The 121,896-nt window shown below is 45.6% G+C and overlaps 2 protein-coding genes across 8 annotated transcripts in view; one reads left to right on the top strand and one right to left on the bottom strand.

The window, feature by feature from the left end:
- Positions 1-1,677: 1,677 nt before the first annotated feature.
- On the bottom strand, positions 1,678-68,726 carry DENND6A (DENN domain containing 6A). Its single transcript, XM_069736673.1, has 20 exons — positions 68,527-68,726; positions 63,024-63,062; positions 62,249-62,291; positions 47,129-47,241; positions 44,149-44,229; positions 42,111-42,216; positions 40,573-40,652; positions 40,398-40,460; positions 39,749-39,804; positions 38,570-38,692; positions 37,770-37,865; positions 32,473-32,567; positions 26,908-26,973; positions 26,764-26,828; positions 9,195-9,284; positions 8,444-8,497; positions 8,246-8,355; positions 7,316-7,418; positions 5,603-5,677; positions 1,678-3,034 (listed from the first exon to the last, which is right to left on the bottom strand). Exons 1-20 carry the CDS (start codon positions 68,653-68,655, stop codon positions 2,903-2,905), a joined length of 1,719 nt encoding a protein of 572 aa, XP_069592774.1. The 5' UTR covers positions 68,656-68,726; the 3' UTR covers positions 1,678-2,902.
- Positions 68,727-117,143: 48,417 nt separating this feature from the next.
- SLMAP (sarcolemma associated protein) overlaps positions 117,144-121,896 on the top strand; it is a 105,810-nt gene continuing 101,057 nt past the window's right edge. For 3 of the 7 annotated variants that reach the window (XM_069736670.1, XM_069736669.1, XM_069736665.1), the window contains exon 1: positions 117,261-118,100. In XM_069736670.1, coding sequence (XP_069592771.1) covers positions 117,903-118,100 — 198 coding nt within the window. In that variant the 5' untranslated portion in view covers positions 117,261-117,902. Of the gene's footprint in view, positions 118,101-121,896 lie in introns of all 7 variants that reach the window. The other 4 variants (XM_069736671.1, XM_069736667.1, XM_069736668.1 and 1 more) reach the window with 3 other exon arrangements.

The raw sequence follows: 121,896 nt of genomic DNA, 5'->3' as shown, positions 1-121,896 counted from the left end.
GAAAACTGGATCTCGCTGTAAACTGCTTATCAAAGGGTCTGGAAATGAATGAAAGAATGGAAACTTAGAGGTATTTTATTAACCAAATGATATCCACTATGGCCATAGCATTTAAGAAGCAGATCCCCACTTAGTAAACTATGGTTCAGTACAATTGCTTGAGGTCCAGGTACCGCGACCATAATAAAACCCACATTACTGCTGTCTGAAAACAGCCATAAATTAGTTCCCAAATTTAAAAGAAGTCACAAAATTCTATGGTGGTAATATTTTATTTCACCTGTGGGGTAAAGCAATAGTTTTTCCCATATTAGAAATTAGGAAACTGTGAATATTGCTCCTATTAAGTGTTTCAATGCTAAATATATTGTACTGTCTGTGTAATTTGGGCCACAAGGTCCCCTGTACAGTCAGAGTAACTAAACTTTTTCTTCAATTATCTTCTAAGAACTGCAAAACTAAGATTGTTGGTACTGTACTTCATTACCTTATTCTGCTTCCTTCTTTCCCAAACACTATGCTGCTGTGCTGTCCCAAAGATCAGTTCATGCTCCTTTACAAACTGCATTCAACTGCTGCTCAGAAAAGATCGATGCACTATATTCAAACAATCCAAGAACAGGAATACCCTGTCTAAGTCTAGAGGTTTGAAAAAGAAAAAAAGACTCAAGACAGGGGAATTACCATACACATACTATATGAAGATATTTGCTGAGCAGCAGTTAGAAGCAGCTTCTAAAAGGCATATGAAACCGCATCAAAGCATAGTTTTTGAGAGAGACCAATGTAAAATAAGGCAATTAACCATCTAGTTGCTCTTTAGAAGTTGTTTCACAAAAGTTTTAGAAGTTTTGATCGATGAGGTACAGGAGCAGAGAGAGCCTCAACATAAAAAGGAAAAGGCGGAAGCGTTCGACTGGGCACTGTGTATGCTCGCAATTGATCAGCTTGTGAACGGTATGGGCTCATAAAAAGTCTACATGTTTGTACATCACTTACTCAGTACGCTTCTGCTGCCCATTGATTTTAGCAATCAGTGGGGTCAGTTCTCTAAAAAAGGAGGTAGCTATTAGTGATGAGCGAATGTGCTGGGATAAGGTGTTATCTGAGCATGCTCGGGTCCTAAAAGAGTGAATTCGTCGTGCTCGAAAAATATGTTCGAGTCCCCGCGGCTGCATGTCTGTGTTTTCCCCAAGTATGTTTTACCTCTCTGTATCACAAGTGTCCAAAGCGACAAGTTAAAAATAATTTATTGCTGCAAACCATTATGGGGAGAGGGTACAATGTACATATAAAACAGCATAAATTAAGTCAACGGAAATGTAAAATACTGAAGATAATCAATATTAATTGAAAATTACAAAGAGAAAAGGTTTCAACTTGTAACAGTCAAAGTTTTGGGGGAAAAAACATTAATTCCACATGGTTGATGATCCAATGGAACGGTGTTAAAGTGTACTTAATATTAATCTGCCAATCAGTGGGGGCGAGGCTCCTGATTGGTCAATAATTGCTCTAAATGGCGATACTCACGATGCTGAGCGGTGCACGGACACATAGGACCAGAATTGTTTTTTTCTAGCTTTAGTTGTTTTGCGCCCAATTTTCATTTGTGCTCATTCTTTTAATTTATGCCCTTTTATGTTCTATTTTTGTCTGTTTTTTTGTTGTTTTTTTAACCCATGATCATCATCGTGGTCGTGGTCTGGAGGTTTTTGGTCGATTCATCAATTGCATCATTTAAAAAAAATGGCAAAATGTTTATTGCAAACGTACTCCACAGTGATGTGATGGACGACTGGAAATTCTGTACAAATTGTGCGATATTTTAGTGGAACGGTCACAAATGAATATTTTTGCCCCCTCCCCCCCCCCCCCCCCCCCCAAAAAAAAAAAAAAACATTTTTATTGTTTTGCGACAAATTGTGAACTATATGCGCCATTGTTTAACAATTTGGTGCAGAAACCATCAGCAATTATTACAAGTAAAACCCGCACATCGCTCTGTGCACACACGGCATGCAGGAGCGGGCAATTTCAGCCTCCGGAGCAGCGCTCTTCAGAGCTGTTTTTTTTTTTTTTTCTGGAGGTCTTATTACCCGGACCCCATCAAACCAGCAGCAACGCATTAGAAGGCATATGGGTCGTCTAAGAGTCCAGGCTGCCCTTATGGCTGGGGGGTCTGACCACTGAGACTTCTGAATAAATGAATGAATGAACCACAGCTGCCGTAAGTGGGGTTCTACTCACATAGGGGGTCCTTTTGACCCCTATTCTCAGGAACAGTGGGGTTCCTATGGTCCGACCCTCAGTAACCGTGAATATAACCAGTGGATATGAAAAAAAAAAAAAAAAAAAAGACTCCGACAGGGGAATTAGCATACACATAATATTTGAAGATCTTTGCTGAGCAGCAGTTAGAAGCAGCTTCTACAAGGCGCATAGTGACGGTATTTAAGGGGAAAATTCAATTATATGATTTCCAAAAAAAGCTAGTATGGCTTCTCCCTTCCCCATCCGCTCACTGTGCATGATTATTAAGAGCATAAAAAGGGTAACAAATCTCTTAGAAAGTAAGGAATACAATCAGACGTCATGATCCAGATCCGGTTACTTCTAAAATCCATCATGGTTTTGCTTTCCTCCTATCGATGTCCGTATGTTACTGCGCCCATAGCACAATATTATATAAAAATATACCAGATATGGATTCTCCTCTGGGTACAGTAGTAAGGAGGCCTTCAGCCTCGCACCAGGGGGACTCAAAAAGCCCTGACCCGTGGCTGAGCCACCGACAATCACTATAGGAGAAGTGAAGGGTGCGCGGCCGTGCGGTGCTGCGCGGCCGTGCGGTGCTGCGCTCATACCACGGTCAGTGTCTTATTGCCTGGACCCACGCGTTTCACGAGCTGGAGGTTTTCAGTAAGATCTCCTGCAGGTCTTCGGGCACTTCCTGAATGATGATGTCCACCTGTCCCTGCAGCCTCTGTAGTGTTCCTGCGCTCACAGGTAGTTGCTCTCTTTGTGCCAAAGCCTGTAAATCGCCAAACAGATCAGTAAAGAAACCATCCATACAATAAATGTAGGCGCTTTCCCAAAATTACAAACACCTCTTGGCTCCGCTGACATGTCCGTTTTATTAAATACCTGTATTCTTCATTAAAAGGATTATTCCCGTCTTCATAGACGGACATTGTCAGATAGGAGTCGTAAAAACAAGCAATTTTACAATTTACTATTAAAAAATGTTGCCGTTTCTGAGATATTAACATTTTCCTTTTGTTTACAGCTCGTTGCCTTGGAGACCGACCACCGCTGGTGTCTCTTGTAAGTAGTCTCTGAAGCTCGCTAGGATTAGAAGGTGGCAACGCATTCCAGCTTCAAAACAGTGCTTATAAGCGCAACGGAAAAGAGCTTGTAAGCACTGGGCAGGTTCTGAAGTCTAGAAGTGGTGGTCGGTCTCCAAGACAACAAGCTGTAAACAGACAGTAAAACCTGCGCAGTGCTTGCAAGCCCTTTTCTGTTAAGCTTGTAAGCACTGTTTTTAAAGTTATCCAGGATCGATGATACCTCCTAATCACGACCAAATACAATGCCGTGCTTACAAGCTAGAGCACAGGTGGTCGGTCTCCTTGGCAACGAGATATAAACTAAAATGTTAATATCTGAAGAACCAATGCAAATTTTAGTAAGCAGTAAATTACATGGGTGATTCTTCTTGTAAGCACAGTCCGGGAATATCCATTTATGAAGATGGAACTAATCATTGCAGTAGCAATTCCAGAGCATCTGGTCTTATAACACTATATTGTGCCGTTCCTCTTTTATTCCTCCTGGAAATATAGGAATACAATGAGAACTCCATTTCTCATCCTCAGGGCGTGTCACAACATTGCTAACACTGATTGGACAGGAGGAGACTGTATAGTGACACCCCCGAGGGACCAGGAGAAGGGAAGGTCCTACCCCTGTGCCTCCAGGAGGAATAACAGAGGAAAGACAAAATGCAGAGATCTATGGAAAGCTGAAGAATTGTTGTTCTATGGGAATACAAGAATATGAATTCAGAACAGATAAGGGAGATGAAAGGATCTGATTAAGGCTGGTGTAATGTGGCCACAAGCCCCGGGCTCCCTGCAGATCTACTGAATGGAGGGTATGTCAGCAACGACGTCATGCACTATGGCAGGCACGCCGATGTCAGCTGCCTGCTCCTCCACATGATGGGGGCAATATACCTGAAAGGGGCCCAGGATGGGGGGGGGGGGGGGGGGCATTATACCTGAAAAGGGCCCAGGATTGGTGGGAGGGGGGGGGGGGGGGGGGGGGGGAGGATACATTATACCTGAAAGGGGCCCAGGGTTGGCATTATACCTAGAAGGGGGATATTTTACCTAGAAAAGACCCAGGATGGGAGAAATTTTACCAGGAAGAGACCCAGGATGGGGGACATTGTACCAGGAAGGGGGATATTATACCTAGAAGGGACCCAGGATGGGGGACATTGTACCAGGAAGGGGGATATTATACCTAGAAGGGGCCCAGGATGGGGGACATTGTACCAAGAAGGGGGATATTATACCTAGAAGGGGCCCAGGATGGGGGACATTGTACCAGGAAGGGGGATATTATACCTAGAAGGGACCCAGGACGGGGGACATTGTACCAGGAAGGGGGATATTATACCTAGAAGGGGCCCAGGATGGGGGACATTGTACCAGGAAGGGGGATATTATACCTAGAAGGGGCTCAGGACAGGAGACATTGTACCAGAAAGGGAGATATTATACCTAGAAGGGGCCCAGGACAGAGGACATTGTACCAGGAAGGGGGATATTATACCTAGAAGGGGCCCAGGACGGGGGACATTGTACCAGGAAGGGGAATATTATACCCAGAAGGGGCTCAGGACAGGAGACATTGTACCAGGAAAGAGGATATCATACCTATAAGTGGCCCAGGATGGGGGACATTGTACCAGGAAGGGGGATATTATACCTAGAAGGGGCTCAGGACAGGGGACATTGTACCAGGAAGGGGGATATTATACCTAGAAGGGGCTCAGGACAGGAGACATTGTACCAGGAAGGAGGATATCATACCTATAAGTGGCCCAGGATGGGGGACATTGTACCAGGAAGGGGGATATTATACCTAGAAGGGGCTCAGGACAGGGGACATTGTACCAGGAAGGGGGATATTATACCTAGAAGGGTCCAAGGATGGGGGACATTGTTATATGGGGAACAAATATATGTCTTTACAGGATCTAGAAAGCTCTAAATTTTGTACTGGCACCCATAGGACTCTAGTTACGCCATCTGTTAAAGGGGTTGTCCACTACTGGCTGGCTGGTGGCAGGGCTCATGTTACACCGCCAGATGTTGATGCCAGTGCACCAATAGACGGGCAGTGTACTGAAAGCAGATGAGTGGTGCGGTCATTTTTTTTTTTTTCACCATTTCTCCAGTCCAATTAAGAAGGGAATGTCTAGTAGTGGACAGCCCCTTTAAGGAGTTGGTCATCATCTGGTTCAAATAAAGAACACATTTAGGATTTTAGTTGCACAAAGCCCATAAATAAATCAGTTGCTGATACTCACCAGTTTATTTTTAAGTTTCAACACCAAATCCACAGACTCCACCTCAGTGTGTTCCTGAACCCAGATGAGCAAATCCTAAACTCAAGACACAAAGAAAGGACGACTCAGTCCACTCCATCAATAACGGATATCCACTTCAGATTTGTGCTTGACACAATGTGACCTGTATTGTGTGTTAAGGGGGCTGGCTGAGTGTTCATTTCCATAGCCAATCCAGACCCCTAATTTATGTGTGATAGACAAGGGGGCTGTCTCAGCTACGAAAATGTATGGGAACCAGACCCCTTACCCTTACTTATCATGTCTGTGAAAGATAAGGGGGCTGGCTCAGCTATGGATACAAACAATATCCATCTCTCTGATCTGTCCTATATAACAAATAATGGGGTCTGGCTGACAGGCTAATTTCAATAGCTAACTGAGCCCCCTTATTTAACATATGTGACAGATAGGAGGGTTATTGTAATGAACATTCAGCCAGCCCCCTTCACACACAGGAAAAGTTTTATGAGTCAACCCCAAGCTAGAACCAGTGATAATATCTGTGGATCAGGGCACCTTAATTACAATGTAATACCAAGTTGTATATCTTTCTTTTATACTCCCTTTATAGGGTTTCACACATCTGACATTCCCAGAGCGTGATGTCCGAACCACTCGCAGCTCACTTGACCTGACCAAACTCAACAACCCGGCCCCTTCCAGATATAATATCCCCCCCCCCCCCCATCCTGGGCCACTTCCAGGTAAAATGTTTTTTCACCCCCCTTTCCCGGGCCCCTTCCAAGTATAATTCCCCCCCCCCCCATGCTGGGCCCCTTCCAGGTATATCCCCCCATCCTAGGCCCCTTCCAGGTATAATGTCCCCTCACCACCCTTGCTGGGCCCCTTCCAAGTATAATGCCCCCAATGCTGGGCGTCTTCCAGGTATAATGTCCCCACATCCTAGGCCCCTTCCAAGTATAATGTCCCCTCACCTTCCCCCTTGCTGGGTCCCTTCCAGGTATAATACCCCCCCTCCATCGTGGGCACCTTCAGGGTATAATGTTCCCCGCCTACCGGTCCCCATTCAGGTATAATGTCCCCTCATCAACCTGGGCCCCTTCCAAGTGTAATACCCCCCCCCCCCACCCTGGGCCCCTTCCAGGTATAATGTCCCACTTTCCCAATGCTGGTCCCCTTCCAGGTATAATATCCCCCCATCCTGGGCCCCTTCCAGGTATAACGTCCACTCACCCGCTTGCTGGGCCCCTTCCAGGTATAATGCCCACCCATCGTTGGCCCCTTCTGGGTATAATGCCCCCCCCCCCCATCGTTGGCCCCTTCTGGGGCTACTGGGCCCTATTCAGGTATCATGTCCATTCATCATCCTGGGCCCCTTCCAGGTGTAATACCCCCCATTCTGGGCCCCTGCCAGTTATATTGTGTCCCCACCCTCAACCTGGGCCCCATCCAGGTATAATGGGTATAGGAGTATATAGCGCCAAGAGTGTAGAGTTCAAGTTAGAACACAGGGGGGAAGTTTGGTCCTCACGACCTGCACCCTTAGGCCGGGGTCACACTTGCGAGTGCAATGTAAGTCTCTCGCCTCAATCCCCGGCACTGCCGCCGGCACTTGGGACTGTGCAGCTGCATGGATTTCTATGTACACTCCTGTCCCGAGTGCCGGCGGCAGTGCCGGGTGAAGTCAAGTGTGAATATTGGACCAATTACCTCATTACAAAGTGCCTCGAGCTGAAGAGCCTCCAACTTCTGCATCATTTCTTTTCTGCGAGCTCTGAACCAGCCGTCAAAGTTTGGGGACTTCAAGAAATGTCTTCATTCATTAAAGAAAAAAAAAATTGGTATAAGAATTGGGCTTTTCTGGCATACGCTTATAAAAGGGGTTCAGTACAAGTCCCATGTAAAGTTACAATGATTGAGACGTTACCAGTAGGACTGCACATGTTCCAGTCTCAGGGTCCGTGTACAGACCGCGATTTCCGGACCGGCCGCAGATCCCGACAACCTCATACATGCCTATGAGATAGCTGAGTTTGAGCCAGGAGAGCCACGTAAAGTCCACAAATCGTGGACCGTACATGTATGGTGGCCGTGTGCCATCACTGTATGGCGTGGGCTCAGCCGGCTCCGTACGGCACAAGGGAGACAGCGGCAGTAATTTTATCACTATGGGAGATTATTCTCCCGGGTTCAGAGCTCTATATATCTTTGTAAGCCAGGGAAATAGAAGATTAAATTAAGTGCTGTCTGAGCTTGCAGCATTAACTCTTTACATGCAGAAATTGTTATTGAAATGTACAGAGTGTGACAGAAGAAGATTGCTCCCTCTGTCACTGTATCAGCTCCCTGCAGCATGATCGTGGGGAGCCAATGGTCGCCATGGCCTCCGATGTGTCATAGAAAACTAAAAGATTGTTTTGAAAAATCTATTAGACAGTATAACAACGACAGGATAGATAATGCTACAGAAACTTGCTGCAGTAAATCCAATCTGCCACAAATCACGCAGTTTTTGGTGCATTTTTTCCCGATGTGAGACTCCCCTCTCCCCGCCGGTCTCTACATCACGATGATTTAAATGTCTAATAAAGAAGAGCTGTGAATTAAGATCCCATTATAAAAGCCAAGAACAATACTGACCTGTACAGGCCAATCCAGTCTCCTTTTAACCGAGACGTGAGCTGAGGTCCCGTCTTCTCCAACGTCTTCATGAACTCCTCCTGACTGAAGGGCTTAAGCTGCGGAGGACTCTGCACGAAGAATACATGGAGGCGATATAAAAACATCCAACCAAAAACAACAAACATTAAACCTTTACAGAAGTCCGCGTCTACTAACCTTCCACGGAGAGATGCTCTTCAGCAGAGGCATCAGGCTGGCAACATATCGTTCCTACAGGCAGATAAGTAAGGGTTAAAGGGACTGAAAACGAGTATTGATCCGTGGGGGTCCATATTGCAGAGACCCGCACTTTTAGGTACAACGTGGAACTTTTAACCCCACGGTGAGAAGACAGAATCCATTCTGAGTATGTAGCATGTGTCTTGTCTTATAAATTCTATATAATGGTGATCAAAAGACACTTATGGGCGGGAAGTTTCACATTTCTATTCACGTCCCTAAAAATTCCTATTGGCTCTATTCTATTCCCTTGTCTGTGACACTATTTAAAGTGCCTACATGTGCCAATTAACTAGAAATCCTGGGTACACCATACAAGGCTGTGCTGTGTTGGTTTCCTGAACACTCATAAAAGAAAGCTTATTAATTTGGAGTTCAAAAGGCATAGAAGAGAGAGCCATTCTTTATGGCTGCGGGAAAAAACTGTCAGCAGCCCCAAAGAGAAGAAATATAGTAAAAAGGTGGACCATGCACACTGTCGATCCATTCTAAGAGGTGTAAAGTCTCCTGTTCTGCCCGATTGGTATTATTCCCAGCTGTCGGACCCCTACCGATCAATGAGTTATCCCTTGGATAGGTGATGACTTGTTTTCACAAGAGAACCCCTTTAAATATGAAAGTGTATATATAGGATTTTAGGACTTATCCCAAGAAGAGAAGCTGGATGTCAGGAATTATAGACACTTACCAGAGGAATGATGAAGCTCTGAGTCAGCTCCAAGAAATGACGTCTGAGAATCGCGTTCTGCGCCTCCGATGGGCGCTTCTGCTGAATTCCCTAAAACAAAGAGTCGAAAGAAAAAGAGAAGAAGGTCAGCATCCATGTGATACACGTTACATAATGTAATATATAATAATAGGATCAGCTCGTTAACCGCAGCTAAAAACGGCCTTAATTATTCAATCAGCTAACTGGAAGCGTATGACCATAGAAAACCAAACAATTAGATACTAAAATATTCGGGAAAGGACGGATAAGTAGCTAGATGACATCTTTTGCACTGCTGAGATCTGCGGGGACATTCTGCATAATGGAAGGCACTTTACGAGATTTTGTTTCAATTTGTGCCAAGTTATTCCAGATGGGGCAATTTCCACCATACACTCAGTATGTTCAACCTCAACAGGAAAAATCGTGGAGTTATGGAAATCACAGGATGGATAGACTTATGCAAATCATTAAAAATGTTGAAAAAAACAAATGTACATAGTTACCATAACATTGTAAATATATTCAGCTTACAGCATTGGCTGCGATCAGTGAAGTTATTAATTGCTGTCTGAGGAATGTTCTGTCGCGCTAAATACAGTTGGGCAAATCATCAAGATCCACAGCTGGCAGCACCTTTTGTAACTGTCAACCAATGTCACCAATGATGGGGAGACAAGTCTGGAGAAACTGGTAGCACGTTTAGGCCATGCAAGCTGCTCATAGTACTACAATCAGCACACTGACCATGCTACTGTAAGCAGTTTGTATGGTCTAAACATACTTCCATGGCCTGCAGCGTCTCCAACTTGTCTACCATGAAGAACATCTGGGACGTCATTGGTAATTGCAAAGGGAGCTGCCAGCAGAGGATCTTGATGATTTTCCCAAGTGCATCCAGCACAACATTACATTTCTCAGATGACCATTAATAACCTCACTGATAGCAGCCAAGGCTGTAAGAGCGGGGGGATTTCTGCATGTGGCACTCATACTCCATACTGAAAAATTCAAAAGGTTTTTGAAAATGTTGTTTTAATTTTTCCCTCATTTACAGATCAGTAACAAATCCACCCACCCTGTGATATCTATAATTCCACGGCTTTTCCTGCTGTTGTATTTTTAATGTTGCATAATGTGTATTATCCACAAGTGATTTGAGAATTTCCTTCTGGACAATGTGGTGCAAACCGCAAAAGAGAAAAATACACGTGCACCATTCTCACGGTATTAAAGGGATAATGCAATGGCTGGCTGTTAAATCTTTGGGTGACTTAGTTTCCACTGGTGGGATTCCCACCCAACCCTAAAATAAGGTAGTTGAGGCTCCCGTTCTCTCTTATCCACAGCCAGGAGTTGATAGACGCGTTTGGTTACACAGGTGCCGAAAGTAAAAGTGAAGTGCCGCTCCACCTGCTGCACCATACATACAACCCGGCTGCCTCCTTGAGACTTTATTTTAGGTGGAAACAGGGCTGCCACTAGGAATTTCAGGGCCCCATACTGGCAACATTTTCGGGGCCCCCTTGAGACTCCAACCCAGCCCCGCCTCCACCCCACGATCTGTCCACAGTCCCACCACGTTCTCTTGGAAAAACTCCATTTCTGCACCACATCCTCACCAATCACACATTAACAGTTCCCATCACCAGATCACACACATAGCCAGCAGCTATTGATTTGGCCAAAAGATTTTTTAATCCGCCACCACAACAAGGTAGACTCTTTTGGCCGAGCTCTACTCTACTCTACTCTACTCTATCCCGTTAATCATTTGTTAAAATATCCAATACAATTTAGGTATATTTTTATTTATTTCTCAATTTTTAAAATGACCAATAATACCACATACAAGGGACAAATACCACCACATCATGACCAAATCACATATTACCACCACATAGTGACCTATACCGCATATAAGGAACAAATACCGCCACAACATGATCAGATCACATATTACCACCAGTGACCGAATAATACTACATACAAGGAATAAATACCGCCACATTATGACCAGACAATATATTACCACCACAGTGACCAATTAATACAACATACAAGGAAAAAATAGCACCACGCCATGACCAGACAACATATTACCACAACATATTACCACCACATAGTGACGTATAATACCACATACAAGGAACAAATACAGCCACACCATGGCCGGACCACATATTACCACCACATAGTGACCGAATACTACAATACTGATCATTAACAAAAAACACTATACTAATATCACCATAAGTGCCATTATACATGGGAGATCTGTACTTAGTATGCACTGTCTGTGTACAGGTAATACAGTGATCACCAGTGACATTGTACACAGGAGATCTGTATATAGTGTCAGTGTAAAGGTAATCCAGTGATCACTGGTGACATTGTACACAGAAGCTCTGTATATAGTATACAGTGTATTGTGTCAGTGTACAGGTAACACACTGATTCACCAGTGATGTCTCTAGGTGATGTCCCGTCTGTCTACATCCTGCCCCATGATTCTCCATCGTGCCCCATCTGTCTCCATCCTGCCCCATCATCCTGAACCATGTCTCCATCCTGCCCATGATTCTCCATCCTGCACCATGTGTCTCCATCCTGCACCATAATCCTGCCCCATGTGTCTCAATCCTGCCCCATGTCTCCATCCTGCCCCATGTGTCTCCATCCTGCCCCATGATCCTGAACCATCTGTCTCCATCCTGCCCCATGTCTCCATCCTGCCCATGATTCTTCATCCTGCACCATGTGTCTCCATCCTGCACCATCATCCTGAACCATGTGTCTCCATCCTGCCCCATAATCCTGCCCCATGTGTCTACATCCTGCCCATGATTCTGCCCCATATCTACATCCTGCCTCATGATCCTGAACCATGTGTCTCCATCCTGCCCCATGTCTACATCCTGCCCATGATTCTCCATCCTGCCCCATAATCCTGCCCCATGTGTCTCCATCCTGCCCCATGTCTACATCCTGCCCCATGATCCTGAACCATGTGTCTCTATCCTGCCCCATGATCCTGAACCATGTGTCTCCATCCTGCACCATGTATCCATCCTGCCCATGATTCTCCATCCTGCCCCATAATCCTGCCCCATGTGTCTCCATCCTGCCCCATGATCCTGAACCATGTGTCTCTATCCTGCCCCATGATCCTGAACCATGTGTCTCCATCCTGCACCATGTATCCATCCTGCCCATAATTCTCCATCCTGCCCCATGATCCTGCACCATGTGTCTCCATCCTGCCCCATAATCCTGCACCATGTGTCTCCATCCTGCCCCATAATCCTGCCCCGTGTATCTCCATCCTGCCCCATGTCTACATCCTGCCCATGATTCTGCCCCATGTCTACATCCTGCCCCATGATCCTGAACCATGAGTCTCTATCCTGCCCCATGATCCTGAACCATGTCTCCATCCTGCCCCAAGATCCTGAACCATGTCTCCATCCTGCCCATGATTCTCCATCCTGCCCCATGATCCTGCACCATGTGTCTCCATCCTGCCCCATGATCCTGCACCATGTGTCTCCATCCTGCCCCATGATCCTGCACCATGTGTCTCCATCCTGCCCCATGATCCTGCACCATGTGTCTCCATCCTGCCCCATGATCCTGCACCATGTGTCTCCATCCTGCCCCATGATCCTGCACCATGTGTCTCCATCCTGCCCCATGATCCTGCACCATGTGTCTCCATCCTGCCCCATGATCCTGCACCATGTGTCTCCATCCTGCCCCATGATCCTGCACCATGTGTCTCCATCCTGCCCCATGATCCTGCACCATGTGTCTCCATCCTGCCCCATGATCCTGCACCATGTGTCTCCATCCTGCCCCATGATCCTGCACCATGTGTCTCCATCCTGCCCCATGATCCTGCACCATGTGTCTCCATCCTGCCCCATGATCCTGCACCATGTGTCTCCATCCTGCCCCATCATCCTGAACCATGTGTCTCCATCCTGCACCATGTCACATGGTGCAGGATCATGAGGCAGGAAGGAGACAGATGGGGCAGGATGGAGACACATGGTCCATAGTATTTGCGCCTAAAAATCTGTGCAGGGAATTACAACACATCTCCATGTGCTTACATGGTGTCAAAGGGGAGTTACATATAGTCAAATACACTAGAGTGCAATAATACCGTCATGTCCCTATAAATTATCAGTGACTTCGGTCACCATGGCAATAAACAACCAATAGGATTGCTAGATTTGAATTTGAAAAAAAAAAAAAAACACAAACGTCAGTTATTCTCAGTCTGTTCTATCTCAGCGGAGAGTGAAGACAGAAACCTGCGGCCACCGCGACATGTCAGGTATAAACCTGTAAGGCTAAGTTCACACTGCGTTAGTGCAGTCCGTTCAACACATCCGTTAAACGGACTGCACTAACGCAAGTGCCGACGTTTGCACAGCGCTAGCAGTGACGGACCCGGAAACGCTGCAGCCCGCGTCTCGGGTCCGTCACTCAATGACGGCACATTGCTAGCGCACGCCCATTGTGGGCGTGCGCTAGCGATGCGTCCGCCATTGAAAGTAATGGCGGCGTTAACGGACTACATTACACCGCGTTATGCCGCGGTGTAACGTAGTCCGTTAAACGGGTCACACTAACGCAGTGTGAACCCAGCCTAATATTATATATGTTATAAAGGCACAGATGATTGGCCTCGGGGAGACCAAAACATCCAACACCGCGGAGACACCATCACGTGTTTCTCAACGCAGTGATTCCAGAACACTGCCCCCATCCCTTATGGGAAATATGCAGATGCAAGTAAAGAAGCTGCAGAGACACCATCACGTGTTTCTCGACGCAAGCAGTGAATAGCCAGATATTTCCCCGGGAAGGAACAACCATAATATTATATATGTGACGGCTGATTTATCTCATCACATATTCATACAGAATAACCCGAGATGTTCTGTTACTAATTGTTCATATTTACCCCAATACGTCACGTAGAGGCATGTACATGATGAGGAGACGGAGGCTGATACTCCGCGGTCACATCTTATTGGATGGGTCCAATATATAACATCAGCTCCATCCTCCATAAACAACGGAGAATGGACCTAAGTCAATTATTCTGAATATTCCTCCATATACAGCACAGAATAATGGGGGAGGGCAGATATTGGATGTATAACCGTTATATCCTGCACATTGCCCAATGTTGCCTTTGCCCCGGCAATGCCTCCTAAACACACAAACGGCGTTTCTCAAAGTTTCCAGTAACGGTATACCCTGGTCAATGGCATCTGCCCAAAACGAAACAGTACACCCTGGTCAATGGCATCTGCCCAAAACGTAACAGTACACCCTGGTCTATGGCATCTGCCCAAAACGTAACAGAACACCCTGGTCAATGGCATCTGCCCAAAACGTAACCGTACACTCTGGTCAATGGCATCTGCCCAAAACGTAACCGTACACTCTGGTCAATGGCATCTGCCCAAAACGTAACCGTACACTCTGGTCAATGGCATCTGCCCAAAACGTAACCGTACACCCTGGTCTATGGCATCTGCCCAAAACGTAACAGAACACCCTGGTCAATGGCATCTGCCCAAAACGTAACCGTACACTCTGGTCAATGGCATCTGCCCAAAACGTAACCGTACACTCTGGTCAATGGCATCTGCCCAAAACGTAACCGTACACTCTGGTCAATGGCATCTGCCCAAAACGTAACCGTACACTCTGGTCAATGGCATCTGCCCAAAACGTAACCGTACACTCTGGTCAATGGCATCTGCCCAAAACGTAACAGTACACCCTGGTCAATGGCATCTGCCCAAAACGTAACCGTACACCCTGGTCTATGGCATCTGCCCAAAACGTAACAGAACACCCTGGTCAATGGCATCTGCCCAAAACGTAACCGTACACTCTGGTCAATGGCATCTGCCCAAAACGTAACCGTACACTCTGGTCAATGGCATCTGCCCAAAACGTAACCGTACACCCTGGTCTATGGCATCTGCCCACAACGTAACAGAACACCCTGGTCAATGGCATCTGCCCAAAACGTAACCGTACACTCTGGTCAATGGCATCTGCCCAAAACGTAACCGTACACTCTGGTCAATGGCATCTGCCCAAAACGTAACCGTACACTCTGGTCAATGGCATCTGCCCAAAACGTAACCGTACACTCTGGTCAATGGCATCTGCCCAAAACGTAACCGTACACTCTGGTCAATGGCATCTGCCCAAAACGTAACAGTACACCCTGGTCAATGGCATCTGCCCAAAACGTAACCGTACACTCTGGTCAATGGCATCTGCCCAAAACGTAACCGTACACTCTGGTCAATGGCATCTGCCCAAAACGTAACAGTACACCCTGGTCAATGGCATCTGCCCAAAACGTAACCGTACACCCTGGTCTATGGCATCTGCCCAAAACGTAACCGTACACTCTGGTCAATGGCATCTGCCCAAAACGTAACCGTACACTCTGGTCAATGGCATCTGCCCAAAACGTAACAGTACACCCTGGTCAATGGCATCTGCCCAAAACGTAACCGTACACCCTGGTCAATGGCATCTGCCCAAGTGCCAAAAACTCAGTCTGACTGTTCTGCTATTTTAAAGGATTTTGATAGATTTCGACACGAGTGAAGACCACAGCGAGACCATGTGGACCGGACCTTCATCCTGCGTTGGATCAGGTGAGATACGACCATTCTCTGTCCTGTGGTCAGACGGCTCCCAAAGGCTTCAACTTTCTTTATCTTTGGGATGTGTTAGGTTTCCAGTAATTTTCCCCAACAGAGGTTGGCATCGCCGGTCTGAGCAGAACATGAGCTTCATAGGTAGAGAGGGGAATCCTATCACTGGCCATGAAGGCTACAGTAGGATTCCATCTTCCATGTACAAAACACATTTTTCAAGCTTCTTCTTACTGATATTTCTGTTCCTAGAATTTAGCGGGATGGTTAGCAATATGGCGGTCAGTAGTGCCGCCCTGTCACATCCTCTCTGTATGATTATGAATGATCTTTATATTTGGTTCTTTTCTCTTCAGTTGACATCACACCGGAGGAGGCATTCAGAAGACTGGCCTTCTGTATGAAGCTTCTGCCGTCACCCCTCTACAAGATGGAGGTTAGCGAGAAGACGACTATATCGTTGCCTTTAATTTTACAAGGGTGTATAGGTATGTCTTATTACAAGAGTAACTTAATCTGCTGTCTTCTTAGTGCCTCATGCCGACCAGCCCAGAAGCCCAGAAGAAATATACATCAAGGCATGAATATGAAGAGCAGCCTGCACCATCCATGAAGACCACCCAGATCACAGAACAAGAAGCAAGGGCAATGCGGGCTAAAGTACTGTGCATGGACCTGGATGAAGAGCAGGGAACCCAAAACGAAGAAAGGAAGAAGAAAAAGGTCAAAATCACAATTAAGATCGGCGCCAGAAGAAAGACCACAAAAAGGCAAAAAGAAGCAGCAGGACAGAGGCCAGAAGAAGCAGCAGGACAGAGGCCAGAAGAAGCAGCAGGACAGAGGCCAGAAGAAGCAGCAGGACAGAGGCCAGAAGAAGCAGCAGGACAGAGGCCAGAAGAAGCAGCAGGACAGAGGCCAGAAGAAGCAGCAGGACAGAGGCCAGAAGAAGCAGCAGGACAGAGGCCAGAAGAAGCAGCAGGACAGAGGCCAGAAGAAGCAGCAGCACAGAGGCCAGAAGAAGCAGCAGGACCACGCGGTGCCACATTCTCCAATATATTAACCAGTATTTGAGAGGAAAGAAGAACATCATCTGGACGATCCTGCTAGGACCTCTCAGCCGGTAACATCATAAACGGCAAATACTGGGAGGTAAGTATTAAAAAAGAATAGTAATAAGAGCGGTAAAATATTAAAGCAGCAATATATTAATATTAGTAGGGAAAACTGTAATAAGTAGTAATTATAGTAAAAAAATAGTAGGAATAAAAATGTAAAAGTAATAGTATTAGTAGTTATAACAGCAAGTTTAATTAACATAGGGACCTTATGATTGTTAGGGTGTAGCATTAATAATAATTAATAACAACATAAACAATTAGTTACAGTAGTATAAATAGGACATGGAGAAATAGTTGTCATAACAAGGTAGTCAGCTAGTATTAACAGCTATTCTATTAATATAACACTATATACGCATTTTATTAGCATTAGGCGGCTTGATCCAGGGTTCTAGGACTGATCGCCTTTTCCCGGGGTCAAGAAGGAATTTTTTCCCTGAGTCACTAATTGGCTGAGTGTGTCCAGGGTTTTTTGCCTTCTTCTGGATCAACAACTTTAGACATAGGGGCTTTATTTATACCGGTTAGTGTAGTGTTAGTGTAGGTCCCATCTGAAGAGGTCGCCTTGTCGTTGGCAGATGGGCTCGCACAATTTGATCAAAATGTGCGCTAAGAACCTCACATTTCTAGGAGCTGTGTAATAAATATGGCCGTTTACATATCTGCGTTGGCAGAATTTTCTTTCTTTTGCATTGCGGCTACAGCAGCTGCTCCTGCACATTTATTTCAGTTTGTTTGTGTTAGTTTACTTACTTTCTGGATTAACACCTTTAAACATTATAACCTTACAACCAGTTAATAATAATTTAAGTACGGATGTAGGGTAAAATTGGTGATAATTGTAGATACTGAGAGAAATTATTACTACAATTCGTGTTATTTTATTTTTTAAGTAAACCATATTCACACGTTTTCTTTCTGCTTCCAAGTTTGATATCAAAGGCACCATATGAACATTTCTATTCATTTTCAGCTTTTTATTCTTACCTAGGTCTGTCTGATCCCTACAGACAGGGCTGCCACTAGGAATTTCGGGACCCTATACTGGCAAAATTTTCGGGCCACCTTGAGACTCCGCCCAGGCTCCACCCCAGCTCCTCCTCCACCATCCTACCGCTCGCTCTTGGAAAAACTCAACTTCTCCACCACGTCCTCATCAATCGGATATTAACGGTTCCCATCAAACACCAGATCACATACATAGCCAGCAGCTTTTGTTCTGGCCAAAAGAATTTTTAAGCTGCCACCACAACACGGTAGACTCTTTTGGCCGGACCCTACTCTACATCCTGTGCAGTTCCCCTTTAACTCCCCTCTCCACATTATAATGTGCAGTCCCCCTTTAAACCCCCACATCATCTTTTGCGGTCCCCCTTTAACCCCCCTCCCCACATCATTTGCGGTCCCCCTTTATCCCCTCCCCGCATCATCATGTGCCATCCCCCTTACATCATGTGCAGTCCCCCTTTTCCCCCCATCATCATGCGCAGTCCTCCTTTATCCCCCCCATCATGTGCCGTCCCTTTTATTCCCCCCATATCATCATGCGCAGTCCCCTTTATCCCCCCACAACATGTGCTGTCCCTTTTTAACCCCCCACCCCACATCATCATGTGCAGTCCCCCTTTTTCCCCCATCATCATGTGCAGTCTTCTTTAACCCCCCTCCCCACATCATCATGTGCAGTCCTCCTTTATCCTCCCCACATAATGTGCCGTCCCTTTTATCGCCCCCACATCATCATGTGCAGTCGCCCTTTATCCCCCTTACATAATGTGCCGTCCCCTTTTAACCTCCTCCCCACATCATCATGTGCAGTCCCCCTTACTCCTTCCCCTGTCATCATGTGCAATTCCTCCTCCTCTCCTCACCCATTTAATTCATTTTGTACAGAAAACAAAAAAGTTTTGTATACTTACCTCACAGTCGCTCTGCAGGAGCGCGGCTCTGCAGCAGCGCGGCTCTGCATCCAGGGTAAATGCTAGACTGTATGGGCTCCCTGCAGGTATGAGGTCATTTCCCGGGGCATGTCATACCGGGGGGCATGTTCTGACTTGGCACAGGCAGGAAGAGAAGCTGCCATCTTAGTGAGCCGGCTAGACTGTACGGGCTGCAGTCAGGACCTGGAAGGAGCCCATACAGTCTAGGCTCAACCGAAGATGGAGGGAGCAGGAGCTGCGCAGCCGTCAAGGTAAGATGGCCGTGCACAGCTCTGGGAAAGCTCCCGGGTCCCAGCATCGACCTGTGCACTGTAGCTGCACGATGGGGCCCAATGAACAGTAGCACATAAGCGGGGCCCAGACCTGTGGGCCACTCTGCGTACTGCTGTTCACCGGGCCCCATACAGCAGTAAGGGCAGTAATGCCCTGATGGCGGCCCCGGGTGGAAATCCTCTTTAAAGGAACACAAATGAAATTCCAATGTGTTAATAAGAACGATGCTCTGCGTCCTCCGCAGCCATCACAGATTTCTATCCTCATGACGGGGGCAGACTGTATTCTGCCTTGAAATAACATAACACGCCTGGCAGGACCATGACAGTCAGTGATCACCGGGGTCCGTCTCCGCGTCTATGGGATGTGACAGAGCTCTTCTGCTTCGTTAAACAACCAGTCACCTTTACATAGAAACCTCTCACTTATTAGCAACGGGTGGCAATGATATGATTGGGAAAGATCCTTCTTGTGCGTCTCGGCTTTATGGGCAGTGGTTTTTCTATTACAGGAAGCAGTGACTGCATTATACTAACACACAAAAAGTAGAATCCATTTACAATATATATTTAGGGAGGTATATACTACCCCACTATTAGAAAGCAAATGTAAAAAGTATATCTGCCCGTAGAGGACAGGGTATGACCTTGTATTACACAACGACCTGCTGAAATAGGGATTTTTGTGTACTCACCGTAAAATCTCTGAGCCAATCATTGGCGGACACAGACCGTGGGTGTATGCTGCTGCCACCAGTAGGCTGACACAAAGTATTACAAAGAAAGTTAGCTCCTCCTCTGCAGTATACACCACTCACTGGCTCTCAGAGAACCAGTTAAGTGCAAAAGCAGTAGGAGATCAATAATAACATAGAAGAATACAACCTGTCACATCACAGCGCAGGTACGAAACTCACAAAACAGGCACAAAGCCATTAACAGGGTGGGTGCGGTGTCCCCCAATGATTGGCTCGAAGAAAAGGATTTTAGGGTGAGTACACAAAAATCCCTATTTCTTCTTTAGCTAATCGGGGGACACAGACCATGGAACGTCCCAAAGAAGTCCCTGGGTGGGGACAACATAACAGATCAGGCCCTGCGTAACTGCTGCCTAAAAGTGTGCTACCACGACCTGCAGAGTCCGCTTGCCGAGACTCACATCTGCAGAAAGACTGGATGTGAATATGATAGTGTTTAAAGAATATGTGCGGACTAGAAGAACCGCAGCATTGCAGGTCTGCCCTGCCGACGCCTGATGCCTCATGGCCCAAGAAACCTCAATCGACCGAGTGGAGAGTGTCCTGATCCCTGCTGGGATAGGATGACCTCTGCGAGGAAGAACTCCTGGATGGAGTAACGAATCCACCTGGCTATCCTAGCCGAAAAAGTGGCAAAACCCGTTTTTGTGACCATCAGGAAGCCCAAAGAAAGCGACCTACCTTGAGAATTACGTCGCCCTCGATACATGCCTTGTGAGAACTCGTAACTCGTGCAGAGTACGGAGAACTCTTTCCGCTTTGTGTACTGGCGCCGAATAGGACGAGGGAAGAACGATGTCCTCGTAACGGAGGAAGTACGATATCATCTTATGAACAAGGAACGGGAAACAGCCCGAGGACAACCTTGCCACAATGGAAATAAGGAAAGGCGTCAGGAAGGACAGAGCTACTAGCTCCAAAACTCACCTGCATGACGTGACCACAGAAAAAGACGAACATCCATGACAGTAACGTCAATTCTGATTAAAAACAAAAAAAGAAGTCTTCTGTACGAATTCCAGGACCAATTAAGGTTCCAAAGATACAGTGGTACGACAGAGAAGTACCACATGTGAAAAACTCTTAGCATTTATGTCCTTACGTGCAGTTTTGTTGGAAAATGACCGATAAGGCCAAAATCTGGATTTTTTTAACGAACTGAGCGCCAGGTCTGAATTTAGGTTGATTTAAGGAAAACAAAATGGAGATGCATCCGTGATCCCTGCCCAAAAGAAAATGCATACCAAGGCAGGCGTACAGCACTATTCACTCAACTTGTTGTGACAGTCCAGCCTGAATTAGAAGTCGAGTACTTCGGCGTTCAATCTGGACGCCATCTGTTCTACCTCCGGAGTTCCCTAGCGAAGGCAGATCTGTTGGAAGACTTCTGGATGAAGTTCCCACTCGCCTGAGGTGAGACCTTGACAGTTGAGGAAGTCTGCTGCCCAGATTCCTACTCCTGGGATGTAAGCTACCCTGACCATGGCTGCCCGGCTGCGGTACCCCCCTGATGATTGACATACGCCGCAGTTGCGGCATTAACTGATAGAAACTCGTATGGGGTGACCCGCTAGAAAGACAGTGGAACTGCCGTAGAGCTAGACGAATAGCTCGGTTTTCCAGAACATTGATCGGGAGCCTGGGTTCCCGAGTTGACCGGCGGCCTTGAGCAGTATGGTGACGTTCCTCCGCCCAGGAGACTGGCATCGGTAGACACTACCAACCATAAAACCGGGAGAAAAGGTCTCCCCTGGTTAAAGGAGGGGCTCAAAATCCACCATCTGAGAGCCTGTGAGACCCGCAGAGACAAGCAGAGCGAAGGGGACTGCTTCCATTGCCGCCATAATTTTTTGTGAGAACCATCATCGCAAATTGGCTGGAATGAGGGGACGAGTGACAAAGCGTGCAAGGTCCCTGTTGGGGGACCAATGGTCATGTCTCGAGGGAGAAGCACCCTCCCTCCAAGATCATCCTCAAAAAGGATATCCACTGGACTGGAAATGGGAAGACCTGCTCAAGTTTGTCAGCAAGCTTAAGAGAGAAAGTGTATCGCAAGCGACATAGCCAGAATCAGCGTAGTCTTGGAAGTACAGTCCCTTGACTAGAAAGTCTTCCAGATAGGACAGGACGGCCATGCCCCAAGAGTGGAAGATGGACCTGACAGCCGCCATGACCCTTGAACGGTAAAAATGCCAAAGGGTAAAGCCGCGAACAGAAAACGCCGTTCGCTAATGTCAAAACGCAGAAATCTTTGTTAAAGGGGAAGAAATCGGAATGTGGAGGTAAGCATCCTGAATGATGATGGATGCTAGAAGCTCCACCTGATACCCCTTCAGGTAATGACCGAACAGAAGAACTCCATCCGGAAAAGGTGGACCTTAGCAAACCTGTTAGAAATTTGAAGTCCAGGATCGGCCTTACTTTTCCATCCATTTGGGTCCTCGGTCCCTTGGATCTGGACTGTCTTGGACAACCCTTCCACTGCTGGTTGGGTCCATAGGAACCCCGCGATCCCTTCTTCCTGTGAGGGAAATGCCCTGACTGGGAAGAAGTAGTGGCCAGCCTGGATTGGTTCCAACTTCTCATTGAAACACCCGACCACTCTGCGACCACTCTGGTAAGGGAGTGATGTCAGAGACTTGATTGGATGTGGGATCCGCTTTCCGTTGTTTGAGCCGTAATGCCCTTGATTGTAATGGTATTTGCTGTTGACCACGCAGCGCAAGTAGTCGCAACTAAAGAGGCGTGAACCACACAGTCTCCCGCTTGAGAGATTTGATTGGCGAACTGTACTGCCTCCGGGAGAAGGTTACTGTTGCCAGTCAGATAATGGTGGGTCTACTACAGGAGAGTTGACCCTGTCGCTGCTGTCCTGAGACAGTGCAGAGTGATGTATCTGCAATCCAGCATCCCCTTAACAGAGAAGTGGAGAGGGACCATCCATCTCCCTGCATCATCCGCTAAACAGTGGTGATGCAGTGGGGCTGCCGGGGCCCCCACAAAAAAGGGGTGCCTCTGTACATTCACGGAGCTCCGGTCTGGTATGAAACCTGGCTTAAAAAGAGGGTACAAGGAGGCGACACTCCACGTGCTTGCCTGTTGATGGTGTGGGGAGATCGGTGTCCTTTAGAGGACCTGTCGCCTGTGAAAATCAGCCCAAGCTTGGCATCCTTCGTCGCAGGAGAGGATACCTGGAGGAGACACTTCATGTGGTCGCCTGTTGTTGGTTTGGGGATATCGGAACCTTGAAAGGATCCGTTGCCCCTGTCATTCCACGCTTCAAGAGAATCAGCAAATGTTCTATGAAGGGGTTTAGTCCTTTTTTAAGGACACTGCACGATTCGGAGCAGAACCCGTGAGGCATTTACCCGATTGTTGCCTGTGCCGGTAACTGTGGCACGAACCTCTGGAGGGCGTCTGGTCCTCTTAAAGGACACCGCGTGATCCAGAACAGAACCAGAATTCTCGTCAACCTTCAGAGTCTGGTTGACGGGTTGAATAAGCAAATTTGCCATTTCCTGGAACTCTGTGATTCCAGAAAGAAAACATTGATTCAGACTCAGAGAGAGTGAGAAAACATAGTTTACGGACGCCAAGTTACGCGATTGTTCTGGTAACGTACTACAGATCCTTTTTCTAGACGTCGTATATTTCTGGGATACATGCGGCCCCTGCTAGCCGATGACTCCCATGCAGGAAAGGATCCCTTTGTATCAGTCCTGCTAATGCTCAGATCCATGGAGGAATAACGGAGGGATTCAATGACTTAGGCCAGAGAAGCCATGGATTGCTACAGTGACGAAGCCCACTCAGGGGAACTAGGTACACTGGGATTGATAGCGGCGGAGGGCTCCTGAGCATTTAGGGTCACAGGCTTGGTAGGTAAAGAAGGCTGCAATGGTCTAATTAGACCTTTTTGGAGCTTGGCCATAAATATCTATATTTATCCATAACAGTGGGAAGGCTGCGTGACAGGAATGCAGGAGTTAATGGACTGTCACAAGGTGGTCATGCAATTGATAGGACAAACTGTGCATTAATTAAGGCAGATCATCACATACCCCCCACAGAGGGGATTGTGATTTCCAACCCGGAGAGTTAATGGCAATTAGTCTTACCAGGACATCCATGGAGTTCTCTATGCCTCGGAGGATGCAGCTCCGGACGGGGGGAGGGGGGGTGAATACCTGGATCAGGACGAGGTGGGAAGGGATAGCCGGGGACTCTATGTGCATGGTAATGGCTGCCGAGACTTCCTGTGAGAGGAAATCTCGTGCTGCGAAAAGCGCGAAGAGAAAAAGGCGGAATCACTGGGAATGCGCACAAAGGGGCAGAGTCTCTGGTTTGCGGCCTAGCAGAGGCTGAGGCCGAAGCCGGGCGCTAAATTTTAGCACCGGCTCCTGGAACGCAACTCGCTCTCAGGAGCCCCTGCTGTATCTGGCCTGGGTACTCACCACTGGGAACCGGAAGGGCCGTGGAGCAAAATGTAGAGCTCGACTGATCTGTCAGAAGGCTAGCTGCCAAAGTTGAAGCAAAATGCAGAGTTCAACTGCTCTGCCTGCAGGTTAGCTGCTGGAACCGCCGGCCTTGATGTACGCCGCAGGTCGCCCGCAGAGCTGCCAGTCTTGGGGCAAATTGCAGAGCTCGGCTGCTTGCTGGAGCCGCCTTAGTGCGACATAGTGCGGGCGGCAGATGCCGGATGGCAGAGTACACAGCTCTATACAGCAGGTCAGAGTGCTGTTGCTGTAGTTTGGACGGTGCAGGGATAAAGAAGGAACCCTCAATCCCTTAATAGGGAGGTGGAGAGGGACCGTCCGCCACCTTGTATCATCCGCTTTAACAATGGTTGTGCAGTGGGGGCTGCTCAGACGCCAAACGGGGGGTGCCTCTGTACATCCATGGAGTTCAAACCCCCGGGTGGACAGGTCCAGTTGTCCGGCATTAGGCCTGGCTGCAGAAGAAGATACATGGAGGCAACACTCCAAGTGCTCGTCTGTTGAAGGTGTGGGGAGATCGGTGCCCTTTAGGCTTCTTTCACACTTCCGTTGGTACGGGGCCGTCGCGACGTACCGACGGACGTTGTGAAAATTCGGCACAACGTGGGCAGTGGATGCTGTTTTTCAACGCATCCGCTGCCCATTCTAAAGTCCCGGGTAGGAGGGGGCAGAGTTCCGGCAGCGAATGCGCGGTAGGAAATGCAGGACCCGACGTACGAAAAAAACGTTCCCTTGAACGTTTTTTCGTGACGACGGTCAGCCAAAACACGACGCATCCAGTGCACGACGGACGCGACGTATGGCCATGCGTCGCGATCCGTTGGCAATACAAGTCTATGGGGAAAAAACGCATCCTGCGGGAACATTTGCTGGATGCGTTTTTTCCCAAAACGACGCATTGCGACGGAGGCCAAACGACGGAAGTGTGAAAGAAGCCTTAAGGGACCATTCACCCCTATAAATCAGCTCAAGCATGGCGTTTCTCGTCGCAGGAGAGGATACTTGGAGGCGACACTCTCCGTGCTCGCCTGTTGGTTTGGGGAGATCGGAGCCTTGAAAGGATCAGTCCCCTCTCGTCCAAGGATAAAGTACAAATTGAAAATTAAAATAAAAAATAATTTTTGGTCTAAAGACCAGACCCGTGTGCCTCCTTGAGACACTAAGCAAGAACTGGTTCTCTGGGAGCCAGCAGGAGGGTGTATACTGCAGGGGAGGAGCGAACGTTCTTTGCATTACTTAGTGTCGCCTCCAGGTGGCAGCAGCATACACCCACGGTCTGTGTCCCCCAATAAGGTGAAGAAGAAATATGTAATACTACATTGTGGCAGGAATCAAAGTTTAAGCATCTTTTGGGGACTTCTCCTTGAAGTTTATCCAGCCTTTATTGAGGATCTGTCAGTTGCTGTAAATATATGATTTTTTTTTAGACTGGTGTAAATGCCGCCATTTTCCTGAATCCGGTGTGGTTTTTCTTTTGTTTTTATGCCTCTCCGTTCCCGAGATATGGCCCCTTTTTTCCTGTACATAAATTTAGTGCCAACTGGGTGTGGTCTCTGAGAAGGCGTCCACTGAGGATCGGTGAGGACCACGCCCACTTTAAAAAAAAGAAAGACTAGATTTACTTACAAGAAATAGAGGGCCATATCTCAGGAAAGGAGAGGTACAGAAACAAAAGAAAAACAGCGCCGGATTCAGGAGAACAGCGGCATTTACACCAGGTAAAACAAAATGCATATTTATAGCAAGTGACAGGTCACCTTTAAGGGTTAGTCACAAGATTTAAAGGTATCAGCTGTCTAAAAAAATAGGAAATAGCTTAAGACTAGTGGAGGGGGTCAAACAGTGGGGAGTCTTACTGATCCCGAGATCAGAATTGAGCCAAGGCTGCCCATGCGAGCCACCATCCCATTCATTCTCTATGGAACTAAGCCGAGTACAGCGCTCCACAGGCCTAAGACAATGCACCTCCAACACAACCCCATTTTCAATAATGGAGGGGAACCCAGCAGTCAGATCCTCTCTGATCTGCAATTTATTACCAATCTTATCAAAAGGTGTTAACTTTTAAATGCTGGAAATAACCCTTTAAAATAAAGTTTAAATACTTTTCATTGACTGATCAGATTGAAGCAAGATGAGGAGGATGTAGCAGAAGACGTATCTGCCTGCTTGCGTTCTCCCAGCACATGTCTGATACCCACAGATCCACTACACAGCGTCAGTATGGAGGCAGCGGATCCACAAGACTTCCCATCGTTACCTTCTGCAGCTGCTTGATGATGTCCTCGTCTTTGTTCAGATATGGCTTATACGAGCTGTAGACGCCTGCGGAGAGAATACAACCACAATGACAAACAACAGCCCCATAGAAATCGGTGTGACGCCATCACGCGGCAGCACTCACCGGGCTTTGAATCCAGCGTCTTTAGTGTCTTCAGTTTCTTCACTTTCACCTGTTTGGGTACATCTCCTGCAATGTAAGGAATAATGTACAGTCTCATTACTAACGGATGGCAGACATCACTGCTGTCGCGCAAATGGCACACACCGTCTATTATTTTCACATTCCAGAATTCATTATTTGCCCTTTTTTCCCCCTTTAAATAAAATTTATTCAAAAGTACGAGACGCAAAAATGCTATTGTGTATTAACTTCTATAATGCAATGTTTCTGTATCAATGATATACTGACAAGCAGCTTATTAGCCTAGCAGAGGAGGCTGGTCATGGGCAGCGCTTACAAGCTTTATCCAACAGAGCATGTAAGCGCTGCTCTGATGATGGCCTGATAGAGGGAGCGCACTGTTAGCACCTGATCCTCGCCGGCTTCAGTTTTATTGGGCTCCTTCAGTCTTGTTATATGAGGCAGTTTAACCTTCGCAGTATAGGAAAGATCAACATTTGGACCCGCAGCTCAATGATGCCACTGGTCCAAAACGGTCAATCAAGCAGATTTCCATCATTCTTCAGCAAGTAGGAAAACTGGATGCGGAGTAGCGCTGCACTCTCGAACAGAAATGATGAGGCCAGAAAACCCAAGTATATAAATGTTAAAATTCTGGCTGGCTGCAGTCACCACAAGATGCGATCCGGATCTTAATGCGTAATAATTGCTGCTTTAATATTAAATTAATTGTGCAAACTCTGCAGGACGGAAATGGATCATTTAATGGGACCAAAAAAATAAATAAACAAATAAAACAAACAGAACCACCAACAAAAAAAACAATATACATATACACACTAGCTGAAGAGCCCGGCGTTGCCTGGGCATAGTAAATATCTGTGGTTAGTTATAGCACCTCACTTCTCTTATTTTCCCATCTCACCTCTCACTTTCCCGTTGACATCTCTCATTTTCACCCTCCCTCCTCTCATTCCCCCTAAGGCTATGTGCACACGTTGCAGATTATTTGCGGTTTTTAAGCGTTTTTGCGCTATAAAACCGCAAATAATCCGCATACATTAAGCATCCCATCATTTATAATGGAATCCGCAATTTCTGTGCACATGATGTGCGTTTTTCCGCATGAAAAACGCATTGCGGAAAAATAATGAACCTGTTCATTAATTTTGCGTTTTTGTCGCGGATTTCCCACTGTCTAATACATTGGGAAATGTCTGGGAAAAAACGCGCAAAAACGCATGCGGATTTCATGCGGAAATCTGGCAGAAATGTCCGGATTTTCACAGGAATTTTCTGCATGAATTCCTGAACGTGTGCACATAGCCTAACACTTGTCATTTCGACCTCACATCTGTCATTTTCTGATCACTCCACTATTTTCCCTCACTCCTCTCATTTTGCACTCACACCTTTTCATTTTAACTTCACACCTCTCATTTTACCCTCAGTATATACATGGTTGTTATCTCCCTTATATACAGTATACACCTGTATGTCATCTCCTGTATATAGTATATACCTGTATGTTATCTCCCTTGTAAATAGTATATACCTGTATGTCATCTCCCCTCTAAATAGTATATACCTGTGTGTCATCTCGCCTGTATATAGTATATACCTGTGTCATCTCCTCCTGTATATAGCTGTATGTCATCTCCTCCTGTATATAGTATATACCTGTGTGTCATCTCCTCTTATATATAGTATATACCTGTATGTCATCTCCTCATGTATATAGCATATACATGTATGTCATCTCCTCCTGTATATAGTATATGCCTGTAAGTCATCTCCTCCTGTATATAGTATATACCTGTGCGTCATCTCCTCTTATATATAGTATATACCTGTATGTCATCTCCTCCTATATATAGTATATACCTGTAAGTCATCTCCTCCTGTATATAGTATATACCTGTGCGTCATCTCCTCTTATATATAGTATATACCTGTATGTCATCTCCTCCTATATATAGTATATACCTGTAAGTCATCTCCTCCTGTATATAGTATATACCTGTGTGTCATATGCCCCTGTATATAGTACATACCTGTGTGTCATCTCCCCTTTATATAGTATATACCTGTATGTCATCTCCTCCTGTATATAGTATATACCTGTGTGTCATCCCCTCCTGTATATAGTATATACCTGTGTGTTATCTCCTCCTGTATATAGTATATACCTGTGTGTCATCTCCCCTGTATATAGTATATACCTGTATGTCATCTCCTCCTGTATATAGTGCATACCTGTGTGTCATCTCCCCTGTATATAGTATATACCTGTATGTCATCTCCTCCTGTATATAGTATATACCGGTGTGTCATCTCCTCCTGTATATAGTATATACCTGTGTCATCTCCCCTGTATATAATATGTACCTGTATGTCATCTCCTCCTGTATATAGTATATACTTGTGTGTCATCTCCTCCTGTATGTAGTATATACCTGTGTGTCATCTCCTCCTGTATATAGTATATACCTGTGTGTCATCTTCTCCTGTATATAGTATATACCTGTGTGTCATCTCCTCCTGTAAACAGTATATACCTGTATGTCATCTCCTCCTGTATATAGTATATTCCTATGTGTCATCTCCTCCTGTATATAGTATATACCTGTGTGTCATCTTCTCCTGTATATAGTATATACCTGTATGTCATCTCCTCCTGTATACAGTATATACCTGTATGTCATCTCCTCCTGTACATAGTATATTCCTATGTGTCATCTCCTCCTGTATATAGTATATACCGGTGTGTCATCTTCCCTGTATATAGTATATACCTGTATGTCATCTCCTCCTGTATATAGTATATACCTGTATGTCATCTCCTCCTGTATATAGTATATGCCTGTAAGTCATCTCCTCCTGTATATACTATATACCTGTGTGTCATCTCCTCCTGCATATAGTATGTACCTGTGTATCATCTCCTCCTGTATATAGTATATGCCTGTAAGTCATCTCCTCCTGTAAATAGTATATACCTGTGTATCATCTCCTCCTGTATATAGTATTTATGTGTGTGTGTCATCTCCTCCTGTATATAGTATATATCTGTGTGTCATCTCCCCTGTATATAGTATATACCTGTGTGTCATCTCCTCCTGTATATAGTATATATCTGTGTGTCATCTCCTCCTGTATTAGTCCTCGCTCACACGTTATTTGCTCAGTATTTTTACCTCAGTATTTGTAAGCTAAATTGGCAGCCTGATAAATCCCCAGCCAACAGGAAGCCCTCCCCCCTGGCAGTATATATTAGCTCACACATACACATAATAGACAGGTCATGTGACTGACAGCTGGCGTATTTCCTATATGGTATATTTGTTGCTCTTGTAGTTTGTCTGCTTATTAATCAGATTTTTATTTTTGAAGGATAATATTAGACTTGTGTGTGTTTTAGGGCGAGTTTCATGTGTCAAGTTGTGTGTGTTGAGTTGCATGTGGCGACATGCATGTAGCGACTTTTGTGAGATGAGTTTTGTGTGGTGACATGCGTGTAGCAACTTTTTGTGTGTCGAAATGCATGTGACAGGTTAGTGTAGCATGTTGAGTGCAGCAAGTTTTGCGCATGGCGAGTTTTGCGCATGGCGAGTTTTATGTGTGGTGCGTTTTGAGTATGTGCAAGTTTTGTGTGAGGCAACTTTTGCATGTGTTGCAACTTTTGTGCATGTGGCAATTTTTCCGCGTGTGCAAGTTTTGCGTGTGGCAAGTTTTCCATAAGGTGAGTTTTGCACGTGTGGCGAGTTTTGCGTGAGCCTAATTTTGCATGTGGCGAGTTTTGCGCGTGGCGAATTTTGAGCTGTGACTTTTGTGTTTCGACTTTTATGTGGCGAGGTTGGTGTATGTGTGGTGAAATGTGTGCTGAGGGTGGTATACGTGTTCAAACACGTGGTAGTGTGTGGCGAATTTTGTGTGTGTGTTCATATCCCCATGTGTGGTGAGTATCCCATGTCGGGGCCCCACCTTAGCAACTGTACGGTTTATACTCTTTGGCGCCATCAAAGTATGTGCACACGTTCAGGTTTTCGCGTTTTTTTCGCGCTAAAAACGCTATAAAAACTCATTAAAAACACATACATTATGCATTCTATCATTTAGAATGCATTCTGCATGTTTTGTGCACATGGATGCGTTCTTTTCCGCGAAAAAAACGCATCGCGGTAAAAAAATGAGCATGTTCATTATTTTTGCGGATTTTCTGCGTTTTTCCCACAATCCTATGCATTTGGGAAAAAACGCACCAAAAACGCGTCAAGAAAGAGGTAAAATCGCGGTAAAAACGCATGCGGATTTCTGGCAGAAATGTCCGTTTTTTTGTCAGGAAAATTTCTGCAAGAAATCCTGACGTGTGCACATACCCTCACTCTCACTCTTTAAGTCCCCCTCGTTCACATCTGGCAGCTGTCAATTTGCCTCCAACACTTTTCCTTTCACTTTTTCCCCATTATGTAGATAGGGGCAAAATTGTTTGGTGAATTGGAAAGCGCGGGGTTAAAATTTCGCCTCACAACATAGCCTATGACGCTCTCGGGGTCCAGACGCGTGACTGTGCAAAATTTTGTGGCTGTAGCTGCGACGGTGCAGATGCCAATCCCGGACATACACACACACACACATTCAGTTATATAAAATCAAATCAATGATCCATAATCAATATGTGCTAATGATACTAAACAATTCCGTCAGTGCCACTGGTCGCTAGAAACTGCAGTGAGACTGAAAAAGCACAAAAAACTCATAATATAAAAATTATATCTTTTATTAAACCCATAAAGAATAAAAACACATACAAATAACAAAAAAACAAATTATCTCAGTTTAAGAGGGACCATAAGGGTTACTATTCACCTTAAGCGTATAATTCTAGCATAATAAGCAAAAACCTGGCTAAATTAATTACATAGGTTTCAGTCCCTCAATGCACATAACATAACGTCACGCCCCCTGATGAAGTGAGGACGAAACGCGCGTCGGGGTCGAGGGACCGGGACTCTTCTCTTAGTCATGTAAGCATAGCTATGCAATTTTTGTATGTCTGGCTTTATTTAGGCTATGGCTCGCAGTAAACCCCTACATATCTTTTGTAGATGTATTGGTAAGGGGAATTTGGGCTGCCACAGAGCCAGATAGGTATTGGGCTTCAGATTCCTAATCTCTCCTTTTGATTGTTATGTGCATTGAGGGACTGAAACCTATGTAATTAATTTAGCCAGGTTTTTGCTTATTATGCTAGAATTATACGCTTAAGGTGAATAGTAACCCTTATGGTCCCTCTTAAACTGAGATAATTTGGTTTTTTGTTATTTGTATGTGTTTTTATTCTTTATGGGTTTAATAAAAGATATAATTTTTATATTATGAGTTTTTTGTGCTTTTTCAGTCTCACTGCAGTTTCTAGCGACCAGTGACATTCAGTTATATGTATATATTTTCAACCTATTAATGGTCTAACATACATACAAGTTACTCAAACTCCCCCCCCCAATGTAAAGTGATAATATAAAGCCCCCCTACATGTGTATTTGGGATGAGAGTCGTCGTTACCTGCCAGCTTTACATCTCCTATACGGATTATATGTGGCCAGTGCTGCAGAGTTTTAGCAAAGAAGGGATTGGTGACTCCGAAGATAACGGAAGGTCTACGGAGAAGAACACAAGACGTCTCATTACTGAACATTTTTTATTTTACTCAGTGGTCGGCGCTCATAGCAAGTGAGCATATCTGCTACATAGAGGAGGGCTGCAGCCTGCTGTACGAGGCACAAGAGATCGCATGATTGCAGCTTCTAGTCTCCCATGAAGACTATTGAAGCAAGTGTAAAGTAAAAAAAAAAAAAAAATCTTTTTAAAAAATATTACATAAAATATAAAAGTTCAAATCACCCTATCAAGATATAAAATAATTAATCCAACCAGTAAACGGTGTAGCAAAACAAAAAGGTAAAGATTCCAGAAATACTTTTTTTTTGGTCGCCGCAACACTGCATTAAAATACAATAAGGGGCGTAAAAAGATCGTATCTGCACCAAAATGGCCTAAATAAAAACATCAGCTCGGCACAGAAAAAATAAGCCCCACTCGACCCCAGATCCCGAAAAATGGGGCCGCTATGGGTCTGGGAAAATAACGCTTTGCTTTGTTTTTGTTTTTTTTAACAAAAATTTGGGATTTTTTCTTCACCACTTAATAAAAACCTATACAAGCTTGGTATCTACGAACTCGCAATGACCTGGAGAATCATAATGGCAGATCAGTTTTAGCATTTGGTGAGCATGGTAAAAAAAGAAAAGAAAAAAAAAAAACTGGCCTTGCACTTTTTTTTTTTAACCCCTTTACCCCCAAGGGTGGTTTGCACGTTAATGACCAGGCCAATTTTTACAATTCTGACCACTGTCCCTTTATGAGGTTATAACTCCGAAACGCTTCAACGGATCCTGGTGATTCTGACATTGTTTTCTCGTGACATATTGTACTTCATGATAGTGGTAAAATTTCTTTGATAGTACCTGCGTTTATTTGTGAAAAAAACGGAAATTTGGCGAAAATTTTGAAAATTTCGCAATTTTCAAACTTTGAATTTTTATGCAATTAAATCACAGAGATATGTCACACAAAATACTTAATAAGTAACATTTCCCACATGTCTCCTTTACATCAGCATAATTTTGGAACCAATTTTTTTTTTTGTTAGGGAGTTATAAGGGTTAAAAGTTGACCAGCAATTTCTCATTTTTACAACACCATTTTTTTTTAGGGACCACGTCTCATTTGAAGTCATTTTGAGGGGTCTATATGATAGAAAATGCCCAAGTGTGACACCATTCTAAAAACTGCACCCCTCAAGGTGCTCAAAACCACATTCAAGAAGTTTATTAACCCTTCAGGTGTTTAATAGGAATTTTTGGAATGTTTAAATAAAAATGAACATTTAACTTTTTTACACAAAAAATTTACTTCAGCTCCAATTTGTTTTATTTTACCAAGGGTAACAGGAGAAATTGGACCCAAAAAGTTGTTGTCCAATTTGTCCTGAGTACGCTGATACCCCATATGTGGCAGTAAACCACTGTTTGGGCGCATGGGAGAGCTCGGAAGGGAAGGAGCGCTATTTGACTTTTCAATGCAAAATTGACAGGAATTGAGATGGGACGCCATGTTGCGTTTGGAGAGCCACTGATGTGCCTAAACATTGAAACCCCCCACAAGTGACACCATTTTGGAAAGTAGACCCCCTAAGGAACTTATCTGGATGTGTGGTGAGCACTTTGACCCACCAAGTGCTTCACAGAAGTTTATAATGCAGAACTGTAAAAATAAAAAATCATATTTTTTCACAAAAATTATATTTTTGCCCCCAATTTTTTATTTTTCCAAGGGTAAGAGAAGAAATTGGACCTCAAAAGTTGTTGTCCAATTTGTCCTGAGTACGCTGATACCCCATATGTGGCAGTAAACCACTGTTTGGGCGCATGGGAGAGCTCGGAAGGGAAGGAGCGCTATTTGACTTTTCAATGCAAAATTGACAGGAATTGAGATGGGACGCCATGTTGCGTTTGGAGAGCCACTGATGTGCCTAAACATTGAAACCCCCCACAAGTGACACCATTTTGGAAAGTAGACCCCCTAAGGAACTTATCTGGATGTGTGGTGAGCACTTTGACCCACCAAGTGCTTCACAGAAGTTTATAATGCAGAACTGTAAAAATAAAAAATCATATTTTTTCACAAAAATTATATTTTTGCCCCCAATTTTTTATTTTTCCAAGGGTAAGAGAAGAAATTGGACCTCAAAAGTTGTTGTCCAATTTGTCCTGAGTACGCTGATACCCCATATGTGGGGGGGAACCACCGTTTGGGCGCATGGGAGGGCTCGGAAGGGAAGGAGCGCCATTTGGAATGCAGACTTAGATGGAATGGTCTGCAGGCGTCACATTGCGTTTGCAGAGCCCCTAATGTACCTAAACAGTAGAAACCCCCCACAAGTGACACCATTTTGGAAAGTAGACCCCCTAAGGAACTCATCTTGATGTGTTGTGAGAGCTTTGAACCCCCAAGTATTTCACTACAGTTTATAACGCAGAGCCATGCAAATAAAAAATATTTTTTTTTCCACAAAAATTATATTTTAGCCCCCAGTTTTGTATTTTTCCAAGGTTAGCAGGAGAAATTGGACCCTAAATGTTGTTGTCCAATTTGTCCTGAGTACGCTGATACCCGATATGTGGGGGGGAACCACCGTTTGGGCGCATGGGAGGGCTCGGAAGGGAAGGAGCATCATTTGGAATGCAGACAGATGGATTGGTCTGCAGGCGTCACATTGCGTTTGCAGAGCCCCTAATGTACCTAAACAGTAGAAACCCCCCACAAGTGACCCCATATTGGAAACTAGACCCCTCAATGAACTTATCTAGATGTGTTGTGAGAACTTTGAACCCCCAAGTGTTTCACTACAGTTTATAACGCAGAGCCGTGAAAATAAAAAATCTTTTTGTTTTCCCACAAAAATTATTTTTTAGCCCCCAGTTTTGTATTTTCCCAAGGGTAACAGGAGAAATTGGTCCACAAAAGTTGTTGTCCAATTTGTCCTGAGTACGCTGATACCCCATATGTTGGGGTAAACCCCTGTTTGGGCACACAGGAGAGCTCGGAAGGGAAGGAGCACTGTTTTACTTTTTCAACGCAGAATTGGCTGGAATTGAGATCGGACGCCATGTCGTGTTTGGAGAGCCCCTGATGTGCCGAAACAGTGGAAACCCCCCAATTATAACTGAAACCCTAATCTAAACACACCCCTAACCCTAATTCCAACGGTAACCCTAACCACACCTCTAACCCTGACACACCACTAACCCTAATCCCAACCCTATTCCCAACTGTAAATGTAATCTAAACCCTAACCCTAACTTTAGCCCCAACCCTAACTGTAGCCCCAACCCTAACCCTAACCCTAGCCCTCACCCTAGCCCTCACCCTAGCCCTAACCCTAGCCCTAACCCTAACCCTAGCCCTAACCCTAGCCCTAACCCTAACCCTAGCCCTAACCCTAACCCTAGCCCTAACCCTAGCCCTAACCCTAGCCCTAGCCCTAACCCTAGCCCTAACCCTAGCCCTAGCCCTAACCCTAGCCCTAACCCTAGCCCTAACCCTAGCCCTAATCCTAGCCCTAACCCTAGCCCTAATGGGAAAATGGAAATAAATACATTTTTTTTTATTTTTCCCTAACTAAGGGGGTGATGAAGGGGGGTTTGATTTACTTTTATAGCGGGTTTTTTAGCGGATTTTTATGATTGGCAGCCGTCACACACTGAAAGACCCTTTTTATTGCAAAAAATATTTTTTGCAATACCACATTTTGAGAGCTATAATTTTTCCATATTTTGGTCCACAGAGTCATGTGAGGTCTTGTTTTTTGCGGGACGAGTTGACGTTTTTATTGAAAACATTTTTGGGCACGTGACATTTTTTTATCGCTTTTTATTCCGATTTTTGTGAGGAAGAATGACCAAAAGCCAGCTATTCATGAATTTCTATTGGGGGAGGCGTTTATACCGTTCCGCGTTTGGTAAAATTAATAAATCAGTTTTATTCTTCGGGTCAGTACGATTACCGCGATACCTCATTTATATCATTTTTTTATGGTTTGGTGCTTTTATACGATAAAAACTATTTTACAGAAAAAATAATTATTTTTGCATCGCTTTATTCTCAGGACTATAACTTTTTTATTTTTTTGCTGCTGATGCTGTATGGCGGCTCTTTTTTTGCGGGACAATATGACGCTTTCAGCGGTACCATGGTTATTTATATCTGTCCTTTTGATCGCGTGTTATTCCACTTTTTGTTCGGCGGTATGATAATAAAGCATTGTTTTTTGCCTCGTTTTTTTTTTTTTTTTCTTACGGTGTTTACTGAAGGGGTTAACTAGTGGGACAGTTTTATAGGTCGGGTCGTTACGGACGCGGCGATACTAAATATGTGTACTTTTATTGGTTTTTTTTTTTTATTTAGATGAAGAAATGTATTTATGGGAATAATATTTTTTTTTTTTTTTCATTATTTTGGAATATTTTTTTTAATTTTTTTTACACATTTGGAAAAATTTTTTTTTACTTTTTTACTTTGTCCCAGGGGGGGACATCACAGATCAGTGATCTGACAGTTTGCACAGCACTCTGTCAGATCACTGATCTGATAGGAGTGCAGGCTGCTTCACAGTGCCTGCTCTGAGCAGGCTCTGTGAAGCCACCTCCCTCCCTGCAGGACCCGGATCCGCGGCCATCTTGGATCCGGGGCTCGAGCAGGGAGGGAGGTGAGGAGACCCTCGCAGCAACGCGATCACATCGCGTTGCTGCGGGGGGCTCAGGGAAGCCCGCAGGGAGCCCCCTCCCTGCGCGGTGCTTCCCTGCACCGCCGGCACATCGCGATCATCTTTGATCGCGGTGTGCCAGGGGTTAATGTGCCGGGGGCGGTCCGTGACCGCTCCTGGCACATAGTGCCGGATGTCAGCTGCGATAAGCAGCTGACACCCGGCCGCGATCGGCCGCGCTCCCCCCGTGAGCGCGGCCGATCGGCTATGACGTACTATCCCGTCCAGGGTCAGATAAGCCCAGGGCACCTCGACGGGATAGTACGTCTAAGGTCACAGAGGGGTTAAATTTCACCACACTTGGATTTTTTTTCCAGTACACGATATGATAAAACCAATGATGTCATTCAAAAGTACAAGACATCCTGCAAAAAACAAGTCCTCAATCTCAGGACCCAAAAACAGTGCTAGCATTGGATCAAGAAACATGGAACTGCAAGCCTTAAAGGAAAAAAAGTTAAAAAATTATACATACGGCGCCTGGGTGCGGGTCGTATACTCCTTGAATTCTGCATCGTGAATGGTGAAATACGGTCTGAAGTCGCTACAATATTTTAGTGGAGAAATGCACCTGAATATAAAAACATAGAAACAATTAAATGCTTTGGGTTATGTAATCAGCTCAACCTTTAAAAGGACCTTTCTAATCAAAAAGGTATTGTCCAGATTGGACAGCAAGACAAAAACAGACACAAGTTATTTTTTATGTTTGATTTTATGACCGTTTGCTCAAAACATGCAATATAGTTTACTGTATTGACAGCCTGCCTACAGTGTAGCACGGCGGCAGAGGTGTGGGCTTGGTGATACCTACAGTGAGACTCAGGGATGCCTACAGTGAAGTGCTGAGGGTAAGAGATGCCTACAGTGAAGCATGGTGGCAGGAACAGACGGTTATTCCTCAGAAACAAAGGCAGAAGCTGGTGTTTGGTTGGCATCACGTTGGCAGCAGGTTATAACAACCAGAGAGGCTCTATTAAGCACTAAAGACGCTTGTTATGAAGAGGCGAATAATTCTAAGACTGCAGTAGCCAGGAAAAGTGCCTTTTGTTATGAATTTGGAGAAACCAATTGTTATATTACCTTATTTCTGCATTTGGCCAACAATAAAGGGATACTGTGGCAGAAGCAAACCTTATTTGTATGGCCGGCTTCAGCCCTACCGTAAGTACATCCACACTTCTCAACCTCTGAGACTGATGGATAGATAAGAGGACAGACAGACAGATGTGGGTGGAGAAAATCTGCTTCTCATCGGAACGTATGAATACTTACCCAACAAGAGCCAGCACGGTCTCTGAAGACTGAGATGGAGACGGAGCCATGACTACAAGTGGTTCCCCCAATAACACAAGTTCCCAAAGCAACTGAATATGGAAGAAGACTGGTGAGAAGCACCTGAAAAACGCAAAGATCAATATTATGACTTCTACTAAACCTAACCATTTCAAAGAGGTTGTTCTAGAATGATGGGACACAGGCCACAAAATACAATGGTAAAAAGAGGTCAACTTTTGGTATAACGGAACCAGTCTTGGACAAACTCTTCAAAGCTACAACCACATATTGCAATGTACCTGAACTGTTCTAGATCATTACCAAGCTACAATTGTGACAATAACGTACTAAAACCCCAGGGTGCCAAGTACCAAAGACCACAGGATACCAAGTCCCCAAGATACCAAGTACCCAGGATGCCAAGTACCAAAGACCACAGGATACCAAGTCCCCAAGATACCAAGTACCCAGGATGCCAAGTACCAAAGACCCCAGGATACCAAGTCCCCAAGATACCAAGTACCAAGATCCCAGGATACCAAGTTCCCAAGATACCGAGTACCAAGACCCAAGGATACCAAGTCCCCAAGATACCGAGTACCAAGACCCAAGGATACCAAGTCCCCAAGATACCGAGTACCAAGATCCAAGGATACCAAGTCCCCAAGATACCGAGTACCAAGACCCAAGGATACCAAGTCCCCAAGATACCAAGTACCCAGGATGCCAACTACCAAAGACCCCAGGATACCAAGTCCACAAGATACAGAGTACCAAGACCCCAGGATGCCAAGTACCAAGATCCCAGGATACCAAGTTCCCAAGATACCGAGTACCAAGACCCAAGGATACCAAGTTCCCAAGATACCGAGTACCAAGACCCCAGAATGCCAAGTACCAAGACCCCAGGATGCCAAGTTGCCAAGTACCAAAGACCCCAGGATAACAAGTCCCCAAGATACCGAGTACCAATACCCCAGGATAACAAGTACCAAGACCCCAAGATGCCAAGTACCAAACACCCCAGGATACCAAGTACCAAGACCCCAGGATGCCAAGTTGTCAAGTACCAAAGTCTTCAGGATACCAAGCACCAAGACCACAGGATAAAGTTTGACGAAACCCAAAACAGCAGAACACAAGTGTATGGTAAATAGTGAAGAATTTCAGCATTACCTGAACAAATCCACTTCATGGATGGTCGGTAAAGACACTGAGATCTGGGCGTCACTCTGAAAGCGAATTGAAAAACAAAAAAAGGAGAACAAAATTATTAGATCCAAGATGAAATCACTGCTGTAAATTAGCAGAAAGCATTTTAGGGCGGCTTGCGGATAATTATTGTAAACCAAGCTGTCGGGACCTGCTGGGAGTTGTAGTATAACAACAGCTGGAGACTTCCTCAACAGAAGTATGTTAAAGGAGTTTTCCATTTTCAAAACAAAATGGTGCCCAAAATGACTGGATATTAGTAAAAAATGAAAAAACACAGATAAAAGCACTCACCCTCGACGCATCTTACCCTGGTTCTGCCACTGCAGCGATGTCTCAGCTACAGAGCACATCACTGCTGCCGCCAATCACTGAGCTCAGCGGTTCAGGAGATCCACCTCAGTAGAGCGGCTACGCTCAGTGACTGGCTTTAGTGTTACTGTGTTTTGAAGTAGTGACATTGCCACTGTAGATAATGGTCCAGTGGAGGAGAGCTGGTACTGGACCCGGGCATGACGAGCACTTTTTCTTTTATAGCCTCTTGGGAACAACTTTTTTTTTTTTTGTAAGTGGAAAACCCATTTAAGAGTTACAGAGATGAGACTTGTAGTACCTGCTGCGTCATCTCCACTATTTGTGTCGTTCCCGGTTTGTCATGACGAGTCGGAAGCCGCACCTCGAAAAAGATCAGAAGAGATCACACAGGCGGAACTTTGATTTGCTATAGGAACACGCATCGTATTTTATGGCGTAAGTGAGAACGTAAAATGATGAAAATTCTATGGTACCTTTATTACAAGCCCCATAATTGGCAAATGCAGAGTCGTTCCCGGCCCAGGCGGAGGCCATCGGTCAATTTCACTGCAAGCTATAAGCAAGAGACAGGGAGTACAGGAATAACTGCAGAGAACGTCCCCAGGGGTCTAATGCAGAGTCCGCCATTTATTAATTAGCTCGACGTGTGCACGTGAAAGACGGCGAGCGTCATTAATTAACTACGCAGTGTGTAAGATTAGAAAATACAAAAACACAAGTAATCAAGACCTTTCCATCGCTTCTGATAACTGTTAAATATTTTTTCCTCCTCTTTCATGATGGATTTTTTAAAAAAAAAATTCTATTAAAAATGTGAAGTTTTAATATGTTTTTCCATTTTTGATTGCTGGATTTTTTTTCTTCCCTTTTCTAATGTTAAGTGTCGGCTCATTTATAGCAGGTGAGGTCAGGTGCAAAACATGAACTGAAGACTGACTGCTAATCAATATAGTGGAAGGAGCGCGCGTCGTGGTACGTCAAAGGTCGAGAATGTGAGACGTGGGAAATACAACAGCAGTGAGGATGGTTAGCGCCCCCTAATGGTGAGCGAAGCATCAAGGGTGTCCCTCGAGCAAGTTCAGTATCACAATATCCATGGGGCTATTAGGTGGAATAAGGGCTAGTGTTTCACCTTGTGGATTGCACCAAGCCGGCACAGAGAGACTTTTAGCCCACGGGGTATTTATATATGGATATCATCTCTTCAGAGAGAGAAAAAGAACGGGCTTCTACTACCACCACTTGGGGGTAGCAATACTAAAAGTCAATATTGACTCTTTCAAAGGGCCTTTCCACATGACTTGGTGTAAAAAGCCAAAACAGAACCTCTATTTGCTCCATTGTATGGCCTATAAGTCTCCTTACGCTGATTCATTCATTACCTCTTAAAATCCCATTAAAGGCTTCTCACCCAATCAGATCTCCTGCTTTGCACTGATGAGGGAGAAAAACCCCAGAACATGTATGAAAATGGAGTTTCTGGTTTGGCTTCCTACCCCAAATCATGTAACAAAGCTTTTTAAAGGGTCTATATTGATTATTCGGAATCTTAGGTGGCATTTTAGTTTATTTTTTGTCTTCTCTAAAAAGGCGGTTTGTAACTGGGGCTATTAGCGCATGCAGTGAAAGCAGGGTTGTTGGTTTTTTTAATGGGAGATTACAGTACTTCTTTTAGCATCAAGGTCCAGGGTAGATTATAATGGGACACTACATCCGTATACACTAAGGTTGGTCTCAGACGAATGAGTGTTCTCTGACTATTTGCTTGGCTAAACATGCCGGCAATCACCTGATGGAAGAGGAAAATGCTTGTTCATCGAGCGATTGGGTGGTTCATGCTGGTATCAAGGTCATCATTCTCAGCAGCACATTGCCCCATTTAAACAAGATAAGTGCTGCCGATAACGATGATCTGATTAATGATCGTTTTGTGCACATAGAAAGGGAATCTGATCAGCGGTAGGTTATTAAGACGGTTAAGAATGGATTTAGGAAGATCAGGACTTCTTACCTGCTTCCAAGCATGGATCACTCCTCTCAAAATACTCGGGGGCGATCTGCTTCACCACGGTGTGAAAGAAGTTGATGTATGGCAGCTTACTTATCAAAACTAAGGACTGAAAAAAAAGAGAAAGGAACAGCGGTTAGAGCTTTTAAAAAATTAAATAAATTACAATCACCCCCCTCCCCTTTCCATCCCTAAAAAAAAATAATAATAATAAATGAAGAAACCACTGCAATTCTTCTGTAAAGCTCATACTTTTCTGAGCCAATTTTGTCTAATGTTAAAATTAAGCCTGAGAAATATATAAAGAAATTTTCACTTAGTCTCCAGAGCTCAGTCATCTCCTTACAACCAGATGCAGCAGGAGCCTCCCACCACTTTTGCAGGATAAAAGATCACTAATGGCGATGTGTAGAAAGAAGCGGCAACACTCACCGGTCCTATGTGGTCTGAATCCTTTATTAGAAAATTGCAAACAACGGCATCTTCACGGCTACGGGATAACAAGCAAGGAAGGAGGTGAGCAGGATGTGACGACGGCCGTTTCGCCCCGTGGAAGCGCTATTGTCGGCGCGAAACGGCCGTCGTCACATCCTGCTCACCTCCTTCCTTGCTTGTTATCCCGTAGCCGTGAAGATGCCGTTGTTTGCAATTTTCTAATAAAGGATTCAGACCACATAGGACCGGTGAGTGTTGCCGCTTCTTTCTACACATCGCCATTGGTATTTACTTGTCTTCATGCGAGCACCTCTACCTGGTTGTCCGACTCCTGGGATTTGATCATGCACTGAACACACCGCGGTTGATCTTGGAACAGCTGTGCGGCGTCTTTTGTCCTAGATTCATATAAAAGATCACTAACCCCCACCCTTTCACTAAGGAGAAGGTGTGGCTTTATGTTGGCCACCAAATGATTAACCCCTTTATGCTTGGCAGTTTTTCTATAAGACTGACCAATTCTGCATCATATAGAAAACTATGGGACGACTAGATTTCATGTTCATTTCAATTCATTGTCCCTTTAATAAGATAAGTAACATGACTGTATAATTAAATGACACTGAAGTCTACTCAAACTTTTATGATATTTCCATGTAGAATTAGATAACCAAAAGTTAATAAAGAGTTTAAGCGTTATGTCCAACTGGGCAATCTAAAGGAAAGGTAACAACTTGCTGATCAAAGGGGGTCCTCACTACTGAGATTCTGAGAACAGGGCTCTGAAATACCCCCATTACGGTACCCATATACCTTCAATTGTTGTCAGCCAAACACTAATTCGCCCAACAGATGTATAAGGGGAACATGGAAGGGATACAGCAGAACAGCTTAGGTTGGCTGATCGAGCGCATAAATTCATACTAACTGATCCTCATCTTCCCCAACATCTCCTGTCGAGGAAGATTCAGGAGACCTCCATATGTTGCTTGGTTGACTAGGCTACCAGCCACCTTGACCGAGCAAGCAAAGTGCCTACTGTACAGTAAACAAAGATCTAAAGCTGGCCGGATGGCTGGAGCACACAATCCGACCAGCTCTGCTGTCCCCGTAGTCAAAGAATGGGAGAGGGCATAGTTCAACCCAAAGGGGCAACCATGTAATTGGTCCGACCTGTTAGGCTTCAGGAGCACAGAAGTCGAGAGGCAGAAGAGCAGTGAGCTCCTGAAGATGACAAGTCAGAACAACCCAGTATCAAGAAAAAAAAAAAAAACTCTGCTATCTGTCTTTTTCTGAGCTCCCCTTAGCTGATTTAGGACCACAGACCACATCAAAGTTGAATGTGCAGGAAACACATAGCCTGGAAAAGCCAAAAAGGGCAAAATGTTTCATCGATTTCAATAGCATAAACGATCTTTAGCCCAAAATACATGCAATTAAGAAAAAAAAAAATGACGATAAAAACTTTACAACAGACAAAAATGGCATACAGAAACGCAAATTACCGCGCAATTATTTCTATACATCTTGACTCCACAGTCACCCTCAGCTCCTGAGAAGAAACGGACCAGCGCCTCCTCGGCACAGCTGATGGGTAAATAATTACCTTTTGAAAATAGCCTCTCTTCAATGTCTTATCTCGGACTTGTCGGAAATAGACATAACCATAGAAACAAGACGGATCTTTCTGCAAAAGTTACAAATGAGTAGTAAGAAAAACATCCGCACTCTTATCTTACATACCCAATTGTGGATAATTGGACATTTTATAAAGAGGCACAGAAGAGAAAGACGAAAAAAGGGAAAGGAGGAAAAGCGACAAAAAGGGAAAGGTGGAAAAGAGACAAAAAAAGGAAAGGGTGAAAGACAAAAAAGGGAAAGGGGAAAGGGATAAAAAAAGCAAAGGGGAAAGGGACAAAAAAGCAAAGGGGAAAGGGGATCAAAGGAGGGAAAGACAAAAAAGCAAAGGAGGAAAAGAGACAAAAAAGGAAAGGGTGAAAGACAAAAAAGGGAAAGGGGAAAGAGACAAAAAAGGGAAAGGGAGAAAAAGCAAAAGAGGGAAAGACAAAAGGAGGGAAAGACAAAAAAGAAAAGGAGGTTAAAGACAAAAAAGCAAAGGAGGGAAAGGCAAAAAAGCAAAGGAGGGAAAGACAAAAAGCAAAGGATGGAAAGACAAAAAAAGGGAAAGGGAAAAGAGACAAAACAAGGGAAAGGGTGAAAGACAAAAAGGAAAGGGGTTAAGAGACAAAAAAGATGAAGGGGGAGATAAAAAAGGGAAAGGGACAAAAAAGCAAAGGAGGGAAAGACACAAAAGCAAAAGAGGGAAAGCGACAAAAGCAAAGGAGGGAAAGCGAGAAAAGCAAAGGAGGGAAAGCGGGAAAAGCAAAGGAGGGAAAGCGAGAAAAGCAAAGGAGGGAAAGAGACAAAAAAGCAAAGGTGGGAAAGAGACAAAAAAGCAAAGGAGGGAAAGAGACAAAAGCAAAGGAGGGAAAGAGACAAAAGCAAAGGGGGTAAAGAGACAAAAACGCAAGGAGGGAAAGAGACAAAAAAGGGAAAGGGGAAAAGAGACAAAAAAGAGAAATGAGGGATACAAAAAAGGAAAGGGACAAAAAAAGCAAAAGAGGGAAAGAGACAAAAAAGGAAGGAGGACAAAGAGGAAAAATATTGATTCTGACACCAACTGGTTCTCTACTGGTCTGTACCTCCTATTGCAGCGGGTGGTTGGGTGAGGGCTGGCAACTATTGCATATTTTTTTTATACCCATCCTGATCCTTTTGGAAAAAGTTTTTACTGTCATTCAAAATAGGAGATCGCTGCCTATTAAATCTACAGATAACCACAGGAATTATTCTCACTGACAGAATAAAAATAAATAAATAAAAAATCTACAATAACTCAATATTTTACTTTTTTTCATAAGTGCAATTTAATTTCCTATCTGATGCTTGTTACTTTTCTGGAACATTTCCAGTCTGACTCACAATATTCCAACCCCACACAATGATGTCACATATGGCCTATATAAGACCATATCACCGCCATGATGGTAACATTTGTCTATTTGTTAAATATCTTATTATGAAATTATCAGTAAAACAGGTGGGAGACCTTCATTCGTAGACCTCTATTTGGAGAACAGATATAAAAAGCGTCTATGGAGGATCGGTAAAGCCATAAATTACATGGACAGCAAACTGATGTGACTATGAAATATGTGTCATGCTTTTTATTTTCCGGTGGTGACGCTGCAGGATAGTTGAATACTCTATGGGTGCGGAGACCTCCCATCAGTCGCCGATGATCCCCATCTTCAGAGCGACAGAGGGGGAATGCCACCAAGCCATAGAAATAGACAAAACCGTAAGGAGCTGATAGAACACAGCGAGAGCAAATATGTCCGGCTTATCGGGTCTATTTGTCCCGTCATCATGTAGATAAGTGATAACATTCTGGTCATTGGGGATTGCATCACCGCTCGTGGAGTCTTAAGGTACCGTCACACTGAACGATATCGCTAGCGATCCGTGACGTTGCAGCGTCCTGGATAGCGATATCGTTCAGTTTGACACACAGCAGCGATCAGGATCCTGCTGTGATGTCGTTGGTCGCTGCAGAAAGTCCAGAACTTTATTTCGGCGCTGGACTTCCTGCAGACATCGCTGAATCGGCGTGTGTGACGCCGATTCAGCGATGTCTTCGCTGGTGACCAGGGTAAACATCGGGTTACTAAGCGCAGGGCCGCGCTTAGTAACCCGATGTTTACCCTGGTTACCATCGTAAAAGTAAAAAAAAAACACTACATACTTACCTTCCGCTGTCTGTCCCCCGCTGTGCTTCTCTGCACTGTCAGGGCCGGCCAGCCGGAAAGCAGAGCGGTGACGTCACCGCTCTGCTTTCCGGCCGCTGTGCTCACAGCCAGAGCAGAGAAGCTCAGCGCCGGGGGACAGACAGCGGAAGGTAAGTATGTAGTGTTTGTTTTTTTACTTTTACGATGGTAACCAGGGTAAACATCGGGTTACTAAGCGCGGCCCTGCACTTAGTAACCCGATGTTTACCCTGGTTACCGGCATCGTTGGTCGCTGGAGAGCTGTCTGTGTGACAGCTCTCCAGCGACCAAACAGCGACGCTGCAGCGATCGACATCGTTGTCGGTATCGCTGCAGCGTCGCTTAGTGTGACGGTACCTTTACAGTGCCCATTATCTGGTTCAATGGGGGTCCCAGCAATAAATTTAATGCTAGAGATAGATGAGTGAAAAGCCTAAGTTTAAATTCGGCATTCACTAAAATTTCCCCAGGAAATCACATCATTCGGGCCTCCGTCACTGCCCGTTTTCACCAGGCGCCGCGCCGCTACGTGGGACACCACACCCGTTATTGCCACTCGAGACGTGCGATGGTCATGGAAGTAACAGAAGCCCGGACCGAAAAAGGCAAAAGAGAGGAGCAGGACGGTCACGGAAAGGCGAGTATAACAGTTTATTGTTTATTAACCCCTTTCCAGCCATCTGAATAAGACAGATGCGCTCACATAAAACTTTTGAGGTTTTTTTTTTTTTTAATCATTAATAATACAAGTAACCAAACCTTTAAATAAACCGGAGAGTCTCTGTCCATTTGATCCAAGACACAATGAAGAGAGGACTTCCTGCCGGCCGACTGCCGGAATCTGAAGCAAAACTGTGTGTCCCCCAGGCAGCCTTTAAATTAAAAAAAAAAAAAGGAAAAAAAAGCAAAATATATTAGTTTAACCCCAGTCAGCCGCTGGGATGTGTGCTCATTAAAGGAGATAAAACACTGGGACGCCCAAGAGCCAACACATTAAGGAGACGACAAAAAAATAAAATAAATAGAAAATAAAAAAAGAAGTCAATCTTCAGGTTTGTGCAAGCGCCGTCTGGAAACTGCAGAACCGTCCCTGTGACCGTCGCGGCTTCTGTGCTCTGATCAGACGAGAGGACATTATGGAAACTACTATATTATGTGAAGCCGGTCTACACTGTCCGATAATTGTGAACATGTGCTGCCAGGAAGGCTCTTTTCTCGATAATCGCGAGGTCGAACCACCCAATGAGCGAGCGCAAGTTATTTTCTACATTGTTTTAACAAAACAAAAAATAGTTTGCGGCAGCACATCATGCTGCCGAGAACAAATGCAGCCAATACGCCCTGAACACTATTATGGATCATTCTGTGCACACCGGTAGTGCACTCACCCCGTCAACACTCATTTAATGCTGCAGGTTCGCCTAGTGTAAACCCATTGTCACAGGGTTACCGCAACAGAGAGGAGTCAGAAGACCGCAGTGTCTGAGTGCTCCTACTCCTGCGCTGAAAAGAAGTACTTCACCTTCTTTTTAAATGGCTGAGCTCGGTTAGCCACTAGTATCCCCTATATAATCAGGGTCCTGATTGAAACCCATGTCAGAGCTAGCTTATGCTGCATGGCTTGGAGGAGAGGTGTTTATATGAGAAGGAGTTACCTGTGACTGATGCATGGGTTTGCAAGTGTGAGAATTCCCTTCCCTTTTCTAACTTTGGTTTTGTCCCATCCTCCACTCATGTTGCCTTGTTCGGTGTGTTTGTGTACTGAGGTGAACAGAGCCCCTCTTCCCTAGGTGGGGGAAGAGAACAGACGGAGGGCTAAGTCAAAAGATAAGGCAAGGGTGGCAGCCCCGGCATCTTCACCTTCAGAAGAATCCCGTAGAATAGGACGAGCTAGGGCCCCCCTAGTTTTAGGGACAGGGAAGGAGCCCCTGGTCCCGGGTCACCCGACAGCTGAGTAGTGACACCCACCCTAAGACATTTAAAAGGGGTTATCAAAGCCAAATACAATCCTAACTGGGGACTTAAACCTCTGAAAATAACCTGTTCTACAGCTCAGGACCATCCGAAAGCGAAATTAAAGGGAACTGTTATGACCTTGTGGTCAGGACAATAATGGACTTGGTGGTTAAGAGCACACGGAATGACCTGGTAGTTACTGATAATAAAGGACGAGCTCTGGGATGTGGGAACTCTGCTGACCGCAATCCCTAATCCTATCACACACACTAGAAATAGCCGTGGATTGCTCCTAACGCTCCCTATGCAACTCGGCACAGCCTAAGAAACTAGCTAGCCCTGAAGATAGAAAAATAAAGCCTACCTTGCCTCAGAGAAATTCCCCAAAGGAAAAGGCAGCCCCCCACATATAATGACTGTGAGTAAAGATGAAAATACAAACACAGAGATGAAATAGATTTAGCAAGGTGAGGCCCGACTTACTGAACAGACCGAGGATAGAAAAGCCGTAGTTACTCACCGATAACGGTGTTTCTCGGTGCCCATGACAGCACTACGGAGAGAGGGGATCCGCCCTTCAGGGACAGGAAACCTACAGATAAAAGAGCGGTACCTCTCCCTCGCATCAGTTGGTTTACAGAGCATCGGAGGACCTCCAGGTTAGTTTACAACAGAGAAAAAATCATATTACAACATTTCTTAAAAGAGGAACCCCGTGCCTATACTCATACTATATACACTATATAAATTATATGTAATTAAAGGTGCTCACTGCACACGTGATGGGAGGGAATAAGCGAGTGCTGTCATGGGCTCCGAGAAACACCGTTATCGGTGAGTAACTACGACTTTCTCGGTCTCCCATGACAGCACTACGGAGAGAATTGCAGAGACTAAGCTTAGGGAGGGACCACCGCCTCGAGAACCCTTCGTCCGAAGGTTAAGTCAGACACAGAGGCTAGATTTAATCTATAGTGTCTAAAAAAGGTCGATGGTGATGACCAGGTGGCCGCTTTACAGATTTGCTCTATTGATACCTCTGACCTCTCAGCCCATGAGGTAGCTACTGCTCTTGTGGAATGTGCTCTTATACCATCTGGGATCTCATTCCCCGAGGATGAATATGCCAAGACTATCGCCTCCTTTATCCACCTCGCCAAAGTACCCTTGGATGCCCGAAATCCTTTTCTGGGACCCTGGAAACAGACAAACAGAGAGCCTTCCTTCCTATACTCTCTGGTGGAATCTAAATATTGGATTAGGCACCTTCTGACGTCTAGATTATGGAAGTTCTGCTCGTTCTCATTTTTTGGATTTGGACAAAAGGATGGCAGGGAGACTTCTTGTGACCTATGGAATTTTGATGCCACTTTTGGCAAATAGGCCGGGTCAGGTCTAAGAGTGACTCTATCATCTAATATTTTAGTGAAGGGTGGATTAGAGGATAAGGCTTGAATGTCACTTATTCTGCGTGCGGATGTTAACGCTACCAAGAGAATGGTTTTAAGTGATAGAGTTTTAATGGGAATCGTCTCTATGGGTTCGAATGGAGGACCCGTTAACGCCGAGAGGACTAAATTTAAGTCCCATGAGGGCACTTTCTGAGCGACTAATGGCTTTGATCTTGTCACCGCCTTAACAAATCTAATTATCCATGGGTTGGCCGCAATATTATGATTATAGAGTGCTCCTAGAGCTGCTATTTGTACTTTAAGAGTACTAACCGACAACCCCTGTTCCAGACCTTTTTGTAGGAACTCCAGTATTTTAGGAATTGAGGGCCCATCTTAGACTTTTACTTTGGAGACAGACAGAAATTTTTTCCAAGTTTTCCCATATATTCTAGTAGTGATGGGTTTTCTACTTTTTAACAACGTGGTGACTAAGTTATCTGAGAAACCCCTTTCTTTTAATAGTCCCCGTTCAAAAACCAGGCTGTCAAATGTAAGTTCGATTCCTGTGGGTGGAAGATCGGCCCTTGATGTAGAAGGTCTGGTATATTCGGCAGGACCCATGGGTCCGAGACCGAAAGCATCCTCAGCCAGGAGAACCACGTCCTTTTTGGCCAGAACGGGGCTATGAGGATCATTTTCACTTTGTCCTCTCTGACTTTCCGAATGACTGCCGGGATCAGAATAGTTGGAGGAAAAGCATAAGTTAATTTTTGAGTCCACGGAATCATAAAGGCATCTAGAGCCTGTGGATTCCCTACCGGGTTCAGTGAGCAGAATTTGTTCACCTTTTTGTTTTTGTAATTGGCGAATAGATCTATTGTCGGTGCTCCCCACTTTTTGTGATCTGATCGTAGATGGATTGGTTTAGGGACCACTCGCCTTGTTTTAACAGCGATCGACTCAGGTAATCTGCTCTCTCGTTGTTTGAACCCTGAATGTGTAGCGCAGAGAGGGATAGTAGATTTTCTTCTGCAAGGTTGAAAATTTTGGCTGAAGAACTCATGAGTGCCTGAGACCTTGTTCCTCCCTGGTGATTTATATACGCTACAGTCACTTTGTTGTCCGAAAAGATTCGGACATGATGTCCCTGAATATAGGTCAGAAAAGAAAGAAGAGCCTGAAGCACTGCCCAAAGTTCTTTTTGATTTGAGGATGCTGATATTTCCTGAACTGACCAGGTTCCCTGAGCCACTCTGTCCCCCATGTGAGCCCCCCACCCTGTGGGACTCGCATCGGTTGTTATCACCCGGGATATTTGTGTCACCCAAGGAACTCCCTTTGATAAGTTTTGGCTCTCTGCCCACCAACGAAGGGAATGAATAACTGAGGAATTCAGGGTGATTCGACTTTCCAATTTGTCTTTTAGTATTGACTGCCATTCGAGTACGTGCCACTGAAGTTCTCTTGTGTGGAACTGTGCGAAAGGTATCGCTGGTAGGCATGAGGACAGAGAGCCTAGTAGTGACATTGCTCTCCTTAGAGTCATGGAAGGATGGTGAAAGGTTCGCGCTATCATGGCTAATATGTTGTCTTTTTTGGGGTTTGGAAGTCGGCATTCTTGAACCCAGGAGTCTAATGTCAGACCTAGGAACTCCTGTACTTGACAGGGTTCCAACTTTGATTTTTTTAAGTTTATGAGCCACCCCAAGTCCGTCAAGATAGTCATTACCCGGTCCCTCTGTTCTTTGCAACTTTGGGCCGAGTTGCTTACGATGAGAAAGTCGTCTAGGTAAGGGACTATTAATATATTTTGTTCCCTTATGTGGGCCATCATTTCCGCTATTACCTTCGTGAATATTCGAGGAGCTATAGAGATTCCGAACGGAAGAGCTCTGTACTGAAAAAATCTTAATTGTCCTTTTATGGGAACTGCCAATCTCAGGAATTTTTGAGACTGATTGTGGATGGGCACATGATAATATGCATCGGTTAGGTCTATCACGACCATGTAGCAATTCGGAAACAGGATTTTTATGGTGGACTTTATTGTTTCCATTTTGAATTTGTAATTTTTTACGTATTTGCTCAGGTTTTTTAGATTTATAATGGTCCGAAAGGACCCGTCGGGTTTTGGTACTAAAAAAAGAGGAGAGAAAAACCCTTCTCCTACTTCCTGAGGAGGGATTTCTTGAATCACAGATTTTTGCAGTAGGGAAATAATTTCTTTCTATAAAGCTCCTTGTTCTGCCACTGAAGATCTTATTTTCGTTTCTATGTACTTCCGGGGAGGAAAAGAAATAAAATCTATTTTTAGACCGTACTGTATGATGTTTAGAATCCAGGTGTTGTTGGATATTTTCTTCCAGGCGGGAAGGAATGATGTGAGTCTTCCCCCTACCGTAGGCACAATGTCATTTGGAGGGTTTTTTGTCGCGAGAGGTGTTGCCAAAGAGGTAACCTCTATCCCTTCTCCTGCCTTCTTCCCATTTATTCTGCTCCCTGGGGGGTCTGCGGCGGAAAAATCTCCGATTACGAAAGGACTGCCTGAATGGGGCTGGGCCCAGATTTGGAAACCCCTTCTTTTTGTCTCCTGCTTTTTGGAGGATGTCATCCAGGGTCTCTCCAAACAGAAAATTTCCTTCACACGGAATAGAACATAGCTTTAGCTTTGTCTGGAGATCCCCAGGCCAGCTTTTGAGCCATAAGGTTCTTCTGGCTGCGTTGGAGAGAGCAGCGGCCTTAGATGTTAACCGCACGGAGTCTGCCGAGGAGTCCGCCAGGAATGCTGCTGCTGCTCTAATTGCAGGGATAGAATCCAGTAATTTATTCCTGGGTAGCCCGTCTCTAAATTGACTCTATAATTGATCAATCCACACCATCAGAGATCTGGATGTGCAGGTAGCCGCAACAGTAGGCCTCAAGCTACCCCCAGCCGATTCCCATGCCCCTTTAAGAAATGTGTCTGCTTTCTTATCTAAAGGGTCTCTGAGGGTACCCATGTCCTCGAACGGGAGCGCAAATTTTTTCAAGGCTTTTGCCACCGCTACATCCAACTTTGGTGCCTTATCCCAGGAAGTGGATGCGTCATCTTCGAAGGGATACTTCCTTTTAAGCGAGGGCACCGAAGAGTTTCTCCTATCTGGTTTTTCCCATTCTTTTTTAATTAGGGATTGGACATTGGGATTTTAAGGAAAGGTTTTCCGTTTTTTTTGTCCCAAGCCACCAAACATTACGTCTTGGGCTGTTTTGTCAGGTTTAGGCTCCTCCACCCCCATAGTAGCCCTAACGGCTCTCACTAAGGCATCCACTTCCTCGAGTGGAAAACAATGTCGGCCTGAATCTTCCTCGGAGGAGGATAGGGAGGAGTCAGAATCGTCCGAATCTGCATCTTCAGATGAGGATCGGACAGAGTGGGATTGTACTGTTTCCTTTACTTTATCTTTTCCTTTTTTGGAGGAAGATACAGCATTCTGAACCTCAGATCTAATAATATTTTTTAGCTCTGATGCAAAGTCGGGAGTCTCCTCACATAGCACACGCTGGATACATGATTTACAAAGCTTTTTGTCCCAGGCTACTGGTAAAGCTTTGTCACAGATGGGGCAGGATTTGTTTTTCCTTTTCTCCAACTTCTTATTTCCCTATTAAGGGAGAAGAGGGAGCCCTATTATAATATATACATTCATGAAGATCAACTCACCATTCGGACGTGCAGGCAGTTACCGGTTCTGGAGGGGGCCCTGGGTCTGGAATGGAAGGTTCCCGAGGAGGTGAATTAGTCTTCGCAGCAGACCTGCTGCGCTGTGTAGAACGGCTGCTAGACCCACTCCTAGCGCTCTTAGGGTCTGTCTTCTTATGGTGCTGCTGCCTCGGCTGCAGCTCCTGTGGATCGCTGTCTTCCATGATTTACAGGGAGATGGTGCGACAACTATGTGTGCACCATCTCCCTATTTGTATTTGGCGCCACCTCCGGCGTTCCCCGCACTTCCGGTCCTGCGTCACGTCCTCCAGGGAGAAGAGAAGCTACCGCGCATGCGCACGGCGATGACCCGGAAGTCCTGCCGCATTTCCGGAGCGGCGGCCATCTTAGTACACCCGGAGCGTGCGCTTATCGGCACAGGAGCTCCGGGTGATCCAGCGCCCCTTCCTCTCATCAGAATCGGCGGCGTTCTCCCTCCGCTCACCCTGAAGAACCCCTCGGTTCCAGCGGTGGCGGCTTCGGGAGCCGGACAAGCCGCGGCAGGAGCCTCCTCGCTGCCGGAACTCGACCGCCCGGTCCATCGGTCTTCATAACAGGTACCACCGGAAAGAGGTTCCCTGTTCAGGGACAGGAAACCAACTGATGCGAGGGAGAGGTACCGCCCTTTTATCTGTAGGTTTCCTGTCCCTGAAGGGCGGATCCCCTCTCTCCGTAGTGCTGTCATGGGAGACCGAGAAAGGTAGCTTTGCGGTCAGCACAAAAACCTACAAAGACCACGCAGAGGGGGCAAAAAGACCCTCCGCACCGACTCACGGTGCGGAGGCGCTCCCTCTGCGTCCCAGAGCTTCCAGCAAGCAAGACAACAACAAAAAAGCAAGCTGGACAGAAAAATAGCAAACCAGAGAAAAACAGGCAGGCACTTAGCTTCTACTGGGAAGACAGGTCACAAGAACGATCCAGGAGTGAACAAGACCAATACTGGAACATTGACAGGTGGCATGGAGCAAAGATCTAAGTGGAGTTAAATAGAGCAGCAGCTAACGAATTAACCTCGTCACCTGTGGAAGGAAACTCAGAAACACCCACAGCCACCAGAGGAATTCCATGGATAGAACCAGCCGAAGTACCATTCATGACCACAGGAGGGAGCCCGACAACAGAATTCACAACAGTACCCCCCCCTTGAGGAGGGGTCACCGAACCCTCACCAGAGCCCCCAGGCCGACCAGGATGAGCCAAATGAAAGGCACGAACCAGATCGGCAGCATGAACATCAGAGGCAAAAACCCAGGAATTATCTTCCTGACCATAACCCTTCCACTTGACCAGGTACTGGAGTTTCCGTCTCGAAATACGAGAATCCAAAATCTTCTCCACCACATACTCCAACTCCCCCTCAACCAACACCGAGGCAGGAGGATCAACGGATGGAACCACAGGCGCCACGTATCTCCGCAATAACGACCTATGGAACACATTATGGATGGCAAAAGAAGCAGGAAGGGCCAAACGAAATGACACAGGATTGATAACCTCAGAAATCTTATACGGACCAATGAAATGAGGCTTAAACTTAGGAGAGGAAACCTTCATTGGAACATAACGAGACGACAACCAAACCAAATCCCCAACACGAAGTCGGGGACCCACACAGCGCCGGCGGTTAGCGAAACGTTGAGCCTTCTCCTGGGACAATGTCAAATTGTCCACCACATGAGTCCAAATCTGCTGCAACCTATCCACCACAGTATCTACACCAGGACAGTCCGAAGACTCAACCTGCCCTGAAGAGAAGCGCGGATGGAAACCACTATTGCAGAAAAACGGCAAAACCAAAGTAGCCGAGCTGGCCCGATTATTAAGGGCGAACTCAGCCAACGGCAAAAAGGACACCCAATCATCCTGATCAGCAGAAACAAAGCATCTCAGATATGTTTCCAAAGTCTGATTAGTTCATTCGGTTTGGCCATTTGTCTGAGGATGGAAAGCCGAGGAAAAAGACAAATCAATGCCCATCCTAGCACAAAAAGATCGCCAAAACCTCGAAACAAACTGAGAACCTCTGTCAGAAACGATGTTCTCCGGGATACCATGTAAACGAACCACATGCTGGGAAAATAATGGCACCAAATCAGAGGAGGAAGGCAATTTAGACAAAGGTACCAAATGGACCATCTTAGAAATCGATCACAAACCACCCAAATGACCGACATCTTTTGAGAGACGGGGAGATCCGAAATAAAATCCATAGAAATATGCGTCCAGGGCCTCTTCGGGACCGGCAAAGGCAAAAGCAACCCACTGGCACGAGAACAGCAGGGCTTAGCCCGAGCACAAGTCCCACAGGACTGCACAAAAGAACGCACATCCCGTGACAAAGACGGCCACCAAAAGGATCTAGCCACCAAATCTCTGGTACCAAAGATTCCAGGATGCCCAGCCAACACTGAACAATGAATCTCAGAGATAACTCTACTAGTCCATCTATCAGGGACAAACAGTTTCTCCGCTGGGCAACGGTCAGGTCTATCAGCCTGAAATTTTTGCAGCACCCGCCGCAAATCAGGGGAGATGGCAGACAAAATTAACCCCTCTTTGAGAATACCCGCCGGCTCAGGAACACCCGGAGAGTCAGGCACAAAACTCGTTGACATGGCATCAGCCTTCACATTCTTAGAGCCCGGAAGGTACGAAACCACAAAATCAAAACGGGAGAAAAATAATGACCATCAAGCCTGTCTCGGATTCAACCGTTTGGCAGACTCAAGATAAGTCAAATTCTTGTGATCTGTCAAGACCACCACGCGATGCTTGGCTCCTTCAAGCCAATGACGCCACTCCTCGAATGCCCACTTCATGGCCAACAACTCTCGATTACCAACATCATAATTGCGCTCAGCAGGCGAAAACTTTCTAGAAAAGAAAGCACATGGCTTCATCACCGAGCCATCAGAACTTCTTTGCGACAAAACAGCCCCAGCTCCAATCTCAGAAGCATCAACCTCAACCTGAAACAGAAGTGAAACATCTGGCTGGCACAACACAGGGGCAGAAGAAAAACGACGCTTCAACTCCCGAAAAGCCTCCACAGCTGCAGAAGACCAATTGACCACATCAGCACCCTTCTTGGTCAAATCAGTCAACGGTTTAGCAACAGTAGAAAAATTAGCGATGAAGCGCCGATAAAAATTAGCAAAGCCCAGGAACTTTTGCAGGCTCTTCACAGATGTCGGCTGAGTCCAATCGTAAATGGCCTGGACTTTAACAGGGTCTATTTCGATAGTAGAAGGGGAAAAAATGAACCCCAAAAATGAAACCTTCTGAACTCCAAAGAGACACTTTGACCCCTTCACAAACAAGGAATTCGCACGAAGTTCCTGGAACACCATTCTGACCTGCTTCACATGAGACTCCCAATCATCCGAAAAGACCAAAATATCATCCAAATACACAATCAGGAATTTATCCAGGTACTCTCGGAAGATGTCATGCATAAAGGACTGAAATACTGATGGAGCATTGGAAAGCCCGAATAGCATAACCAGGTACTCAAAATGGCCCTCGGGCGTATTGAATGCTGTTTTCCATTCATCGCCTTGTTTAATACGCACAAGATTATACGCCCCTCGAAGATCTATCTTGGTGAACCAACTAGCCCCCTTAATACGAGCAAACAAATCAGATAGCAACGGCAAAGGATACTGAAATTTGACTGTAATTTTATTGAGAAGGCGGTAATCAATACAAGGTCTCAAAGAACCATCCTTCTTGGCCACAAAAAAGAACCCTGCTCCTAACGGTGATGACGACGGGCGAATATGGCCTTTCTCTAAGGATTCCTTTATAAAACTCTGCATAGCGGCGTGTTCTGGCACAGATAAATTGAACAATCGGCCCTTAGGAAACTTACTACCAGGAATCAAATTAATTGCACAATCGCAATCCCTATGAGGAGGTAGGGCACTGGCTTTGGGCTCATCAAATACATCCCGATAATCCGACAAAAACTCTGGAACTTCAGAAGGAGTGGAAAACGAAATAGACAAAAATGGAACATCACCATGTACCCCCTGGCAACCCCAGCTGGACACAGACATAGATTTCCAGTCCAATACTGGATTATGGACCTGTAGCCATGGCAACCCCAAAACGACCACATCATGCAGATTATGCAACACCAGAAAGCGGATATCCTCCTGATGTGCAGGAGCCATGCACATGGTCAATTGGGTCCAGTACTGACGCTTATTCTTAGCCAAAGGCGTAGCATCAATTCCTCTCAATGGAATAGGATACTGCAAGGGCTCCAAGAAAAAACCACAGCGCCTGGCAAAGTCCAAGTCCATCAAATCCAGGGCAGCGCCTGAATCCACAAATGCCATAACAGAATAGGATGACAAAGAGCAAATCAGAGTAACGGACAATAGAAATTTAGACTGTACAGTACCAATGGTGGCAGACCTAGCGAACCGCTTAGTGCGCTTAGGACAATCGGAGATAGCATGAGTGGAGTCACCACAGTAAAAACACAGCCCATTCCGACGTCTGTGTTCTTGCCGTTCAGCTCTGGTCAAAGTCCTATCACATTGCATAGGCTCAGGCCCATGCTCAGATAGTACCGCCAAATGGTGCACAGCTTTGCGCTCACGCAAGCGTCGATCGATCTGAATGGCCAAAGACATAGACTCATTCAGACCAGCAGGCATGGGAAATCCCACCATGACATCCTTAAGGGCTTCAGAGAGACCCTTTCTGAAGATCGCTGCCAGGGCACATTCATTCCACTGAGTGAGCACAGACCACTTTCTAAACTTCTGACAATATGTCTCCGCTTCATCCTGACCCTGACACAGAGCCAGCAAGATTTTCTCTGCCTGATCCACTGAATTAGGTTCGTCATAAAGCAATCCAAGCGCCAGGAAAAACGCATCAACATCACGCAATGCCGGATCCCCTGGCACAAGGGAAAATGCCCAGTCTTGAGGGTCACCACGCAACAAAGAAATAATGATCTTTACTTGTTGAACAGGGTCACCTGAGGAGCGAGGTTTCAAGGCAAGAAACAATTTACAATTATTTTTGAAATTCAAGAACTTAGATCTATCACCAAAAAACAAATCAGGAATAGGAATCCTAGGCTCTGACATCGGATTCTGAACCACAAAATCTTGAATGTTTTGTACACTTATAGTGAGATTATCCATCAAAGAGGACAGACCTTGAATGTCCATGTCTACACCTGTGTTCTGAACCACCCAGATGTAAAGGGGAAAAGAGAGACAAAACACACTGCAAAGAAAAAAAAAATGGTCTCAGAACTTCTCTTATCCCTCTATTGAGATGCATTAGTACTTTGGGCCACCTGTACTGTTATGACCTGGTGGTCAGGACAATAATGGACCTGGTGGTTAAGAGCACACGGAATGACCTGGTAGTTACTGATAATAAAGGACGAGCTCTGGGACGTGGGAACTCTGCTGACCGCAATCCCTAATCCTATCACACACACTAGAAATAGCCGTGGATTGCTCCTAACGCTCCCTATGCAACTCGGCACAGCCTAAGAAACTAGCTAGCCCTGAAGATAGAAAAATAAAGCCTACCTTGCCTCAGAGAAATTCCCCAAAGGAAAAGGCAGCCCCCCACATATAATGACTGTGAGTAAAGATGAAAATACAAACACAGAGATGAAATAGATTTAGCAAAGTGAGGCCCGACTTACTGAACAGACCGAGGATAGAAAAGGTAGCTTTGCGGTCAGCACAAAAACCTACAAAAAGACCACGCAGAGGGCGCAAAAAGACCCTCCGCACCGACTCACGGTGCGGAGGCGCTCCCTCTGCGTCCCAGAGCTTCCAGCAAGCAAGACAACAACAAAAAAGCAAGCTGGACAGAAAAATAGCAAACCAGAGAAAAACAGGCAGGCACTTAGCTTCTACTGGGAAGACAGGTCACAAGAACGATCCAGGAGTGAACAAGACCAATACTGGAACATTGACAGGTGGCGTGGAGCAAAGATCTAAGTGGAGTTAAATAGAGCAGCCAGCTAACGAATTAACCTCGTCACCTGTGGAAGGAAACTCAGAAACACCCACAGCCACCAGAGGAATTCCATGGATAGAACCAGCCGAAGTACCATTCATGACCACAGGAGGGAGCCCGACAACAGAATTCACAACAGGGAACCTGTCACCCCCGCCTGGCGTTTTTAACTAAAAGACACCTTATGCGGCACTAATACTGCATTCTGTGACGGTGGCTCTTCTTTTTGTGGTCCCTTCCAACGCTGCAATATTACTTTTTAGAATTTGCGCGCCATACCTTTAGTCTTTTCCCCCTGGACACAACAGCCTCCCAGCCATCACTCAGCCCCTCCGTGCGCCGCCTCTTCTGTCTTCAGTAACGTACCCGGTGCCTGCGCTGTGCTTTCCTTTTTGGGGCATGCGCAGTTTGCCCGAAAAAGGAAAGCACAGCGCAGGCTACGTTACTGAAGACAGAGGAGGCGGCGCACGGAGGGGCTGAGTGATGGCTGGGAGGGGTTGTGTCCGGGGGAAAAGACGTGCCCCCCGAACACACTAAAGGTATGGCGCACAAATTATAAAAAGTAATATTGCAGCGTTGGAAGGGACCACAAAAAGAAGAGCCACCTTCACAGAATGCAGCATTAGTGCTGCACAAGGTGGCAGGTTCCCTTTAAACTGCCTGATCACATACACGAAAAGGATCAGAGGGTTCAGCTGATTTTAGACTAATGCGTCACTAAAGGGTGATCCAATACTTTATTATTTTAAAATGCGTCAAAGGTGGTCTTAAAAAGAGAAACAGCCATTGACGTGTTGTTCTAGCAAAGGGACCGCTGCAGCCAATCACAGGGTACAATAGTCAATGGCAGAAGAGCGTCGTAATCACTTACGGTGTGGTAGCAGAGCACAGACTGGCCTGCCCTAGAGCAGATGGGAATGGAAGATTTTGGTATTTTCAGAGAATGTAAGCCCCTGGTCAACAAAGTGATGAACCCGGACAAACCCTTATTAAGCAAATATTGTTTCAGCTTTTGTTCCAAGAAATGTTAACTTTTTTTTTAATTACTTTTAGATGGATATATCCGGACGAGGGCTTGTTTATTCGATGGACAAGTTGCAGTTTCGAATGAAACCACTTATTTTACAATGTAAGGGACTGGAAGAAGGAAAAAAAAAAAAAAAAACACAATCCAGCCAATATTTTGGCATTTTGCTTTTCTATAATTTATTTTGTTTTTTCTTTTTAATTTAAATTGATGAAAATAAACACGAAACTTTGCTAAAATAAATAAATTTTGTTTGTCTCGACATTCTCTTTAACGTTTTTTTTACATTTCTTTGTAGAGCTGTCGTTTTTATTGTAACCATTTTACATTTGCCGTTTTGATTGCTTTTTAATGCATTTTTCTGGGGGTGCGAGATGGACTGACCAAAAAAAAAAAAAAAAGAAAAAGACAATTCTGGCATTTCAATTATTTATTTTATGTTGTTTACTGCACGGCTTAAATAATTTTATAACTTGGTAGATCAGACTTTTCCGGACGTGGAAATATCACGTTTATTTTTTAAATTCAATTTTGGGAAAAGAGGAGCGATTCAAACCTTTATGTATTTGACTCAATGACGAGGGGAACAAAGGGCGAGTGATTCCATTTGTCTGTTTGCTTCTGGTTACCATTTATTTGCTTTTTTATCTCTTCCATACAGTCATTACACATTTCTTTTTAGCTTAATATTTTGAAAAACAATAACATATTGCAATACATAGCAACATAGCAAAATTAATAAACTATGATTTCCTGTCGTCAGTAGGTCACAAGCTGGCAAATCATCACTGTGGAAGGGGTGAAGTAAATATCTGAATCTACAAAACATCACGCCACTACAATTCCGCTGTCAGAGCAGTGAGGCAGGTGCTGATTGTACAACACAGCTGTCGCCTCCGCGCACCGTCTCTGCCCCAAAGGCCGCTGCGCGCACCGCGCCGCCTCAGCTCCACAGGCCGCTCTGCGCACCGCGCCGCCTCAGCTCCACAGGCCGCTCCGCGCCGCCTCAGCTCCACAGGCCGCTCCGCGCCGCCTCAGCTCCACAGGCCGCTCCGCGCCGCCTCAGCTCCACAGGCCGCTCCGCGCCGCCTCAGCTCCACAGGCCGCTCCGCGCCGCCTCAGCTCCACAGGCCGCTCCGCGCCGCCTCAGCTCCACAGGCCGCTCCGCGCCGCCTCAGCTCCACAGGCCGCTCCGCGCCGCCTCAGCTCCACAGGCCGCTCCGCGCCGCCTCAGCTCCACAGGCCGCTCCGCGCCGCCTCAGCTCCACAGGCCGCTCCGCGCCGCCTCAGCTCCACAGGCCACTCTGCACACCGCGCCGCCTGTGCTCCACAGGCCGTTCCGCGCACCGTGCCGCCTCTGCTCCACAGGCCACTCCGCTCCGCGCACCGCCTCAGCTCCAGAGCCCAATGTGTGTAATATGACAGGTGTCAGGAAGGAGCTAAAAGTTGTCACCAAAATAGAGAGAGAGTCCATCTATGTGTTCCAGGACGTTTCTCTCTCCCTTTCCATCCTGACAACTGCCTGCAGAAGCAGCGTGCCGCCCCCCACGCGTCCCTTGGATAGGCCATATGCTTTAGTTGCCTGCTTGCCAAAAATGGAAGGGATCAGAAGGAAATAACTTGTTTTCTCTGCAGGACTGATCAGAACCATTCAGAAAATCCTGCAGGCTGAAGCGGCAGAGGCTCGTTCATCTGACATTTTCTGGTTTTATTCATTTCTTGTTTTTTGCTCCTTTAAGACAAGTACAAGAGACACCTACCAGAATTGGAGTCCGGGAATGACAGGTAACAAATGCTGGTTTTCTGAAAAGCAAAGCAGAGATACGGTTATGAATGTCTGCAGCACAAGCAGATCACAAATGGCCGGGTGGTGACAGCTCACAGGATGGAGCCCAACAACCAACCTACAGGGGAAAATAAAAAAAAAGTGTAGGCTGTGCTGCAGAGAACAAAAAGTGCAGAGGCTTATAGGCTTCAGCTTGATAAATCCACTGTGTACTTGCACCGTAACATGACTTTTCCGCATGTTATTAACTTCTTAGTATATTGCAGTCATCATATTATACAGCACTGTGTACTTACAATTGCTCATTTTGCCTTTCTACCCAAATAATTCTCCTCTATGTAGAAACAGGAAGTCTCTTGCGACTGCAGAAATAATTCCCCTTCTTCACCTACAGACCCAGCTGCTCCCTCCTGCCAGTGACTTTTGCAGTGATGACTCATGCAGGGAAAAATTGACCTCCTGTTTCTACATAGAACTTAGAAAAATACAGCTAGTCAGTTATTAATCATGTGAGGTCATAGACCTAATGGAAAAGAGAAGAATTATCTGGGTAGAAAGGCAAAATGAGCAATTGTAAGTGCACAGTGCTGTATAACAAGATGACTGCAATATAATAAGAGGATAAAAACTGTGATAGGAGGAGGAGGATGAGGAGGAGGGCTTCTATAAGGAACCTGCACAGCAATTTCGCCATGTTTGGCGTAGATAAGGGTTTGTCCTGATGGGAGAATATATTCTTGCAGACTTACCTCCTTGTCGGTTAATTTGGCATGGGGAGGATACAAGGCCTGCAGAAAAAAAAATATATATCAATATAGTATTTGGGACGTATAACTGTCACACGGAGACTAACACTTGTCATAAACATGATGCGACAGTTCGGACTATGTTCACACTGAGTTTTATGCATATGCCGGGAAACATGCAATAAATACATTAAAAGGAGGCTGTGATCAATGACTACTATGGGATCCATTGCGAGCCACATTCATATCATTGTAGCCTATTGGTAACAGCGGCCATTGTTAGTTTTTAGGCCTCATTCACACATCAGCGGTGAAAGCTGCGCGCGCTCCGGCTCTGCTCCATTCATTGTCTATGGGAAAGTGGCAGCGAGCTGAGCGCTGACTATGGATGGAGAGGAGCCGGAGCGCGCGTCGCCGTCGCTGTGCAGAGTCCTGTTCTCCCCATCCCATGGATCACCTATGATTTTCGGCGCGCCCCATCTCCTGACCAGCAGCCTATTATTACTGCTGACTTCTGGGCACGTGCGGTCGATCTGCTGCGCTCAGCAAAGTCCCGACCAAAGGTCTGCAGAGAAATTCGGAGAATTTTCCCAGCCATAAACAGAAGGAAGAAAAAATAAAAAAATAAAACCTCAGTGCAGTTACATAATAAAATCCAGGCAAGACGTCCGCCGCCTTCTGAGACGTCACCTGGACTTTGCCGTCTAGATTTATGACCTGAGCATTTTTATTTCCATGTACAATTAATGAGAGAGATAAAAAATTCTGCCGACATCAGCGAATACTGAGAACCATTATCTACGAAGGCATAATTACGGTAGGTCTTCTTAGAATTTAGTAATATGATGGGGGAGGGGGGGGTTGTTATTTTAAATTTCATTGCAAAGTGCTTCTTTAAAGAGGGTGACCAAGACTTTCATTAATTAAAAAGTAAAAAAAAAAAAAAAAAATATTCGTTCATCTACCAGACCCTTGGATCTGTTGCCCGTGTTCCCAGTAAATCCCCTTGCTTCATCTTCCGGCGGTTGGAAGATGGAGCGCAGAGATTGTTTACTCAGGCTCAGACCGCTACGGCGAGCAATGATTGGCTGCAGCATTCCCCGCTCGAGAAAAAAAAAAAAGTGGGGAAACCAACAAAGAACAGCGGAGTCTTCAAGGGTCTATTTTTTTTCTTATTTTAAGACTTTCACGGACCCCTTTTAAAACATCAGACAATCCCTTTAAGGCCCGTTTCAAGCATTTTTGCACCTATTCTTCGCCCGGGCGTCCTGGCGGGTCACTGAGCGCGCTGGATACAGTCACAGCCAGCCACGTCTGCTGCTCACCGAGGGAACACCAATATTTGCCCAGCGGGACTTTCAGCTACGTGTTTTGCAAACAGTCGAGGGAGCGAACAAGAAATAGTGCCAGAAAGTGCAAAAACTAAAAAAAAAACAAAAAAAAAAACGCTGATTTGTGATTTTTCTTTGCACCAAAAAAAATCCAAAAAGAGGATTAAAAAAGCGTAAAATATTCCCTAAAGCTGCAGCCAATCGCTGGACTTAGCGGAGATGCTGATGTAGATTGCGCAAGATGCTATAAGCCCAGTGATCGGCTGCAGCGGTGATGTCATGATTATAGCACATGTGACCGCTGCAACCGATCACTGGGCGTAGGATTTGTGGAGAGTGATTAACTATGAACATTCTTTTGGGCAATCATCTGCTCTGGTAAAAAAAAGCCTTTACTGGCATATTCTCAGCAGCAATGTGTGAACTACGGCACCAGCGATTGTTCGTCCCCCATGCGATTGTTGATCGTGGATCGTCACGAGCAAATTATTTGTCTCGAAATTTTGATGGAAGAATTTAAATCACTTTCTAATAGAAACTGGAGCTCAGCGCCCGTCACCCAGGTCGGGGACCTATCCGGCAGGTGGCACCCCCAGACGCTGGCTCCTAATTACGTCACCATGGTATTGTGACCAGCGACTATTCATCGGATGCCAAGGACAAGAAACCACAAACATGTAGTAAAAAAGGAGAACAGTTAGTTCTTGGCATCGCAGCTCGAGTGGTAAATCAGAGTCATAAGAAAGTCATCAAAACAAAATCAGACAAAGATGCAAATCAATACAAAACACCCACTAGCTCCAGGGAACGACACGGAGCAGAAGCCTCGGGAAAAAAAATAAATACAAAAAAATAAAAAAAATATATATATCTCCTGCTACAGATTTTAGGCAGAATCTGCTTTAAAGGGTTAACCCCGACATAGTAAATTGTCTCCTATCCTGCTGGCGGTCCAGCCGCTGGGACCCTCAGCTCTGCTTTTGAATGGAGCAGAGGTAGCTTGGTTTTTCCCAGCAGTTCCATAGACAATGAATAGAGTGAATAGAGTCTCAGCTTGCACACCTCTGCTCCATTTTCCCAAGTCTTATCGCCCCGTTCTCCAGACAGCAGTCAGATAAGGGGTCACCCTTAAATAAAGTCACCTATTCAGTTTTCAAAGCCAATGTGTAATTCATAGGCTCAAGAGCACGGATTTCCCTTTGCAACCAATGGGAGGCATTTTATATGGATTCCAGCATGGAAAAGACCCCCGAAACCTGTTTAAAAAAAGAAAACTCTTTAACATTCCCAAATGTTCATAAGTTTGTTTTTTGCAACACATTATAGTCCATGCATCAGGAGGGTTACAGCACACAATCCAGAGAAAGTACAGGCAAACCCTCGCCATAGGCTGCTCTGGAGTAGGCATCACGGTATGCTCTGTTTTTAGTCTGCTGCACTTACCAATGCATTTAACTGACCTGGACGGCCAGGACCCCCTATACTCAGTAACATAAAAGTGCAAGAGAAACTAAGTGCAACAAAGCGTCCATTAAAATATATTTAATTCACTGCGACCACTGTTCTGATTGGCTAAGGATGTGACCTTTGGAGAAATGATTACATTTCAAAAACCTGACCTGCACATCCAAACATAGACTGAGTGTGAACAGGTGCTGAACCCAGAGTCGCCAACTCGTATATAGTTAAGTAAAAAGGGCAGCACACTGCAGCGCCAAAACATGCAAACTTGAAAACACGAAATTTGAACTGCATTACTGCACTAGAAATATGAAAAATGAGAGCTTTTAGCACATAAAAATGGCCAATTTTATGTGTACCTGGTAGCCACTTTACGGCATCTCTCTTATACGAGGTCCTACTCTAAACCTACCTCACCGAGAATAAACGTCTCCATCTGAATGGGTACATGTAAAAACCTCTTCTTGGACTCAAATTCTCTCTTTCTATCGAGGGGTATTGGACCTGCTGTAATTAAAACACCTGTGGCTAGGAGGCGGGGAGTGCACGATCAGAAGGTTTCACATGCACCCATTCAGATGGAGACGTTTATTCTCAGTGAGGTAGGTCAAGCGTAGGACCTCGTATAAGAGAGATGCCGTAAAGTGGCTACGAGGTACACATAAATATGGCCATTTTTATGCGCTAAAAGCTCTCATTTTTCATATTTCTAGTGCAGTAATGCAGTTCAAATTTTGTGTTTTCAAGTTTGCATGTTTTGGTGCTGCAGTGTGCTGCCCTTTTTACTTAACTATATACGAGTTGGCGACTCTGGGTTCAGCACCTGTTCACACTCAGTCTATGTTTGGATGTGCCGGTCAGGTTTTTGAAATGTATTCTTTAGCCTTCTGATCGTGCACTCCCCGCCTCCTAGCCACAGGTGTTTTAAATTATAGTAGGTCCAATACCCCTCCACAGAAAGAGAGAATTTGAGTCCAAGAAGAGGTTTCACATGTACCCAATCAGATGGAGACGTTTATTCTCAGCGAGGTAAGTCAAGCGTAGGACCTCGTATAAGAGAGATGCCGTAAAGTGGCTACGAGGTACACATAAATATGGCCATTTTTATGCACTAAAAGCTCTCATTTTTCATATTTCTAGTGCAGTAATGCAGTTCAAATTTCGTGTTTTCAAGTTTGCATGTTTTGGCGCTGCAGTGTGCTGCCCTTTTTACTTAACTTTGGAGAAATGAGTCCTAAGAACTGATCTCTGTTCAATGCAGTTTATAGGCTGGGCGTTTATTAAAAAAGTCTATTTTTTCTTTTTTTTTATAAAGACCAAAATCATATCTAAATTACAAATAAAGTGATGGCAGAAAATATATTATATTTTAGGTACATATAAAAGGTTAGTGATTGGCTGCAGCGGTCATCTGGAGCACACAGGACATCAAGGCACACAGAAGACAAGCTCTGAGGGGGTGAGGACTGGAACAGAGTTTTATTTTATTTTTTTGTAAAGGTTATCCTAACACCAAGTGGTCAATTTATTCACATATTACCAGGAGGGATAACAGAGGAACGGCACAAAGAGTTACAAGATGCTCCAAAAGTTTGGGGGAAGGGTCACTTTTCTTGGGGTCAGGATAACATTCTATAAAAGTTTTGGGAGACCCACCCTGGCAAGTTCCACAAAGATGGACTCTCGGGGCCTGATTCATTATTGCATTTATTTTGAGCCGATTCCTTAATAGCAACTTTTTAATGCAATTTATGTACTCCGAGGGTTTCCACGCTGGGGAGATTTTACGTAGATGTTTAATTTTTGTTATGCAGCTTTTCAGAACACACACTAAAAGATTCAAGAGAAAAGCGAATAATATTTTTTTATTTTGAGTAGTGATGAGCGAACGTGCCGGGATAAGGTGTTATCTGAGCATGCTCGGGTGCTAATAGTGTCTTCGGCGTGCTCGAACGAATGCAAGGATTGCCTATTTGCTAGACAATCCCTGCATGTGCTGTGACTGTCAAACAGCCATGGGGACTCAAATATAGCGTTAGAGCACACCGAAGACACTCGGTTAGGACCCGAGCATGCTCAGATAACACCTTATCCCAGCAAAACATTTAGAATTTAATGCCAGGAAAATCACAGAATACCACAAGATGAAAAAAAAGGCACTTTAGAAACCCAAACATAATGTATCAGGCCATCTGACTTTCTCCCGAGTGTCTACAGCTTGTGTCGCCTTCATTTCAGCAATCAGTGAGGGTCTCCGCACCAAGACCCCATTAATCGAAGCTTCTGATAAGTCACTGTGACCTGTCAAAAGTTTAGTTTCTAGTTAAAACCTATTCTGACTATGAACCTCATGTCACTCACTGGGAACTTTAACTCTTTGCTCCCCGGCTTCATCAGCGACATACAGACAGGATTGGTCAGCAGCAGCCTGTATTCTGCGGACATAGAGCAGCCCCCAGAACACTGGCTGCCGGGGATGTCACAGCACTCAGCAGGGCCCCAGGGGCCCCATCCAGGCAGCACTGGCTCCTCCCAGCTGACTTCTGCCCAGCAGAGGACCCTTTGTGTGGGGGCATCAGTGGGGGAGGGGGCATCACTGCCCATTGTGTCCATGCAGCAGACCCCCCAGTCAGTGATCAGGGCTCCAGCAGTCACTTCTGCTCTCCGGATCCATAACACAATCAAAAGTTCCGGTAACTTGCAGCCCCCCTCACCTCTACAGTCTGGCCCAACTCCAGATCGAAGCCCACCACACAGATACAGTGCAGCCATGAAGAGAAGCGGTCCCAGGGGAGAACTAGCGGCTCCCCAGAGGAAATCCGCGCCTCCTCGGTCACCTCCATCCACAAAGAAGAGAGAGCCAGTATCAGAGAGCCTCCATCCAGCCGTCAATCAATACAGCAGCTACGTCATCACACAGCGCCGGCCGGGGCAGCGCGGGACGCACAATGGTGACGTCAGCGTGAAGCCGACGCTTGTGAGGGCAGAGCACTTCTGCCAGGAAAGGCAGTGTATGAGAATACAACCCAGTCATTGGGTGGCTGTTGTATGCATATACTGTATTATACCTATATACAGCGGGAGAACATATATATGCTGCAACGTTTTCAGAAATAGGAACGATAATTGTTTTGTTTTTTTAATTGAACCTGTCACTTAAAAAAATGCTATTAACCCTGCAGATACGGGGTTAATGTGCAGGTTAAGGCTGCCATCACACTAGCAGTATTTGGTCAGTATTTTATATCAGTATTTGTAAGCCAAAACCAGGAGTGGGTGATAAATGCAGAAGTGGTGCATATGTTTCTATTATACTTTTCCTCTAATTGTTCTACTCCTGGTTTTGGCTTACAGACAGTGGCGTAACTACCGCGGTCGCAGCGGTCGCCACTGCGACAGGGCCCGGCAGGTCAGGGGCCCGCCGCCCGGCAGGTCAGAGGCACCGGCCGACACCATGTTGCAGTGCAGGAGATCCCTCCCGCACGGCAACAGTCCGAGACATATCTAGGCGTGGCAGGGTACAGCCGGCAGGGGGGGGGGGGCGCGGTCGAGCCGCCTAATGTGGCGTCTCCCCCGGCGGCTGCATTCTGCCGCCCCCCGCACTGGGAGTCAGCTGTTCTCTGCGCCGACTGTAAAGCTGACAGCCGGCACAGAGAAGCTGCAGAGCGCCGACTCCCAATGTGAGCAGAGGTGGAGGGGAGCCCCTGCAGAGTGGCTGCGGCAGGCAGGGAGAAATCCCTGCAGCGCCGCTGCCCAGCGATCTGTCTTCCTGCTTCCTCTCACACAGACGCACCGCTGGATGACGTCATCAGCCAGCGGCCGGCTGTGTCAGAGGAAGGCGATGAGATGCTGCGGCAGGTGAGGTGTGTGTGTGTTGCGCTCTGCAGGGGAATGTGCAGAGAAATAAATGGTGTGTGTGTGTAGAGGGAGGAGAGGGCAAGGATGGGGATGGTGGTGGAGGAGGAAATGATGGAAGTGGTGGAATGGGCAAGGATGGGGATGGTGGTGGAATGGGCAAGGATGGGGATGGTGGTGGAGGAGGAAATGATGGAAGTGGTGGAATGGGCAAGGATGGGGATGGTGGTGGAATGGGCAAGGATGGGGATGGTGGTGGAGGAGGAAATGATGGAAGTGGTGGAATGGACAAGGATGGGGATGGTGGTGGAGGAGGAAATGATGGAAGTGGTGGAATGGGCAAGGATGGGGATGGTGGTGGACGAGGAAATGATGGAAGTGGTGGAATGGGCAAGGATGGGGATGGTGGTGGAGGAGGAAATGATGGAAGTGGTGGAATGGACAAGGATGGGGATGGTGGTGGAGGAGGAAATGATGGAAGTGGTGGAATGGGCATGGTGGTGGAGGAGGAAATGATGGAAGTGGTGGAATGGGCAAGGATGGGGATGGTGGTGGAGGAGGAAATGATGGAAGTGGAGGAATGGGCAAGGATGGGGATGGTGGTGGAGGAGGAAATGATGGAAGTGGTGGAATGGACAAGGATGGGGATGGTGGGGGAGGAGGAAATGATGGAAGTGGTGGAATAGGCAAGGAGGCGTATCTAGGGCAGTGGCGTATCTAGGGGGGGCAGCCGGGGCATGTAGGGAATTCATAGGGAATTAATTAATAGGGAAAATGTGAATTTGGGTGGAAAATATTTTGGCATGGTGGGGGGGCCCCATTTGAAAGTTCGCACCGGGGCCCATAACTTTGTAGTTACGCCACTGCTTACAGATAGTGATGTAAATTACTGACTAAATACTGCTAGTGTGATGGCAGCCTAATAGTGCTCTGAACCTCCCCGGCGCCTGCACTTAGACCTCCTACTGCCGGGAGGAAATTAACCTTATTCTTCCTGTCAGAGTTCGGCGTTCAGCTGTGCTGACACTGGTTCAGTCATGGAGGGGCTGAGCTGACACTGGTTCAGTCACAGGGGGCTGTGCTGACACTGGTTCAGTCATGGAGGGGCTGAGCTGACACTGGTTCAGTCACAGGGGGCTGTGCTGACACTGGTTCAGTCACGGGGGGCTGTGCTGACACTGGTTCAGTCACGGGGGGCTGTGCCGACACTGGTTCAGTCATGGCGGCTGTACCGACACTGGTTCATTCACAGGGGGCTGTGCTGACACTGGTTCAGTCACGGGGGGCTGTGCTGACACTGGTTCAGTCATGGCGGCTGTACCGACACTGGTTCATTCACAGGGGGCTGTGCTGACACTGGTTCATTCACGGGGGCTGTGCTGACGCTGGTTCAGTCACAGGGGGCTGTGCTGACACTGGTTCAGTCACAGGGGGCTGTGCTGACGCTGGTTCAGTCACGGGGGGCTGAGCTGATGCTGGTTCATTCACAGGGGGGCTGAGCTGATGCTGGTTCATTTACAGGGGGGCTGAGCTGATGCTGGTTCATTCACAGGGGGGCTGAGCTGATGCTGGTTCAGTCATGGAAGGGCTGAGCTGACACTGGTTCAGTCACAGGGGGGCTGAGCTGATGCTGGTTCAGTCACAGGGGGCTGTGCTGACTCTGGTTCAGTCACAGGGGGCTGTGCTGACACTGATTCAGTCACGGGGGGCTGTGCTGACACTGGCCCAGTAACAGGGGGCTGTGCCGATTGTGTTTCAGTGACAGGGGGTTGTGCTGACGCTGGTTCAGTCATGGGGGACTGTGCTGATGCTGGTTCAGTCACGGGGGGCTGTGCTGACGCTGGTTCATTAACAGGGGCGCTGTGCCGACGCTGGTTCAGTCACTTAGACCTCCTACTGCCTGGAGGAAATTAACCATATTCTTCCTGTCAGAGTTCGGCGTTCAATCACGGGGGGCTGTGCCGACGCTGGTTCAGTCACGGGGGCTGTGGTGGCGCTGGTTAAGTCACGGGGGCTGTGCCGATGCTGGTTGGTGATGGAGATGGCAGTTGGTGCTCATAACATTCTATGTTGACGGGAGGAACAAGAGGCAGACAGACATTCTGTTCTAAGTTCTCCAGTAATGGCAGCAGACAGACGGACCTATTTTTCATGCAAGGATCGCATCGCAATCCTCAGACTAAGGCTGCCGTCACACTAGCAGTATTTGGTCAGTATTTTACATCAGTATTTGTAGCCAAAACCAGGAGTGGAACAATCAGAGGAAAAGTATAATAGAAACATATTCACCACTTCTGCATTTATCACCCACTCCTGGTTTTGGCTTACAAATACTGATGTAAAATACTGACCAAATACTGCTAGTGTGACTGCAGCCTAACTGTTGGATCTCCTGACCTGAGCGCGACAGCTGCGTAGAAATACATTACACTGTCACACTCAGGTCAGTGTAGCTAAAATGCTCGTCTGCGATGAGCGCCGGCTACTGAGTGGTGCTCATAGCAGTTCGACAATGACAACCACAGGGGTCTTCCGCAGACCCCAGGTTGTCATGCCAACTCATCGGCGACTCGGGGTCATGTCACATAGGCACCGATGGGCAGGGTTTGTGACACACTTCTGGAGCGATCATTTTAAATACCGCTGACAGAGATTGACAGTGGCATTTAACATGTTAACAGCCGTTGGTGGATCGCGATTCCACCTGCAGCTGTTAGGGGAGCATGTCTCCTGATCAAATCGTCTGACGTGCCGGAAAGTTGCGGGCTCATCGCCAGAGCCCCCATGAAACAGGGGGAGGCGACCTTGGATGTACCTATATGTCCAAGGTCATAAAGGGGTTAAAAAAAGTTAAAGCATGACTGTCCTTGCAGCAGGATGTCTGTGTCTTCCTGTATCTCCTCTCTCCTCCATAGAATCTTATAAGCACTGTCATCTCCTATCTCAGTAATGTAAAAGTCTGTTTTCACTGAATACCCAGTGTTCTTATGAATTGAGAGTAAAATATTTTAAAAAATACTTATTTTACCAATACATACATGCTAGCCACCTTAGGGAGAGACCCAAGTTGGGCTAAATGTAGCGGGACGAAAGAGACCGAAAAGCCCTCTACTAGTACTAGTACTAGTAGAGGGCTTTTCGGTCTCTTTCGTCCCGCTACATTTAGCCCAACTTGGGTCTCTCCCTAAGGTGGCTAGCATGTATGTATCGCTTGCTCACCGAGCCCCACTCCATACAGCCAACCAATTCCAGCCCTGTGCTGATGAGGGCCTAAAGCCCGAAACACGTGTCCACAGGTAGGAATTGGTTGGCTGTGTAAATTTAGAAACTAATCCGCAGCATTGCACGCTTGGCGGTTCCAAGCGCTGTGGATTAGACAGGGGTGGAAAGAGATGATTTGCATAGCTCCGCCTACTGCAAAGGATTCTGGGTAAACCTGCTATTCTTTGTATTATGCTGCTTGCAAGTACTTTCCGTTTCAGGAAAGCATCCACTACTTATTTTACCAAGTAATCGAAAGAGAAATAGATAAAACATGTGTTACTTTTTAAGCAACTCCAGAGGGTGCTGCACAAAAGAACAAAGAACACCAGAAAAAAAATGGACTAGTGAGGATGGCACCTCCTGTCCACTGACACACCTGCTGCTCTTGTTGCCTCATATTTAGCTCTACCTGTCTAACCGGATTCCTTTTTCATTCATAATCATCTAAATATAAAATGCAATCTGCAGAAAGTCACAAAAACTATGCCACGAGTATCCTCCACTAAGTCCTAGTGGAGAACTTAAATGACAGCTTCTTATTGGTCCTCTGAGAATGATAGTCACTGACCAATCAGCTGCTATGGGACCTTTAAAGAGAGGGGTCCTAGTTCTCATTTTTTCTCATACCCCTTTGTCATTGGATGCTAAAAACCTGTGCAGGACTCCTTCTTAAGAAAAAGTATATTGTTCGTAAAACAACACGTGTCACAATCCAGCACCATACAGGAGGCCCATTTTGATCATTTCTGTGGGTCACACTCTCTTTTATGTATTCAATTTATTGCAGTGAGTGGGATTCATTCCCAACCCATTTGTGTAAAATGTGGTTGAAAATTCTCCCTAAAACATCCAATGAAGAAACGTATTGATCCATAGCATGGGTAAAAGTGTCTGATTGGTAGGGGTCCAATCACTGGGACCTCCAGGATCTTGAGGACAGGGTATGCATGATGTAGTAGTCCATTATGCACACTTCCACTAGATTCAAACTCTATTGGACTGTAGTACACTGCCAAGTCCAGCATTGGACTCTTTGTCAGTCCCATAGTGTTTGCATGCTTGAGGATTACTTTTTTTCAAACCGGGATTCGGAATCGACATTCTTGTGATAGGTGAGGACTCCAAGGGTGGGACCCCTCCTCAGTTAGACCCTTATCACCGATCATGTGGATAGGTTAAAAGTAATGATCTTCCCAATCTCCAGTCCTCACAGCGCCAACACATCATGTTTTCAGGATTTCCATAGTGTTGCACAGGTGATAGAATTATTACTAAGGTGTCAGAAATTGCCAAAGGTGTTGTGCAATACTAAGGAAATCCTGAAAACGTGACCTGTTGGGGGCCATGAGGGCTGATCTTGTGCCAACCCCTTTGAATAAACAATTTCAGAATTTGTTGGATAAACAGTTGGCTTCCCTTCACTCTTTCACACAACAGTGGCATTGTACAATTGGTGGTTACAGTTCACATTCAGATCACAATTCCATTCAGTTTGCACAAAGAGGCTCGGTGAGTCCGATTCCTGGTCACTCTTGGTAGTTTAGCAGATGAGACTGTGGCAAAATCAACCTTAAAGGAGCCATAAGTTTCAATAAGTGAGAAAACAGAACAGTTTTAAGAAGTTAACCTGTTTCAAGCTAAAATCGGTTTTTGTGAAGGCAACATTGACCTGTCAAGCCCTCGGTAGTCAACTTCAGGGACCTTTCAGGTCAATGTTGCCTTCACAAAAAATTATTTTAGCTTATAACAAGTTAACTTCTAGTAACACAACAATTAACTCCTGATCTCCCCTTTTCACTTTTGCAATACTTGACTTTACCATTGCTAGATCCCAACAGTTCACCAGATTTTTAGGCCGTGAGTAACAAGCAACAGGCTAGTGACAGGCCAAAAGGTAGTCAACCTACTCTATAACCGCCGGCCACTGTTCTTCTTCCAGCTGAATCTTCTTACAACCAGGGCTGATCCAGGTACAACTCCTCCCAGGTCTCACAATGCTCATTTGGACAGGGCTGAAGTTAGAAGGCCTCAAAGATGGCTTCTCATAGGAATGAAGTGTTCCACAGTCTCTGCAGACCTAGAGATGACTTCTCTCAGGGATGCAGGTATGCTCAAGGCCACACTGCCTTAGCAACAGGGTAATCTGTAGAAAAGTATTTTATTTAAATAATATAGGAATAAATAACAAAAATACCTAAACCTTTACCGTTCTTTTCATAAAGAGGAAATATAACGGACCAATACAAGGACTTGTGAATGTACTCTTCGCATGTTTCTGGTGTAATATTCGGAGATGACGATATGCATTGGAACCTATGGAATCCGAACCTCTGAGCGTCCAAGCCCGGGCTCATCCATCTTACACAACAGTTCCACTTTCCAATACCAGTCATTCAAAGCTAATTATACCTAGCATACATTCATTTTTTTCTCTGCTAGTGGAAAAGAAGCCAGCCTGCTGTGCTGTGAAAAGTCACCTATGATGAATTGGATCCTGGAAATGTTAATTTGCCAGATTATTGAAGTGCATCTTTAATCACAGAATACTGATTGGTACCAGCACAGAATATTATAATAATAATAATAATAATTTTTATTTATATAGCGCCAACATATTCCGCAGCGCTTTACAAATTATAGAGGGGACTTGTACAGACAATAGACATTACAGCATAACAGAAATCACAGTTCAAAATAGATACCAATAGGAGTGAGGGCCCTGCTCGCAAGCTTACAAACTATGGGGAAAAGGGGAGACACGAGATTGTGATCTGTACATCATCTCCATGCTGGACATTAGGCTGTATATGCTCTAGATGCACACTCTGGGGCCCAAACCAAGGGGCCACAACTCAGGTTAGGTAAATTATGCTTTCTCGTGGTTTGTATACAGTTTACAATGTTAGGAAAAAAAGGATCGTGAGCTGACCCAACAGATATATTGCTCTTCTACAACTTGGGTGTCACGATTCCTCCTCTCACTGGGGAGAGTGGCATCTCAGTCATCCAATCTGGGGCAGGGGTGTGGTGAGCTGCCAGGGATTCATGCTTGAGGAGGCTAATTTGCATATTCCAGGTGCCTTCTGGGAAAAGCGAAGTCTCCCTAAGCTAGAAGATCGTTGGGTACAGCTGGGACCAGCTGCTTGGAAAGCATCACCAAACCAGGGATTCAAGCTTGAGGAGGCTAATTTGCATATTCCAGGTGCCTTCTGGGAAAAGCGAAGTCTCCCTAAGCTAGAAGATCGTTGGGTACAGCCGGGACCAGCTGCTTGGAAAGCATCACCAAACCAGGGATTCAAGCTTGAGGAGGCTAATTTGCATATTCCAGGTGCCTTCTGGGAAAAGCGAAGTCTCCCTAAGCTAGAAGATCGTTGGGAATTTTTGCCTGTAGGACATTATTGCAAGAGAGCTTGGCTGAGTAGATTACACAAGAAGGAAAACACACAGCAAGTCAGCAGGATCTAGGAGCAACATGGCAGATGTGACAACCTACATGGTCAGCTGCAGCATGTGCTACATGTTCACAGACCGACCAGAAGAAGAATCAAATTTCACCTGTCAGAAGTGTAGACTAGTGGCCCTTTTAGAAGAAAAGGTGCGGGGTCTGGAAGAAAGAATAGCAACTTTGAAACTCATCAAAGAGAATGAAGACTTTCTAGACAGAACAGAAGCATCTCTACTGGTCACAGAAGGTGCAAAAAGTGTCAGAGAACCTCCAAAAGCAGATGAGTGGAAGCATGTGACCAAAAGAAGCAAGAAGACCATGGAGAAATCACCAACCACACAACTGAAGAACCGATATCAAATCTTTGTAGAGGATGAAGATGGCACACCTAAGGATGAAGCAATACCAGCAAGCAAAAAAGAAAAGGGCACACAGCAACAAGTGACAGCAAAAAGTACAGCCAAGAAGCAACGAAGAGTGGTGGTGGTGGGAGACTCACTACTGAGAGGCACAGAAGCAGCCATCTGCAGACCGGACATAACTGCAAGAGAAGTATGCTGCCTTCCAGGTGCGATGATCAAGGATGTGACCGATAGGATACCAAAGCTCTTCAGCTCCAAGGACGTCCACCCATTTCTTCTGATACATGTTGGCACCAATGACACGGCAAGGAAGGACCTACCGACAATCTGCAAAGACTTTGAAGAGTTGGGGAAGAAAGTAAAGGAACTGGATGCACAGGTAGTTTTTTCTTCTATCCTTCCAGTAGACGGGCATGGCACCAGGAGATGGAACAGGATCCTTGATGCAAACAACTGGCTAAGACGATGGTGCAGACAACAAGGATTCGGATTCCTGGACCACGGTGTGAATTACTTGTACGATGGACTCCTCGCCAGAGACGGACTACACCTCAACAAACCTGGGAAACACACATTCGCCAGAAGACTCGCTACACTCATCAGGAGGGCGTTAAACTAGAAGAAGAGGGGACGGGAAGAAAAACATTAGACTTGAACAAAGAAGACCCAGGAAAACATACTCAGATGGGAGGTAAGAACATTTCTAAAACAATCCACAGCGAGGAGATTGGAACAAAACAAAATCCTCTAAACTGCATGCTCGCAAACGCCAGAAGCTTGACAAACAAGATGGAAGAACTAGAAGCAGAAATATCTACAGGTAACTTTGACATAGTGGGAATAACCGAGACATGGTTAGATGAAAGCTATGACTGGGCAGTTAACTTACAGGGTTACAGTCTGTTTAGAAAGGATCGTAAAAATCGGAGAGGAGGAGGGGTTTGTCTCTATGTAAAGTCTTGTCTAAAGTCCACTTTAAGGGAGGATATTAGCGAAGGAAATGAGGATGTCGAGTCCATATGGGTCGAAATTCATGGAGGGAAAAATGGTAACAAAATTCTCATTGGGGTCTGTTACAAACCCCCAAATATAACAGAAACCATGGAAAGTCTACTTCTAAAGCAGATAGATGAAGCTGCAACCCATAATGAGGTCCTGGTTATGGGGGACTTTAACTACCCGGATATTAACTGGGAAACAGAAACCTGTGAAACCCATAAAGGCAACAGGTTTCTGCTAATAACCAAGAAAAATTATCTTTCACAATTGGTGCAGAATCCAACCAGAGGAGCAGCACTTTTAAACCTAATACTATCTAATAGACCTGACAGAATAACAAATCTGCAGGTGGTTGGGCATCTAGGAAATAGCGACCACAATATTGTACAGTTTCACCTGTCTTTCACTAGGGGGACTTGTCAGGGAGTCACAAAAACACTGAACTTTAGGAAGGCAAAGTTTGACCAGCTTAGAGATGCCCTTAATCTGGTAGACTGGGACAATATCCTCAGAAATAAGAATACAGATAATAAATGGGAAATGTTTAAGAACATCCTAAATAGGCAGTGTAAGCGGTTTATACCTTGTGGGAATAAAAGGACTAGAAATAGGAAAAACCCAATGTGGCTAAACAAAGAAGTAAGACAGGCAATTAACAGTAAAAAGAAAGCATTTGCACTACTAAAGCAGGATGGCACCATTGAAGCTCTAAAAAACTATAGGGAGAAAAATACTTTATCTAAAAAACTAATTAAAGCTGCCAAAAAGGAAACAGAGAAGCACATTGCTAAGGAGAGTAAAACTAATCCCAAACTGTTCTTCAACTATATCAATAGTAAAAGAATAAAAACTGAAAATGTAGGCCCCTTAAAAAATAGTGAGGAAAGAATGGTTGTAGATGACGAGGAAAAAGCTAACATATTAAACACCTTCTTCTCCACGGTATTCACGGTGGAAAATGAAATGCTAGGGGAAATCCCAAGAAACAATGAAAACCCTATATTAAGGGTCACCAATCTAACCCAAGAAGAGGTGCGAAACCGGCTAAATAAGATTAAAATAGATAAATCTCCGGGTCCGGATGGCATACACCCACGAGTACTAAGAGAACTAAGTAATGTAATAGATAAACCATTATTTCTTATTTTTAGGGACTCTATAGCGACAGGGTCTGTTCCGCAGGACTGGCGCATAGCAAATGTGGTGCCAATATTCAAAAAGGGCTCTAAAAGTGAACCTGGAAATTATAGGCCAGTAAGTCTAACCTCTATTGTTGGTAAAATATTTGAAGGGTTTCTGAGGGATGTTATTCTGGATTATCTCAATGAGAATAACTGTTTAACTCCATATCAGCATGGGTTTATGAGAAATCGCTCCTGTCAAACCAATCTAATCAGTTTTTATGAAGAGGTAAGCTATAGGCTGGACCACGGTGAGTCATTGGACGTGGTATATCTCGATTTTTCCAAAGCGTTTGATACGGTGCCGCACAAGAGGTTGGTACACAAAATGAGAATGCTTGGTCTGGGGGAAAATGTGTGTAAATGGGTTAGTAACTGGCTTAGTGATAGAAAGCAGAGGGTGGTTATAAATGGTATAGTCTCTAACTGGGTCGCTGTGACCAGTGGGGTACCGCAGGGGTCAATATTGGGACCAGTTCTCTTCAACATATTCATTAATGATCTGGTAGAAGGTTTACACAGTAAAATATCGATATTTGTAGATGATACAAAACTATGTAAAGCAGTTAATACAAGAGAAGATAGTATTCTGCTACAAATGGATCTGGATAAGTTGGAAACTTGGGCTGAAAGGTGGCAGATGAGGTTTAACAATGATAAATGTAAGGTTATACACATGGGAAGAGGGAATCAATATCACCATTACACACTGAACGGGAAACCACTGGGTAAATCTGACAGGGAGAAGGACTTGGGGATCCTAGTTAATGATAAACTTACCTGGAGCAGCCAGTGCCAGGCAGCAACTGCCAAGGCAAACAGGATCATGGGGTGCATTAAGAGAGGTCTGGATACACATGATGAGAGCATTATACTGCCTCTGTACAAATCCCTAGTTAGACCGCACATGGAGTACTGTGTCCAGTTTTGGGCACCAGTGCTCAGGAAGGATATAATGGAACTAGAGAGAGTACAAAGGAGGGCAACAAAATTAATAAAGGGGATGGGAGAACTACAATACCCAGATAGATTAGCGAAATTAGGATTATTTAGTCTAGAAAAAAGACGACTGAGGGGCAATCTAATAACCATGTATAAGTATATAAGGGGACAATACAAATATCTCGCTGAGGATCTGTTTATACCAAGGAAGGTGACGGGCACAAGGGGGCATTCTTTGCGTCTGGAGGAGAGAAGGTTTTTCCACCAACATAGAAGAGGATTCTTTACTGTTAGGGCAGTGAGAATCTGGAATTGCTTGCCTGAGGAGGTGGTGATGGCGAACTCAGTCGAGGGGTTCAAGAGAGGCCTGGATGTCTTCCTGGAGCAGAACAATATTGTATCATACAATTATTAGGTTCTGTAGAAGGACGTAGATCTGGGGATTTATTATGATGGAATATAGGCTGAACTGGATGGACAAATGTCTTTTTTCGGCCTTACTAACTATGTTACTATGTTACTATGTCTGTATTGTGATAGACAGCTCAACTGTCTAATCTTGGGTATGCTGAGCTGTCAGTGTGGTGAGTGACAGTTCAGTTGCCGTCAGGGCCGGAGAGGAATGTGTTTCCTACAGGTGTTTCCTGTTCGGAATGATTCCCAGGCTACTTAGCTGGCTGTCTGCTTCTTATCTCTGCCAGTTGTAGCTCTGCTCAGCTTGGTGGGTGTTTGCTCTGTCCTTTAAAGGCCCCTTCACATTAAGCGACGCTGCAGCGATACCGACAACGATCCGGATCGCTGCAGCGTCGCTGTTTGGTCGCTGGAGAGCTGTCACACAGACAGCTCTCCAGCGACCAACGATGCCGGTAACCAGGGTAAACATCGGGTAACTAAGCGCAGGGCCGCGCTTAGTAACCCGATGTTTACCCTGGATACCATGCTAAAAGTTAAAAAAAACAAACACTAGATACTTACCTACCGCTGTCTGTCCTCCAGCGCTGCGCTCTGCTTCTCTGCTCTCCTCCTGTACTGTCTGTGAGCCGGAAAGCAGAGCGGTGACGTCACCGCTCTGCTTTCCGGCTCACAGCCAGAACAGGAGGAGTGCAGAGCACAGCGCTGGAGGACAGACAGCGTTAGGTAAGTATCTAGTGTTTGTTTTTTTTTACTTTTAGGATGGTAACCAGGGTAAACATCGGGTTACTAAGCACGGCCCTGCGCTTAGTTACCCGATGTTTACCCTGGTTACCAGTGAAGACATCGCTGGATCGGTGTCACACACGCCGATCCAGTGATGTCTCCAGGGAGTCCAGCGACGAAATAAAGTTCTGGACTTTATTCAGCGACCAACGATCTCCCAGCAGGGGCCTGATCGTTGGTCGCTGTCACACAGAACGATTTCATTAACGATATCGTTGCTACGTCACAAATAGCAACGATATCGTTAACAATATCGTTATGTGTGAAGGTACCTTAAGTTCCAGTATTTTGATCTTTGCTAACTGACCTTGGATTTGCCTTTGATCATCCATTTGTCTAGACCCTTTTTCTTGATCTGCTACCTTCTTGAAATTCTGACCCCAGACTGTGACCTAACTATGCTTTTGCCTCTTTTTTTAAGTACCCTCGTAGCTTTTGATTTCAGACTCCCTAACTTCCCCAAGTCATGGCGTTGAGTGGGGAAGTACAATCCATGCCACCGCAACAAGGTGTACCACAAATCGTGACAGTCTGATCCTGTCTCTAGTATTAAAACCTTACCTTGTGTCAGCCGACTTTAATGTAGATAAGGGCAGAGTAGGACCCAGGCCTGACTGTTCAGCCACCTGCCAATGGGAAGCTACAACGCAAAGTTGTAATATTGGAGTTAGGATAGGACCATTCCGATTTGGGTACACCATGTCGTGGTGGCTTTTTATAAATATAGTGTTAACTAAATACCTTTTGTTATTTACACGCACTATTATGATTTACTTACTGCAGAGTATATGCTCATTTAGTTTTTTTTCATGGATTTTGTCCGTTAAATTGCTCTTACGCGTTACACATATAACAACTTATGATCCGGCTAATTTCTTTGCTTTGGACATCTGAATGAGACCTAAATCTGACACATCTTGTCAAACAGCAGCCACATATTTCAAATACTAGAATAAAGCTTTTCTGTACAAGGCAGGTCTGTACTGTAGGAATCCTTAATGCTGCTGGTATGTTGTCAACCACCTGATAGATGACATTGCTTGTATATGTAAAGGTCACCTGCAGGTATAAAGGTAATGAACAGGTATGTATCACATATGCTTTTTCTTTTGACACTTCAGATTCCTCTTCTCCCATGACATTATCTTTCTGCTACAGATTAGATAGCATAGAGATTGAGAATGGAAAAATTATCTAAATATATGCATGTATATAAATATATATATATGTGTGTGTTTCTCACAAAATTAGAATATAATCAATAAGTTAATTTATTTCAGTTCTTCAACGCAAAAAGTGAATCTCATATATTATATAGAGTCATTACAGAGTGATCTATTACAAGTGTTTGTTTCTGTTAATGTCGATGATTATGGCTTACAGCCAAAGAAAACTAAAAAGTCATTATCTCAGTAAATTAGAATACTTTATAACACCAGCTTGAAAAAATGATTTTAAAATCCGAAATGTTGGCCTACTGAAATGTATGTATAGTAAATACACTTAGTGCTTGGTCAGGGCTCCTTTTGCACCAATTACTGCATCAGTGTGGCGTGTTATGGAGGCGATCAGCCTGTGGCACTGCTGCGGGGCTATGGAAGCCCACGTTGCTTTGATAGCAGCCTTCAGCTTGTCTGCATTGTTGGGTCTGGTGTCACTCATCTTCCACTTGACAATACCCCATAGATTCTCTGTGGGGATAAGGTCAGGTGAGTTTGCTGCCAATCAAGCACAGTGATACTGCTGTTTGTTTACCAGGTATTGGAAGTTTTGGCAGTGTGGACAGGTGCCAAGTCCTGCTGGAGAATGAAATTTCCATCTCTAAAAAGCTTGTCGGCAGAGGGAAGCATGAAGTGCTCTAAAATTTCCTGGTAGACGGTTGCACTGACTTTGGTCTTGATAAAACACAGTGGACGTACACCAGCAGATGACATGTCTCGCAAACCATCACTGATTGTGGAAACTTCACACTAGACCTCCAGCAGCTTGGATTGTGGCCTCCACTCTTCCTCCAGACTCTGGGACCTTGATTTCCAAATTAAATGCAAAATTTACTTTCATCTGAAAACAACACCTTGGACCACTGAGCAGCAGTCCAGTTCTTTTTCTCCTTGGCCCAGGTAAGACGCTTCTGGCGTTGTCTATTGGTCATGAGTGGCTTGACACAAGGAATGTGACACTTGTAGCCCATGTCCTGGATACATCTGTGTGTGGTGGCTCTTGAAGCAATGACTCCAGCAGCAGTCCACTCCTTGTGAATCTCTCCTAAATCTTTCAATTACCTTTTCTTAACAATCCTTTCAAGGTTGCGGTTATCCCGGTGGCTTGTGTGTCATGCTCCCAATGGCAGGGGATCACAAAAGGACAAGCACAAAAACAAAACAAGCTCTAGGGTGATGGAACCTGAGCTGACCGCGATCCTGAACCTAAACACACAACTAGCAGTAGCCGGGGAACGTGCCTACGATGATTCCTAGACGTCTCGCGCCAGCCGAAGGATTAACTTCCCCTATTAGAAGAAACACAGACCTCACTTGCCTCCAGAGAAACACCCCACAGAAATAGCAGCCCCCCACATGTAATAACGGTGAAATGAGAGGAAAGCACATACGTAGTTATGAAAATAGAATCAGCAAAAATGAGGCCCGCTAAAGCTAGATAGCAGAGGATACAAAAGTGAACTGCGCGGTCAGCGAAAAACCCTTCAAAAAACCATCCTGAAATTACTTGAACTCATGTGCCAACTCATGGAACATGAGGAGTAATTTCAGCCCACTAGAGCAACCAGCAGCAAGGAATCACATATCTGCAAGCTGGACTAAGACAAAAATAAAGCAAAACGTGGAACAGGAAAATCAAAACTTAGCTTGTCCTGAAGATAACAGACGCAGGGAGCAAAGGTAAAAAGACCCGCTGATTACATTGATAGCCGGCGAGGAAATGACAAAAAAGCCAGGTTAAATAGGAAACTCCCATAACCTGATGGAACAGGTGGACACCAGAGACCGCAGAGAACACAAGTCACCCAGTACCATCAGTAACCACCAGAGGGAGCCCAAAAACAGAACTCACAACAGTACCCCCCCCTTGAGGAGGGGTCACCGAACCCTCACGAGAACCACCAGGGCGACCAGGATGAGCCCTATGAAAAGCACGGACCAAACTGGCAGCATGAACATCAGAGGCAATCACCCAAGAATTATCCTCCTGACCATAACCCTTCCACTTGACCAAATACTGGAGTTTCCGTCTGGAAACACGAGAATCCAAGATCTTCTCCACAACATACTCCAATTCACCCTCCACCAGCACCGGAGCAGGAGGCTCAAGCGAAGGAACAACAGGTACCTCATACTTCCGCAACAACGACCGATGGAACACATTATCAATAGCAAACGATGCCGGGAGATCCAAACGAAACGACACAGGGTTAAGAATTTCCAAGATCCTATAGGGACCGATGAACCGAGGCTTGAACTTAGGAGAAGAGACCTTCATAGGAACAAAACGAGAAGACAACCACACCAAGTCCCCAACAAGAAGTCGAGGACCCACGCGGCGACGGCGATTAGCAAAACACTGAGCCCTCTCCTGCGACAACTTCAAATTGTCCACCACATGACTCCAAATCTGATGCAACCTATCCACCACCATGTCCACTCCAGGACAATCAGAAGGCTCCACCTGACCAGAGGAAAAACGAGGATGAAACCCCGAATTACAAAAGAAAGGAGAAACCAAGGTAGCAGAACTAGCCCGATTATTAAGGGCAAACTCGGCAAGCGGCAAAAAGGAAACCCAGTCATCTTGATCAGCAGAAACAAAACACCTTAAATAAGTTTCTAAAGTCTGATTAGTTCGTTCCGTCTGGCCATTCGTCTGGGGATGGAATGCAGACGAAAAGGACAAATCAATGCCCATCTTAGCACAGAACATCCGCCAAAATCTAGACACAAACTGGGATCCCCTGTCAGAAACGATGTTCTCCGGAATGCCATGCAAACGGACCACGTTTTGAAAAAACAGAGGGACCAACTCAGAGGAGGAAGGTAACTTAGGCAAGGGTACCAGATGAACCATCTTAGAAAAGCGGTCACACACAACCCATATGACGGACATTTTTTGAGAGACAGGGAGATCCGAAATAAAGTCCATGGAAATGTGCGTCCAAGGCCTCTTCGGGATAGGCAAAGGTGAAAACAATCCACTGGCCCGAGAACAGCAAGGCTTAGCCCGAGCGCAAACTCCACAAGACTGCACGAAAGAACGCACATCCCTCGACAAGGAAGGCCACCAAAAAGACCTGGCCACCAAGTCTCTAGTACCAAATATTCCAGGATGACCTGCCAACACAGAAGAATGGACCTCGGAGATGACTCTACTGGTCCAATTATCCGGAACAAACAGTCTTTCCGGCGGACAACGATCAGGTTTATCCGCCTGAAACTCCTGCAAAGCACGTCGCAAGTCTGGGGAGACAGCCGACAAAATCACCCCATCCCTAAGGATACCAGTGGGCTCAGAATTTCCAGGGGAGTCAGGCACAAAACTCCTAGAAAGAGCATCCGCCTTCACATTCTTTGAACCTGGCAGGTATGAAACCACAAAATTGAAACGAGAGAAAAACAGTGACCAACGAGCCTGTCTAGGATTCAGACGCTTGGCAGACTCAAGGTACATCAGATTTTTGTGATCAGTCAAGACCACCACACGATGTCTAGCACCCTCAAGCCAATGACGCCACTCCTCAAATGCCCACTTCATGGCCAAAAGCTCCCGATTACCAACATCATAATTCCGTTCAGCGGGCGAAAATTTTCTAGAAAAGAACGCACATGGCTTCATCACTGAGCCATCGGAGCTTCTCTGTGACAAAACCGCCCCCGCTCCGATCTCGGAAGCATCAACCTCAACCTGAAAAGGAAGCGACGTATCTGGCTGACGCAACACAGGAGCAGAAGAAAACCGGCGCTTAAGTTCCTGAAAGGCCTCCACAGCCGCAGGAGACCAATCAGTAACATCAGCACCCTTCTTAGTCAAATCCGTCAAAGGCTTAACAACACTAGAAAAATTAGCTATGAAGCGATGATAAAAATTAGCAAAGCCCAAGAACTTCTGTAGACTCTTAAGAGATGTAGGCTGCGTCCAGTCACAAATAGCCTGAACCTTGATGGGATCCATCTCAATAGTAGAAGGGGAAAAAATATACGCCAAGAAAGAAATCTTCTGGACTCCAAAGAGTCATATAGAACCCTTTACAAACAAAGAATTGGCCCGCAGGACCTGAAACACCTTCCTGACCTGCTGAACATGAGACTCCCAGTCATCAGAAAAAAACAAAACATCATCCAAATACACGATAATAAATTTATCCAGATATTCACGGAAAATATCGTGCATAAAAGATTGGAAGACAGAAGGAGCATTAGAAAGTCCAAAAGGCATCACCAAATACTCGAAATGACCCTCAGGCGTATTAAATGCGGTTTTCCACTCATCACCCTGCCTTATCCGCACAAGATTATACGCACCCCGAAGATCAATCTTAGTGAACCATTTAGCCCCCTTAATGCGAGCGAACAAATCAGTCAACAATGGCAAAGGATACTGATATTTGACTGTAATCTTATTCAAAAGACGATAATCTATGCAAGGCCTCAAGGAACCATCTTTTTTGGCTACGAAAAAAAAACCTGCTCCCAAAGGGGACGAAGATGGACGGATATGTCCCTTTTCCAAGGACTCCTTAACATAATTCTGCATAGCAGTATGCTCTGGCACTGACAGATTGAACAAACGACCTTTAGGGAATTTACTGCCAGGCATCAAATCTATAGCACAATCGCAATCCCTGTGAGGAGGAAGCGAACTGAGCTTAGGCTCCTCAAAAACCTCCCGATAATCAGACAAAAATACCGGAACCTCAGAAGGAGTAGATGAAGCGATAGAAATCGGAGATGCATCATCATGAACCCCCTGACATCCCCAGCTTAACACAGACATTGTTTTCCAGTCCAGGACTGGGTTATGAGTTTGTAACCATGGCAGACCAAGCACTAAGACATCATGTAAATTATACAGTACTAGGAAGCGAATCACCTCCTGATGAACGGGAGTCATACGCATGGTCACTTGTGTCCAGTACTGAGGTTTATTCATAGCCAAAGGTGTAGAGTCAATTCCTTTCAAAGGAATAGGAACTTCCAGAGGTTCCAGACTAAATCCACAGCGATTGGCAAATGACCAATCCATAAGACTCAGGGCAGCGCCTGAATCCACATAGGCATCGACGGAAATGGATGATAATGAACAAATCAGAGTCACAGACAGAATGAACTTAGACTGTAAAGTACCAATGGCAACAGACTTATCAACCTTTTTTGTGCGTTTAGAGCATGCTGATATAACATGAGCTGAATCACCACAATAAAAACACAATCCATTTTTCCGCCTATAATTTTGCCGTTCACTTCTGGACTGAATTCTATCACATTGCATTATCTCAGGTGCCTGTTCAGAAGACACCGCCAAATGGTGCACAGGTTTGCGCTCCCGTAAACGCCGATCAATCTGAATAGCCATAGTCATGGACTCATTCAGACCTGTAGGCGCCGGGAACCCCACCATAACATCTTTAATGGCCTCAGAAAGGCCATCTCTGAATTTTGCAGCCAGAGCGCACTCATTCCACTGAGTAAGCACCGACCATTTCCGAAATTTCTGACAATATATTTCTGCTTCATCTTGCCCCTGAGAGAGAGCCAATAAAGCTTTTTCAGCCTGAATCTCTAGGTTAGGTTCCTCATAGAGCAAACCCAATGCCAGAAAAAACGCATCCACATTGAGCAACGCAGGATCCCCTGGTGCCAATGCAAATGCCCAATTCTGAGGGTCACCCCGCAGGAAAGATATAACAATCTTGACCTGCTGAGCAGAGTCTCCAGAGGAGCGAGATTTCAAGGAAAGAAACAACTTGCAATTGTTCCTAAAATTCAGAAAACTAGATCTATCTCCAGAAAAAAAACTCTGGGATAGGAATTCTAGGTTCAGACATAGGCGTATGTACAACAAAATCTTGTATATTTTGAACCTTAGCAGCAAGATTATTCAGGCTGGAAGCCAAACTCTGGACGTCCATGATAAACAGCTGAGGTCAGAGCCATTCAAAGATTAAGAGGAGGAAAGAAGCAGCCAAGCTGCAATTAATGCTAGGCAGCAAACACTGAGGAGGGGGGGAAAAAAAAAAAACTTCCTCAGACTACTTTTCCTCCTACTTCAGCCAAAACGATGACCAATTTTTTCAGGCCGGCTATACTGTCATGATCCCAATGGCAGGGGATCACAAAAGGACAAGCACAAAAACAAAACAAGCTCTAGGGTGATGGAACCTGAGCTGACCGCGATCCTGAACCTAAACACACAACTAGCAGTAGCCGGGGAACGTGCCTACGATGATTCCTAGACGTCTCGCGCCAGCCGAAGGATTAACTTCCCCTATAAGAAGAAACACAGACCTCACTTGCCTCCAGAGAAACACCCCACAGAAATAGCAGCCCCCCACATGTAATAACGGTGAAATGAGAGGAAAGCACATACGTAGTTATGAAAATAGAATCAGCAAAAATGAGGCCCGCTAAAGCTAGATAGCAGAGGATACAAAAGTGAACTGCGCTGTCAGCGAAAAACCCTTCAAAAAACCATCCTGAAATTACTTGAACTCATGTGCCAACTCATGGAACATGAGGAGTAATTTCAGCCCACTAGAGCAACCAGCAGCAAGGAATCACATATCTGCAAGCTGGACTAAGACAAAAATAAAGCAAAACGTGGAACAGGAAAATCAAAACTTAGCTTGTCCTGAAGATAACAGACGCAGGGAGCAAAGGTAAAAAGACCCGCTGATTACATTGATAGCCGGCGAGGAAATGACAAAAAAGCCAGGTTAAATAGGAAACTCCCATAACCTGATGGAACAGGTGGACACCAGAGACCGCAGAGAACACAAGTCACCCAGTACCATCAGTAACCACCAGAGGGAGCCCAAAAACAGAACTCACAACACTTGTGCACCTTTTTCTACCACACTTTTTCCTTCCACTCAACTTTCGATTAATATGCTTGGATACAGCACTCTGTGAACAGCCAGCTTCATACATACATATATGTATAAAAACAACAAAAGATAAGAGCAGCACAGAAAAAGCAATGTAGGGTGCAAAGCCCTCCAGGCATATATCAAACCTTATGCAGAGATACAAAAACATGGAGGCAGCACACCATTCAATTTGAAAAAGTGGAAGTGCTTCTGTTCGACAGCACACACACATTATCCATGTCTCATCTGTGTGCTTTCCATTTTTCACTGACTGGCTTCTAGTTTTCTTTGCATGCAAGAAAAAAAAAGATGACACTGCGATGGTGAAATCTGACACATTGACCAACAGTGGCTGAAAAAAGATCACATGGATTAAAACGGGACCTTTTTTTTATAATTTTTTGGATGAGAAAAGAAAATGACCCCTGAATTCCACTTTTTGGTTACGGATGTTTCCAGCTCCCGATTCCCTCCAGTGATCATATGAAAGCAGCAATAATCTGAGACTGTTGTTACTAAAGGCAGTTTAATGGTTCACACTGAGGTTTTTTTTTATGTGGATTTTAACGCTGATCCACTTCACATCGAAGAGTATTCAAATTAATTTTTTTGATGTGGTGTTTGATGCAGATCTGTGTTGTGAATTCTGTGGCTGAATTCACTCCTGTGGTCACAAGTGGTACTGCAGCTTCTGAGCTTCCTCCCTCAGGTGTTCTGGTGAGCTCGTTAACTGCTTCATTACTTAACTCCGCCTGATGCTGCTATCCTTGCTCCTTGTCAATGTTTCAGTGTTGGATCTGAGCTTCTCCTGATTGTTCCTGTGACCTGCTGCTCTGTATAGCTAAGTGCCTTTTGCTTTTTTGTTGCTTTTTTTCTGTCCAGCTTGTCTTTTGTTTTGCTGGAAGCTCTGAGACGCAAAGGGTGTACCGCCGTGCCGTTAGTTCGGCACGGTGGGTTTTTTTTGCCCCCTTTGCGTGGTTTTGCTTTAGGGTTTTTTGTAGACTGCAAAGTTCGCTTTACTGTCCTCGCTCTGTCCTAGAATATCGGGCCCCACTTTGCTGAATCTATTTCATCCCTACGTTTTGTCTTTTCATCTTACTCACAGTCATTATATGTGGGGGGCTGCCTTTTCCTTTGGGGAATTTCTCTGGGGCAAGTCAGGCCTATTTTTCTATCTTCAGGCTAGCTAGTTTCTTAGGCTGTGCCGAGTTGCCTAGGTAGTTGTTAGGCGCAATCCACAGCCGCTTTTAGTTGTGTTTAGGATAGGATCAGGTGTGCAGTCTACAGAGTTTCCACGTCTCAGAGCTCGTTCTTGTATTTTTGGGTATTTGTCAGATCACTGTGTGCGCTCTGATCGCTAAGCACACTGTGTTTCTGGATTGCCTTCATAACACCTGTCATTAGCAAACATAACAGTACAAGGAGCCTAACTAATGATTCTCAATAGAGGGAAAGAAAAAGTTCTGACATCATTTTTTTTTTTTTTTTTCTGCTCTGTGTTCACTTTTTTTTTTCCCCTAGACATTTGGGTGATTCTGGACACAGGTGTGGACATGGATATTCAGGGTCTGTGCTCTTCAATGCATAATCTCGTTATAAATGTACAAAAAATTCAAGATACTATTGATCAGAAATCTATGTTAGAACCAAGAATTCCTATTCCTGATTTGTTTTTTGGAGATAGAACTAAGTTTCTAAGTTTCAAAAATAATTGTAAGCCATTTCTGGCCTTGAAACCTCATTCTTCTGGTAATCCTATTCAACAGGTTTTGATTATTATTTATTTTTTTGCGCGGCGACCCTCAAGACTGGGGATTTTCTCTTGCGCCAGGAGACCCTGCATTGAGTAGTGTCGATGCGTTTTTCCTGGCGCTCGGATTGCTGTACGATGAGCCTAATTCAGTGGATCAGGCTGAGAAAAATTTGCTGGCTTTGTGCCAGGGTCAGGATGATATAGAAGTATATTGTCAGAAATTTAGGAAATGGTCAGTACTCACTCAGTGGAATGAATCTGCGCTGGCAGCTTTGTTCAGAAAGGGTCTCTCTGAGGCTCTTAAGGATGTCATGGTGGGATTTCCTATGCCTGCTGGTTTGAATGAGTCTTTGTCTTTGGCCATTCAGATCGGTCGACGCTTGCGCGAGCGTAAATCTGTGCACCATTTGGCGGTACTGCCTGAGGTTAAACCTGAGCCTATGCAGTGCGATAGGACTATGACTAGAGTTGAACGGCAGGAATACAGACGTCTGAATGGTCTGTGTTTCTACTGTGGTGATTCCACTCATGCTATTTCTGATTGTCCTAAGCGCACTAAGCGGTCCGCTAGGTCTGCCGTCATTGGTACTGTACAGTCCAAATTCCTTCTGTCTATTACCTTGATATGCTCTCTGTCGTCGTTTTCTGTCATGGCGTTTGTGGATTCGGGCGCTGCCCTGAATCTGATGGATTTGGATTATGCTAAACGTGGTGGGTTTTTCTTGGAGCCTTTGCGGTGTCCTATTCCATTGAGAGGAATTGATGCTACACCTTTGGCCAAGAATAAACCTCAATACTGGGCCCAGCTGACCATGTGCATGGCTCCTGCACATCAGGAAGTTATTCGCTTTCTGGTGTTGCATAATCTGCATGATGTGGTCGTGTTGGGGTTGCCATGGCTACAAACCCATAATCCAGTATTGGATTGGAATTCCATGTCGGTATCCAGCTGGGGTTGTCAGGGGGTACATGGTGATGTTCCATTTTTGTCGATTTCGTCATCCACCCCTTCTGCGGTCCCAGAGTTCTTGTCTGATTATCAGGATGTATTTGAAGAGCCCAAGTCCGATGCTCTACCTCCGCATAGGGATTGTGATTGTGCTATCAATTTGATTCCTGGTAGTAAATTCCCTAAAGGTCGATTATTTAATTTATCCGTGCCCGAACACGCCGCTATGCGCAGTTATGTGAAGGAATCCCTGGAGAAGGGACATATTCGCCCATCGTCATCACCACTGGGAGCAGGGTTCTTCTTTGTAGCCAAGAAGGATGGTTCGCTGAGACCGTGTATTGATTACCGCCTTCTTAATAAGATCACTGTTAAATTTCAGTATCCCTTGCCATTGTTATCTGACTTGTTTGCTCGGATTAAGGGGGCTAGTTGGTTCACTAAGATAGATCTTCGTGGTGCGTATAATCTGGTGAGAATCAGGCAAGGAGATGAATGGAAAACTGCATTCAATACGCCCGAGGGTCATTTTGAGTATCTAGTGATGCCGTTCGGACTTGCCAATGCTCCATCTGTGTTTCAGTCTTTTATGCATGACATCTTCCGTGAGTATCTGGATAAATTCCTGATTGTTTACTTGGATGACATTTTGATCTTCTCAGATGATTGGGAGTCTCATGTGAAGCAGGTCAGAATGGTTTTTCAGGTCCTGCGTGCTAACTCTTTGTTTGTGAAGGGATCAAAGTGTCTCTTCGGTGTGCAGAAAGTTTCATTTTTAGGGTTCATCTTTACCCCTTCTACTATCGAGATGGATCCAGTTAAGGTCCAAGCCATCCAGGATTGGATTCAGCCGACATCTCTGAAAAGTCTGCAAAAGTTCCTGGGCTTTGCTAATTTTTATCGTCGCTTCATCTGTAATTTTTCTAGCATTGCCAAACCATTGACCGATTTGACCAAGAAGGGTGCTGATTTGGTCAATTGGTCTTCTGCTGCTGTGGAAGCTTTTCAGGAGTTGAAGCGTCGTTTTTGTTCTGCCCCTGTGTTGTGTCAGCCAGATGTTTCTCTTCCGTTCCAGGTCGAGGTTGATGCTTCTGAGATTGGAGCAGGGGCGGTTTTGTCACAGAGAGGTTCTGATTGCTCAGTGATGAAACCATGTGCTTTCTTTTCCAGGAAGTTTTCGCCCGCTGAGCGTAATTATGATGTGGGCAATCGAGAGTTGCTGGCCATGAAGTGGGCATTCGAGGAGTGGCGTCATTGGCTTGAAGGAGCTAAGCATCGCGTGGTGGTATTGACTGATCATAAGAACTTGACTTATCTTGAGTCTGCCAAGCGCTTGAATCCTAGACAGGCCCGTTGGTCGTTATTTTTTGCCCGCTTCGACTTTGTGATTTCGTACCTTCCGGGCTCTAAAAATGTGAAGGCGGATGCTCTGTCTAGGAGTTTTGTGCCCGACTCTCCGGGTTTATCTGAGCCAGCGGGTATCCTCAAGGAAGGAGTCATTGTGTCTGCCATCTCCCCTGATTTGCGGCGGGTGCTGCAAAAATTTCAGGCGAATAAACCTGATCGTTGTCCAGCAGAGAAACTGTTCGTCCCTGATAGGTGGACTAATAAACTTATCTCTGAACTTCATTGTTCGGTGTTGGCTGGTCATCCTGGAATCTTTGGTACCAGAGAGTTAGTGGCTAGATCCTTCTGGTGGCCATCTCTGTCACGGGATGTACGTACTTTTGTGCAGTCCTGTGGAATTTGTGCTAGGGCTAAGCCCTGCTGTTCTCGTGCCAGTGGGTTGCTTTTGCCCTTGCCGGTCCCAAAGAGGCCTTGGACACATATTTCGATGGATTTCATTTCTGACCTTCCCGTTTCTCAAAAGATGTCAGTCATTTGGGTGGTCTGTGATCGCTTTTCTAAGATGGTCCATCTGGTGCCCTTGGCTAAATTGCCTTCCTCCTCTGATTTGGTACCTTTGTTCTTTCAGCATGTGGTTCGGTTGCATGGCATTCCTGAGAATATTGTTTCTGACAGAGGTTCCCAGTTTGTTTCAAGGTTTTGGCGAGCCTTTTGTGGTAGGATGGGCATTGACCTATCCTTTTCCTCGGCTTTCCATCCTCAGACTAATGGCCAGACCGAACGAACCAATCAGACCTTGGAAACATATCTGAGATGTTTTGTTTCTGCAGACCAGGATGATTGGGTGTCCTTTTTGCCGTTGGCTGAGTTCGCCCTTAATAATCGGGCCAGCTCGGCTACCTTGGTTTCTCCATTTTTTTGCAATTCTGGGTTCCATCCTCGTTTCTCTTCAGGACAGGTTGAGTCTTCGGACTGTCCTGGTTTGGATTCTGTGGTGGATAGGTTGCAGCAGATCTGGACTCAGGTAGTGGACAATTTGATCTTGTCCCAGGAGAAAGCTCAACTTTTCGCTAATCGCAGACGCCGTGTGGGTCCCCGACTTCGTGTTGGGGATCTGGTTTGGTTATCTTCTCGTCATATTCCTATGAAGGTTTCCTCTCCTAAATTTAAACCTCGTTTTATTGGTCCGTATAGGATTTCTGAGGTTCTCAATCCTGTGTCTTTTCGTTTGACCCTCCCAGACTCCTTTTCCATACATAATGTATTCCATAGGTCGTTGTTGCGGAGATACGTGGCACCTATGGTTCCATCTGTTGAGCCTCCTGCCCCGGTTTTGGTGGAGGGGGAATTGGAGTATATTGTGGAGAAGATTTTGGATTCTCGTGTTTCTAGACGGAAACTCCAGTATCTGGTTAAATGGAAGGGTTATGCTCAGGAAGATAATTCCTGGGTTTTTGCCTCTGATGTTCATGCTTCCGATCTTGTTCGTGCCTTTCATGCGGCTCATCCTGGTCGGCCTGGGGGCTCTGGTGAGGGTTCGGTGACCCCTCCTCAAGGGGGGGGTACTGTTGTGAATTCTGTGGCTGAATTCACTCCTGTGGTCACAAGTGGTACTGCAGCTTCTGAGCTTCCTCCCTCAGGTGTTCTGGTGAGCTCGTTAACTGCTTCATTACTTAACTCCGCCTGATGCTGCTATCCTTGCTCCTTGTCAATGTTTCAGTGTTGGATCTGAGCTTCTCCTGATTGTTCCTGTGACCTGCTGCTCTGTATAGCTAAGTGCCTTTTGCTTTTTTGTTGCTTTTTTTCTGTCCAGCTTGTCTTTTGTTTTGCTGGAAGCTCTGAGACGCAAAGGGTGTACCGCCGTGCCGTTAGTTCGGCATGGTGGGTTTTTTGGTTTTGCTTTAGGGTTTTTTGTAGACTGCAAAGTTCGCTTTACTGTCCTCGCTCTGTCCTAGAATATCGGGCCCCACTTTGCTGAATCTATTTCATCCCTACGTTTTGTCTTTTCATCTTACTCACAGTCATTATATGTGGGGGGCTGCCTTTTCCTTTGGGGAATTTCTCTGGGGCAAGTCAGGCCTATTTTTCTATCTTCAGGCTAGCTAGTTTCTTAGGCTGTGCCGAGTTGCCTAGGTAGTTGTTAGGCGCAATCCACAGCCGCTTTTAGTTGTGTTTAGGATAGGATCAGGTGTGCAGTCTACAGAGTTTCCACGTCTCAGAGCTCGTTCTTGTATTTTTGGGTATTTGTCAGATCACTGTGTGCGCTCTGATCGCTAAGCACACTGTGTTTCTGGATTGCCTTCATAACACCTGTCATTAGCAAACATAACAGATCTGCTTTAAAATCCATGAATAAAAAAAAATTCTATGTGAACATGCGGCGCCCCAGGGTCCAGGTCGTCGCAGTGGTATTGCTTTCCTCTAGGGGAGAGTGATGCTACGTTTGGAGGCAAAGAAGGATAACTGCATCCAGGTATCACAAACATGCAACACATTTCACACTACAGGCCACCAGGGGGAGCTTCTGCTCCTATTTATTAGGTCACTCCCCACATCTATATAACAGGTAGTCTGTAGGGAAAGGTAGAACGTTCCAGACAGTAGTCTGAGGTGGACAGAGGGTCCAAGGAGCTGTGCATGCCCGCAGAGCTGCAGCTCCCAGAAAGAGACATTGAAAGGCAGAACTGTATTGCAGCGAGCGTGAAGGAAGTCGTAGCAAAGGAGAGGATACCAGAAGGGGACCAGCCCTACACAGGCTGCCTCCTGAGGCGCAGAGCCCGGTAGCCGGAACACCGAGGGAGTAAGGAACTTTATGTTTTGCTCCAGAGACCGGCAGGACAGCTAATTGCAAATAACCTGTCCGCCCTACACCCAGGAGGCACGGTGACACCTACAGAGCCGGGTTATCTAAGAGACCCTATAAACAGGCTCAAGTCACCAGTCATACGGGTATTGTCCTATCCTATATGGGGGACAGAGAGAATGAAACATCGCATCTGTGAGACCCTTATGTGAAGCCATAGGTGGTGGGGGACTGCACTGCCGCAGCGCAAGCGCTGATTTCTGCCTGGACAGGGGATCTCGGGACTTGCCTCCGAGCCGACCGGACTCTGTCTGCCCTGTGATCTGGTGCTCTGGACTGTGGATGCTGAAGTCTTCAGTAAAGGTAAAGAGACTGCAACCCTGTGTCCTCGTTCTTCTCTGCGCCTCTCACCATCCACCATCTACACACCGGGAAGCCCTGGGGACATACTTCACCTGTGGGAAGGTATACCATCTAGCTGCCATAACATCACCCCAGCGGACCCCTTAAAGCAGCGTCTGACCCCACTGACCGAATACCACAGGTGGCGTCATGAACATAAACTTTATCCCTTTAAAGAGCTTTCCTTTTTATACAGACGTCCCAGGGACACGGACCGGGTCAGCCACCGTGACATCCCCCTGAGGGCGCTCCAAACATACTCCAAGTTTAATGGTACTTGCCTGAAAAAAGTCATCATGTTGGTACATTTCTTTTTTGAAAGAAAGACCTATCAAAGTGTAAGCCGGCAAGGTGCGTAAAGAGGCGTTCTGAGGGCTCTAACAAGGGCCATGACAGGTTGTATGTGGTTATGTTGCACAACCACGAGAAAAACAAAAAGACTCTTTTTCATGCTTCAGACAGAAGCCCCTTACAGTGACAGAAGGTGGTATAGTGAAACACTAGGACATTGAGAAATCCACTGCAGAGGGTCTTCAGAGTGACCCAAGACTTAAGAGCACTACAGATCTAAAGTGGCTTCTTAGAAGTAAGTTATCTCAAAATTAAACCCTTTTTTCATTAATCTAAATGCTACTTCTTTGGTTATGAGTTAGTTTCCAAGGACTGGGGGGTGTTTCTACATTCAATCACTTATAAACTCTGAAAGTCTTGGATTATTTTAGAATGTGTGAAACTGAAAATAGTGATGTAACCTGAAGCTCCTGGGCCTCAATGCAAAATTTGCAAAATTTCCAAAAGGGCCACCAAGTATCATTGGTCTATCTATATGAGCCAAAGGGATATTTTAGGTCCCTCTAGGCTTCAGTTGCGACAGCAACCTCTGTACCTGCTATATTTACACCCCTGAGTAAAAGTAATCAGGTTTTTGTAAAACATCAAACTACTGGCAAGAAAAACTGGCTACAGCTCAATATACCAAACCATTCGATCAGTTGATCAAGGGGTGGTGGCTAGCCATTGGGAGAAGCTGAGGAGCGAGCACTGGGCACACGGTGTCTCTATGGCTGTGGTTGCTTGCACTGGTAAAGGTGGCACCTGTAGGACCCATTAGAGGGACAAAGGTTGCAAAATAAGTGAGACTCCTGTAGGAACTCCCATGGTTGTTGAGATCCCAAAGTCTCATCGAGGCTCCATTGCATTGCATAGGTTTTCAGTGCTGGCTGTGAATCCTCAGGCCAAAGGTTTATCCCGAATTTGTGCTTATATATGTGACTCCTAGAAGTATTAGTATTAAGTAGTCATTACTGCGATAACCAGAAACAGAAGAGTTGGGAATTACGACAAGACATTAGCCCAATAGCGTCTTTCCAAAGTAGAGAATTGTCACATTAGTACATAGCCTATATATTACCTGATGGGACGGCACACATCCGCGCCACCTTGTTAAGTTCCCGGGTCAGCATCCCTCTAATTGTCTAATTGCAGCTATAATTAGGAGATTGGAGGACATCTGTTCTGTGACCCTTTCTATGAAATAAACCGGAGCTTTCTCTGGAGTGATGCTGCTTTTTTAAGCAAAAACGTATTTTCCACCTACTTTCCCTACAGTTGTAGACTAGTAAAGTTAATTAAAACCATACATCGTAATTTAGTCCCTGTTGATTCTAGGAGTTGATTAATGATCTATTTAGTAAAATCCGCCATAAAGTACAAACAACCAGTTCTCTGATAATAAGCCATTGATACAACACATTATAAAGGTTGGAATAAGATACAAAGTAGCGATCTAATATAGCAGTGATACATTGTCCTCAATGGAAGCCCATTAATTGCTAGAATTTCCTATTTCCCTGCTAATTACAGGGGCTCCCAGTTGTTGGACCCCGGGGGGAACCCACAATGAGACAGCTTTTCTGATGACATTTGTAATACAGATCCACACATAATGGTTAATGCATGAGGTCGTCACGTTTTCCGACTTTACAGTTGTCCTACATTTTAAGAGGTCATTTTAATTATTTAATAGAAAAAGCATACTAGGAAATAACTGGAATAAAATGTATAATATCACAGCCGTAGCCTTATTAAAAGGAATATGAAAAATGGAGACATATAATACATGGGAGTATAGCAAATCCAATGATCGCCCTTCTCTAAGACTGCGCTGTGCAGACTTTCTGTTCTACTAGATAGATGGATAAATGACCAGATAGATCACCCTATAAGAAAGATGAGCTAGCAACAGGCGATTGACTTACAAGTCACTTCCCAATAGGGTTACCTTCTGCTATGCATTTAAGGGAATCCTTCACGAATTTTTGGGCTATTTCATCTGATAGCAGCATGATGTAGCGGCAGAGACCCTGATTCCAGCAATATATCACTTACTTGACTGCTGCAGTTTTATCTACTGCAGGTCCAGCAGTTCTCTGAATGCTGAGCTCTGTATAACCCCACCCACACCACTGATTGACAGCTTTCTGTGTACACTGTCCATAGGCAGAAAACTGTCAATCACAGGTGGGGGCAGGATACAGAGAGTCATGAATATGAAGGTCTACTTGGCAGCAGGTTTACCAGTCCTCTAATGATAATCACCGTGTGATAAAACTTTTTATCAAATCTACAGCAATCAGTCCAGTAAGTGACACATCAGAATCAGATTCTCTATCTCTATATCACGGTGCTCTCAGATTAGGTGGTAAAAATCTGGTGATAGATTCCCTTTCACGCCTTAGTCTACCAGGGCATCCTGTGGTACTCGGTTGCATGAGTTGGACACCGAGGCCGCTGTATATACATCACATAGGGTCACTGGGACTGGAGCATATACATCACATAGGAGACACCGAGACTGATGCATATATATCACAAAGTACACACTGGGGCTGCACCATATACATCAAATTGGAGACACAGAGGCTTCTGTATACACATCACATAGAGACACGGGCTGCAGCATATACATCACATAGGAGACACAGATTGCTATATGCACATCACATACAGAAACTGGGACTGGAGCATATACATCACATTGGAGACACCGAGGCTGCTGTATACACATCACATAGAGACACGAGGACTGGATCATATATATCACATAGGAGACACAGAGACTGCTGTATACACATCACATAGAGAAACTGGGGCTCGAGCATATACATCACATTGGAGACACCGAGACTGCTGTATACACATCACATAGAGACACGGAGACTGGATCATATACATCAGGGTTTCTTTTGTTTTGAGGTGTTTAAGTTGATTTGGTACCCCTATATTTTTTCTTTTGAGGTTTTATCATATACATCACATAGGAGACACAGAGATTGCTGTATACACATCATATAAACTGGGGCTAGAGCACATACATCACATAGGAGACACTAGGGCTGCACCATATACGTTATATAGGAGACGCTGTAGTTAAGAGGATATACAATAGGAGACACTAGGGATCATAGCCTGGGGGTGCAATTGCAGCTAGGCATGTCTTGCTCTGCTCAGAAAAAAACATAGTTTAACAGGCCGGCTGTAGACAGAGACCTGACTAGTCCAATGCGGTCTCTGGACAGCTTCTTCCTGTCCCCTTCCAGTTTGACAGGTCTCTTACTATGTACCGGCCAGGGGCGGCACCGGTGTAGGCAGCTCTCTCCCGATAGAATCCATCCGGTTTTCTCTTTTGCCATTTTTCAGCCTCCTGTCGCCCTGTCAAGAACTGCCCCAGGTTGACATCTTTGCAGCCATGTGTATTGCACCTGTCTTTTACCTTATGTTATACACTTATGTTATACTTATGATTTGCACTGTAGTTGTAAACCTGTTGTTAACACCTTTTTATAAGGACACAGACAATAAAGTGTGACCCTTATAAAAAGAAACTAAATTATATTAAAAATAAATCCTAGCCTTGGAAGGTGTAATCACATAACATGGCTACTGTAGCTATAGCCGTACCAATGAATCCTTAGGATACAGTGCACACTATTGTGTTCAACACTTTATTTTAAAGCCCAGGCCCTGCCCTCAATAACCTCAGTAATTTTTTTTTCTCATTCTATTAAGAAGATTAACATTGGGGCCCCCCACTTAGAAGAGGCGTTTGGTCAGCACATATATACCGCTAGCGCTACACTTTTCAAGTATGACTTTGTTTTTCCTTTAATTTACAGCTCAGAATGATCAAAATCCTCCCAGTCCCCCCGGAGAGAGCTAGATGACTCGGCCGGGGCTGCCAAATTTCAGTGCAAATGTTTTGAAAGTGAGCCAGCTCTTGGCAACGTTGTTCTAGTTTTGTTTTAGGAAGCTCTACATCATCGGGCCTCCCATAGCACAAACGACATTTCTCAGCCCGTTCATCATCTCCTTGATGAATGAATTAATACAGGTTAATATTAAAGCATCAATTCATCTTCCTTTACCATTGACTGCATAATCTGCAAACAAAAGAATTCTATGTGTATTTTGTTGGAGTCTACAAAAGCTGCAGGCTTATGCCGTGATGGGACTATCTCTACAAATCAGGAGGTAGAATGTAAGCCGCAAGGGCAGGGTCCTCTCCCCTCTGTACCAGTCTACCATTTTTAGTTTGTTTACTGTAAGTGATATCTGTAATTTGTATGTAACCCCTTCTCATGTACAGCACCATGGAATCAATGGTGCTATATAAATAAATAATTATAATAACAATGGTGGCGGAGTGTTCTTGGTTACAATTTATTTATGTACATCTAGTTCCTCTCTCGTCTTTATTGTATGACCTCTCTCTTGTTCTTCCTGTAATCCTCCACATTGTCGTGATGAAGAGAATTATTTGTGTATGTCCATAGTAAAATACTTTGAGAGCTAATTATTCTGCTGAAAGCTGAAATTCGCAACATTCCATCACTTTTGCTTTACTTTTGTTACTTTCTGCTGTGTGCTTTGTTAGTGAACAACATTTGTAAGGAGTTTGTATGTTCTCCCCGTGTTTGTGTGGGTTTCCTCCGGGATCTCTGGTTTTCTCCCACACTCTAAAGACATACTGATAGGGAATCTAGATTGTGACCCCCAATGGGGACAGTGATGATGTCTGTAAAAGACCATGGAAATTAATGTCACTATACTGTATATCACATGTGCTTACTCCAGAAGTGCTGCCAACTTCTAAATGTACCATATGCTATAATTTACCACAATCTGTTCTGATGAAGGCCTAACAATTGGCCGAAACGTGAATGATTTATTGCGATCCTGAGTCACTTCTCATGGACAACCTGTGACTGAAGGTGGTCAAGAAGTCCAAGGTCAAGAGCCAGGAGGGTACATCATAAACAAAGGGAAGAGACAAAGGCATAGTCAGGTCATAGTCCAGGGTCAGAATTCCAAGGTAAAAGGGGTAATACAAACAGGTAGTCAATAGGCAAATCCAGGGTACGGCAACAGAAGATCAGAATGTCTGAATTCAGAAGCACAAAGCAAAGAGCACACACCACACTGAGCTGAAAGCTACAACTGGCCACTATCTGGGACTGACAGCTTAGCTAAGTAGCTGGGTAATCACTTAGAACAGGGAACACCTGAAAGCAGCCCAGAACCTCCCAGTCTCAGATTGGACAGCTGAGCTGTCACTGAAAATACCGACATCTCAGCACACCCCTGCACTAGATTGGACGACTGAGCTGTCAGTCACTGCTTCCAAGACACACTGAATGGTGGAATCCGTTACATTAAGGCTATGTGCACACGTTGCAGATTTGACTGTGGAATTTTCTGTGCAGATTCTGCATTTGTTGGCAGAAAATGCAGGTCAGAATCTGCGCCTTTTTTGGTATGTGCACACGTTGCAGATTTTTGTGCAGATTTTTTCCTTTTTTTACCTTTGCAGTTTTCTGTTATGGAATGGGTGCAGAAACGCAGCAGATCTGCACAAAAGAAGTAACATGGTCCTTTTTTTAATCTGCTGCGTTTTCCGTGCAGATTTTTCAGCACCATCAGTACTGCATTTTTTTTTTGCCATTGATTTACATTGTACTGTAAATCACTTGCAGGACTGCAGCGTTTCTGCATGGAAAAAAATCTGCAGATCTGCAGGAAATCTGCAACATGTGCACATACCCTTATACAGTGGGTTGCCTGAGTGAAATAAAATATATCTTTCTCATTTGTGCATCGATTTTGAAGTTCCAAGTCTATGATTTTTAAAATGTCACTATATAAGTGGATAAAATAAATAAATAGATATAATGCAATGTCCACTTCCTAACCATTTTGGTGGGCAGCTATGTACAGTCATGGCCAAAAGTATTGACACCCCTGCAATTCTGTCAGATAATACTCATTTTCTTCCTGAAAATGATTGCAAACACAAATTATTTGGTATTATTATCTTCATTTAATTTGTCTTAAATGAAAAACACAAAACAGAATGAAGCAAAAAGCAAAACATTGATCATTTCACACAAAACTCCAAAAATGGGCCAGACAAAAGTATTGGCACCCTCAGCCTAATACTTGGTTGCACAACCTTTAGCCAAAATAACTGCGACCAACCGCCTCCGGTAACCATCAATGAGTTTCTTACAATGCTCTGCTGGAATTTTAGACCATTCTTCTTTGGCAAACTGCTCCAGGTCCCTGATATTTGAAGGCTGCCGTCTCCAAACTGCCATTTTTAGATCTCTCCACAGGTGTTCTATGGGATTCAGGTCTGGACTCATTGCTGGCCACCTTAGAAGTCTCCAGTGCTTTCTCTCAAACCATTTTCTAGTGCTTTTTGAAGTGTGTTTTGGGTCATTAAGTAAATAAGGCAGCACACTGCAGCGCTAAAACATGCAAACTTGAAAACACGAAATTTGAACTGCATTACTGCACTAGAAATATGAAAAATGAGAGCTTTTAGCGCATAAAAATGGCCAATTTTATGTGTACCTGGTAGCCTCTTTACGGCATCTCTCTAATACCAGGTCCTACGCTTGCCTTCCTCTTTGAGAGTAATGCAGTTCAAATTTCGTGTTTTCAAGTTTGCATGTTTTAGCGCTGCAGTGTGCTGCCTTATTTACTTAACTATATACGAGTTGGCGACTCTGGGTTCAGCACCTGTTCACACTTAGTCTATGTTTGGATGTGCAGGTCAGGTTTTTGAAATGTTTGGGTCATTGTCCTGCTGGAAGACCCATGGCCTTTGAGGGAGACCCAGCTTTCTCACACTGGGCCCTACATTATGCTGCAAAATTTGTTGGTAGTCTTCAGACTTCATAATGCCATGCACACGGTCAAGCAGTCCAGTGCCAGAGGCAGCAAAGCAACCCCAAAACATAAGGGAACCTCCGCCATGTTTGACTGTAGGGACCGTGCTCTTTTCTTTGAATGCCTCTTTTTTTCTCCTGTAAACGCTATGTTGATGCCTTTGCCCAAAAAGCTCTACTTTTGTCTCATCTGACCAGAGAACATTCTTCCAAAACGTTTTAGGCTTTTTCAGGTAAGTTTTGGCAAACTCCAGCCTGGCTTTTTTATGTATCGGCGTAAGAAGTGGGGTCTTCCTGGGTCTCCTACCATACAGTCCCTTTTCATTCAGACGCTGAGGGATAGTACAGGTTGACACTGTTGTACCCCTGGACTGCAGGGCAGCTTGAACTTGTTTGCATGTTAGTCGAGGTTCTTTATCCAACATCCGCACAATCTTGCGTTGAAATCTCTTGTCAATTTTTCTTTTCCGTCCACATCTAGGGAGGTTAGTCACAGTGCCATGGGCTTTACACTTCTTGATGACACTGTGCACGGTAGACACAGGAACATTCAGGTCTTTGGAGATGGACTTGTAGCCCTGAGATTGCTCATGCTTCCTCACAATTTGGTTTCTCAAGTCCTCAGACAGTTCTTTGGTCTTCTTTCTTTTCTCCATGCTCAATGTGGTACACACAAGGGCACAGGACAGAGGTTGAGTCAACTTTAATCCATGTCAACTGGCTGCAAGTGTGATTTAGTTATTGCCAACACCTGTTAGGTGCCACAGGTAAGCTACAGGTGCTGTTAATTACACAAATTAGAGAAGCATCACATGATTTTTCGAACGGTGCCAATACTTTTGTCCACCCCCTTTTTTATGTTTGGTGTGGAATTATATCCAATTTGGCTTTAGGACAATTCTTTTTGTGTTTTTTCATTTAAGACAAATTAAATGAAGATAATAATACCAAAGAATTTGTGTTTGCAATCATTTTCAGGAAGAAAATGAGTATTATCTGACAGAATTGCAGGGGTGTCAATACTTTTGGCCATGACTGTATGTGTGTACTGATTTCAAGAACTCATCAGATACTTTGGGCATTAATTAGGTATTTCTATTCCTAGCAATTGTGTGCTTGACTGCCCTTGAAGGAGACATTGCTTTCCTGAAAGGAAATTATCTGCTGTAAGACCTAAGTAGTATGTTCATGATCTTATTTAATTTGGTGCCTATTTCATCTACCAGCAGAGGGCAGTGCGGAGGGATTTACACCCAGTTCTGCAAATTATTTTTAAGTTGATATTTAAAGGGAATCTGTCACCCCTGGATGAATTTAGGCTATTACTATAAGCATACAGGTAATAGAACGCCCATGTGCACCTTTGTTGGTCACAATACCCTGAGTGACTTTATAACAATAATGCTTCGTAAGCGTCCACTTAACATTTAATAATGCCCCCTGAGACCCCCAATGTACTGCTCCTCCATACACAGTATGATGGGCCCACAGGTCCCCATACACAGTATATTGTGCCAACAGCTCCGCTATAACAGTACAATGGACACACAGTTCCCCTATACACAAGCATGATGTGCCCATGGCTCCCCAATATACAGTATGATGTGTCCACAGCTTCCCATACACAGTAAAATGGTCCCAAAGCTGCCTTACACGTATTCTATTGGACCAACAACTCCCCTATAAACAGCATAATGCCCCCACAGCTTCCAAATAAACAATATGATGTAGGTTGTTGATATTTAAAGGAAATCTGTCACCCCCTGGACAAATTTAAGCTATTGCTATAGGCATACAGGTAATAGAATGCCCCTGTGCACCTTTGACGGTCACAATACCCTGAGTGCCATTATAACAAAAATGCTTCGTAAGCATCCACTTAACATTTAATAATGACCTCTGAGACCCCCAATGTACAGCTCCCCTATATACAGTACAATGGGTCCACAGCTCCCATAGATACAATATGACGGACCTAAAGCTTCCCTATATACAATATGATGTCCCCACAGCTCCCCTATATACAATATGTCCCCACAGCTCCCCTATATACAATATGATGTCCCCACAGCTCCCCTATATACAATACGATGGACCTACAGCTCCCGTAGATACAATAATATGGGTCACAGCCTCCATATATACAATATGATGGGCTACAGCACTCATATATACAGTACAATATGATGGACCTACAACTCCCCTATACACAGTATGATGTCCCCACAGCTCCCCTATATACAATACGATGGGCCTACAGCTCCCGTAGATGCAATAATATGGGTCACAGCCTCCATATATACAATATGATGGGCTACAGCACTCATATATACAGTACAATATGATGGACCTACAACTCCCCTATAAACAGTATGATGTCCCCACAGCTCCCCTATATACAATACGATGGGCCTACAGCTCCCGTAGATGCAATAATATGGGTCACAGCCTCCATATATACAATATGATGGGCTACAGCACCCATATATACAATATGATGGACCTACAGCTCCCCTATACACAGTATGATGTCCCCACAGCTCCTCTATATACAATACGATGGCCTACTGCTCCCATAGATACAATAATATGGGTCACAGCTTCCATATATACAATATGATGGTCCTGCAGCTTCCCTATACACAATATAATGCCTCCACAGCTACCCTGTACACAGTATAATGGGTCAACAGCTCCCCTATGTATAATATAATGGCCTCACACTGACCTATAAACAGTATGATGGCCACAGGTCTTTTTTACACAGTATTATGGCCTACAGCTCTGTTATCCTCAGCAGTGGTTCCACAGCTCCCTAAATACAGTATGATGTCCGACTCCTCACTGCTCCCCCAAAACACAGTGTATTCAAACCAGACAGGAAAAAGAGTGGTAATTCCTAGGCACTGCCGCAGAGTGAAGACAAGGGTGCATGTTCTCCGGATCTCTATTCATTCATACAACGCGTTTCGAAGTCGGGTTGACTCCTTCATCAGGTATCTGAAAGAATAAAGACCCAAAGACCATACCTCCTTATCTTCTCTCTGTGGCAGTGCTCGGGAATTACTGCTCTTTTTCCTGTTTGGTTTGAATAAGTTTCTTCCCATCGGTGTGTGAGACAGCGGTCGGACAGCGGCGCTTCATTCTTACAAGCACGGAGTTGTACCAGGTCTCTCCCCAGGCAGGTGAGCGCATACAATGCTTCGCACTCTGTGTCTTATATTAAGGGTGACACATTTGGAGCGCCTTTTCTCTCTTTCTTCACCAAACACGGTATAATGAACCCCACAGTAGCCCTCACACTGCACAATGGCCCCCACAGTAGACTCCACACTTTACAACGGTCCACACAGTAGCCCTCAAACTGTACGACGGTCTTTGCCTTAGCTTCCACACTGCATAACGGCCCCCACAGTAGTCCCCACACTATATGATTGTCCCTATAGTAGGCCCCAAACTGTATAATGGCACTTAAATTAGCTCCCACGCTGTATAGTGGCTCCCAATCTTTATGAGAACTCCAACAGATGTCCCTACACTGTTTGAGGGACTGACCCAAAATATGAGAGCCTCTCACACTGTACGAGGGCCCCCCAATGTAGTACCCACACTGTATGCTTGCCCCATGGAAGGTCTCAAACTGAATAATGACCCACACATTAGCTTCCACACTGTATAATGACCCCCGCATTAGCCCCCAAACTACATTACGGCCCCTGCATTAGCCCCCAAACTATATGGCCCCTGCATTAGCCCCCAAACTATATAATAGCCCTATATTATCCCCCAAACTGTATAATGGCCCCCACACTATATAATGGCCCCCACACACTTTATGAGAGCCCCCATGAGACTTCAATCAATCTCATCCTCTTTGCTGGAACTATAAGACGCTGCGTTTTAGGCCTGGATATTAAGGGGTTAATACATTTGTCACAGATCACTTTGACTATCTTCTTTACTTAGACTGTAGTGAGATATGGAGGCATATGCAGTATTAGTTATATCTTATAAGGGTCTGTCACAAAAAATCACCTATGATGGAGAATTTCGTGAATCATACAGAATTTGACATAAACCTCGCACCCACTTTACTTCACACTACATGTGAAATCAGAGGCCCACAGAGGGCCTAGTTTATTAACACTGGTGGTGTTTCCCATAGCAACCAATCAGAGCTCAGCTTTCATATTTTAAACAGCTGTGGTAAAATGAAAGCTGCGCTGTGATTGGTTACCATGGACAACAACAACAAGTTTAATAAAATCTCTCCCAAAATTTGTATGTGGGCCCCAAAAATAAATGTAAGGCCATTTTATACTGCGTTGTCTGACATGTATGTTTACATATTGCATTGCCAAAAATCGGATTTAATTGAGCAGAGTCGTGTCAGACTAATTTCATGTGAAACCTGGAAAAATAGGTGGCAAGTAATTTAGGATGAATTCACCTGTCAGTATCACTACAAAGGGTTGTCCGGCCTTAGGCCTCGTTCACATATTCAGTATTTGGTCAGTATTTTACCTCAGTATTTGTACGCCAAAACCAGGAGTGGAACAATCAGAGGAAAAGTATAATAGAAACATATGCACCACTTCTACATTTATCACCCACTCCTGGTTTTGGCTTAGGAATACTGAGCAAATACTGATCGTGTGAACGTGGCCTTTTGGTACAAGTCTGCAGTCACACTAGGTGCCAGGAGCAAGAGGTCATGTGACCGCAAGTATCATGCAGTCATATGACCACAAGTATCAGGCAGTCATATGACCACAAGTATCAGGCAGTCATATGACCACAAGTATCAGGCAGTCATATGACCGCAAGTATCAGGCAGTCATATGACCTCAAGTATCAGGCAGTCATATGACCGCAAGTATCAGGCAGTCATATGACCACAAGTATCAGGCAGTCATGTGACCACAAGTATCAGGCAGTCATATGACCACAAGTATCAGGCAGTCATGTGACCACAAGTATCAGGCAGTCATATGACGACAAGTATCAGGCAGTCATATGACCGCAAGTATCAGGCAGCCATATGACCACAAGTATCAGGCAGTCATATGACCACAAGTATCAGGTAGTCATATGACCACAAGTATCAGGCAGCCATATGACCACAAGTATCAGGCAGTCATATGACCACAAGTATCAGGTAGTCATATGACCACAAGTATCAGGTAGTCATATGACCACAAGTATCAGGCAGCCATATGACCACAAGTATCAGGCAGTCATATGACCACAAGTATCAGGCAGTCATATGACCACAAGTATCAGGCAGCCATATGACCACAAGTATCAGGCAGTCATATAACCACAAGTATCAGGCAGTCATATGACCTCAAGTATCAGTTAGTCATATGACCACAAGTATCAGGTAGTCATATGACCACAAGTATCAGGTAGTCATATGACCACAAGTATCATGCAGTCATATGACCACAAGTATCAGGTAGTCATATAACCACAAGTATCAGGCAGTCATATGACCTCAAGTATCAGGTAGTCATATGACCTCAAGTATCAGGCAGTCATATGACCACAAGTATCAGGCAGTCATATGACCACAAGTATCAGGCAGTCATATGACCACAAGTATCAGGCAGCCATATGACCACAAGTATCAGGCAGTCATATGACCACAAGTATCAGGTAGTCATATGACCACAAGTATCAGGTAGTCATATGACCACAAGTATCAGGTAGTCATATGACCACAAGTATCATGCAGTCATATGACCACAAGTATCAGGCAGTCATATGACCACAAGTATCAGGCAGTCATATGACCACAAGTATCAGGTAGTCATATGACCACAAGTATCAGGTAGTCATATGACCACAAGTATCAGGTAGTCATATGACCACAAGTATCAGGCAGTCATGTGACCACAACAGTATCAGGTAGTCATATGACCACACGTATCAGGCAGTCATATGACCACAAGTATCAGGCAGTCATATGACCACAAGTATCAGGAAGCCATATGACCACAAGTATCAGGCAGTCATATGACCACAAGTATCAGGTAGTCATATGACCACAAGTATCAGGCAGTCATATGACCACAAGTATCTGGCAGTCATATGACCACAAGTATCAAGCAGTCATATGACCACAAGTATCAGGTAGTCATGTGAACACAAGTATCAGGCAGTCATGTGACCACAACAGTATCAGGCAGTCATATGACCACAAGTATCAGGCAGTCATATGACCACAAGTATCAGGCAGTCATATGACCACAAGTATCAGGTAGTCATATGACCACAAGTATCAGGTAGTCATATGACCACAAGTATCTGGGAGTCATATGACCACAAGTATCAGGCAGTCATATGACCACAAGTATCAGGCAGTCATATGACCACAAGTATCTGGCAGTCATATGACCACAAGTATCAAGCAGTCATATGACCACAAGTATCAGGTAGTCATGTGAACACAAGTATCAGGCAGTCATGTGACCACAACAGTATCAGGCAGTCATATGACCACAAGTATCAGGCAGTCATATGACCACAAGTATCAGGCAGTCATATGACCACAAGTATCAGGTAGTCATATGACCACAAGTATCAGGTAGTCATATGACCACAAGTATCAGGCAGTCATATGACCACAAGTATCAGGCAGTCATATGACCACAAGTATCAGGCAGTCATGTGACCACAACAGTATCAGGTAGTCATATGACGACAAGTATCAGGCAGTCATATGACCTCAAGTATCAGGCAGTCATATGACCTCAAGTATCAGGCAGTCATATGACCTCAAGTATCAGGTAGTCATATGACCACAAGTATCTGGCAGTCATATGACCACAAGTATCAGGCAGTCATGTGACCACAAGTATCAGGCAGTCATGTGACCACAACAGTATCAGGTAGTCATATGACCTCAAGTATCAGGCAGTCATGTGACCACAACAGTATCAGGCAGTCATATGACCTCAAGTATCAGGTAGTCATATGACCACAAGTATCAGACAGTCATATGACCTCAAGTATCAGGCAGTCATATGACCTCAAGTATCAGGCAGTCATATGACCTCAAGTATCAGGCAGTCATATGACCACAAGTATCAGGTAGTCATATGACCGCAAGTATCAGGTAGTCATATGACCACAAGTAACAGGTAGTCATATGACCACAAGTATCAGGTAGTCATATGACCACAAGTATCAGGCAGTCATATGACCACAAGTATCAGGCAGTCATATGACCACAAGTATCAGGCAGTCATATGACTACAAGTATCAGGCAGTCATGTGACCACAAGTATCAGGTAGTCATGTGACCACAAGTATCAGGCAGTCATGTGACCACAACAGTATCAGGTAGTCATATGACCACAAGTATCAGGTAGTCATATGACCACAAGTATCAGGCAGTCATATGACCACAAGTATCAGGCAGTCATATGACCACAAGTATCAGGTAGTCATATGACCACAAGTATCAGGCAGTCATAAGACAAGTATCAGGCAGTCATATGACCACAAGTATCAGGCAGTCATATGACCACAAGTATCAGGCAGTCATATGACCTCAAGTATCAGGCAGTCATATGACCAGAAGTATCAGGCAGTCATATGACCTCAAGTATCAGGCAGTCATATGACCACAAGTATCAGGCAGTCATATGACTACAAGTATCAGGTAGTCATATGACCACAAGTATCAGGCAGTCATATGACCACAAGTATCAGGTAGTCATATGACCACAAGTATCAGGCAGTCATAAGACAAGTATCAGGCAGTCATATGACCACAAGTATCAGGCAGTCATATGACCACAAGTATCAGGCAGTCATATGACCTCAAGTATCAGGCAGTCATATGACCACAAGTATCAGGCAGTCATATGACCTCAAGTATCAGGTAGTCATATGACCACAAGTATCAGGCAGTCATATGACCACAAGTATCAGGCAGTCATATGACCTCAAGTATCAGGTAGTCATATGACCACAAGTATCAGGCAGTCATAAGACAAGTATCAGGCAGTCATATGACCACAAGTATCAGGCAGTCATATGACCTCAAGTATCAGGCAGTCATATGACCACAAGTATCAGGCAGTCATATGACTACAAGTATCAGGTAGTCATATGACCACAAGTATCAGGCAGTCATATGACCACAAGTATCAGGTAGTCATATGACCACAAGTATCAGGTAGTCATATGACCACAAGTATCAGGCAGTCATAAGACAAGTATCAGGCAGTCATATGACCACAAGTATCAGGCAGTCATATGACCACAAGTATCAGGCAGTCATATGACCTCAAGTATCAGGCAGTCATATGACCACAAGTATCAGGCAGTCATATGACCTCAAGTATCAGGCAGTCATATGACCACAAGTATCAGGCAGTCATATGACTACAAGTATCAGGCAGTCATATGACCTCAAGTATCAGGCAGTCATATGACCACAAGTATCAGGCAGTCATATGACCACAAGTATCAGGCAGTCATATGACCACAAGTATCAGGCAGTCATATGACCACAAGTATCAGGCAGTCATATGACCTCAAGTATCAGGCAGTCATATGACCACAAGTATCAGGCAGTCATATGACCACAAGTATCAGGCAGTCATATGACCTCAAGTATCAGGCAGTCATATGACCACAAGTATCAGGCAGTCATATGACCACAAGTATCAGGCAGTCATATGACCACAAGTATCAGGCAGTCATATGACCACAAGTATCAGGTAGTCATATGACCACAAGTATCAGGCAGTCATAAGACAAGTATCAGGCAGTCATATGACCACAAGTATCAGGCAGTCATATGACCACAAGTATCAGGCAGTCATATGACCTCAAGTATCAGGCAGTCATATGACCACAAGTATCAGGCAGTCATATGACCTCAAGTATCAGGCAGTCATATGACCACAAGTATCAGGCAGTCATATGACCACAAGTATCAGGTAGTCATATGACCACAAGTATCAGGCAGTCATATGACCACAAGTATCAGGTAGTCATATGACCACAAGTATCAGGCAGTCATATGACCTCAAGTATCAGGCAGTCATAAGACAAGTATCAGGCAGTCATATGACCACAAGTATCAGGCAGTCATATGACCACAAGTATCAGGCAGTCATATGACCTCAAGTATCAGGCAGTCATATGACCACAAGTATCAGGCAGTCATATGACCTCAAGTATCAGGCAGTCATATGACCTCAAGTATCAGGCAGTCATATGACCACAAGTATCAGGTAGTCATATGACCTCAAGTATCAGGCAGTCATATGACCACAAGTATCAGGTAGTCATATGACCACAAGTATCAGGCAGTCATAAGACAAGTATCAGGCAGTCATATGACCTCAAGTATCAGGCAGTCATATGACCTCAAGTATCAGGCAGTCATATGACCACAAGTATCAGGCAGTCATATGACCTCAAGTATCAGGCAGTCATATGACCTCAAGTATCAGGCAGTCATATGACCTCAAGTATCAGGCAGTCATATGACCACAAGTATCAGGCAGTCATATGACCTCAAGTATCAGGCAGTCATATGACCTCAAGTATCAGGCAGTCATATGACCACAAGTATCAGGTAGTCATATGACCTCAAGTATCAGGCAGTCATATGACCACAAGTATCAGGCAGTCATATGACCACAAGTATCAGGTAGTCATGTGACCACAAGTATCAGGCAGTCATATGACCACAACAGTATCAGGCAGTCGTGACCACAAGTATCAGGCAGTCATATGACCTCAAGTATCAGGTAGTCATATGACCACAAGTATCAGGTAGTCATATGACCACAAGTATCAGGCAGTCATATGACCACAAGTATCAGGTAGTCATATGACCACAAGTATCAGGCAGTCATATGACCACAAGTATCAGGCAGTCATATGACCTCAAGTATTAGGCAGTCATATGACCTCAAGTATCAGGTAGTCATATGACCACAAGTATCAGGTAGTCATATGACCACAAGTATCAGGCAGTCATATGACCACAAGTATCAGGTAGTCATATGACCACAAGTATCAGGTAGTCATATGACCACAAGTATCAGGTAGTCATATGACCTCAAGTATCAGGCAGTCATATGACCACAAGTATCAGGTAGTCATATGACCACAAGTATCAGGCAGTCATAAGACAAGTATCAGGCAGTCATATGACCACAAGTATCAGGCAGTGATATGACCACAAGTATCAGGCAGTCATATGACCTCAAGTATCAGGCAGTCATATGACCACAAGTATCAGGCAGTCATATGACCTCAAGTATCAGGTAGTCATATGACCACAAGTATCAGGTAGTCATATGACCACAAGTATCAGGCAGTCATATGACCACAAGTATCAGGCAGTCATATGACCACAAGTATCAGGTAGTCATATGACCTCAAGTATCAGGCAGTCATATGACCACAACAGTATCAGGTAGTCATATGACCTCAAGTATCAGGCAGTCATATGACCACAAGTATCAGGCAGTGATATGACCACAAGTATCAGGTAGTCATATGACCACAAGTATCAGGCAATCATATGACCACAAGTATCAGGCAGTCATATGACCACAAGTATCAGGCAGTCATATGACCACAAGTATCAGGCAGTCATATGACCACAAGTATCAGGCAGTCATATGACCTCAAGTATCAGGCAGTCATATGACCACAAGTATCAGGTAGTCATATGACCACAAGTATCAGGCAGTCATATGACCTCAAGTATCAGGCAGTCATATGACCTCAAGTATCAGGCAGTCATGTGACCACAAGTATCAGGCAGTCATGTGACCTCAAGTATCAGGCAGTCATGTGACCACAAGTATCAGGTAGTCATATGACCACAAGTATCAGGCAGTGATATGACCACAAGTATCAGGCAGTCATATGACCACAAGTATCAGGCAGTCATGTGACCACAAGTATCAGGCAGTCATGTGACCTCAAGTATCAGGCAGTCATATGACCACAAGTATCAGGTAGTCATATGACCACAAGTATCAGGCAGTGATATGACCACAAGTATCAGGCAGTCATATGACCACAAGTATCAGGCAGTCATATGACCTCAAGTATCAGGCAGTCATATGACCTCAAGTATCAGGCAGTCATGTGACCACAAGTATCAGGCAGTCATGTGACCTCAAGTATCAGGCAGTCATGTGACCACAAGTATCAGGTAGTCATATGACCACAAGTATCAGGCAGTGATATGACCACAAGTATCAGGCAGTCATATGACCACAAGTATCAGGCAGTCATATGACCTCAAGTATCAGGCAGTCATATGACCTCAAGTATCAGGCAGTCATGTGACCACAAGTATCAGGCAGTCATGTGACCTCAAGTATCAGGCAGTCATATGACCACAAGTATCAGGTAGTCATATGACCACAAGTATCAGGCAGTGATATGACCACAAGTATCAGGTAGTCATATGACCACAAGTATCAGGCAGTCATGTGACCTCAAGTATCAGGCAGTCATATGACCACAAGTATCAGGTAGTCATATGACCACAAGTATCAGGCAGTCATATGACCACAAGTATCAGGCAGTGATATGACCACAAGTATCAGGTAGTCATATGACCACAAGTATCAGGCAGTCGTATGACCACAAGTATCAGGCAGTCGTATGACCACAAGTATCAGGCAGTCGTATGACCACAAGTATCAGGCAGTCGTATGACCACAAGTATCAGGCAGTCATGTGACCACAAGTATCAGGCAGTCATGTGACCACAAGTATCAGGCAGTCATGTGACCACAAGTATCAGGCAGTCATGTGACCACAAGTATCAGGCAGTCATGTGACCACAAGTATCAGGCAGTCGTATGACCACAAGTATCAGGCAGTCATATGATCACAAGTATCAGGCAGTCGTATGACCACAAGTATCAGGCAGTCGTATGACCACAAGTATCAGGCAGTCATATGACCACAAGTATCAGGCAGTCATATGACCTCAAGTATCAGGCAGTCATATGACCACAAGTATCAGGCAGTCATGTGACCACAAGTATCAGGCAGTCATGTGACCACAAGTATCAGGCAGTCATGTGACCACAAGTATCAGGCAGTCATGTGACCACAAGTATCAGGCAGTCATGTGACCACAAGTATCAGGTAGTCATGTGACCTCAAGTATCAGGCAGTCATGTGACCACAAGTATCAGGTAGTCATATGACCACAAGTATCAGGCAGTCATATGACCTCAAGTATCAGGCAGTCATATGACCACAAGTATCAGGCAGTCATGTGACCACAAGTATCAGGTAGTCATGTGACCACAAGTATCAGGTAGTCATGTGACCACAAGTATCAGGCAGTCATATGACCACAACAGTATCAGGCAGTCGTGACCACAAGTATCAGGCAGTCATGTGACCACAACAGTATCAGTCTCCCATCTGAGAGGATCGGGCCTAATATGCAAACGCCCCTGGTCAGTGTCACCATAGTGTGATCGGACTCTCCTGGATGAGAGAATCGGAGCGCAGTGTGAGAAGATGGAGATTCAGTGCACGGAAATTGTTGGACTGAACTCCGATGTCATCCAAGTGCAGTCTGATGTTTTCTATGCAATCATTGACTGGCGTGGCCGACTGCGATCTGATTATCGGATCAAACTGGGAGATGCTGTGATTTATTTTGCCTGGGACCGGGGTAAAAATTGGACATGAGCACAGCCCCATAGACTAACATTATTCCGAGTGCGATTTGATGTTTTTTTTAGGAACACGCTTGGACGGTGGTGTGAGCGATCGCTGAGGCCACACGGTAACGCTGACTGCAGCACAGGTGACGTAGCAAAGGACGTGAATGGGGCCGCATCGTGACCCCCATGTACCACCACAAGTCACCAAAAATCCATGTGGTCACCCGCTTGTCGTCATACCATGGGGGGCACAAGAAGACCCCATCGCTTACACTACCCTGCCATGTAGCTGCGGCACGGCGCCATCTTTCCTGGACAAAGTCGTCGTGTAGCTTCCGCCGTACGATGCCAAATTTGCAAGCGCCCAAACCCAAGCCTGCGGAATATTTGGCGCCTCGCGGTTGTAGCACGTTGCGCGCTGCTATACGACCACATCCGCTATCACCATGTATCTGCCCTGGGGGATCATTTTAGAGTCGCAAATTTGGGTGTAAAAAGAAATTTAAAAAAGCCTCCAAGGTACAAATGACTGACATTGGAGACTATGATGATAACGTCGTGTGTGATTTGCGACCAAACGATCATTACATGCGATTTTACAATACGACCACAGAGGCGTCCAACTGAATGATTCATCAGTTATGAAGTGGTTACTAAGGCATGCAAAAAAAAGCGGTAATGTGAGCCATGGCGAGGCCGTCACCGCTGCCCCTGTACCGGGGCTGTACCGGGGCCACCCCGGGTCACTGCCCCCCGGTCACTACCGGCGGAAACTACAGCCCCGCCCACTACTTCTCTCTTTGACAGTTTCTAGTGGGCGTGGACAAACAAGGGATGGGCGCCAACGCTGATTGGCTGGTGACGATCCCCATGTCCCGCCCCTCGCTCTCCCCGCCCGTTGCTGTGGTGACGCAGTAGGCCGGCTGCTGTGCGGCTCTGCGGGGAGGTCGCTTCTGTTCAACATGGCGGCGCGGGAGGAAGGGGAACGCGGCGGGGCTGTGCTCCAATAACCGCCGGATTCTGTCACCGGAACCGAGAATATTCCCACTGCGGAGCGCTGGGAGATAGAAGCGGCTCCACTTCCGGCCGAAGAACTTAACTTTACGTCAGCCGTGCTTTACGGCACATTCTCGGTGCTCACGTAATTCCTTCCCGGGCCCCTGGTGTTCTGCAGCGAGTGGGGACATTTCGGGCCTCTCGCCGGGGGGCAGGGCCGTCTCCCAGCTGGTGTCGGTGCGGAGGATGCCGCCCGGTCCGCAGCCTCTCTGCCCCCACCTGTCAGAGTATGGCAGCCGCTGGATGTGATCTGCTGTAGCCGCCGGGAGCTCCGGGGCCCTCACCGCGGCCTCAGCTGGTGCACGCTCTGGATGTGGGCACGTTGCTGGCGATGGATTAGGGGGTCTTCTATGGGACCAGTATGGGGCAGTGGAGCTGGGAGGATAGTGTACAGACTGCGCCCCTCTGAGCCTCGATGTCTTAGGATTTGGTGAGAATTCTCTCCGCAGACGTCCGGGGGTCTCCAGCCGCTGGTGCTCTGGATTAGGAAGATTTTCTTTTCCCCCCTTTTCCTTTATTATCGTCCAGATGCCTTCAGCCTTTGCGATCTTCACCTGCCGTCCGAATTCCCACCCTTTCCAGGAGCGCCATGTCTACCTGGACGAACCGGTCAAGATCGGGCGCTCGGTGGCCCGCTGCCGGCCGGCGCAGAACAATGCCACCTTCGACTGCAAGGTGCTGTCCAGGAATCATGCGCTGGTCTGGTTCGATCACAAGACTGGCAAGGTAAATGAATGGATCCGGATCCGCTCTGGGGGGCTTGTGAGGGGCGCTCACTATTCTGGAGGGCTCGTGAGGGGCGCTCGCTCTGTTCTGGAGGGCTCGTGAGGGGCGCTCGCTCTGTTCTGGAGGGCTCGTGAGGGGCGCTCGCTCTGTTCTGGAGGGCTCGTGAGGGGCGCTCGCTCTGTTCTGGAGGGCTCGTGAGGGGCGCTCGCTCTGTTCTGGAGGGCTCGTGAGGGGCGCTCGCTCTGTTCTGGAGGGCTCGTGAGGGGCGCTCGCTCTGTTCTGGAGGGCTCGTGAGGGGCGCTCGCTCTGTTCTGGAGGGCTCGTGAGGGGCGCTCGCTCTGTTCTGGAGGGCTCGTGAGGGGCGCTCGCTCTGTTCTGGAGGGCTCGTGAGGGGCGCTCGCTCTGTTCTGGAGGGCTCGTGAGGGGCGCTCGCTCTGTTCTGGAGGGCTCGTGAGGGGCGCTCGCTCTGTTCTGGAGGGCTCGTGAGGGGCGCTCGCTCTGTTCTGGAGGGCTCGTGAGGGGCGCTCGCTCTGTTCTGGAGGGCTCGTGACCGGCGCTCGCTCTGTTCTGGAGGGCTCGTGACCGGCGCTCGCTCTGTTCTGGAGGGCTCGTGACCGGCGCTCGCTCTGTTCTGGAGGGCTCGTGACCGGCGCTCGCTCTGTTCTGGAGGGCTCGTGACCGGCGCTCGCTCTGTTCTGGAGGGCTCGTGACCGGCGCTCGCTCTGTTCTGGAGGGCTCGTGACCGGCGCTCGCTCTGTTCTGGAGGGCTCGTGACCGGCGCTCGCTCTGTTCTGGAGGGCTCGTGACCGGCGCTCGCTCTGTTCTGGAGGGCTCGTGACCGGCGCTCGCTCTGTTCTGGAGGGCTCGTGACCGGCGCTCGCTCTGTTCTGGAGGGCTCGTGACCGGCGCTCGCTCTGTTCTGGAGGGCTCGTGACCGGCGCTCGCTCTGTTCTGGAGGGCTCGTGACCGGCGCTCGCTCTGTTCTGGAGGGCTCGTGACCGGCGCTCGCTCTGTTCTGGAGGGCTCGTGACCGGCGCTCGCTCTGTTCTGGAGGGCTCGTGACCGGCGCTCGCTCTGTTCTGGAGGGCTCGTGACCGGCGCTCGCTCTGTTCTGGAGGGCTCGTGACCGGCGCTCGCTCTGTTCTGGAGGGCTCGTGACCGGCGCTCGCTCTGTTCTGGAGGGCTCGTGACCGGCGCTCGCTCTGTTCTGGAGGGCTCGTGACCGGCGCTCGCTCTGTTCTGGAGGGCTCGTGACCGGCGCTCGCTCTGTTCTGGAGGGCTCGTGACCGGCGCTCGCTCTGTTCTGGAGGGCTCGTGACCGGCGCTCGCTCTGTTCTGGAGGGCTCGTGACCGGCGCTCGCTCTGTTCTGGAGGGCTCGTGACCGGCGCTCGCGCTGCTCTGGAGGGCTCGTGGGTGGGCTCTCGCGCTGCTCTGGAGGGCTCGTGGGTGGGCGCTCGCGCTGCTCTGGAGGGCTCGTGGGTGGGCGCTCGCGCTGCTCTGGAGGGCTCGTGGGGGGCGTTTGCGCTGTTCTGGGGGTCTTTTGAGCGGCGCTCACGTGCTTCTGGAGGCGGAGGTCAGGGACGCTTTACTCTCCTCCGCAAGGAAGGGATTGGGCTTTCTTAAAATGGAAATGTATGTACATTTGTGATGGTATAGACTTACACATCCAGCTGCTCCCACCCGAAGGCTTTGTGTATAAATAGTGGGGGGCATGCATTAATGTTGTCTGACCTAGTGGGGGCTTTCTTGCCCAACCTGGAATTTACATATTGGTGTTATGCCTGGAGAGGACATGGTGGCCGGCATATACGAATGGCCAACGTCTTGCATTAATTGTGGCATGTATCGTGGATATAGGGCACCATGTATTGATGTTATGGAACGACAAGCGGATGTGGAGCGACGCTATCCGGGGTGATAATAACTGCGGCTGCTATATCAGTGCGATTCTTATTTATAGGTGATTTTATAAGGCTGCGTTCACATCTACATTAATATATCAGCCATAGGAACGGAGAACCGAAAATGTCCGAATGCCAGATCTATCGTGGGACAGACATCCATGGCGCCCCTTGACCTCATAGTGATCAGTTGGCTCCCACGCTATGGTGTCTGTCTTTACTGCTTGTGTAGATGTGGGCAGGGGCTCGAATATTGTGGGGGCGCATGTCGAGAACATTGGCCTCTGTACATAACGATAATGGCATGGGCCAAGAATATTCGTATCGAGGCAAAGTGATCAATTCCGTATTCTGATGACTGAGGCTGGTTTCACACTTGCGTTTCAAAACGCATGCGTTTAAAAAAAAAACGCATGGTGAAAAAACGCATGTAAACGCGTGCAAACGCTGCGTTTTTTTTTACGCATGCGTTTTTGCATGTGAAAAAACGCAGCGTTTTGACGTGTTTACATGCGTTTTTTCATGCGTTTGTGTTTTTTAAACGCATGCAGATAAATGTGTGACAGCTGCCAATCATCAAAATAAAGTAAAAAACCCACTATTAACAGAAAGAGTTAGGGGTAGGGATCCTAACCCTAACCCTAAAGGGATCCTAACCCTAACCCTAAAGGGATCCTAACCCTAACCCTACCCTTAAAGGGATTAGGGGTAGGATCCCTTTATCAATTTTATGGTGTGGGGTGGTTTATCAGTGTGTTTTTTATGTTTTTTTTTTTTTTTAAAAAACGCATGCGTTTTTAACGCATGCACAAAAAAACGCATGCGTTCCCATTGACTCCAATGTGTTTTTTGACCCCAAAAAAACGCATGAAAACGTATTGCGTTTTTTTGTGTCCAAAAAACGCCTCTCAAAAATACTACAAGTTGCATTTTTGAAAATGAACGCATGCAGTAAAAAAAGCATGCGATTGAAAACGCGACCAAACGCGTACACAAAAAAACGCATGCGTTTTCAGTGTTAAATATAGGGGAAAAAAAGCATGCGTTTTTTTGTGCAAAAAACGCTGCAGACAAAAACGCAAGTGTGAAACCACCCTAAGTAGTGAGGGCTCACATGTATGATTGTCACACAGCTGATAGTATAAAAAGTGGGGGGCCTGTACGAATGTCACCAGCCTTCAGTATGGGGGCATGCATGAATGTCACTTGGTCAAGAGTATACGTAGAGGGGGGGCTTGTATGTACAGAATGACTGCTACTCAGGGTAGAGCACAAATGGGGGGCTTGTATGTATGATTGTCTCTTGGCCTAGAGCAGGGGTCCCCAACTCCAGTCCTCAAGGCCCACCAACAGGTCATGTTTTCAGGATTTCCTTTGCATTGCACAGGTGATGCAATTATTACCTGGGCAAGACTAAGGAAATCCTGAAAACATGACATGTTGGTGGGCCTTGAGGACTGGAGTTGGGGACCCCTGGCCTAGAGTACAAATGGGGGACACATGAATTTTATCGGCGCTAGAGTATAAATAGTCATGGATACGTCTGAATGTCGCCTGGCCAAGGGTGCAATTTGTGGGGGGCACATATAAAGTATCACTAGATGTGATTATATGATTATATTGTCTCTTGACCTACAGTATGAATAGTTGGGGTCACAGATAACCAAAACCTTTTCTTCTCTCCTCCATGGGCTCGGCAGAGGTCGGCCGTGTTTTTTACGGATCTGGCAGGAGCTTGATTCTTCAGGTCAAACACATCCTTCTTATTGACCGCTCAGTAATGGCCACTTGTGACAAGCAAGCTGAACTAGGTGGTGACTCAGACCTGCTCTATCTACCAGTGTGTGGGGTGATCCCAGGGTGGACCAACCACCCAAACGAAGAGCGGCCACGG

Source organism: Ranitomeya imitator, chromosome 8 (genome assembly GCF_032444005.1).
Source record: "Ranitomeya imitator isolate aRanImi1 chromosome 8, aRanImi1.pri, whole genome shotgun sequence".
Lineage (NCBI taxonomy): Eukaryota > Metazoa > Chordata > Amphibia > Anura > Dendrobatidae > Ranitomeya > Ranitomeya imitator.
This window is presented reverse-complemented; position numbering and strand designations above follow the sequence as displayed.

Bases quoted from the DNA above. Each gene is read 5' to 3' on its own strand.
- DENND6A (XM_069736673.1), bottom strand. From the start codon at position 68,655: ATGGAGGTGACCGAGGAGGCGCGGATTTCCTCTGGGGAGCCGCTAGTT. The intron at 37,866-38,569 runs GTAAGTATTCAT...TTTTATATTCAG, and splicing joins ACCGTGCTGGCTCTTGTTGG to GTGCATTTCTCCACTAAAAT. The intron at 7,419-8,245 runs GTCAGTATTGTT...TAATGAATGAAG, and splicing joins GACTGGATTGGCCTGTACAG to ACATTTCTTGAAGTCCCCAA.